The sequence below is a fragment of the Hippopotamus amphibius genome, chromosome 2 (assembly GCF_030028045.1).
Source record: "Hippopotamus amphibius kiboko isolate mHipAmp2 chromosome 2, mHipAmp2.hap2, whole genome shotgun sequence".
Taxonomy (NCBI): Eukaryota; Metazoa; Chordata; class Mammalia; order Artiodactyla; family Hippopotamidae; genus Hippopotamus; species Hippopotamus amphibius.
Window position 1 is genome coordinate 109,919,416 of NC_080187.1, and position 144,179 is coordinate 110,063,594.

A 144,179-nucleotide genomic window follows, 5' to 3' on the forward strand; every position below is an offset into this window, starting at 1 on the left:
CACTGGAGCTCTACGGGCAGTAGCACAGACAATCTCATACGAAGTAACTTTAGTAATTATTCTCTTCTCAGTCCTACTGATAAGTGGATCATTTACACTTTCAACCACAATTATTACACAAGAGCACCTATGACTGATTTTCTCCTGACCCCTACCCAGAATTTGATTATCTCTGTACTAGCAGAAATGCAACGAAGCCCCACTTAATTTAACAGAAGTGGAGTCAAGACCTGTATTTGGCTTCAACATAGAAAATGTAGCAGGGCCATTTGCCCTGTTCTTCATATAGAATGTCAATATCATTATAATGAACATTTTCACGACGATATTTTTTTTAGCAGCATTCCACACTCCTACATGCCAGAATTAGATACAGCCCAAGTCATCATTAAAACATACCTAACAATCTCCTTTCTGTTAATTCGAGCATCCTACCCATAATTTGATATGATCAACTTATTTATCTTTTATAAAAATTTTTTTACTACTAATATTAGCCCTATGTATATGAGAGGTTTCACTACCTGTCATCACATCAGGCATCACACCACAAACTTAAGAAATATGTCTGACAAAAGAGTACTTTGATAGAGTAAATAATAGAGATCTAAATTCTTTTATTCCTAGAATTATAGAAATTGAACCTACTTTTAAGAATTTTACATTCTTCATGCTACCACATTACACCACATGCTATAGTAAGGTCCGCTAATTAAGCTATCAGGCCCATAGCCCCAAATTGCTGTTGTATATCCTTCCTGTACTAATAAACTCTACTGTTTTTACTATCATTCTTCTGACTATTATCTCAGGAAACGTAATGGTAGTAACAAGCTCCCACTGGTTGATGGTATCCCCATTCTAATAAAAACATGATCCCATAAGTTATAGAAGCATCCAGCAAATATTTTCTAAGACAATCCACCACATCGACACTACTTATAATGGTTATTTTCATTAATCTAACATACTCCAGTCAAGGAACACAGCAAATTACAAAAATCTCTAATCCGGCAGCATCCACCTTCGTGACAACAGCCCTTGTCACAAAAGTGGGGCTTTCCCCATTTCCCTTCTGAGTGCCTGAAGTAACACAAGCCATTCCGTGAACAGCAGGCCTGATGCTATTAATGTGAAAAACTTGCACCCCTTTTCTTAAATTTATTTATTTATTTGTTTGTTTTATTTATTGGCTGCTTTGGGTCTTTGTTGCTGCACATGGGCTTTCTCTAGTTGCTGTGAATGGGGGCTGCTCTTCATCGTGGTGCGCAGGCTACTCGTTGCAGTGGCTTCTCTTGTTGCGGAGCATGGGCTCTAGGTGCATTGGCTTCAATAGTTGCAGCACACGGGCTCAACAGTTGTGGCTCACGGGTTCTAGAGCGCAGGCTCAGTAGTTGTGGCGCACGGGCTTAGTTGCTCCTTGGCATGAGGGATCTTCCCGGAGCAGGGCTCAAACCCATGCCCCCTGCATTGGCAGGTGGATTTTAAACCACTGCACCACCTAGGAAGTCCCCCTATCAGTTTTATACCACATGTCACCACCCATCAACCTAAATATACTCTTAATCATAATGATGTTATGAATCATAATGATGTTATGAATCATAATGGAGCGTGAGGCAGACGTAGTCATACTCACCTAGAAAAAATCATGGCCTCCTCCTCAATTGCCCATATAGGATGACTAACAGCTATTATAATGTATATTCCAGACATCACACCCCTAAACATAGTAATTTATATCACAACAACACTATCTCCTTCCTATTTATGCCCAGATCATGTGCTACGACAGTATCATCATCACACACGTGAGATAAGCACCTCCCATCACAACCCTCATCCTCACCTGACAGTATCATTAGGAGGTCACCACCAGTCAGGGTTTTTACCCAAATGAATAATTATCCAAGAGATAACAAAAATAACATCCTTTTACCAACACTAACAGCCATCATAGCAGTACTCAGCATGTATTTCTACTTGCAGCGAACATACTCCACATCACTAAGTATATTCCCTTCAACAAACAACACAAAAATAAAACAACAATTTCAACATACAAAACAAATAACCTTCCTATCATTACTAACCATAATAACCGCATGATTACTACCCTTAGCACACATTCTATCAGCACTGGACTAGGAATTTAGGTTAGTTTAGGCCAAGAGCTTTCAAAGCTCTGAGCAAGTATACTTTACTTAATTCCTAAAAATATGGATTGCAAGACTCTATCCTTCATCAATTGAATGCAAATCAAACACTTTATTTAAGCCAAATACTTACCAGATCGATGAACCTCCACCCCAGGAAACTTTAGTTAACAGGTAAATCCTCTAGTCAACTGGCTTCATTCTACTTCTGCCTTCAAGGGAAAAAAAGGCAGGAAAATCACCGGCAGAAGCTGCTTTTCTAAAGTTAACAATTCAATTTGTTGATTCACCACAGGATTTGACAAAAAAAAAATAAAGGGCTCATTCTCTGTCTTTAGACTGACCGTCTAATGCTTGCTCAGTTATTTTACCTCTGTTCATAAACTGCTGATTATTTTCAATAAATCACAAAGGTACCAGCATTTTATATTTACTATTAGGTGCTTGGCTGGAGAAGCAGGCTCCACCTTAGGTCCATTAATCCACGCTGAGCTAGGCTAACCTGCAGCGCTGCCTGGAGATGCCCAAATCTGTAACGGAGTCACAACAGTCCCTGCACTGGTAATAATTTTCTTTATAGTTGTACCCATTACGATTGCAAGGTTTGAAAACTGACTTGTCCCACTAATAACTGGGGCACCTGATATAGCCATTTCCCCGAAAAAGTCATATAAACTTTTGACTACTTCCCCCTTCATTCTTACTCCTCCTCGTATCACCAATAGCAGAAGCTGGTTCTGGTACCAGTGGAACTGCATATTCAGCCCTAGCTGGCAATCTGGCCCATGCAGCAGCCTCTGTCAACGTAACCATTTTCTCCTTACATTTACCAGGTGTCTCTTCAATTCTTGGGGCTATTACTTTTATTACTAGAGTCTTTAATATAAAACCAGCAGTCATATCCCAATACCAAACACCATGATTTGTTTAATCTGCCCCAATTATAGCCATATGACTATAATTACCACTCTCAGTCCGAGCAGCCAGCAGTGCCACACTGTTAACAGACAGAAACCTAAACACGACTTTCCTGACCTGCAGAAGGAGACCCAGTCCTATACCCACACCTATTTTGCTTCTCTGGTCACCCTGGAGTCTGCATTCATAGCCTACCAGGGTTCGGAATAATCTCACATATCATTCCATACTATTTAGGACAAAAAGTGCCTCTCAGCTATTTGGGAATAGCCTGAGTTACATCCACTGGATTTTTAGGATTTATCTTGTGGGCCCATCATATGTTTACCCTAGGGATAGATGTCGACACGTGAGCGTACTTTGCATCAGCTATCGTGATTATTTCCAATCCTACAGGAGTAAAAGTACTTAGCTGACTAGCAACTCTTCACAGAGCAGCAACCCACTCAAGGGTGCCTGACTGCATATGAATGTAACAAGAAGAGAAGAAAAGGGACCATAAGTTCATCAGGGCAACACCCTCAACTCAGATGTTGGAAATCTCAGAGGGGACAAGACACACTGCAGACAAAAAGCATATATGGGGGTCTCCCCGTACTCGTGATCCTGACCCACGCAGATGGGGTGAGACCCACACAATCCCCAGACCCTGCACCTGGGGTCACACATCCCCTTGGTCAGGACACCACAGCTCTGCTGGTTGGGCCCCTAATGTGGAAGGGAGCCAGGTTCCTGGGACCTCCTGGGATGGTATAAAGAAATGTAGGATTGGGCTTCCCTGGTGGTGCAGTGTTTAAGAATCTGCCTGCCAATGCAGGGGACACGGGTTCGAGCCCTGGTCTGGGAAGATCCCACATGCCGCGGAGCAACGAAGCCCGTGCACCACAACTACTGATACTGTGCTCTAGAGCCCGCAAAGCACAACTATTGAGGCCATGTGCCACAACGATCGAAGCCTGCTTGCTTAGAGTCCGTGCTCTGCAACGAGAAGCCACCGCAGTGACAAAGCCCACGCACCACAACAAAGAGTAGCCCCTGCTCTCCGCAAGTAGAGAAAGCCCACATGCAGCAATGAAGACCCAATGCAGCCAATAAATGAACTAAAAAATTTATTTTAAAAAAGAAGTGTAGGGTTGGTCTCCTCTCCCATGCTTCCCAGAGAAGTCCTCCTCTTTTCACTTTGTTTCTGTCTGATTTTAACTGTTTTAAACCTTTCATGCTAAGGTTGAACATACTACCTTGGTTCTGGTAGGTTTGGTGTTTTGTCTCCCGGAGGCATTCAGGAGAGCAGGGCTGAAAGATCAGAGGCAGCTCTGGTCCCTGCTAAGCAGGGATGGTCGACTGGAAGGAGATCACTGTAGCAGTCTCACCTGCTGTCTATCAGCCTTTTGCCCAATCCATCTGCCCTACAACCAATTCACCAGATAAACCTGCCTCCATACTCACCACTGGTAAATTGGAATAATGACCAGGTAGCCCACCTGAACAGTCTCCATGAGCCCCAGGGAAGGTGAACTTCACTGGAGTAAAGACTAGGACCCTGACCACAGCACTGACCCCTGGGAGGGTCATGTAACCACAGCCTCGGAGCAGAGACTGTTACCCAGACAAGCCCACCTCAGCTCCAGACCCCAGACATCTAAGTACTGGCATTCAGATGGAGGCACAGAGGTTTCCAGTACTGAGGCCAGGCCAAGTCTCTACCCAGGTCTCCCTGTCCCGCCCTGAAGCTCCCAGGACTGAGGCCAGGCTGGGTCTCTACCCAGGTCTCCATGTCCTAGTGTACGCAAAACACGGTGAGGTCTGAATGTTCTCATTATAGACAGCACATGGTCAGGTCTAAACGTAATCAATAGACGGGACATAGACACCTAAAGCTACTGTGAGACAATTTGTTCAGGTTTAAACTAGCTATCCCTGATCTTCTAGGAGGTATAGGTCACACACATGGGGAATCTCGTATATGGACAGGGATCTCCCCCTCGAGCTACAATGCATATTTCTTGGAGAATAAATCAACATTGGGCTCCACTCTTCACCCACATCAGGAAACTGAACAAAATCTTTTTCATTAAAGATTTCAACAGGCAAAACAAAAGTCTTACCAATTTCTAGGGCCACATGATGGTCAGGATTCAGGGGTGAGCCAGGAGCTTCTTGTAGTGCAGCCCAGGCTCCTGCAAGGACAGACAGGAAGTGGCCTGATTCCAGCATCCCAGGCTTCCAGCAGGAGGCGGCCACACTGGAAGCCCGGGCAGGACAGTCTCTAACACAGGCGCACCCAGGGACACTGAGAGCACCACACTTAGGTCCTGCTTCCCGGCAGCATGTACAGGGGGCTGATTGCTCCCACGGCTCCTGGTCAGGCGACCTCATGCCCTGGGGTGCCACCCAGCATGGGCACCATACTGTCTTCAAGGGGAGACGCGGGAAGAGGTTGGGGCTCAGAAGCCATCTGAGTGGAGACCCCTCAGGCAAGCTCCTTGTGCACTGGTCCATTTCCACCTGGCGACCCTCCTGCACAACGTGGGCCCCATGCCATCCCCCACCACTCCTGCGTGCAGGTCGCCTGCTCTTTCAAAAGCACAGAGGCTCCCCTAAAGGAGACCCAGTGGGGGCTCCCAACACCCCAACTCCTGATGCTGAGTTTGGAGAGAATGAAACCCCATGACTGGGCAACTGGACCCTGCGAGGAAAGAGGTGGTGGCCCCATCTGAGTTGGGACTGCGCTGAGCAACGGGGACACAAGAGCCACGTTCAGGGCCCGGAGGCCAGGCCAACAGGAGGGGCGCCCTCAGCCCTGGCTGAGCTCTCCAACTGCGCTGTTGACACTTATAGGGGACCTGGGGCGGGCGACTGACTATAACCGGGGCCTAAGCTGGACCCTGAATGGGGCATAAAGAAAGTTTGGAAAATATTACTGAGACAGTGAAGGTGAGTGAAGATAGACTCTGTGCCTGCTCCGACCATTTAAATGCCCGTGACCTTTACATGGCCAGGCGGGACTGTTTGAGCAGGTGTGTGTGGACATATCGAGTCCCAATTCAGTCTGCAACCTACTTACAAGTGGCTCCAGCAAACACACAGGTGTGCGTACAGGTGTGTGCAGCACACACACAGGCATACTCACACACTAGCATGTGCACACACATGCACATATATGCCCGTGCACACCCTGACGTGTGCGTGTGCAAACGCACATGCATACCCACCCTTGCCTGTGCACATAACAGCATGTGCACGCAAGCACATGCAGAGTGCACACGCATAGCGCACATGCAGGGAATAAAGTGAATGCTGTAACGCTTAATTCCTGGACATAGTGGAGGTTCACATGGATGATTTCCTTTTTCTTAGCTTTGTCATTTTTCAAAATAAAAAGTTTAAGAAAAAAAAGTTATAGGTAAATGACTTTGGATGCATAGGACATTCTGAAATTATTTTACAAATATGATAAGACATGAGAAATTCATGTAGTATTACCTGTGTCCATGGATGGATGAATGGAGAAGCAAAACATGGTCCATCCGTACTATGGAATGTTATGCAGCCTGAAAAGGCTGGCAATTCTGACACAGGCTGCAGCGCGGATGAACCTGGAGGGCACTATGCTCGGTGACAGAAGCCAGACACGAAAGAACACGTGGTGCTTGACCGACGCATACAAGCCCCTCGAGCAGTGAGATCCAGAGAGACAGCAAGTAGGATGGTGGGTGCCAGGGGGCTGAGGGAGAGGGATTGGGGGGTGAGTTTTTAAAGGGGGTTTCAGTTTTGAAAGACGAAATAGTTCTGGAGATGGCGGTCGTGGTCGCACAACACTGCAAATTGCTTCAAGACCTTGAAATGTGCATGTAAAAATGGCTAAGACGGTAAATTTTATGTTACGTATATTTGACCACAATTTTTAAAACTTTTTAAAAAACAACAAGAAATAGTCCATGAATACAAGATGCACAAACAACTTCACTAATAACCCAAGAATTAAAAGAAAAAAACTATGTGTACACCTACCAGACTGGCAGACATGAAAAACACAGTATCAAGTATCAGCAGGATGTGGAGAAATGGAAAGCATGGTACCCACTGGTGGTGTCACCACTCCTGAAACAATCTGGCCTCAGATAGTGAAGTCATGTACACGTGGACCCACAGTGCTGCTCCCAGTGAAACACAAAGCCACCAGCGCTGCACCAGGACACACAGACATGGACCCCACCGCCACAGGAGCAACTGGAAACCAACCTGAAGGCCGTCACAAGCGGATGCAGACATGAACCACGCACGCGCCTATGAGGGAATATCCCACAGCAATTAAGTATGCTTTTGTTAAAGTTAGTAAAACTATTTTAAAAATTTTTAAAAAGACTATAGCCACAAGATGAAAGAATCTCATGGACACAATTCTGAGCCACCAAGAGCAACAAAGCAGCATGTACGGTACACACACACACACAGAGTTCACAACTGGGCAAAGCTGGGCTGCGTTATTTAGGGCTGCGTGCCAGGACGTAAACTATGAGGACAAGGTCACTGGCACAAAATAGGGAGCACAGCTAGCTCACAGTGGAGGGGAGGCTGTGATGAGGGAAGGGCACCCTTGGGTGCCCACTCATCATGTTCTCTTTCTTGATCTTTATGATTATTCCTTACGTGTATATAACCGAATCCTTAATATGTACTTACAGCTTATCATTTTTGTTTATTAAGAAGGGGGTCTCCCCAACAAAGTAGAAGGAGATCTGCTTCTCCCAGGGAAGCAAAGGAACAGTTTCTACCAGTGAAATCTTGATACCATGGATGCTTCAACCATCAAGCCTGACGACAACTCCTGTGAGCAGGGAACGAGGGCCACGACATTCAGAACGGGGGTCTGGGGGCTTTCCAGGTGCCGCAGCGGTTAAGAATCTGCCTGCCAATGCAGGGGACACAGGTTCAAGCCCTGGTCCGGGAGGATGCCACATGCTGCAGAGCAACTAAGCCCATGTACCACAACCATTGATCCTGCGCTCTAGAGCCCGTGAGCCACAACTATTGAGCCCATGTGCCGCAACTACTGAAGCCCACACGCCTAGAGCCTGTGCTCCATAACAAGAGAAGCCACCACAATGAGAAGCCCACGCACTGCAACGAGGGGTAGCCCCTGCTTGCCACAACTAGAGAAAGCCCGAGCGCAGCAATGAAGACCCAACATAGCCAATAAATAAATAATAAAATAAATTTTTTAAAAAAAAGAAGGAGGCTCTGGGACCTCAGTCCTGGGTCACTGCCTCTGAGGAGCCCACCCCACCTGGTCAAACTTCTTGGTCATTCTGTGCATGATGCTTTTGCCTTGGTTGCTCTGGCATAGCTTGGCTGGCACTACCGCTGGGAGAGAAAGAAGAAACATGCAGAAGAGGGAAGCAGGGTTCAAACTGACCCACTTCCTTCTAAGGAGGCGATGTCACAGTCCCTAAGAGAGGACAGCAAGGCCACAGAAACCAGCCTCTCTGCCCGAGGCCTAACCAAACGAGGGCCCCACGCTTCTGATGCCACGGGGAGAATTTCGTGAGGTGCCCTCAGCCTGCCTGGTTGGACACAACAGGGCTTTCGGACACGCAGGTCCTACCTGCCCCACACCTCTGGGGTCAGATTCTGGAGGTGGGCCTGGAAGCCTCCAGTTTTTCACTTTTGATACCATCTTTATTGAGATTTAATTTCCATACCACACAATTAACCCATTTTAAGTGTACAGCTCAGTGGTGGTGCGCGTATTCACAGGGCTGTGCAGCCACCAGCACAGCCCATTTGACAACATTGGTATCATCTCCCCCAAACCCCACCCTTTAGAGGTCACCCTCACTTCCCACAGCCCCAGCACCACCAGTCCACTTTCTCTCTCCATGGACTTGCCAGTTCCGAACATCTCATGTAAGTGGAATCAACTCATTGTGCTTCTGTGTCTGGCTTCTCTCACTGAGCACCGTGTTTTCAAGCTTCATCCGCACTGTAGCCTGCGTCAGCACTTCACGTGTTTTCATGGCTGAGTCACACTTACCCTCTCTGCTTTTAACTCTATAATTTATTGTGAGTCCCTGCCTGCACGGCACAGGGCTGATGAGAAATTCATCTTCTGTCATTCTTGGGGTGTAAACTGCACTTTTAACCCACACCCCGGGGTCCTGTGCAGAGGCTGAAAGCCCAGCCCCCTATGGTGCACAGTCCCCTGTGTGACCAGAGCCCAGGAGGAAGGGTGAGATGGGCCTGCATGTTTACAGGACCAGCATCTTATGGTCTCATGTGAAACCAACCCGTGCATCAGCATCCTGTGAGAGCTGCTCCCCAGGGTGCCATGCGGGCAAGACAGAATGGTCAGGGGCCACGATGCTGTCTTCAGTTCAGGCCCACTCATGGCAACTGTCTAGCTGGAAAGTGCGGAGGCTCCAGGGGAGGGTCCTTCCTGCCTCTTCCAGTTTCTGGGGGCTCCAGGCATCCCTGGGCTTGTGGCTGCCTCCCTCCCATCTCTGCCTTCATTTTCATGTGGCTTCCCCTCTGTATCTGTGTCTCTGCTTATCTTATAAGGACACAGTCACACAGGATTGGGGCCACCCTAATGCCCTTGTCTTTTCCTACATGACCAGGCCCTCCTTCCAAATGAGGTCATGTCCTGAGGCCCTAGGGTCAGGACGTGGACATCTCTCTCCCTGGGTGAACTCTGAGAAAGCAGATAATGTTGCCCAGAAAACAAGCAAGCCCCTTACCTAAGCCAGCCCCTCAAAGAAGTTTGAGCCTGCCTGGTCTCTTGGAAACTGACCTGGGCAGGAGAGTGCAGCTCAGGGCCCGTGTGTGAAGGATGCCAGGAAGCACCGGTGTGAGGCTCCCCATTGCAGCTGCAGCCCTGGACCAGCTGATGAGGTCCAGCAGGGCATCCCTGTCCTCCTTATAGAGCTCGACCCATGTGGTTTGGGGGCAACAGGCAGAGGTGAGCGGTTGTGTGATTAAGTGTATGTGATGGGCCTGCAGTGAGCAGGTGAGCACACGTGTGTGTGTGATATCAGACACATGCGATGGGTCAGCAGTAAGCACACGTGTGAGAGATCAGGTGCATGTGACAGGCCACTGGTGCACGCACACGTGATCAGGCACACGTGGCATCTTAGCAGGCAGGGCACCACAGGGCTGCAGTGCCGCCACGGGCTCGCGCCACCGACCCTGCCTGGTGTGGAGCACCCCTCCCCCGCCCCCCGTGTCCCTCCCCCACCACGTTATCCAGCAGCGCCCGTGTCCCCAGCTGCACCCGCCTCAGTGGCTGCATCTGCACAGAGTACTTCCCCTGGGCAAGTACTTCTTGAGGAGGGTCACCTCCGTGGTGACGACGACCATCCTCTTCTGCTGCTTCTGTGGGGGCCGCCCCCGCCACTGGCTGCGCTGCACCAAGGCATCCGGGCCACAGAGGGGTGGTCCCTGCACCTGAGACCAAAGAGAAGGACTTGAGAGGCTGCATTTTCCCCCACCGGGAGCCCCCTTCCAGGGGGACCAGCAGGGGCATGTCAGACACACAGGGCCCGACATTCTGGTTCAACTTCCTCCAACATGGTGGGTGAAAGGAGAGCCGTGTGGGACCTCAGGCCAAATAGGACAAGGTGCATGTCTAGGGCCGTCTCACCCCTGTCGATTGGCCCATTTGGTTTGCTGTGCTGTGAAATGCTGCTCATGACTGCCCCAGTTTTCTGCTGGGCTATGTATTATTGAGACATATGTGTGGCTATTGATTACTGGGTTATTTTACGTGTGTGTGTGTGTATACATCAACATTATATATATACACACACACATATATATAGACATTATGCATATAGACAAATGCCTAATGTCATGTATCCACAATTATAGTATCATACAGAGTATTTCTCTGCCATAAAAATGCTCTGTGCTCTGCCTGTTTGATACCCCCAGCCCCCGGCAACACGACCCTCTTACTGTCTCTGTAATCTGTCCTCCCTAACATGTTATTTGGTTGGAATCTTTTTTTATTTGAAATTGTCTTTTCATTTCACATCACTCAGGGAATGTTATTCCAGTGCAATGGACTTTGATGCCTAAAAGTCTCATAATTACCCAGCATATCAATGCTTATAAATAGATGATTAATTTTTTGTTTTATTTACTATGACCATAGGGTTCTAAGGGTTACATTTTTTTCTGAATTATTATTACAGTTATAAGTAGTTCCAACTCATTAAAACAATGTATATAATATTATACATTTTTATAATTATTAAACAAAGATACTTATTTGAAACATATCTTTAAACAGAATGAATGTAACTTTTTCCATCTATTTTTTGTATGTATTCAAGGATGACCGTGACTAATTGCTAGGAAGAGAGAAGATTCACTAACTGGATCCATTCCTAGTCTGTATTTTTTAGATATTAGCACTGAGACACCTTGTTCAGATCTGAGTGGGAGTTTTGGGACTTCCCTAGTGGCAAAATGGTTAAGAATCTGACTGCCAATGCAGAGAGCATGGGTTCGATCCCTGGTCTGGAAAGATCCAACATGCTGCAGAGCAACTAAGCCCACGTGCCACAACAACTGAGCCTGCCAGCCACAATTACTGAAGCCCACAAGCCTAGAGCCTGTGTTCTGCAACAAAAGAAGCCACTGGATTGAGAACCCTGCATACTGCAACACAGAGTAGCCCCAGCTCACCACAACTAGCAAAAGCCCACATGCAGCAGTGAAGACCCAATGCAGCCAAAAATGAATAAATAAATAAATCTTTAAAAAAAATGAGTGGGAATATTGTTTTTGAAAATGTCACTTATTCTTTCAATTCCTTCCCAATTACATACCCAAATATTACACAAAAGTTTTGGTAACCGATCAGCCCACAATGTGATTAGCTTTTCTTTCAAACTTGTTGAAAGCAAACTGTGGGAAAATTTCAAGAGGATTTATGAGAATCACTTTTCAGTGTCTGGGAAGCAGGACAAAGGCTTCACCAGGCTCAGCAACCGAGCAACTGTCGATTTGACCAGATAATCTTTCACTAAGTCTTGCTTAACCTGATGGCCCGGGAAAGTTGCAGCTGTCGGTCTTATTCCGCCTTTATGCACGTGCAATTTCATTTTAATAAAGGGCTCTTACCGCAGGATGTGCTTTAAGTGCATTTTCTTCAAGTCTGCATATTTAGCTTATTCTGCTTGTGGAGGATGATTGCCGTGTCCATCCTCCTTGCTTGGGAAGATTCTCTGATAGAATCCAAGCCTCATTGGATTCTCTAATAGTCAAGACTCATTTCAGTGTTCACTGAAAGAAAAATGTGTTTGTTTGTATTGAGAGCAGGCTCACCAAACTGGTGAGAAGCAAACTACAGGACACATCCCTGAAAGCAGCCCTGCCAACATCAGAATAAGATGGAGCTGGAGTGAACATGGTTCCTATTTAAGTCATAAAAACAAGAGAGATCAAAATGCTGCTTCCTATTAAGCTGCTGAACATGCAATGATGCATTATTACCTAAAACTCTGGGATATTTTAACAGCTTTTTTGAGGTGTAATTGACATACAACAAATGCACACCTTTAAAGTGTACAATTTGATAGGTTTTAAAAAACATCTATTTGGGGTCTTTTGCATTTCCATACAAACTGTAAAATTTCTTGTTCTAGTTCTGTGAAAAATGCCATTGGTAACTTGATAGGGATTTCATTGAATCTGTAGATTGCTTTGGGTAGTATAGCCATTATCCATATCAAAAAAGTTGATATCAAAAAAGCAAACAACCCAATCCAAAAATGGGCGGAAGACCTAAACAGGCATTTATCCAAAGAAGGCATGCAGATGGCTAACAAACACATGAAAAGATGTTCAACATCACTAATCATTAGAGAAATGCAAGTCAAAGCCACAATGAGGTATCACCTCATACCAGTCAGAATGGCCATCATCAAAAAATCTACAAACAATAAATGCTGGAGAGGGTGTGGAGAAAAGGGAACCCTCCTGCACTGTTGGTGGGAATATAAACTGGTACAGCCACTATGGAAAACAGTTTGGAGGTTCCTCAAAAAACTGAGAATGGAACTACCATATGACCCAGCAATCCCACTCCTGGGCATATACCCTGAGAAAACCATAATCCAAAAAGACACAGATACCACAATATTCATTGCAGCACTATTTACAATAGCCGGGACATGGAAGCAACCTAAATGCCCATCAACAGATGAATGGATAAAGAAGATGTGGCACATACATACAATGGAATATTACCCAGCCATAAAAAGGAATGAAATTGAGTTATTTGTAGTGAGGTGGATGGACCTAGAGTCTGTCATACAGAGTGAAGTAAGCCAGAAAGAGAAAAACAAATACCCTATGCTAATGCATATATATGAAATCTAAAAAAATGGTACTGATGAACCCAGTGGCAGGGCAAGAATAAAGATGCAAATGTAGGGAATGTACTTCAGGACCCCGGGGTGGCGGGGGGAAGGGTGCGAAGAGGAAGCTGGGACGAAGTGAGAGAGTAGCTTTGACATATATACACTACCAAATGTAAAATAAATCACTAGTGGGAAGCTGCTGCATAACACAGGGAGATCAACTCAATAATGGGTGATGACTTAGAGGGCTGGAATAGGGAGGGTGGGAGGGAGTCACGGGAGGGAGGGCATATGGGGATATATGTATAAATACAGCTGATTCACTTTGTTGTACAGCAGAAACTGGCACAACAGTGTAAAGCAATTATATTCCAATAAAGAGCTTAAAAAATATATATGAGAGGCAACTGCAAGCCATTGGAAAATGCTCTATTAGATGCCAAATTTTAGCCTGTCATTTCAGTTGTGCCAAAAACTCAAAACACAGACCCAAATTAAAAAAAAAGGTTTGGGAAAAAAATGTCTACCCCATGATTATACTGTCAATGAAAAGTTAATTAATGGTCAATCTAAGAAAAAAAACGGAAAATTTTATTTGCACCAGCCTGAGGATTATAACCCAGGAGACAGTTTTTCAGAGAGCTCTGAGGACTGTTCTGAAGAGGTGCGGGTTGGGGGCAGTATATATATTTGATTTTGATGAAGGGATACATGCAACCAAGCACGCAGCTTGGTAGGAGGACACTGCTCTTCAGGAAGAACAGATGCCTTAATGGTTTTAGTGCTTTTCTAAGTGTGGGAAGAGGCAAGAATCCAGGTTCATAAAAATTTTCCCCTAAAAATATCTAACTCTCTGAGGGCCAGTTCTGCCAGTTTTCCCAGGGTAGAAAGCATCTCATCCTGATCTTCGCCCTGAATTCCTTTCAGGGTGCCCTGTAAGTCAGCAACTGTGATGGTCGATGACTTAATTCCTGCAGAACTGGATGGTGGGCAGCATTCCTTATGTTTCAATCCCCTCCCTTTTGGTGTCTTAATTTTGACCAAGGTTTAGGAGGCATTTCATGACCAATTTATCCCATGGTGCTAGGACAGCTCATTCCAGGTCAGGTGAGGATTTCCATGATAGGTCACTCAATGTGCTGTTAGTGGACTAGGCCCTGATAACAGTGGCCTAAAACTTCTGGGCCACCTGTCTTACTAGTCTGTTATGGTCCAGGAAATGGTTCCCTCTTGTGACATCTTCCCTTATCTAGAGTTCCACTATTACAATCACTGATCTTATAGAATTATGTAACTGGCCAATTGTTTTAGGTCACCTAGCCAACATTATTTTTATTGGAGGTCCAGTGACACTTTCAGTAATGCAAGAAGCAATAGTTTTGTAAAATAGGCAGAATACAAGTAATATAGGTAGTGACATCAATAAGGTCATAAGTAAGTATTTCAGCTAAGAAATTCCTTTAGGTACAGCCCAGTATCTCACCAGGTTGTCTGACCAATCCGTTCTGCACCAGTCATTATCTTTAAGGGAAATGACATATTGGCCTTGTCCATAAAGTCCACCAAAGATGTCTGCATATAGCAGGTGAGTGGTGTGTCATCGTGACCCCTTACAGGATAAGGAAAGGAGTGTTATCTTCTAAGGAGCTACATGGCTGTCAGCAGAAGGAGAAAAATTGATTTTTGTGACTGAGCAGATATTTCTGCCACTGGGGAGGTCAGGTTAACACAGAACACAGATGCACATGCACACCAGTGGGGAGGGAGGAGCTCAAAGGGCAGAGAAAAAGTTTATGTTTAAAATTTTTATTGTCTTGCCTTAAAATATGAATTTTTATTTCATCAATACCCTCATCCCCAGAACTTTGCTCCCACTCTCCCGAATCCAGGCAAACTCGGATCTGCTTTCTGTCCCTACAGATTACTTTGCATTTTCTGGAAATATACATGTGAGTGTGTGTGTGGGGGGGGGGGGGGGCGGGGGGTATATCAAACATTGGTTTCCAGCTTCAGAACAAGAAACTAAGAAGACATAAAGATTAAAAATGCCTTCAATGACTTTATCGCAGTCAAACTTCAAGGCAATAGGAAGGTATTTACTGGGGGTTGGGCGGGGCAGAGCAGGTCAGCAGGTAGAATACACTGTATTAATAGAAAAGTGTAAAGATCAAGGAAGGTTATAAACACTTTCTAAGGTTTGATGAGTACCAGCCACACATGGAGTAAACAAAAGAAGCACTGGCTGCTCCAGGAATTCACACCCACTGGGAAGGAGTCACAGAGTGCTTGCTCTAGGGCACAACCCCAGCCCCAGACAGCATGACAGCCAACAACCCATCTTGTCCTGACTTTCCCGGGTCCTTTCCTTTCACATAAAGAAAAGCTGAAAAGAGCTGCTTGTGCTAAAAAAAAGTGACACATTTTTGGGTTCACCCTTCTCACCAGTGCTGTAGACACCTTGCCCTCCTGGGCTCCGCTCTGGGGGCAGTGGTTCTCATGTTGTCCAAGGATGGACAAGGCACGAGTGCTAAACTGTCCTGGCTCCACCCACAGCTGATTTCCTGCTGCCTGGTGAGGCCACCTGCCCCACCTCCTGTCCTTGCCCTTAATACAAACATCCCTGGGCTGGGAAAGGCAGGCAGTCTTGTGTTACCGGCATGTGTCTGCTGTGGGCTGAATCGTGTCCCCAAAATTCACATGTTCAGTCCTGATCCCAGGACCTCAGAATGGGACTGTGTTTAGAGATGAGGTCTTTAAAGAGGTGATTAAAGTAAAATGAAATCACTAGGGGGGGCTGGTGCCCTTCTAGGAAGAGGAGATTAGGACACAGACACACACAAAGGGATGACTATATGAGGACATAAGGAGAAGACGGCCATCTACACAAGGAGAGAGGCCTCAGGAGGAACTAGCCCTGCTGACACCTTGCTCTGGAACTTCCAGCCTGCAGGGCTGTGAGAAATAAATGTCTATTATTTAAGCAGCCCCGTGTGTTGTATTTGTTATGGTAGCCAAGTTAAGACATCTCGTATTTATGGGGACTTAAAGATTTAATGTTCTAGGAAGAGGGGGCTGTACCAGGGTCCCTATGCATGTGAGCTGCTCTGCATGTGAGCTACTCTGCACGCAGGGACTCCAAGCAAGCCAGTTTCAGGGGCAGCTGCAAAGTGACTCCTTCCACATCTGTGCCCTGGACAGGGGGACACATGTCCCTGTTTGGGAACCTCTGGTCTCAGCTGGCTTCTCCCAGGCATGCATGGAATTGTGCATTTGTGGTTGAAACAATGGTTGGGGTTCTTGGGCATATTGTGGGGGTACCCTGAGCTGCCAGGCATCCTGCAGGAAGGGCTGCCCTGTGCCTGTCCACCCTTCCTGGGAAGGACATGTCTGTGAATTTCTGAGGCGAGAATCTGACTCTGTTCTACTTCACACACAAGTTATTTCTCTCTGTCTTTAAGATACGCTAAATTTTGCAAAAATAAAATACTGATGTGATTCTAGCAAAGCTTGTTCTAATAGTTATTCAGAACTTTACCAAGAATTCTCTGGCATTTTGGAAAATCAAATCTCCTGTTAAATGGGCTCAGGGCTTCTGAATTGCTAGTAAATGCACCAGGATTGCTGTCACCACAATAATACAAATTACATGCAAAGATGCCTATTAGTCCTCATTTAAAAATATTAAATATAAAGGTTGAATCAAGTTGAATGTTATCTGCCTTTTCTTAACTCTAAATTGAACTTGGGTCACAAATCAATCCTCAGTAAATTCAAGAAAATTGAAATCATATCAAGCATCTTCTCTGACCACAACACCATGGGACTAGATATCAATTACAGGAAAGAAACTGTAAAAAATACAAACACATGGAGACTAAACAATATGCTATTAAACAACCAAGAATTCACTAAAGAATTCAAAGAGGAAATCAAAAAATATCTAGAAACAAATGGCAATGAAAACAAAACAACCCAAAACCTATAGGATGCAGCAAAAGCAGCTCTAAGAGGGAAATTTGTAACAATACAGTCCTACCTCAAGAAACAAGAAAAATATCAAATAAACAACCTAAACTTACACCTAAAACAAAAAAACCCCAAAGTGAGCAGAAGGGAAGAAATCATAAAGATCAGATCAGAAATAAATGAAAAAGAAATGAAGAAAACAATAGCAAAGATGAAAGAAACTAAAAGCTGGTTCTTTGAGAAGATAAACAAAATTGATAAACCATTAACCAAACTCATCAGGAAAAAAAGGGAGAAGACGCAAATCAATAGAATTACAAATGAAAAAGAAGACGTAGCAGCTGACACCTTAGAAATACAAAAGATCGTGAGAGACTACTCCAAGCAACTATATGCCAATAAATTGGATAACCTGGAAGAAATGGATAAATTCATAGAAAAGTATTATCCTCTAAGACTGAACCAGGAAGAAATAGAAAATATGAACAGGCCAATCACAAGCACTGAAATTGAGACTGTGATTAAAAATCTCCCAACACACAAAAGCCCAGGGCCAGATGGCTTCACAGGCGACTTCTATCAAACATTTCCAGAAGAGCGAACACCTATCCTTCTCAAACTCTTCCAAAATATAGCAGAAGGAGGAACACTCCCAAACTCATTCTATGAGGCCACCATCACCCTGATACCAAGACCAGGCAAAGATGTCACAAAAAAAGAACACTACAGGCCAATATCCCTAATGAATATAGATGCAAAAATCCTCAACAAAATACTAGCTAACAGAATTCAACAGCACATTAAAAAGATCATACACCATGATCAAGTGGGGTTTATCCCTGGGATGCAAGGGTTCTTCAATATACGCAAATTAATCAATGATACATCATATCAACAAATTGAAGGATAAAAACCAGATGATCAACTCAATAGATGCAGAAAAAGCTTTTGAGAAAATTCAGCATCCATTTATGATAAAAACTCTCCAGAAAATGGGCATAGAAGGAAATTACCTCAACATAATAAAAGCCATATATGAAAAACCAAAAGCCAACATCATTCTAAATGGTGAAAAACTGAAAGCATTCCCTCTAAGAACAGGAACAAGACAAGGGTGTCCACTCTCACCATTATTATTCAACATAATTTTGGAAATTCTAGCCACAGCAATCAGAGAAGAAAAAGAAATAAAAGGAATCCAAATTGGAAAAGTAAAATTGTCACTCTTTGCAAATGACATGATATTATGCATAGAAAACCCTAAATATTCTACCAGAAAACTGCTAGCACTAATCGATGAATTTAGTAAAGTAGCAGGATACAAAATTAACGCACAGAAATCTCTTGAATTCCTATACACTAACAATGAAAGAACAGAAAGAGAAATTAAGGAAACTCTGCCATTTACCACTGCAACAAAAAGAATAAAATACCTAGGAATAAACCTGCCTAAGGAAGCAAAAGACCTGTATGCAGAAAACTATAAGACACTGAGGAAAGAAATCAAAGACAATTCAAACAGATGGAGGAACTTACCACGTTCTTGGATTGGAAGAATGAACATTGTGAAAATGACTATCTTACCCAAAGCAATTTACAGGTTCAACACAAGCCCTATCAAATTACCAATGGCATTTTTCATAGAACTAGAACAAGAAATCTTATGATTTGTATGGAAATGCAAAGACCCCGAATAGCCAAAGCAATCTTGAGAAGGAAAGATGGAGTTGGTGGAATTAGGCTTCCTGACTTCAAATTATACTACAAGGCCACAGTAATCAAGACAGTATGGAAATGGCACAAAAATAGAAAGGTAGATCAATGGAACAGAATAGAGAACCCAGAGGTAAACCCAAGCACACATAGACACTTTATCTTTGACAAAGGAGGCAAGAAAATACAATGAACAAAAGACAGCCTCTTCAATAAGTGGTGCTGGGAACATTGGAAAGCTACATGTCAAAGAATGAAATTAGAACACTTCCTAACACCATACACAAAAATAAACTCAAAATGGATTAAAGACCTAAATGCAAGACCAGACACTATAAAACTCCTAGAGGAAAACATAGGTAGAACACTCTATGACATACATCAAAGTAGGAAACTTTTTGACCCACCTCCTAGAATAATGGAAATAAAATCAAGAATAAACAAATGGGACCTCATGAAACTTAAAAGCTTTTGCACAGTGAAAGAAACCATAAACAAGACAAGAAGACTGCCCTCAGAATGGGAGAAAATACTTGCCAATGAAGCAACAGGCAAAGGATTAATCTCCAAAATATATAAGCAGCTCATTCAGCTTAATACCAAAAAAGCAAATAACCCAACCCAGAAATGGGCGGAAGACCTAAATAGACATCTCTCCAAAGAAGACATACAGATGGCCAACAAACACATGAAAGATGCTCAACACCACTAATTATTAGAGAAATGCAGGTCAAAGCCACAATGAGGTATCACCTCACCCCGGTCAGAATGGCCATCACCAGAAAATCTAGAAACAGTAAATGTTGGAGACGGTGTGGAGAAAAGGGAATTCTCCCGCACTGTTGGTGGGAATGTACAGCCACTATGGAAAACAGTTTGGAGGTACCTTAAAAAACTAAAAATAGAACTACCATATGATCCAGTAATCCCACTCCTGGGCATATACCCTGAGAAAACCATAATCCAAAAAGAAACATGTACCATAATGTTCATTGCAGTACTATTTACAATAGCCAGGACATGGAAGCAACGTAAATGCCCATCAAGAGATGAACGGATAAAGAAGATGTGGCACATATATACAATGCAATATTACTTAGCCATAAAAAGGAATGAAATGGAGTTATGTAACGAGGTGGATAGAACTAGACTCTGTCATACAGAGTGAAGTAAGCCAGAAAGAGAAAAACAAATACTGTATGCTAACTCATATATACGGAATCTAAAAAAAAAAAAAAAAATGGTACTGATGAACCTGGTGACAAGACAAGAATAAGGATGCAGATGCAGAGAACGGACTGGAAGACACTGGGTTTGGGGGCGGGGGGTGAAGGGGAAGCTGGGACAAAGTCAGAGAGTAGCATTGACATATAACCACTACCAACTGTAAAATAGATAGCTAGTGTGAAGCTGCTGTATAGCAAAGGGAGATCAACTCGATGATGGGTGATGCCTTAGAGGCTCAGGACAGGGAGGGTGGGAGGGAGCCGCGGGTTGGAGGGGATATGGGGATATATGTATAAATACTGCTGATTCACTTTGGTGGACCTCAAAATCTGGTACAAGAGTGTAAAGCAATTATATTCCAATAAAGAGCTTAAAAAAAACCTAAATTGAATAAAAATTTAAGCAAACATTAATAACTTACTGTAGTTGAAGCCAAGCACTCACCTATTACATTATGTATTATTTCATTTAAATGTATTTATCTTAAATTCTCTTCTCTATTGTAACTATAGCTGCACAGATACACAACATATCCATAATTATACTTAAATTATATGTGTAGAGAGATTGTTATCTCTGCATCTGGTTTCAGAAAGTGAGGAGAGTGTTACAAAGTACTTGTTATAAAAGGTGTGAGGGTCTGACGGGCTGACAGAACTTCCATGACATAGCATTTCATTCCCACTAAGGTGTTAGAATCAAAAAGACAAGACAATAACAAGGGGAGAAACTGGAATCTTCAAACACCACTGGTGAGAATGTGAGATGGCGCCGCTGTTTTGGAAAACAGTCTGGCAGTTGCTCAAAATATCAAACATGGAGTCACCAAATGACCCAGCAATTCCACTCCTACATATAAACCCAAGAGAAAGAAACATGTCCACACAAACACTTGTACATGCATGTTCATAGCCGCACGATTCACAACAGCCAAAAGGTGAAAACCAGCCCAATGACCATCACAAGGTAAACGGAGAACAGATACACACACTGTGGTCCCTCCACATGATGGATCATTACTCAGCCATGAATAGGAGTGCAGCATCGATGCTCACTACAACATGGGTGAATCCTGAAAACACGACGCTGGTTGAGAGGAGCCAGACACAGAAGGACACTGTCTTAGCCTGCTTGGGCTGCCATAGCAAAATTCCAGGCTCGGGGCTTCAACAACAGAAATGTATTTCCTGCAGTCCTGGAGGCCAGAAGTCTGAGCTCAGGGTCAGGATGGTCAGGTTCTGGTGAAGCTCTGTTCTTGGTTGCAGACACTGTCTTCTCCCTGTGTCCTCACACAGAGGAAGGGCCAAGGGGGCTCTCTGGGGTCTCTTTTATAAGAACACTAATTCCATTCATGGGGGCTCCACTCTCATGACCTCGTCACCTCCTCAAGGCCCCATCTCCTAATACCATCACTGTAAGGGGTAGGATTTCAGCACGTGAATTTTGGGGGGGACACAAGCATCCAGCCCAGAGTAACCACAAACTGTAGGATTCCATTTATAGGAAACATCCAGAACAGGCACGTCCACAGAGACAGGAAGTGGGTTAGTGGCACCAGGTGCTGGGGGAGGGGACGAGAAGTGGGAAATGATGGCTCATGGGGACGGGATCTCCTTTGGGGGCCTGAGAATGTTTTGGAACCAGATAGAGGTGGTGCTTGCACAACATCTGAACATGATCAGTGCTACTGAGTTGTCCACTTTAATGCTAAATGGTGAATTTTATGTTACATATATCTTACCACAATTTAATAAAAAATCACCATTCATCACATCAACAACCGGATGCCACAGGGAATTCCCACTTCTGCTGAAAGACCCCGCCTGCTTGCCCAAGTGACTCCTGGGTGACAATGTGGGGGCCGTGCAGTGTAGACGTTGGCATGAATGACCCCACACCACGACAGTCCAGAGGCAGACCCAGTGCTCAGCCCACGCGCAGATGCGTCCCTGACAGCACAGGACAGAGTCCACTGGGAGGGTTGGCCGGCTTTATCATCGAGCTGTGAACAGCCTCATGGGGCTGGTGGCTGTGCACTGACTGACTGACTGACCACAGCCACAGATGCTGGGGCTATGGCCTGATTCCTCTCACCCTGAGGCTGGTGACTACCAGGCGAAGTGGACGGTGCTGCAGTCAGTCCACGGTCACTGCTGGCACACGAGCACAGTCGCAGAGTAAGACCAGAGCACCTCCAGTTACTTGAAAACCCACATGGTAGAAATATGATTTTTACATAACGTGCAGGAGCCGTGAAAGGTTATTTTCTTAGGTGAGCTGATAACACTGCCCCGTCCACATGGGACGCCCACTGCCCTGCTCACCTTCCCCAAGGTGGCTGGAGTTGAGCACCCCCACCACTGGCCTCCAAGGCCCCCTGGGGGTCCTCCCAGAATCCTGAGGATGTGTCCTGCCTGAGACTCCTGACACAATATGCTTCTGCCCAGGCCAGCCTACAGTGCTTTGAGCAGTCAGGTCCCAAAGCAGCAGGACATGACCCTGGACACAGGCGTGTCCACCCTGCACAGAGGGATCCCTGCGAGCAAGGGTGAGGTCACTTCTTAGGGCCACGACCCCTGTCCCATCGAGGTGCAAGGCTGCCCCAGTGCCCAGCCCGCGTCCCTTTCTCTGTGGCACCTGCAGGACTCAAGCCCATATCTCCCCCAGCCCTGCTTCACCCCACCCCCTATACGGCTGTCAGCGTAACTGATGTTGTCCTCCGCCCATACAGCTCCACCTGTCTGTCCGCTGACCCTACCCCCAGGATGGCACTGTGTGGTCAATTACTTCTGTCCTCAAGGCCTTTTTAAGTTAAAAAAGACTGTTTAATAATCATTAGGACCAGGTGGCCTCTATGCTTTGTTAGTTCCCAAACAATGAAGACCTTTGCTGACGTGATGCCGATATCCACGAGACCAGTTACTCTTTTATAAACCTTGACTTAGGAATGCACGTCTTGCTTCCAAGCACTGCCCGTTCCCCCACGTCCTGTTAACTATAAATTGTCCCAATGACTCCTCGGCCATGCTGAGCGCAGCTGCAAATGCTTCCAATCGTCCCCCCTGTAAGTTACCTGGTAATAAACCGATCTACCGATTACATGGAGCTGACTGCCGCTGTGTTTACAGACCCAACCTTGCAGGGGGGGGGGAGGGCACTGGGGGAAAGGCAACAGGCCCGAGGGAGGACGAAGAGGCTCAAGTGCTGGACACTCACTGCCCGTCCCCTTGCCCACCCCCCGTGTCCGTGTCCACCCCGTCCCCCTCCCGCTCCCTGTGGCCGTATCACCCACAGGAAAGCTTCCTCTCTAGGCTCCCAATGCCCACACTTCTCCACCTCAACCCCATCACTGTCCAATTGAGGCTTCCCTTCTTTTCCTGCCTAGGGTCTCAGGGGACAGGGGATGGTTTCCAGCGGGGCCGAGCCCCTTGAGCCGGGGGCGGGGCCGAGCCCCTTGAGCCGGGGGCGGGCCCGGGGCGGGTCCGGGGGCGGGGCACGGTCCTGCCGCTGGGAGTGGGGCCTGGCCCCGGGCGCTGGGGGCGGAGCCAGGTTCTTGTCAGCAAAGAGCAGCCCCCGTACGTAGGCCTATGGCTAGACTATCTGGTCTCGCCGCCCCTCCCGCCGGGGCACAGTGTTCACCTCTCCCTGCTGCCTAGGCTGGCCTATCTCCTGTCGGGTGGTAAGTTCTTGGTCCCAACCGGCATCACCCCCAGCTCCACAGCCTCTGTCCAGCTTCAGGGCTGACCCAGGACCGTCTCCTGGGCTCCCCGGGGTTCCCATGCCCACCAGACCCTTGGTCAGTGTCCTCAGTCCCCCTGTGCTGACAGGTGACGGCTCCCTCCAGACGCTCCCAAATGCTTCACCCACACATGGCCCTGCCCCAGGACGCAGGAAAGGAAGCCCCGCCTCGAGATGTGGGGAGGCGTGACTGACCACGGGGTGGACGTCAAGTCTCAGCTCACCAGGCAGGGGCAGCCGTGTTCTCGCTCCTCTGACCCTTTCACAACTGTGACCCAGCTTTGTCCCCACGTCCGCATTGTCCCTCCATTGGCCTCGCTCTTGTGAGCAGGCAGGAGAGTGTGGTCAGTGGTCACAGGCTGAGGCACACAGATGCTGGCCACACACCCATGCCGACCACACGGAACAGGCACTGCACCGGGCCCTGTGCGGTGCTGGTTCATCTGCCCACAGAGAAGCTGGGCCTCTGCTCCTGGCTTCAGGAGGTCACTTGGAGTCTGATGGGAGTGCCCGTGCTCCGTGGGCCTCACCCCAGGCTGGTCTGTGCTGAGGGGCATGATGCCTGGTGGGGCTTCCTGAGTCCCCCACAGGGGCTGAAAGCCGAGATCGGGCACCTGGTGGTCCCCATGTTGATGTGACAGACCCCAATACACCCTGCAACTCAGGACTCAGGTGGGCTTCCCTGGGTGGCCATGCTCGAGGGACCCCTGACCCTGCTCCTGACCTCTGCATCCAGCTGACTTTAATCTGCATTCTAAGCAACTGTGCACCAGCTGCAAGGAGAGGAACTTGTTCACATGCTCCGCCCCCGCCCCAGCCCAGTGCACAGGACTCTGGTGGGCAGGCCCGTCCCGGGATATGCAGCTCACCTGGGCAGCAGCCAGACGGAAACCGTGCACATAGCCCTCGTTGCAGAGCATCCCCAGCCCACCTGTTGGTCAGAGCAGACCCTGAGCACCTCAGAGCAGGACCTGAAGTAACAAACAGCAGCTCCTGGACAGGTCTGTGGCCCTGGGCTTTATTCTGTGCAACCTCCCTCCCCTGGGTCTTCCAGAGGCTTCTACTGCACCCAGGGTACCGGGCCCCTGTCTCCACCCACCATCCCTCCTCTCCCTGATTCCTGGAGCCCTCTTGTGAGGAGAGGGTCTTCTTGAAATTGTCTCCCACTCATGGGCCAGTTAAAATGATTAGAAAACAAGCCAGAGCTGCAGCCCCATGTCTATCCTGACTCAGGACCCCACACCTGTTCCTCGGACCTGGTTGGCACAACAAGGCCCATTTTCTCAACTATGAGGCCCTGGTGGGTGGGGATTGGCTGACCTGGGCCGCCTGACCTAGCCAGCCAGCCCTTCACAGATGTGCCTGGGTCAAGGTCTATATAAACAGCCCTTCCAGACAGCAAGAACACCTGCAGCTGTACCTTATGCCAAACTTCCTGCCGCGTCCATGGCTGTGGGGCTGGGCTGGTGGGAAGGAGTGAGGGGCCATAGCCTTGTGGGTGGCCTGGTCTAAGTGGGCCTCTGCTGGACCTTCCACAGGAATTTCCAGGCTGCTACCGGCTGAGGAAGGGGATGTGTTGCCTGTACCTGCCATTGGAAGTTCTCCCCAGGCAGAGGTGAGGAAGCAAGAAAAAGGCAGTGGGAGCCAGGACAGGAGGGGTAACTCAGGTAGGGAAATGGAAAGCTTTCAGGAGAGTACCTGGGGCCAGGACCATCCTGTGTGGCCTGCAAGAGCCAATTCAGCAAGCGTGCTGTCACTGATGTGGCTCCAAGCCCTTTCCTCCAGCCTGTAAGGTCTTTGCAGATATTTAGGCACTTTACCTGGGGAGGGTGGATAAAGTTCAGCAGCAGCTGGCCTGAGGGTCCATTAATGTTTACTCAGAGACGCCGCCACATGGTCCACCAGCTTTCCAATGAGAACGCTCCTTGTGGGGGGTTGCTGGCTGCATGTAAGGAAGTCTCCACCTCTGACCAACTTCGGAATTGTTCATCCATGTAGCAAGTGTCCTGATAGGGTTTTCCTCCGTGGGACTGGTGGGTTCTTAATTAGCAACGTGAACGGTGACATTGAAGGTCCTGCATCAGGGGTTGAAATACTTGCCCCCGCATGTACAGGTTTAAGAACCTGGAGAGGCTGTGTGCAGCCAGCACCCTTGGGGATGGGCTTCCGACTTTACTCCTCAACATTCTGGCATCCAGCCACTGCTTTAGGATTTCTGGGGGCCCACTGCTGACTAAGGGTTCTGTAATCCAGCCTCTATCTGCCTTTAGTGAGACCCACACTTCCAGGATCCTACAGGGCAGAGTCTGTGTGACTGTTCTGTAGCTTCTGTAAGAAATGACCACAAGCTGAGTGGTTTCAAGCAACAGGGCTTGTGGTTGTATCCCTCCCATCCCTGCTTTTGTCTTCACGTGGCTTCTCCTCTGTGTCGGGGTCTCTCCTTTTTTGTTTCTTAAAACAAAAATTGGATTGAGGGCTACCCTAATCCAAGATGACCTCACCTTGAGATCCTTAGCTACATCTCCAATGACCCTTTTCCCAGATGTGAGATGTGATCCTGTTCATGTGTTCCTAGGGGACACATCCTTTGGGGCCACCATTCAACCCATTATCTGTGTGTAAAATAACCCTCACTTTAGGAGATTACCAAGGTCCCATATAGACTGGCACAGAGAGCAGCCAGGTGGCTGGGGGCCGGGGGAGAATGAGAACCCTGGAATCACCTGGAAAGGATCAAGGCCTGGCTTCATCAGGTGAGCTCATCCACTATGGGGCCTGTGGAAACAGCCACTCCCTCCTGTCTGTGGAAAGAAACTGAGTGCCAAGCCCAGAAGTGGTTACCTTGCAAAGCTGGCTCTTCTGGGATTTCATCATCAAGAGCATCATGTAACCAATAACCATGGGCTTGGAGGAGTCACTTTCTGGCATGTGATGACAGCACTGTCCCCTTAGGCACAGCAAGCCTAGAATAGAAATGTTTGAAAGGGACTTACCTGGTGGTGCAGTGGTTAAGAATCCACCTGCCAATGCAGGGGACAAGAGTTCGAGCCCTGGTCCAGGAAGATCGCACATGCCACAAAGCAACTAAGCCCATGAGCCACAACTATTGAGCCTGTGCTCTAGAGCCCGTGAGCCACAACTACTGAGCCCTCATGCTGCAACTTGCTGAAGCCCGTGTGCTTAGAGCGCATTCTCTGCAACAAGAGAAGCCACTGCACTGAGCAGCCCTCTCACTGCAAAGAGCAGCCCCCGCTCACCACAACTAGAGAAAGCCCATGCGCAGTAACGAAGATCCAATGCAGGCAATAAAGTTTGAAAGATAGGAGTTTGGGATATTGCAAATCTTGGTTGTCAAGGAAACTGAGCAGATTTATCAAGGTTGTCAAGGAAACTTCTTCAAGCTGAAGGCAGAGCTGGGGGAGCTGAACTTCAGGGACCTTTTAAAGGGGCTGTTCTGAAGCACCATCACCTGTGTAGTGGTCTCAGCATGGGCTGTGGGTTGAGAAGGGTGATGAAATTAAGCCTTATTGTCTGTTACAGTTGGGGAGGGATTTGCAAAGCACCTTGGCTTTTAGGGCATAGGTTTGTTACTGGAACAAAGTGTCCCCCCCCCCCTGAAAATGGGCTGAGGCTCAGGGTGTCTCTGTCCCCTTCATGTGAGAGTCCAGGGCAGGTGGATGTCAGGGCCCAGGCTCTGTCCATCTTGTTTCTCCTCCGTGCTTCTGGGTGGAGGGCTCCAAGCAGTAGGGTGGGGTGACCACATGGGCACCAAGCCCTTTGTCCTAGGATGCAGGCTGGCCAAGACCCTCACCACCTCCACCATTTCCCCTTGGTAACACAAGACACTGTGCCCCAGCTGCAAGGGGTGGGAAGGCTGGGTGGTGCAGAGTAGCTGTGAGCAGGAGAAACGAAAACGGGTTCTGGTGGTCAGCTGGGCAGCTCTGCCATGGCAGGGTCACCTGCATGTCACAGTGGGGTCACCCGGATGCCAGCACCTAGTCTCTGGGTCCTGTGAAATGTGATTACCTATCAGCATGAGCTCTTTGATTCTTGGTGCTCCTGGAAATCCTATAGGAGGTGGTCCACAGCAGGGGAAGCTAACACTCTCAGTGGAGGTGGTGAAGCCAAAGGTCTGCAGTTCAGACTGAAGGTGCCGATGGGGGTGTACATATAGAACAAAACCACCTCGTGTGGATATAGTTCAGGCATAATTAACATGAATGCAGTCATGTTAACACCTAACATCTTCTACCTGTGCCTCTCCTCGGGGACCCTCTCCCCAGTTCCTGAGCCTCCCGTAATTCACATACAGAGGAATGGAGAGTGGGCTCTGTCCAGTCTGAGATCTGAATTACCCTGTGTGTGAGTCTGCTCGGGACTGCCGTAACAAACACCACAGACAGGGCAGTTCAAACAAGAGACCCATCACCTAGTCCTGGATGCTGTCTGAGATCGAGGTGTTTCTCCTGAGGCTTCTCTCCTTAGCATGTAGACAGCCATCTTCTCCCCGTGTCCTCACATGGTCTCCCCTGTGCCTATCTGTGTCCTAATCTCTTCTTGTAGGACATCAGTTCTATTGGATTAGGATCCACCCTAGTGACCTCATTTTTACCTTGATCACCTCTTTAAAAACTCCATCTCCAAATACAGCCTGGGGGTTAGGGATTCAGCAGATGAATTTTGGGGGACACAACTGAGCCCACACCATCCTGCTTAGGAACTAACATGTGCCTCGGTCCCTCCTTCCCTCAAGTCCCACTGGGGTGATGTGATGGGTGATGGAGAGGCCATGCATGCAGTGTTTATGTCCTAGTTGGGAAATGCTTCTCTGCTCTCTTTGATCAGGCAGCAGCAGTGCCAGCCACATTCTGAGGTGAGCAGTTCTCGGGTTTTGTGTCGTGTTGCCTGGCCTGCTGAGGTGCTCAGTGCCAGGGAACCCAGGAGCCAGCAGCCTAGTGGGGATGCCAGGGACTCTCAGGGCCATGTTGGATGCCTCTGCCACCACACCCCCTGGCAAAAGTGGGGAAAACCTTCGGGGGGGATCCAGGTGGGAGAGAGTCAAAGTCTCATTTATGCTTCAGAAAGACTATGTTGGGGTGGGATGTGAGATGCACTTTGGGTGTAGGGAGCTTTGTCAGGTCCTGATGGAGGAGTCGGGCTTGGGCCAGGGCTGTGTGTGTAGAGGGGAATTAGTGTGCGAACTGGCCACAGACTCTGGAGGAGGAGCTGACAGTCACCAGGACACAAGGAGAGTGGGAGCCTGGGAGGCCCCAGTGTTACTAAACCGAACTTGGGTCTGCTTGCCTGAGTGCAGTAAAGCCAATCTACTGACACTGGGTTGTGATGAAGAAAAGCTCAGCGTTAATTGCAAAAGCGCCAATACAAGGAGGACAGGTGGCTTGTGTTCTGAAAACCCGAACTCCCTGAAGGATTTCAGCAAAGCAATTTTAAAGGCCAGGTGAGGGAGGTGGGGGTCGCAGGGTATGTGATCAGCAGGTGCACAAATCTCTGGTTGATGGTGAGGGAACAGGTGGTTAACATTATAAATTCTGAGGCAGCAGTAGGCCTGGGGGCTCTGTGCTCAGGATCATCAAGTAGTTAATTTCTTCCATTTGGTGGTGGTTTTAGCATCTGTAAAACAACTCAGGAAGTGTCCATCAGATACTGTTCTATAGGATCTTCAGAGAGGAGCTACAGCAGAGGATATGGGGGAGGGCTCTGTCCCAGGAAGATCTGATAGGGTCTGTTAGGTTACACCAGGTGTCTGGGCTCAGCAACCAGGGGAGGTGGGGCTGCTTCCTCGGAGAGGTCTGTTAGCTCCCAAGGTGAGATGGGGATGCAGGGGCTGGATAGATGCGTCTGACCTGGGAGAGGGGTCCAGGCTGAAAACGTCTCTGAAATCATTGCAGGGAGAAAGAGGAAAGCCTGGGTGGGGGAAGGTGGGTTACAGCAGACTACGTACAGGTGACTGCTGTCCTGATGGAAGCAACTCAGAGCCAGAAGGAAGTAGCCATCAGGGGCCCAGCTTCATTCTCTTGTTCCTTTGCTTCTCTGTAACTTCCCACTCCCACAGTGGGGAGCCTTGCTCCATCTGTCATTTATCAACTCATTTCTCCTTTTCAGATTGCGTGTACAGTGGTTTCAAAATTATTAGCTGCTATAGCCTGGAAAGAACTTCATAAAATAAAGCCCACTGTTTATATACAGTCCATTCTGCCTTTAGTCTACAGGTTCCATTCATTTCCAAAGTCAATTTAGGTCAGCATCTTTTATCCCATTTCTCTAGAGTGAGGTTTTTTCCATACATATCTGATGCAGTTAGATTCTGTCTCATTGTGTATTCCATCCTATGACACTCCTACATTCTAAATAACTGAATTGGAATAGATTATGATTGTCCCCTTGGGCTATACTAATCTGTGGTCTTAGATAAATGCATAGCGACAGGTATCCATCCTAAGGTATCACATGGAATACAACTCCCTACCCCATGATCTGCTTATCATTTATGTAGCTTTGCCTTTCCTAGAATGTCATAAATGGGGACACACTGTGTGCAGCCTCCTCAGACTGGATTCTTTCACTTAATATATACTGAAGATTTATCTGATTTTCAAGGGTCGATGGTTCATTTCTTTCTACTATTGAGTAATACTCCATTGCATGTGTCTGGGAGGAAAAACAATTTTCCCTCTACCTTTCTAGGTTCTTGGTTGAGACTCCCTCCTCATAATAAAAGACAGATTACCAGGAGAAAAACAGAAGTTTAATAACATGTATACCTCCTGTATACAGGGGAGATACCAAGGAAAACTGAGTCACTACTTGACATGACCAAAGCCATCACCTTAAATACCATCTTCAGCTAAAAACAGAAGAAAAATGCTGGAGAAGAGGGGAAGCCAGTTATAGCAGGTTATCGTGCAAAGCACCATAAACAAGGGTGTGATTGGTTGCATATTTAAGTCAGGATTTCTCCATTGATAAGAGTTACTTGAGATTTAATTATCCTTCTATTTCTGGTGCAGAGAGGCACATACCCTTACAAATGGAGATTTCTCTATTGTAAATGTCCTTCACAAAAGGGCAGTCTCAGTCTTCTGAGGTGGTTTTTGTTTTTGTTTGTTTTTTTAGCAGAGTGAAATAATTTTTATGCCAGAGAGGCATATTTTGGGGTGGCATTTTCTACACCCATTAACATGGATGTACCCCAATTTGCTTATGCATTCATCTATTGAAGGACATTCTGATTACGAGTAACCATTACGAGTAGAGCTGCATCTTTGTTTGCATTTGGACATAGATTTTCAAAGCAGCTGCCTAAATACAGGAAGCGCGATTGTTGGATCCCAAGGTAAGACTTGTTTAGCTTTGGAAAAAACTGCTAAACTGCCTTACAAAGTGGCTGTACATGCATCCCACCAGCAATGAGGGAGAGTTCCTGTTGTTGCTCACTGTTGACTTAAAACAAAAATATATGCACAGCCTGAGAGTTGCGAGTTAAGTTTTATTTGGGGTAAAATGAGGACTGCAGCCCAGGAGACAGCATTTCACATAGCTCTGAGAACCTGCTCTGAGGAGGTGGGGGAGGAGCCAGGATATATAGGGGTTTTGCAACAAAGGACAGGTAGTCAGAAATGTCAAAAAAATTATTGTTAATTAAAGAAAACCAGATATCTCAAGTTAAGGAATCTAGCACTATTCTATGTATGGGAAGATGCAAGCTTTGGGCTCACAGAAATCATTCCTTTGATGTGCACCTTAGCTATCTGGGGCCTGTATTTTCACATCCTGAGTTTCCTCAGGGCTCACCACAGGGAGTGACTCGCAGTCTGATGGCTGCTAGATTGGCAGGCATTCTTTTCAGTGATGAGTTTTCTCAGCTCATGTTGGAGGGCTGCAATCATTGATGACTGACATTCTTTGTTTATTGATATGGCAGGAAATAGTCCATTTATAAATATTCCATTTATCAGTCCCTCGTCTTGTTCAGAAATTCGACCAATATTTGGGAGACATTTCATGACCAAATTTTGCGCTGGGAGGCTCATCCCAGATCAGGCAAAATTTCTTATTGGTACGCCACTCAAGGTGTTAATTTTTGGATTAGGTCCTGTTTAATCATTAAAGATTCTCTGGATCCTCTATCTTACTAATCTATTATGATCCAGGAAATGTTTTCCCTTGTTGTATCTTCTAGGTTTGCACTATTACAGTCATTGATCGCATATAGAACTATATATATGATCAACAGTTTCAAGTCACCTAGTCATCATTATTTTTTGTTGGAGGCTCAAGTACACATGTAATAATAAAAAAACAATAATCTTGTAAAACAGGCAAAATACAAATAACATAACTAATGACATTAGTAAAGTTACAAGTAAATATTTAAGCCAAGAGCTTTTTATGCCAAACCAGTTTTTTGAGAGCGCCTTAAGACTTGGAAGTGGGTCGCTTAAGGCAGAAATTGATTTTTCATATGGTTAATTAAACGTGTTACAGTAGAGGATTCATTCGGTATGAAAACGAAGCATTCAGTCTGAGTCATTGCACAGGTACCTCCCTGAGACGTAAGGATGTCAAGGGCCATACGGTTTTGTAGCACTGTTTTTTTGTTTTTGTTTTGTCATACAGACCTAAGAATTCAGTAGGCTAGTATATTTTCCAAAGTCATACAGTTATAAATCATATTCATCAGTTCGTTTAATCCCATGTAATTGATTCCTGTTGATTTGGATGAAGTAATCAGGTCTTCCATCATTGGTTACATAGTTCAGTGGTATTATGTAAAGGCCATCAGAAACGTATGTTTGTTTAAAAAGTTTTTTCTAGGAGTCTTCTTGAAAACCTTCATTTTGTAAGAGCATCTGGACAAACCTTAAAATAGCATGGTTAAAGAAATGAGTATAATGTAATTGGTGGGAAATTGGATATTTCTGTGACATTTTAGAATAACTAGAATTATGACATTATATCAAGACATCTCATAATATGTATCCATACATTATAATGTAAGGTTCCTCTCCAATCACTTGATAATGTTTCTGAAGTAATTAAACACACCAAATAAACTTAGTTTCACATTCATCTCTTTGATGTCTTAGGATGCTCCTTTGAGGCATCCCAGGGTCAGCTGGAGGCTAAAAGAGCTTTAGTTAGATTTTAAGAAGGTTGTTAAAAATATCAAAAAAAGGTTTTAAAACACAACAGGATCATAGGTCACTTTGAAACAATACTTATTCATTTAACCAAAGTCACAAAATGATTAAAAGAAAACACATAGAGATCCCTGAAGGGCACAGAAATTCACACAATCTGCTTCATATATCTGCATGGTGCCTACTTCTCACGTGGAATAGTCTGGAAACAAAAAGTCCAGGGTAAATGCAACCACTCAACAATGCCATCAGGAAATAAAGTCCTATGTGTTTTCTGACATCACAATGATAACCTTCAGGATAGAGTCAAGAACACAGGGTCACCTGATATAAGATGTTCAGTACACAAATCAGACCCAACACATGTATGTTAAGAACTGGAGAAAAGAGAATGTCCGAGAAGGTCATCAACCCGAGAAAGTATAAAATCAGTGGTGTGAGTGGACATGTTGGAGCTTGCAGGAGGATAGACTGGAACATAATGGTAGTTAGGAACAAATAAAATTATCTAACATTTCAATAGTTACATATTTTAAAATACACTTCAGAGCGACTTTCCCTGGACCGAAACCATTTTAAACAACATTGTCAGCAGACAAGGCCACTGGGTGTGATGGAGTAAGGAACAAGCAAGGGCACTCTGTGATCATGTCATCACACAGGATCAAAACAGATTTATGCAATCACAAAAATGATGAAATACAAAACTGACTTGTTTCCTTAGAAGTTAATTTTAGTTTCAGTCCCTTCCTTTTGCCATCCAAATAAACCAACCACTTCTAAGACATGCTTTCTTTCTTTTCCCTCAATAAAATGTAATTTATTTCCTCATACCTTCTTTTTTTTCTTTTTTTAAAAATTAATTTATTCATTTATTGGCTGCATGGGGTCTTCATTGCTGCCCATGGGCTTTCTCTAGTTGTGGCCCATGGGGGCTACTGTTCCTTGCGGTGCACGGGCTTCTCATTGCGGTGGCTTCTCTTGTTGTGGAGCACAGGCTCTAGGCATGTGGGCTTCAGTAGTTGCAGCATGTTGGCTCAGTAGTTGTGGCTCATGGGCTCTAGAGCGCAGGCTCAGTGGTTGTGGTGCACGGGCTTAGTTGCTCCGTGGCATGTGGGCTCTTCCTGGACCAGGGATCAAACCCGTGTCCCCTACATTGGCAGGCAGATTCTTAACCACTGTGCCACCAGGGAAGTCCCTCCTTAAACCTTCTTATTTACATTTAGTCTCATCATATCAAGTTATTTTCCTTGTAACAGATATAAGGTCTTATTTGATTTCTGTTAAACCTAGGTACAATTAAGTGTTATACTTAATACTGATGACTCTGAAGACAAGTCTATATTAATTAGATCAACGAGAAAACTTTAATACCAGGTGTCAACTTAATATTGACTATTTCCCAGTTACTGTAAACTGAAAGTCATTTTGGCCAGTTTCTTTTATATTTAATTTGTAAGTGCTTACTTTCAGATTGAATAGAGCACTTTATAAATTCAATTTTGATATACTTTTCAGTTAGAGATATGTCATATGTATAATGTGTACACAGACATGAAATATAAACAGGCAAAATTAGAGATCTCATGGCTTACTTAGAAACGTAGTTATGAATCAGTTATTAGAGTATAAAATTACTAGTTTACAAACAGTTGGAATACATTAAATTTGTTTGCTCAGATGACTAAGGCTTTACTATTTGTAAAGTTTGGCTTAGGGAGCACTTTCAGTGGTTTGGATTTTAAAACTGCCATTTTTCCCCCTTTGTTTCAGGTCTTGCCTGATTGAGCCAGTTAGGCTCAGTCTCGGGTCCTTGTGGCCTGTATTTACATTTTGGTTCCTAGAGATTTGCAGGAGAAAGACAGTTGTTTTTAGTTCCCCAAAGAACAGATCTGTCACCTAAATGACACTAAAGATTTTATCGGTGACAAGATTTCTAACTAAACTGAGTTTATTTTATAAGTTCTATGTTCTAGAACTTTAATTTATTATGCCTTCAAAGGTTTGTATAAGGTATTCAGCAAAGACCTTCATTTTGAGTTCATAAGTTAAGCTTAGAGCAAAATCACTGTTTTTTTTTATTAGCCCTTGAATGTTAGTTCCCAGTGTTTACTTATTTTTTTATAAAGATCTTTTTTAAAAAATAAATTTATTTATTTATTTAGTATTTATTGGCTGCATTGGATCTTCATTGCTGTCCGCAGGCTTTCTGTAGTTGTGGAGAATGGGGGCAATTCTTTGTTGTGGTGCGCGGGCTACTCATTGTGGTGGGTTCTCTTGTGCAGTATGGGCTCTAGGTGCGTGGCCTTCAGTAGTTGCAGAGCATGGGCTCATTAGTTGTGGCTCTCGGGCTCTAGAGCACAGGCTCTATAGTTGTGGTGCACTGGATTAGTTGCTCTGCGGCATGTGGGATCTTTCCGGACCAGGGATCGAAACCGTGTCCCCTGCATTGGCAGGTCGATTTTTAACCACTGTGCCACCAGGGAAGCCCCCAGTGTTTACTTACTGTATGGCTCAGGTAACACTATTGGTTTCCTTTAGTAATTGTAATAATATTTTTTTTTTGAGGGGCAATCTATATGCCTGTCTTGTAATACCAGGCAGGGAAAGTATTTCCCAGTGAAACATGCCTATCTCACAATATAAACTAAAGAGATGTAATCACCTTATCTAAAGCCCATTTAAATATGCCCATTTTATACACTTTGGGGACCAGTATGGGGTTCCTTTGGCCCATTTAACCTTAGGTAGTGTAGTAATATCAAAACCTTGTGTTTTAATCACATAAATGTCCACCTTATTTATGCCATTTTAAATAACTAAAGATTTCTTTATTCATTTGAGACAATTCCTTTAAAATTTCTACCTTGTTGGAAGTAGTATCTGGACTTTCCTTATAGGATTTTTTCCTGTTAACATTAATTATTCTAATGCTTTATTAGCATCTGTAAGACCCACTGAGGGGAAGCAAAGACCACAAATGATGCTTCCCAATAAAGTCCTTAGCTTAACCATTATATATACCTATTCTTTCTTTCCCCATCTTTAGTCTGAGTTTTGTTTTATAGGTACCAATAAAACAGCTGCTTATGAGAGTGCTTTAGATTCACCAATTTGTTAATTTCTCCAATTTAAAAGGATCCATCATTTGGCCATTAATAAAATACATATATGCACACACAGAACACCCTGGGAAGATCAGGTAGAATATTTACATCTCAAAGACACAGGAAAAGAAATGTAAGTTTCCCCCAGAAGGCCTTTGTTTAAAGTCAGAATTCTGAAAAGATATTTTTATTAGGCCAGCTTTTTACCTTAATTTAACTCAACTGCATACGCAATAAAAAGAGCCTCCTCATTTTTAGGGGGAGATTTCCTTTAATTTCCAATTAAGTAAATACTAATTGATATAGAGGCTCCTAGGTCTGGATGGTTAAATTCCTTAGCAAATCCCAATGGATCAGGAAATTCCTCAGTAAAGGCTCTAAGTTCTGCTCAGGTTCAGGGTGTGTACATAAGCACCGAGGTTGGTTCACCTCTCCCTGTAATAGGTTTCTCCTTACAGGGAGCTATAATCACTTCTGATATTTTATCCTCCTTTGGTGGGGAAGAGGGAGCAGCAGAAGGTGGAAAAGTTGGAAGAGAGAGAGAGAGCTCACAGAAAACGATTTATGGGAGGAGCAGAGGCAGAGACAGAGTCAGTGCTAGCGGCATCTAATATAGTTCTAATATAGTTTCAAGCAATTTTTTGTTAGTATCCTGCAAAGAAGTTACTCTATCATTTCCTCTCTTAGAAGCTTCTAAATACCAATCAAAGTAAGCATTCTATTCAGTCTGTTTGATTTTTATGGCCGGCTTTTTCTAACTGTGTGTGCAAAAATATCGATTTTGGAATAGCAAAAGAACCCCAATTTGGCCATTTTAGGTTGAGATCTCCTTTAGTATAATTTCCCCAGTTAACTAGGTACTTGCAAGTATGAGCTCCATAAGGACTGTACACAAACCTGGCTGGGGTATTAGTCGGAGGTTGCTTTTCTGACACTCCTCATTTCTGTGTTTGGGAGATTCTGGTTCCCATTTTAAGTTTAATTTGTCAGGGGTAAAATTTACTAGTGTGCTGCTGGTGAGCTTAACTCCTCTAGGCATCACTCCAGAGTCGTTTCAGCTCTCTTACATGTCTCAGTTTCTCCCTTCGGCGGTCTAAGACCACCATAGGTGCTTGGATCACTGAATGGCCAATTCTTATCTACAAAGCCTGGACAAGCAAATGTTTTAATTAATGAGTGGGCTTCCCTATGGGCCCACTGTATGGTATGAGGACTTTGCCTCCACTACTCCCATAAATTTCCCAGTCATCTGAGAAAGCCATAACTGGCTGGGAGTTTTGTCCCGTTTCTTCGGAGCAAAGCTCTCGTGTAATATTTTCATTTTTATCCCAACAAATTCTGCTAAGGCAGCCAAATTGAAGAAAAGCATCAGATCAGCCTCTTACCTAACCACTCAGTCTCCTACAACTGAGCAAACCCTGGTATCTTTCAACCAGCTCCACCCCACGCCACACCCAGTATCTTTCAACTGGGAGGAGGCAGGCACCTGCTACACCACCAAATAAAACTCAAGATCATCAACCAACATGGGAGATCTGAGAACCAGAAGAGATTTACCCAAATTCACCTGGACTCTCCGAGGAGGCAGGTGGGCACAAGGGGCCTCTGCTGGTACCAAGGCTCCGGTTCCTCGTAGAGTTCAGGTAAAGGAGAGAAGTCCACTCTGGGTCCCTTATTCGTGGTTCCCATAACTGTTGACTTAAAAAAAAATATATATGCACAATGTGGGAGCTCCGAGTTGTTTTATTTGGGGGCAAAATGAGGACAGCAGCCCAGGAGGCAGCATCTCAGATAGCTCTGAGAAACTGCTCCGAGGAGGCGAGGGGAGGAGCCAGGATATATAGGAGCTCTGCAACAAAGCACAGGTAGTCAGGAACATCAAGAGATCATTGTTAATTAAAGGAAACCAGATATCTCAAGTTAAGGAATCTAGCGCTATTCTATGTATGGGAAGATGCAAGAGTCTGGGCTTACCGAAATCACTCCTTTGTTATGCACCTCTGCTATCTGGGCCAGTATCCAGACACATCCCGAGTTTCCTTGGGGCTCACCACAGGGAGTAGCTGCAGTCTGATGACAGGTATTCTTTTCAGCCAGGGCTGCAATCCTTGATGAGCATGACATCCTTTGTTTATTGACATGGCAGGAAATAATCCATTTATAAATATTCCATTCATCAGCCCCTTGGCCATCTCTTTTTGTATGTATGTGGTCCCCACATGATCTCTCCACATGGCAGCAGCAATCTATTGTAGAAATTGTCACAAAGGTACCCTCGGGCTCAAGCAAAGAGAACATAGACTCTACCTCTTGATGGGTGTGTCAAAGAATTTGCACACACTACCACTGATTCAACCTAGAGGAGATGGTGAAGTTCACCCCTCAGAATGGCCTTGCTCTGGGTGGCAAGGAAGCTCCAATAATTTACACCCCAGCAACTATCAGTCACCCACCCAGTAAAGGGCTGCCTGAGAAAACATATGTTCTCAGATCCTTCCAATTCTCCAGGAGAGGAGAAAACATGAGTTTTCTGAAGGTAGCCTGAAGGTAGGCCTCTGAAAAAATGCAGGTGCTGGCTGTTGCGAAGGAATGCACCTGGGGCAGGCAGTGTGTACAAGCATGGTACTAGACCCCAGGGCACCAACACCATTGGGTACATAGTGGAAACTCCATGTGCAGTGCATCCTGCTCGTGCCATTTCACAGAATTTGGGAAAATCAGGATTACTCAAATAAATGGCACTGGGAGAAGGTGTTATTCCTTTAGGAAAAAATAAAGGCCCATACCTCTCATCATACAAACATAATTTCCAGAATAAAGAGCTGACTATAAACAACAGCAAACTGAAGCATAGGAGGAAAACCTAAGTGTGCTGAAGATGGCCTTTCTAGGCAAGATACAAACCACAGGCAATAAAGGAACAGATTGACGTATTACATAAAAATTAAAATATAGGTATGACAAAAGACAATGTAAACAACTAGACAGAAACTGGGCAAGAATAGTTGTCACATATGAAATAGGAAAAATATTCAGAATGCATAAAGAGCTATAAACCCATTAGAAAGTGAAAAATAACATAGAAAACTGGGCAAAGAATATGAATTGATTCATGAAAGGACTACAAATGCCAATAAACATATAAGAATAACCATGAATAACCAGCAGCATGAAAAGTAAAATCCAGTGAGGAGACATTTTATCTCCATTAAATTAGCCAAAAATTTTAAAAGATTGATAATATCCATCATGAGGTAGGGTGTGGATACACTTTTAAACATTTAAGATTGGTCAAGCCATTCTGGAGAGCAGCATGGTAGTATTTATCCACATTAACATGCATATTGAGTAAAATCTGACTTTGAGGAAACTTGTCAGAAATAACCCAACATGCGCAGAAAGACAATACGCACATTGATGTTTACCATAGCATTGTTTGTAATAGGTGAAAAAGTGGAAAAAACCTAAGTGTTCACCAATAGGAAAATGTTTAAATAAAATGGGATTAAAAATATACATAACAAATTATTGCAATAAATAGGCTTCTTCATTGATTAAAAATACAAGATTTATAGACAAAAAAAGAAAAAATAGAAGAAAAGCAAATTGTAGAACAATATTGTCCCTTTGCTCCCAGTTATATTTAAGAAATCCAGGGACTTCCTAGGTGGCGCAGTGGGTAAGAATCCGCCTGCCAATGCAGGGTACACGGGTTTGATCCCTGCCCCAGGAAGTTACCACATGCCACGGAGCAACTAAGCTCGTGCGCCACAACTATTGAGCCTGCGCTGTAGAGCCCGTGAGCCACAACTATTGAGTCCACATGCCACAACTACTGAAGCCCACGCACCTTGAGCCCGTGCTCTGCAACAAGAGAGGCCACTGCAATGAGAAGCCCGTGCATCACAACGAAGAGTAGAGAAAGCCTGTGTGCAGCAATGAAGACCCAACACAGCCAGCAAAATAAATAAATAAATAAATTTATTTTTTTAAAAAAGAAAAAAAAATCCAACCGAATGGTGTGTGCACACCACGTTTGGACCATAGGCTCTTGAAGGTTTCACCAAAGCTATATGGCTTAATACCTTCAAAGCCTTAGGCTCTGCCTTATACACGCTAAGTGCTATATGAGTTGGCTATTTTTTTTTTTATGATAAGGCACTCCTGCATTACTTACGTGATTTAAAAGCAAAGAATATGTTTGCGATTGCGTTAATAACTCCCTGTACCCAACTGCCTGCCAAGCGCGAGGGCCATTTATTAAAACCCCTCCATCCTGAGAGCCCAGCATGAGTTCTGGCCCTTAACGGCCGCGTTGTGAGCACCTGTTGCGGGGACCAGCCTGCCGCCTCCCATCCCTCGCTGCACACAACCAAGATCTTAAAAGTCAACTTCCACCGGGTCAGAGACCTAAGCCTGCTGCACCCCGCGCAGCCTCCGGCCGCCCAGTACGCAGGCGCGGGAAGGCGGTGCCCAGCTCCCGGCAGCCCCGCCTCCCGGGCGCGCAGACGTCACTGGGCCGCGCCGCGCGGTGTGTGACGTGCCTGCGCCCGCCTTCCGGAAGCAAGCCCGGGGGGGGCTAAGTATGGCGGCCGTCACGGAGCAGTGGGTGCTGGTGGAGATGGTACAGGCGCTCTACGAGGTGAGCTCAGCAGCCCCAGGGGTCCACGACCACACCCAGCCTGGGGAAGTCGGACGTTTAGTGTGGGTTTTTGGTCTGAGGCCTGGGCGGTGCTTGCCCGGTCACTCCCGGAACCTCGGCGTCCCTCCCTGGAAGGGCTCGCAGGCGCACACACTTCCCAGCGGCGGAATGTGGGGCGCACTGGCGGGAGCCCTCTCCAGGTCCTGCCCGGATACAGGAGAGAGGTTAGTCAGAAACCAGAGTTGGGACCTATGGTGAAACAGAGTGATGAAAGTAGCGTGGGAAGTCTTGGTCTGGAGAGGTTCTAGGGAAGGAAGGTTATCGGAACTGGATAGTAGGAAATAGGGGAAAGAATTGTAATAAGTTGGACTTGATCTGTTTTTGTTGGGACGTAGGGTTAGAAAGGAAACTGAATGATTTTGGTATGTTAAATAGTTTGTCATTCTTCCGCATACGTGCCATTTTCTGTCTTGTAAATATACAGCTGTTTTATAAATTTTTAAAGAAAGACTAGGAGCTTTTTTGAAAGGCCAGGTATCTCAGGTAGGTAAGATAATATGAAATTTAAATGTCAGTCTTGGAGAGTGTTCATTCATTTGACATTTCGTGAGTTTCCATGCTCTGTTCAGTAGAACTTTCTGTGTGTTCTTCGAGCTGTTCAGTACGGCAGCCACTGATCACATGTGGCTATTAAGCAGTTGAAACGTGGCTAGTGCAACCGAGGGGCCGAGTTTTTCATTTAGTTTAATTTGGATGTGTTTTTAAATAGTTGACTGGTGCTAGTGGCTGCAGTGTTGGATAGCAAAGATCTAGATGCTAGGAATAGTGCAGTGAGGGAACAGGTAAAAGTCCCTGTGAGGTTTCATTCATTTAAAGTGAATCTCAGTTTTCTTTTGAGAATTTCCTTAAAACTTAATATTGCACTTACTGGTATGGGTAATAATGCAAGATGTATCATTGCCAGACCTATCGGGACTTTTTGAGGGGGAAGAAAACAGTTAAGAGAGCAAATATGGCTTAGGTGATGTCCAACCTTACATTAATTATAGTGACTAAGAAGAGCCGCTAAAATTTAAGATTTCTTTTTTAGAAATGAATAACTTCTATATATTGTTGCTGCCTTTTTGAAAATTACTCTTTGACTATGTAATTTCTCATACCCTGGTATTGACCATGAGTGAGGCTTGAGAGAAGTCCTCTGGATGTAACATTTCCTAGGGAAGTAAAGAAGCTGCATTTGTGATTTTTATTAATTTGCTAGACATTTCAGCTTTTCTTAGGATGACTTCTTTGTGGAATGGAAGGTTTAACTAGGGCATATGTTTGTCTGCTATAATCTGATTATTGATAAAACCAAAAGGGCTTTTTTAATAGAGTCCTTATTCTTAAATGAATTATATTCAGGAGGGATCAGCAAATTTTAAAAATAATCTTAGATTTCTGGTTTTGCTTCTAGTTTCTGTGTACCTTGTATGTAGAATCTTAGGAGTCTTGTTGTGTACCCATACATAGGTAACATGTATGTAGTTTTAAAGTCACTTGTGCACTGACCTGAAAATTTACATATGAATTTGTCAGCAGTTTCCCTGTCCCCATCTTCTGAATTTTTTAAACTATTGTGAATCATCATCACTTTCTCTTTCTAGTGTTTGAAAATAATTTGTATTTACGTTTCTAAATACCTCTTTTAAATGACTTTCCAATGACAACCTATTGGAATATAACACCCTATAACTGACTGATGGAGTTTTAGTTGATATCTAGAATCTTCTTGCACTTAGTGTGTCTAATTGTATAAAACATGCACTTAGTGTCTAACTGTATAAAACATAAAAGTCAGTCTGGCCTTTATCCTGGAGGTATACAGTTGAAAAGAAGATGTGACATGGATAATTTCATTAAGGTACTTTTTTGCCTGTTGACATGGAAAACACTACATACTTTTGGGGAACTATGTTAGAAAAGAGACCTGCTATTTCTTTAAGCATCAGTAAAGTCTTTTTCTCTGCCATGTTCCAAGGAGAATTTAAAGAGGCTTATCAGGGATACAGAAAATATAAGATGTGTAAAACTCTTTGAGAATTGTGGAAACTGCTTTCCAAATTATTCTCAACTCATCCATGGTACACGGGGGTAGTAGAAGGCTTGTGAAGCTGTGAAATGTTTGTTACAGTCATTTCCTACCAGTAAAAATGTAAATTACCTGAAGGATCTGATAGTTAATATTGTTTGACTATTGGAATTGTGTCAGATTTTATCTTAAAAATTAACTTTTATTCCTAAAGGTGTTTTAAAGCTGCAGTTTTAGAGATTTTTCATGTTAGGAAAGATTGCTTTCTGTTAGAAATGGGAAAAGGAATGAGTAAAAATGAAGTGAGCTTCAAAAGTAAATTTTAAGAAGTAATAAATAGGTTAAAAGTCATGGGTAGTAGTATATGCAGGTGCATTAAATTTTATGTGCAGGTTTTGGAAATGTTTATTTCATTTCTTGTTTTTGTTTTGCATTTGTTTTTGACTCCTAGGCTCCTGCTTATCATCTTATTTTGGAAGGAATTTTGATACTCTGGATAATCAGACTTCTTTTCTCTAAAACTTACAAGTTACAAGAACGATCTGATCTTACCCTCAAGGTAAGAAGTTAAATTTCTGTTTTATTATTCACTGTATGATTATAGTTGCTACATCTTTCAAAAAAGGACTTGTGGTGGCTCAACTATATACATTAAAATATTTTCTGGAATTTAAGGAAAACAGGAATGAAATATCAGGGTAAACAAAGTACGGGGAAGCCAGGAATAAAGTGAATACATAAAGGAGTACCATGTTACAGGCCTCTATTCTTTGCTAGGAGTAAACAGCAGTCTGGAAACACACTAGATGCTAGAAGGGAAGCATGGGCTACTGCTGAATTTCGAATGTCCATATACAGGATTACATGAGTTGCTCCAGAAAGCACCTCTATTTCTGAAGCCTGAATGAAAGTCTTCCCTGTGGTCTTCATAAAGGAAATTTGAAGTTGGAAAGAATCCCCCCCATCCCACCACTCACTACCTTCCTACCTCAAATGGAATTTTGATGGGTTCTAATATATCGTAAGGTACCCTGCTCGGGCCTAAGCTGGGCAAACCTTAGGAAGCAGAAGTGTTGAGAGGACTTGCGGTGTTAGAGGACATACTAACCAACTTGGGGTCTGTTAGTATGAGGGCCTAAGGGGTTTGTGGAACCACCTACCTTCTCATGTAGGTAGGAACACTTCGTAACTGTGCCCAGGTGTGAGAGGGGAAGAGCAGTTTTGACTTCAGCGTGGTTCCTGTGACTTGGATCGTTTCCCTGTCCAGCCTCTATAGCAATGTGCCAGAATATTTATGGAGACAAGGACAGTGAGAGATGTTTTCTCACAAAAATGCCTAAAACTGTGGTTCACGCGGCAGCTTTGAGTGCAGCACAAAGGTGGGGAACTGCTCTTTGCTTTACCTGCTGGAGCATTCACAGGAGAAAAGTGCGAGTGGAGTGGAATTACAGCAATGTGGCAGTTGTTTCCCTGGTTTCATTGACTGGCCTCTGCTTTCCTGAGATCTGTAATGTTTAACATGAGATGATCAGGCAGTATCCCCCCTAAGGGATATGCCGCAAATGGTTCTTAGGGCAGATAAGTTCTGGAAACCTGGGTAAAGCAGACTAAAAAGGTGTCTCATTGCATGATGTCTTGTAACCTTTAATATGCCAGTGGATATCTGAACCTTTGTTTGGAGAGATGCCCTAAACTTGACCACAGATCCCCACCCCAGCCTTTTTTAATGAATACCTCATGGGGTTAGCATGCCATAGAACACTCTTTTGATAGTATTGCAGTAAGACTGGGGTGTAAAGTCCAGAAATCCTGTCTCTGCTTTTCCCCTTGGTATTTAGGAACTTCACGTGAATGATGATGTGGCCGTGGTATAGATTTCTAGCTCAGCTTTTCAAGGGATTGATCATTCCTAATATTTTTAGTTTAAGTTTAAACATATCAGTCCACACATGTGCATTTTAAAAGATGGATCCCTAAATATAATTTTAGGATAACCTTCTAAAAGCAGAACTCACCTAGAGCAAGATTTAGTAATTGCTGACATCTTAACATACAATCTGTGGAAGGAAAAAAAAACAAAACAAAACTGTGTGAGTGTTTATAAAGCTTAACTTATGGCAGGAAAGAAAAAAATGCCCTTCTCAGTTTTATAGGTCTGCAGAGTCTCTTGAATACCAGGCAATCGTGAGTTAATTCTCAAATCTATCTCTGTTGTAGCAAGTGAACAGTATGCATGACAGGTACTCCAGGCTTGTTCAGGCTGCTGTTCTTCTGTGCAGTCATTGGCAGAAATAGGAGAGGAATTTATTGGTTGATTTATTCAGCCAGCATTTTTGGGTGCCTGAGCATCAGGTGAATATGCTCCTGGCCATGCCCTGGAGCTGTCTATTTTCACATGCCTGTTAAGCAGAAGCGTTTAACAGAAGTGTGAAAATAAGAGTATTAAGAGTGGGCCTGTCTAAGGCAAGAATTGCTGTGGCTGTCATGTTCATCAGGTGCCTCATCTCATCCTGTGCATCCAGACTGTGTTTTCAAAATTACATTGTTTTCTAGTTCAAGAAAGGGTAAGAAACTCAGAATAGTTAAAATACCTGTAATGCATGAAATAACAGGTAAAAGGAATAAAGTGGCTTTTTATGAGAAATTTCCAAACAACCAGATCCTATTATAATAATTATTATAAGAGAGTCTTCTGGTATATTTTAGTTACTTCTGAATCCCTGCCAATGGCTTGTAGAAATGGTGCTTTGTAGTGTAGTTGATCTTTTTTCCGTGACAGTCATGCCTATAAGAACTGAAGGCGTGGCTGTCTGTAATATTTTGCAGTAGAGGCTGAGCTCACTTACCTGCAGTCATGCTTCTTACCTTTGTGTTGTAGACTTTTTGTTTTACCATCAGTAGCAGTTATACTTCCTATTTCCCACAGTGAAAAATCCTGAATATAGAAATAAAATTTTAAAAAAATTTCCAGTCACCCACAAAGCTTCATGGAAAAAGAACCTCTAACCTGAGATAAGGAAAGAGGTGAGGGATTAAGTGCACAAAACAGTGGTAATTCTGTGTCATTTCCAGTCACAACATCTAGACTTAGACTTCTAGCAGTGTGTTCATTGTGATGGTTCCATTATAACAAACAGTTTAGATACTGTTGGAGTTACTGTCCAGTAAGTAGCACTGCGTTGTATTTTAACTGCTTTTCTCCTATAGGAAAAGGAAGAGTTGATTGAAGAGTGGCAACCAGAACCTCTTGTGCCTCCTGTCTCAAAAGACCATCCTGCTCTCAACTACAACATCGTTTCAGGGTAAATTGGTTTTGCTAGTCAAAGGCTGGTATTTGGTTTCTTGTAGGTAAACTCAACAAAGTATACAGTGGTTTATATAGTATGCCTTTTTTAGCGAAATAAGACTTTTAGAAATTTCTGGAGATCAGAAACTAATTGCTTTTTAATAGTCTCCAATTTGAGTTTCTGGGTTTGTCCTTTTTTAAAAAAATATATATTTTTCAAAGTAACACACACATAGTATTTCAAATGGTGAGACAGTTAAAATGAAAAACTTTTTCCCACCTGGTTTGTTTCTGATTTTAGATCTTTTATAGGTTACCTTCATAACTAGATAGTAATGGTATGCTTAAGCTGCTGTTTCTTGATTAATTAATGAGGGACAATATCTATTGACTCTCACAATATGAATTATGAAACTTTAGCTCACCTATGCTACCTTCCTACTGGCTTCCAATTTATCTGTTTTTACTTTTAGTTCTTCTATTTAAGTACAAAATATCAGACACATAGGTATCCACCACCCAGGAGTCATAGGTATTAACATTTAGCTATCTTTACTTCAAATCTATTTTTAAAAGAAATAAAGCATTAGAATTACAGTTGACCTTTGAACAGTATGGGGGTTAGGGGTGCTGACCCTCCATGCAGTTGAAAACCCGCATGTAAATTATAGTCAGCTCTCCAGCTACCCAGTTCCTCCAGGTATGTGGTTTTGCATCCGTGGATTCAACCAGTTGTGGTTCATATAGTACAATAGTATCTGCTGTTGGAAAAAAATCTGTGTATAAATGGACCTGCACAGTTCAAACCTGTGTTGTTCAGGGGTTAAAGAAATTCCTTCCCATCTATAACTTACTCTTGTCTCTGAGACAGGATAACCACCATCTCGAAGTTGGTGGATGTTTTTCCTTTGTTTGTACTTTTACCTCAGTATGCCTGTTGCCATGAAAGTGTTTAGTATTCTGTTTAAAAATATGATGCAGGATTTTCTTCTGAGTATGTCCTTCTTTCTACTTCTGGTCTGATCTGAGAGAAGCTTGTATTCTTCACTTTCATGAATGTCTTTGGTCTTACGAAAGTTTTGCTCGTTCTGATGTCAAACTCACTAATCATTAATGTTATGGTTATAAAATCCTTCCCACCACAAAGGTCTAATTTGTCTGTTTTGCATATGACAGTCAGTTGTCCCAGCATTATCAGTTGAATAGTCCATTTTTTACCTACTGATTGAAATGTCCCTTCCTTTGTATGTCAAGGTCCCTTATAAAGGCTCTGTTTCTGGCTTTATTTCTATTCTTTTGTTGTAATTCTCTCTCTCTCTGTGCCAGAACCTTGCTTATACCACAGCTTAATAATAAGCCTTGACTAGAGTGAGTCCTTCACCTCCTTGTTCTTCAGAATTGTCTAGGCTATCCTTGACTCTTCATTATGAGTTTAGGTTTAGCTGATCAGATTTGACCAGAAAATGGGTTTGGGTTTGTGACTAGTAATGCATTGAATTTATGGATTAATTTGGCAAGATTGGGTATATTGCTAATACTGAATTTCATCACCATGTACCTTGTGTATCACTTGTATATTTAGGTCTTTTATGTCTCTGAGAAAAGTTATATAATGTTCTTCATAAAGATTTTGCTTAACTTTTTTTTCCTACTTTTTATTTTGAAATAATAGTAGGTTCACATGCAGTTGTAAGCAGTAATACAGAGAGATTCCATATACCCTTCATGAGTTTCCAGCAATGGTAATGTCATGCTTAACTATAGTACAATATCACAACCAGGAAATTAACATCGCATATCTTTTAATAGCTTCGTCCCTGGGTACCAGAGAATTTTCACTTCTGTCATGAGGGAAGTTGTTTTCTTTTTGTTTCTGTGTCATTGCACTCGCTAGGATACCTCCCATGCAGTGTTGAGTAGGAGTGGTAACAAGGGCCTCTGTGTCCTGTTCCTGATGGCTTTTAAGGGATAACCTGTATGGTGTTATAGGCCTTCATTTCACATCTTATTTTGCTAAGGGAGCTTTTTGATAGTTTTAAGGTCAGAGTATTAAATTTTATTAAATTCTTTTTTATCTGTTGAGATGATTGTGACTTTTCTCCTAATCTGTTACTATATTAAATTGTTCTGATTGACTTTTTACATTAACTAAACATACAGTATACATAAATTTTTTTGAGAAAAATTGCAAGCAACCATGCCACTCATCCTCACCCCAGATTCTAGCTCTGTAGACTTGCAGAAAGGTGGGAGATTTACTGTCCGGAAAGGCTAAACATAAATTGAAAGTCCTGAGGATGTTTGAGGGGGTGGGTGCCATTCTGAAAACAGAATGCAAGTAAAATCTATATAATGAGTAATGGGATGCTGATCCCGTTTCCTCCAGCTCAGCTCTCAGAAAGGTGGAAACCAGATTTATACTCTCATATACACCTCACTGGAGGATTCCTCTTCGGTGAAACTCAGTCAAGAGAATAAAAACAGAAAATTTTGAGTTTGGGGTCTCCACAGATGAACAAACGAGTCCATGCCTGGTTACCCTAAAGTGAAGCCCACCATCAGTCAAGAAACCAAGCCTATTTACACAGTGCTTACAGTTAGCATTTCAGTGTCTTATTCTTATAAATGGGTGGAAAACCTTAATTTATGGTCCACTGATTTTCAACAGAATGCCAAGACCATTCAATAGGGAAAGAATACTCTTTTTAACAAATTGTGATAAGACAACTGGGTATACACATGAAAAAGGAAAATGATGGACCCTGACCTCACACCGTGTGTAAAAATTAGCCCAAAATTAATCAAGGGCTTAAATTTAAGATCAAAAACTGTAAGTCTATAAGTTCTTCGTTTAGAAGAAAGAAAACAAAAGAGTAAATCTTCATAATCTTGGATTGGGCAGAGATTTTTAGATACGACACAAAAAGCACAAGCACCGAAAGAAAAAATAGACAAACTGGACTTCATTAAAATTGAAAACATTTGTGCTTCGGAGTCCACTATCAGAGAAATGATACAAAACCCCACAAAATGGGAGAAAAGATTTTCAAGTCATGTATTTTTTAAGGGGCTAGTATCCCAAATATTGAATATTTAAAAAAGAACTCATAACTCAATGATAAACTCTGTTTAAGCATGACTATTTGGTTAATTTTTATTAATTGTTAGGTTTTTTTTTTTTTTTGGATAATATTTGGTATTTTTAGCATCAGTATTGAAAAATGAGTTTAGTCTTTTCTTTTCCTTTGCTATGCCAGCCCAGCTTTGGTATCAGAGATATATATATGTCTTATAATTTTCTTGGCAACAGTGTGTTTTTATTGTTTGTTCTGTTGAGCATAGATTTTTAATCATGAATTTAATGTCTTCAGTGAGTTTATTTATTTATTTATTGGCTGTGTTGGGTCTTCATTGCTGCGCGCGGGCTTTCTCTAGTTGCAAAGAGTGAGGGCTACGCTTAATTGCTGTGTACGGGCTTCTCATTGTGGTGGCTTCTCTTGTTGCAGAGCACGGGCTCTAGGCATGCGGGCTTCAGTAGTTGTGGCACATGGGCTCAATAGTTGTGGCTTGCGGGCTCTAGAGAGCAGGCTCAGTAGTTGTGGCGCATGGGCTTAGTTGCTCTGCAGCATGTGGGATCTTCCTGGACCGGGGTTCGAACCTGTGTCCCCTGCATTGGCAGGTGGATTCTTAACCACTGCACCACCAGGGAAGCCCTTCAGTGAGTTTTTAAAGCTGTACATATTTCCTTTTTGAGTAAGTTTTGGTTACTGTCATTTAGTAATTGTTCATTTCTTCTTATGTTTTCAAATGCATTGGCATGAAGTAGTTCATAGGATTCTCCAGGGCAGTTATTTGTAAAATATATGCATATAACTTTGTATATAGGTGTATATAATAACACATCTGTGGGAGGTTTGTGTCTCCATTTGCAGGCACTCGTGTCTCCTTTTTCACTCAAATTTGCCAAAGGTTTATCTGGTTTAGTTGAGTCTGTCTTGCTTTCTTCACTTGGGGGCTTTCCTGCAACGGCATTGACTCTCCCTTGAGCGCCACTGTCATCAGCACCGTGTAAGGCAGCAGTCCTTTTTGCTTTATTCTTTATTTCCTTCATCCCCAGCGCCTGCATCGGTTCTCCTCCCCAATAAGGTATCCCACTGTCATACTTGTATTTTACTTTCTTATTTTATTTTATGTTATTAAAATCATATACTTTATTATTTTTATTGTGTATATATTCTTGAAAGCATTTAATCTTAATGCTTTATGAAAGTATGTTTTTAATTTTGTGCTCGCTCTAGACTATTCTGATTTTTGTTTTACAAGTTTTTTACTCAGCACTTATTTTTTCAACAAATATTTGAGTGCCTACTATTTTCAAGAAAGGTGCTGGTGAGCACTTGCAATAAATCAAAATCTTAGTTCTCTTGGGTCAAACAGACCAAGAATGAAATAAATATAGTGTTAGCTGGTGTTGAGTGATATGAAGAAATATCAAGCAGGACAGAGAGGTGGAATTGCTAGATGGACTTCCTGTTCATTTCTTCCAACTGCTATATATTATTCTGTTGTATATGGCCACCATGTTTTACTTAGTCATTTTCCTCCTGATGGATACCTAAGCTGCCCCCACTCCCCACTGCCACAGAAAAACCTGGTGATAAAACCTGATTAATATCCTCTTGCGTCTCTCTAGGGGTGTGGGACCAGGAATTGGGTACTGGTATATGCCCGTCTCATTTCCCTGTGGGACTTTCCTACATGGTGATTCTCCTGAGTTAGTATATGGGGGTTCAGTTTCCCAAGCTGTGCTTGGTAACATTGTTTTATTTTGCATTTCTCTAATTTGAGCCTTTAAGTATCATTTCATCTATTTATTAGTCAGGTTTTTCCTTCCTGCGAATGCCTCTTCATATCTTTTACTTCGACTTGATTCCCGGGCTGTCTTTTAATTATCCAGAGTCTCCAGGATTGTGTAGATTTTAATCCTTGGTCAGTTTTTGAGTAGTAATCAATTATGATTCTAAGAAACTTTTTTTCCTATTAAGATCTCTGAAATGGGTATGAATCTCACAGCTGCTGAGAGCCATTGTCACCTGAGAGTTGGTGAGGGGTATCACTTCTTGTGCACTGATGATCTTGGTCATGGCTGTGCTTACTGCCAGCACCTCAGGTGAGTTATGTGCACTACTGATAAGTAAGTCAGCTGATGGAAGGAGAAATGGCCAGATTCCTCCAGACAGGTGAACAGAGGCTGCTGGGACTAAGGCTCTGGAACATTCCTTTGTCAGACTCCTGCTGCCTTTGGATAATAACAGCTTACTTTCTAGAAACATGTGATTCAACTGGGGAGAGAGGAAACTAGTTTAGTCCAATAGCATCAGACTTAGAGAGTGGGTGATACTGACTTGTCAGGTAACCTCAGCGATGACATTGGAGCAGCCTCCTAAGCAACGCCAGGACCCTCCTGTTCACAGAGAGCAGCATATGTCAGCAGGGAGTGTGAACCCCCGTGACATCCATGGCGTAGCACAGAGCAGACACTCAGAACTGCTGACTGGAAGTTGTCTTGACTGATTCAACTCGCTTATATTTTTCTTGTCATAGGTACAGAAGTAAAATAACAAAACTCTGTGTCAAGATTGCCTTCTCATTAAATATAAACTAAAATATAGATAATAAGAAAACATTATTACATTTTAATTGGCCATGTCTTTCTTCCTTAGTGGTAAAGTACAGTCAATGCCATCTTAGATTCATGAAATACAATAAATCTCTTTATCACCCATCTGTTAATTTTGTCTTTGGTATCTTTGTTGAACCAAAATTCCTAATTTTGACTTGGTCATATTCATCCATTTTTGCCTCGTGGTTTTCGTGTTTGGATATTTGCTTCAGAAATCATTTCCTGTTCCAAAGTCACAAAGACCTTCTAAATTTTCTTCTGTTATCTTTTCCAAAATACTTTTCAGGTTTTTTTTTTTTTTTAATATGCCTGGAATTCACCTTTGTACATGGTTATTCAATTTTATTTTTCTCCATAGAGAAAAAGATGTGTGTAACTTAGTAGTTTGTTGGGGCAGCTGCTATCATTTGCCAGTTATTTATATATAGACATACCTCATTTTATTGCACTTTATTGCATTCCCGTAGATAACTACATTTTTAACAAAGGTTTGTGGCGACCCTGTGTTGTCAGATGACGGTTATTATTTGTTAGCAATAAAGTTTCTTTCAAAAATTAGAAAAAAAATTTTTTTGACACACACACACACCCCTTACATCTTCTTTATCCATACATCCCTATCAGTGGGCACCCAGATTGCTTCCGCATCTTGGCTATTGTAAATAATGCTGAAATGAACATGGGGGTACAAGAATATCTTCTAATGAGTGTTTTTGTTTTCTTTGGATAAATACTCGGGGTAGAATTGCTGGATTGTATGGTAACTCTATTTTTAATTTTTTGGGGAGTGTCCATACTGTCCTCCATAGTGGCTGCACCAATTTACATTCCCATGAATAGTACGTGAGGGTTCCCTTTTCTTCACATCCTTGCCAACGCTTGTTATTTGTGATCTTTTTGATGATAGCCATTCTGACAGGTGTGAGGTGATATTTCATTGTGGTCTTGATTTGCATTTCCCTGATGGTTAGTGATATTGAGCATCTTTTCATGTGCCTATTGGCTATCTATCTGTATGTTTTCTTTGGGAGAATATCTGTTCAGATCCCCTGCCCATCCTTGTCTTGTTCCTAGTCTTAAAGGAAATGCTTTCAGCTTTTCACCGTTGAGTATATTAGCTGTGGGCTAGTCATCTGAGGCCTTTATTATGTTGAGGTATGTTCCCTCTATACCCACTTTTTGAAAGTTTTTATCATAAATGGATGTTGAATTTTGTCAAAACTTTGTCTTTATATTTATTGAGATGATCATGATTTTTATTCTAAATTTGTTAATGTGATGTATCATGTTGATAGGTTTTTGGATTTTGAACCATCCTTGCATCCTTGGGATAAATCCCACTTGATCATGGTGTATGATCCTTTTAATGTATTGTTGAATTCAGTTTGCTGATATTTTATTGAGGATTTTTGCATCTACGTTCATCAATGATATTGGCCTGTCATGTTCTTTTTTTGTGATATCTCTGCCTGGTTTGGGTATCAGGGTGATGCTGACCTTGTAGAATGATTTCAGAAGCATTCCTTCATCTGCAGTTTTTTTGGAAGTTTAAGAATAGGTCTTAACCCTTCTTTAAAGGTTTGGGAGAATTCACCTGTGAAGCCCTCTGGTCCTGGGCTTTTGTTTGTTTGGGAGTTTTTATTACTGATTCAGTTTTATTACTAGTAATTGGTCGGTTCATATTTTCTATTTCTTCCTGATTCAGTCTTGGGAGATTGTATACTTCTAGGAATTTGTGCATTTCTCCTAGGTTGTCTATTTTTTGGTGTTTAGTTGTTCGTAATAATATTTTATGATCCTTTATATTTCTTCAGTGTCTGTAACTTCTTTTTTCATTTCTGATTTTATTGATTAGGACACTTTTTTTTCCAGATGAGTCTGACTAAAGGTTTATTAATTTTGTTTGTCTTTTCAGAGAACCAGCTCTTAACTTCATTGATCTTTTCTATTGTTTTTTAGTCTTCATTTCATTTATTTCTGCTCCAATCTTTATGATTTCAGTCCTCCTACTAACTTTGGGCTTTGCTTGTTCTTTTCCTAGCTCCTTTAAGTGTAAGGTTAGGTTGTTTATTTGAAGTTTTTCTTGTTTCCTGAGGTAGGCTTGTATTGCTTTAAACTTGCAACAGCACACTTCCCTCTGGTCACCAGAGCTACGTGCTCTCAGTGTGCCGTGTGTGTGTGCTGGTGAGTCTTTCTCTTTTGGCGGGCTGACTCCTATGGGTGCTTGGTAGCCATGGCTGGCACTTGGTCCAGTTGGTTGCCAGACCCTGCCTTATGCAGAAGTTGCTGGCCCCTGATAGGCATGCTCAGATCCTGACATGGCTGGTTACATGGCCAGGAGAGTCCCGGTCCTGGTGCCAACCAGCTGGTCAGTGGGCCCAGGTCACGAGGTAGCTGGCTGTAGGGCCAGGGGTCCCAGAGCTAGTGTTGGCCTAGTGTTGGTGGGCAGGGCTAGTCCTGGGGTGCCTGGGGCTCAGGGGGTCCTATGACAGCTTGCCTGCTGGTGAGTGGGTCTGTGTCCCAACCCAGCAGGCTCCTTGGCCTGGTGCTGACTGGTTGGTAGGCCGGGCTCAGTTTCGGTGCTAATAAGCTAGAGTGAGGATTCCAAAATGGCACTTGTCAGCACCAGTGTTGCCATGATATGGTGATCTCCTGGAAGTGGCTGCTGCCAGTGTCTGTGTCCCCAGGATGAGTCCCATTTGCCTGCAGCCTCTCTGGGAGGCTCTCTGAGATCAGCGAGCAGGTCTGACCCAGGCTCCTTTCATGTTACTGCTTCTGCCCTGGGTCCTGGAGTGAGGGAGCCTTTGTGTGCAGCCTTTAAGAGTACTCTCCATTTCCCACAGCCCTCTGGCTCTCCCAGAAGGAAGCTCCACTGGCCATCAAAACCAAATGTCCTGGGGGCTCATCTTCCCGGTGCAGGACCCCCAGGCTGGGGAACCTGATATGGGGCTCAGACCCCTCGCCCTTGGGAAGAACCTCTGCAATTGTAATTATTCTCCCATTTGTGGGTCACCTACCTGGGGGTATGGGTCTTGACTACACTGTGTCTTCACCTCACCTACTCATCTCATGATTCCAGCTTTATATCTTTAGTTGTAGAAGATCTTGTCTGCTGGTCTTTAGGTCATTCTCATCCATACTGCTCTTAAATAGTTGTAATTTTGGTGTGACCATGGGAGGAACTCAGGGTCTTCCTACTCTGCTATCTAGGCCACTCCCAATGCAATGAATTATTTTTTAATTAAGGTGTGTACGTTGTTTTTTAGACATAATGCTGTTGTACACTTAATAGTATAGCGTAAACATAACTTTTACATGCACTTGGAAATTGGGAAAAAATTCACGTGGCTCTCTTTATTGCTATATTTGCTTCATTGCAGGGGTCTGGAACAAACCCATGTTGTCTCTGAGGTGGGCCTATATACACAATTCTTTTGAATTCTAGATTCTTTATTGGTCTAGTTGCCTGCTCTTGCACCAGTGCCAAACCTGTAGTTAATGGGAGTCTGTTTCTTTTTAGTAAAAGCACCATTGTCCTATTTCTAAGTGATTACTGACTCTCATAATAGTGTGGTGGTGGGTTTTGACTGGGAAGGGTTTTATTTGCCCTCCTTTGACTCTTCTGAAGCTTTGTTGTGGAGATGTCTTTCTGTATTGGTTTTATTTGCTTCTGTGAGGAACTCTGAAGGTTCTTTAGCTCCAGGATTCCTGTGTCAAGTGCCCTGTCTGGCTTATGCTGCAAGCCTGCATGGGGCACAGGTGTGAGCCTTCCACTTCTCACTGGAAACTGTTTTCCTTCCCTGCTCCAAGTGCTGGGCAGAAACAAGATGTCTGCATCCTTACGTCATGGTGGCAGCTTATCGACTCTGGTCAGGGGCTTTGGGTATACTTATTCCTGATAGTTTGATTTCTCTGTGTGTTACACTTTTTGTAGAATGGCCTCAACTTTCACAGAAGCAGCTGTTAGTACAGATTTGTCTGTGGATATTTTGTTATTTCATCTTTTTGTGGGTGCCATCACCTCCACACCAGGGAGGACTTGAGAAACTAAGGAAGTCCTGGGAAGTGGGAAACTAAGGGACACAATGGATTGAGAATCACAGTGGATGATTTGAAAGAGAAGAAGCCCTTGAAGCCATAGGGAAAAAAGCAGAAAATACTTAATGAGCACCTCTTATAATGACAAGTTGAGAGATGAAGAAACTGAGGCTCACCAAGGCCAGGTAACATCCCTGAGTTTCTGAAGCCGTCAGTAGCCATAATGCAGCCATCTGCAGATCCCATATCTGCCTGACTGACTCCACAGCTGTGTTCTTTTCACTGAGTCTTATATGAGTTCACCTGCTTTTGTGAATTTAATTCAAGTAGTCATTCTTTTCCTTCCCTGGTTTCCCAGCATCTTTGGTTATTTTTCTCATAGAAGGTCAGTTCTATTAAAACATACTGGTGAGAGTGGTGCTTCCCCATCTTTTCTGACCACAGCGCATTTTACAGAGCAGTGCAGTGCACAGAGCAATGTACATGTAGAACAGAAGCAGTTGAATGCCACCGTCCTTCCCCCAGCCCTGTGTGGTGCATTTCCATTCCATTCCATCCTTATGGTTTCCTTTAGGTGAAGTAGGCTGGCTGTGACTAAGTAAATTGATCTCACAACCCTTTAATAGCTCATGTCCCATAGTTTGGCCCATATTTTTGAAGCATGACTTATAGCTAGAGTATTTGTCAGCAGAGGATATAATAGATTGTCTCCTCAAGATCCCATCTCCTGTCTCAACTGAACTCAGATCCATGCCCCCCCTCCTATGGAACTGGCCACTCTGTTTGCCCCCTGTGTTGGAGGAGGGGGATTCCTTTTAAATAGTATTCCAGCATTAACTTTGGAAATTGAGAACATAGCTCACTTATTCTTTTGGTGGTTTCCTGTAGGTAACATGTATTTTTTTTTAAATATTTATTTATTTACTTATTTATTTTTATTTTGGCTGCGCCAGGTCTTAGTTACGGCACTCGGGATCTTCGTTGCAGCATGCAGGATCTTTAATTGTGGCATGTGGACTCTTAGTTGTGGCATGCAGGCTTCTCACATTTTTTTATTTAAGTAGCACAGGGTGGCCTATTAAGAGTATCTGATTTTTAATATACCACTTTGTAATTTTACTTTTTAAGAATAAAAAGAGAGATAGGCCAGTATGCAAATAGAGTAGAATGACAACACTTGTGTGTCCTGTCCCCTTCCCTCTCCGGGACAGCGTGACAATGTGTGTCCTGTAATAAGATTGATGCTGAAGTATACCACTCTTGTCTCTTTCCCCAGCCCTCCAAGCCATAATATTGTGGTGAATGGAAAAGAATGTGTAAACTTTGCCTCATTCAATTTCCTTGGTTTGTTGGATAACCCTAGGCTCAAGGTGAGTAGCACATATGCTGAAGTGGACAGATAACACAACTGACTTCAGCAACTGAACATAAAATAAGAGACAAATGCAGAGTAGTGGAAAGGGCTGTGTAATTGTTTATCACTACTCTTCCCTGACAGAGCCGTAACCTAGTTTTCAACAAAGGGAGGCAAGAGTGTCCTGATGTGGCTTAGTGTTGGGTGACGGCCAGAGAACCAGACCCGGGTAATAGTCGGAGATGTGTCTAGGAAATTGCTTCATCTCCTGTTGGGATTGTGGGCCAGTAAACATTTTTTGAGAAACGACTTATGCCCACAAATGCCAAAATGTGTGAATGCATTGAGTTAACCAGGTTTTAATGATCAAATTAATATAACTTTTCCACGTTTGAAGTCATATACCTAAATCTTCCCATCCCTCTTTTCTTTATATTGTTAGAATTGTGTTAGTAATCAGAAAGGAAGAAAAGCCAGGGGACTGCGGAGCTATGTGGGTTAAAGAATAGGAAATGTCATTTTTGAATTCTTAAAGATATATTATTACAATCTGATTTTTTTTTTTTCTTTTTACTTTCACGAAGGCAGCAGCGTTGGCATCTCTAAAGAAGTACGGTGTGGGGACTTGTGGACCTAGAGGATTTTATGGCACATTTGGTACGTTTTCTGTCATATTTTTCAGACTGCTGCTTCCAAGGATTGATTCAGTTTGATTTCAAAACTCTTTGGAAAAGGTATCCTTAATTAGTTGTGGTAATAGGCTGGTGAACTTTCCAGATTTTGTGTCTGAAACCATTGGTGGGAGATGCGTTGGCCTGGGGCTGACTGTCCTTGGGGAGAAGAGCCATAGGTACCTAAGGGGCACTGTCTCAGTAGGGCGAAGCCTGAGCTCTTGTTGCGCTTGCCCCAAGAGAGTAGTGTGAGGAGACTGTTGCTGTGCCTGGCAGTTATAAGGGGAAGAACCTGGTTGTGAGTGGCTCTGCTCTATGTAGCCGTGCAGGAACCCAGATATTCCCTGTCTCATTGCTCTAGGCCTGAGGGCACCATGCTTGTCTGCGTGGCTGAAGCCAAGTGATGAGTATGGGGAAGCAGGAGTGCAGGGAAGTGGTACCTGTCCAGGCGGGCAGATGGTGTCGCTCATCATTCTGCCCACTTTCCATTGGTGAGAACGTAACCCAAGTCATGCCTCCCAGCAGAGGGCCTGGGAAGGTGTTCTAGCTGGGCAGCCACCACGTGCCAGGAGGAAGGTGAGAACAGATCTGAGGGATGCAAGGAGGGTTATGGACTATGTAGCCCTTTTCTTTCTGGCATGAAGACAAAGGATCATTGATTTCCTTGTGTGTGGATGACCTGGAGATGGGCTAATAACTACATATTAGGATGAGAGTGTGATTTCCGAGACTATGAACTTCCTAAGTCAGAGCCATCAAAGAAGACCCTGGAATTTTATGGTGGTTTTTATTAAATGTGTATTGTTCTTTGCTTCTGAAAATTTCAAAAATGTTAAAGAATTGTTCAGATGAGTATATTATTGGAAATAGCGTTCTTGTTTACAAAATGTCAGGATGGGGAAAGTGGGGCCAGGGAAGTCTCTCTTTTGTCTTCTCTGCTCATTTTCATTTTTGGGTCTTTGTTTTTTTCATTTAGTTAAGATATTTTCATTTAAGGAAACACCTTTCTTTATCCCTTAGCTAGCTTAGTGGTTAAATTGTTTATATTGGAAACAGGTGTTGGGAGTTGGTGTCCAAGAATCCTGCAGCTGGAAAGGATCTTTAAAATCTTGTATTCCAGCATCCCAGCTATTCAGAAGAGGAATAGAAAGCTCAGAGAGGTTAAGTGACTTCTTCGTGGTCACACAGTTAATTAATTTCAGCCCTAAAACTAGAAAACATGTGTCCTGATTTGTAGTCTTAATGGCAAGATCAAAGACTTAAAAGAGCTCAGATCAGAGTCCTCCTCTTTCCTCTAGCCTAGTGCAAACATGAGCTGTTTGCCTGCTTTTTATTGGTAGGGTATTATTTCCTTGATAAGAATTAGGAAACTAGAAAAGGCATTTTTTTTTTATCAGGATTGTTTGTTGTGATCTGATCTACAAGGCTTTCTTTCCATGACCTGCTTGCTGGGGTAAAGATATTGCTTTCTTAAAAGCCTCTCTTTCTGGCAGATTTTATTTGCATGTGTGGCCTTGGCTCTTGCTCAGGAGTTAATCTGAGAAGACCGATACGAGATTTATTGCTAAATTTAGTGAAAAAAAAGTTGCAAATCTTCAAGACCAGTTTTCCCAGAGCCATGGAGATGTGTTGTTGTGATTGCCCAGTCCGTTTTTCATTTGGCTCACCTGAAATATGTGTTACAGGATGCTATGTGCTTCCCCACTTGGGGGGGGGGTCTTTAAATTAATGATTTTTAAATTAATTTTTAAATTGAAATATACAGTATTATGTTAGTTTCAGGTGTACTATATAGTGATTTGACATGCATACGTTATGAAATGGTCACTGTGATCAGTCTAGTAACCATCTGTCCCCAAAGTTATTACAATATTATTGGCCGTATTCCTTATGCTGTTTGTTACATCCCCATTACTTATTTATTTTATAACTAGAGGTTTGTACCTCTTACTCCCCTACACCTAATTCTCCCTACCCCTCATTCCCTTTCCCTCTAGCAACCACCTGTTTGTTCTCTGTATCTGAGTCTGTTTTCATTTTGTTCTATTTTGTTTGTTTGTTTTGTTTTTTAGTTCCACATGTAAGTGAGATCATATGGTATTTGTCTCTCTCTGTCTGACTTATTTCACTTTCCATAAAACCCTCTTGATCCATCCTAAGTTAATTTTCTTGATTAATTCAGTCAGTGATATAAACCTCAGAAGGTTTAAAGAGATAGTGAAGTCTTCACTGCCATTCCATCTCCCAAAAAAGACAGCTGCTATCAGTAGTTTCTTGTTAATTCTTCCAGAGACTTTTTTCGGTGTGTGCAAACCACTTCCATACATTTTCCTCCCAGTTTTATAAAAATGACAGCATACCACATACATGTGGTACACTGTTCGAATTTGTTTTAAATTTAAAATGGATTTGATCTTTCAGGTGTCTGAATGGGCCACCAGAGGCAACATAACAAACACATAGCTGTGTATCAGCTCCTCTGTGAACTCTAGTATTGGTCACTGTGTCATCCTTATCCTAATGTAGTTGAAGGTTCAAACAGACAGTGGTATCTGGACAAAGGCTGAAGATTAAGTTGATTTGCAGTGTGACGGTTTTATAATAAGATACCACACCTACAGCCCGGAATAATGTGCGTGTTTTCTGAGTACGTTTTCCTGCCTATAAACTTGTTTTGTTCGTTTTCAACAGTTGTCCACACTTGCTTCTCATCTTTTCTTTCTTTATATGTATATTGTATGTATTTTTACTTTTTGGTTTTGCAAAGGGTATTTTCTACATTTTTCCTTATTCGGGAACTAATCACTTAAATTATTGTAGTCGTATTAAATTACCTTGAAATTTCAGTGTTAGATAAGTTCAGAGAAGCTATTTGATGTCAGCCAAGGCTATACTTTAAATCTCTAAAATACTCTATACAGGTAAATTATTCTAAATATTTAGGGTACATCTGCCCTTTGCACTGAGCATTAAAGCAGAAGTGAAGGCCGCTTTCCTCTCATTTTAATAGCTTGTGTATTTGTGAGGGTAGAGTCTCTTTCCCTGGCCCACCAAAAGGTTGCTTTTAATTTTGTCTTTTTCTTTTCCTGGAAGTATCAGTATCACTCAGGCATCTATTTTCAGGGATGAAAGTGCTCCTTCTTTTAGCTCTTCTCTAAACTTCTCAGATAATGAATGAAAATCAGTTATTGGAAAAGTAAATTTCCTTATTAAAACATTTTCTGTTTATTATTTCGTAGTAACATATTAAATGATAGCTGATGATTAACACAGAAAATTGACAGTTGAATTAAAATTCTTCTAGTTTCTTAGACTAAATGTTCTCCTGCCTCTGAAAGGTCCAGCAGGTTCTTAAAATAGTAAGGACTGTGTGGATCAAAGTTTTTCCACCTTCTCATCTTATTGTTTTAATGTATATTTTAGGATCAATCAAGTGATTTTTATCAGGTTGTGGAGTCTTCCTTTCCTCTAAGGCTAATGGGGTCGCAGTGCACCTTGATAGCTTCTCTTGTTGAACCTCCTTGTTTGTTGTGTTTGTGATGCATTCAGTTCTCATTTACATGTGGTTTATCCCTTATGCCTGGGATCTGCTTTGCACATATAATGCCTGCTTGGCTCTTTGGTTTTTGTTTTTGTTTTTACTTTTTTTTTTAAGATTTTTTTTTTTTTTTGACTTGGACTGTTTATATAAAGACTTTATTGAATTTGTTACAACATTGCCTCTGTTTTATATTTTGGTTTCCTGGCCACAAGGCATGTGGAATCTTAGCTCCCTGACCAGGGATTGAACCTGCACCCTCTGCACTGAAAGGCGAAGTCTAAACCACTGGACAGCCAGGGAAGTCCCTTGGCTCTTTAAACTGAATCAAAAGACAATTAGTGGCAGGGTTTCATAGTGAGCGATAGTGGCATTTAATTGTGTTCTAGAGCCAGTAGTCACAATTGTTCGTTTATTTTAAAAAATATTTTCTCTCTTGTCGGACCATGACTGCATGTTTTAGTAGGAAGGGCATTTGGTCATAAATTTCCTCGATCTGCCGCTTCTTCCTACCAGTCATGGAATTGTAGTTTTCACAGTGTAGGCCGGGAATGATCTTTGTTTGCACAGCTTAGAACATTTTGGTCAGAATCCCACAAGATACTGTATGTGAAAACATTCTGGGAAACATTCAGCACTGTTTTTATGTTCTAATGAGTACATAGGTGATATTTGTACTTTTAAGAAAAATTGTCCAAGTCTCAAGGGATTTTTAAAAAAGTATGTAACGCAAAAATATGGAGATCTTAAGAGAAATTATAGTTGGTTGTTTTTGAACTGTTCTAAAGTTGGCCTTTTTTATGGTCTTTCCTCTGAAAAACAACCAGGACGGTCATAATATCTCCTTTTATTCTGATAAATACGAAATTGAACAAGTGACTTTAAGATAGCACTTAAATATCCAGGATTTGGATAACTTAATTAGAAGATAGCATATCTTTTTTCCTTCTAAAAGAATACTTTAAAAAAAAATTCTACAGGGGCTTTCTAGGTGGCGCAGTGGTTAAGAATCCACCTGCCAGTGCAGGGGACACGGGTTCGATCCTTGCTCCAGGAAGATCCCACATGCCACCAAAAAAAAAAAAAAAAAAATTTTTTTGCGAATACTGATTTAATTGAATGAACAACCAGCATGTTGCTTTTTCCATGCGGGGCATTGTTCTCAGTGTTTTATAAGCATTAACTCTTGCAGTTCTCCTAACAATCCTTTGAGGCAAGTACAACTGTTACCATTTGACAGAGGGAGGACCTGAGAGGCACAAAGCAGTTTTGGGCCTGTCCAGGTTCACACTTGGCAATGAGGGAGCCCAGATCTGAACCCTCTGTGATAACTGCCATGGCCAGGCCCCGTGCTTGATATGGGGCATCCTGCACTGGCCCTGCCTCCCATCTTTATATTCTGGTGAGGGAGCAGGGGCCAGAAGGGGCAGCAGGCGCTGAGAAGACACGGAGGCTTTCTGGTCACCTCCTTCCATGGCCTCTTGCCCACCATATTGGTTCCTAGCAGTGAATTAGAAAATGACTCATGCAAATCGCTGGCACTAATTGTTGAAATGGATCATACACACAGAAGGTAGACATCCAAAGGCAAAGAACATGCCCTGGCAGTTTTTCTTTTTACTGCCTGCCCCGCCCTTGGGTTGCGAGTTTCTTCACTGCAGAGTAGCTATCATACATCAAAAGAAGTTATGCAGCTATCTGTGTTTGCCTATCACAAAACCTGCCTTGCAAGGCTGACGTCAACTAAAACCCAGTGTCTTCAGATAGGAGGAGGAAAGGCCCATCTTTTTAAACTTTTGGGACTAGGCAAGAACCAATAAGTCATCGATTTATTGTAGAGAGATTCTTCTTACCACTTTATGGCAATGACATAAAAATGGTTATGAGTATGTATAATGAGAATACTAGCAGAATGTTTATCAGCTGGGTAGCTAACTCTAAAGCCCTAAAACAAAACCAAGAGTGTTTTACTGCTAATCAGTGAAGAGAGTCATTTAGAGCTACAGAATTGATTTAAAATCCCTTTTTGTAGTTGGCAAAAACAGCTTGTCTGTATCCATAGCTTGTTTTTTTTTTTCTTTTGAAATGGAGATATTGAATGAAAGCAATTCACTGTGGCTTGGGTTGTCTGTCTGCTAGCTAAATTGTTGAGATTTGGAGTAGATAATTCCCAATTTAGAGGTAGCATTGTAATTTGAAGGAGGCCTCCTACAGGGGACCAGCCCTCCTGTCTGATCAGAAGTGAGAGGCAGCAGAGTGGTGGGGGACCTATCTGTAGGGAGGGTGCTCAGAGAGCACTAACAAAGAGGAAAAGGAAGACACGCCTGAGACACGCCTGTGCTCAGCTGCGTGGAGGGAGCTGGTTCTCTAGTGCTTTGCTCATTCTTGCCTGATTTTTCCCGAACGCTTTCCCTGGCAGCGTATTCCGTGGAAGGCAGGGCAGTCAGGAGCAAGGTCAGGTCCTCAGACTTGGTGGTGTTGCTGTCACAGATTTGATGCTTGAAGAGTTAAGCACTCCTTTGGTGTCATTTTCATCAACCGGGATACATTCTTCCAAACATTGTTATTGTGAAATCTCATGATTATTTAATGTTCATCTGATGAAAGTGTCAGTTCTATAAAAATGAATATCTGATTGGTAATGGAAATCAAGTGGTATTTCATGTGTTTATGTAATAGACTATGTTGGTACACATTTTAACTTATAAATGGGAAGAAGCATGGCTAGTTTTTTATCATTACTTGATTGGAATGGGGTAAAAAGTTCATTTTCACAATTCTATATCATCCTTTAAGAAGTCTACAAATGAAGTGGGCTTCGATTTATTTTATTATTTGGATATTGCTGCTAAATTTTCTAATTCCTCACTGTACCTCTCTTGCCATCAAATTGGGGTTGAATTTGGACCCTCTGTGTCGTCTCATCTCTCACTCAGTAGTTGGCTTCCACCCCAGCAGCCTTCTGTTCACAATTGAAGGACCTCTGTCTTTAGTCAGGAGTCACTGTGGATGTGTTGTAGTTCTGAGTGTAGAAGGGACCTAAGTGCTTCAGGATGGGAGACTGAAGGCTTAGCCTTGTATCTGCCCTCTTGGCCCTGAGTTCTCTGTTGACAGCTGCCAGATGCCTGTCTTAGCTGTCTCACTTTGTCAAGTGGTAGAAACCCTATATTTCTTCCTGATACAGTGCTTATCAGAGTATCTTTATGTGATACTTACTAAATGTTTGTTTAACTATTGAGTTAACTGAGATTGTTGGCCAGCCCTCATCTAACTACCTTTTAAAAGTATAGTCCTTTGTGAAGTTGTATCTTTTGTATTTCTTTTCTAAAATATTTATTATTTGGTTGTGTCGGGTATTAGTTGCAGCACGCAGGACTTTGTTGCAGTGTGTGGGATCCTCCACTGCGGTGCACAAGCTCCTCATTGCCGCGCCGGGCTTCTCTCTAGTTGTGGTGCCAGGCTCTAGAGCACATGGACTCTGTAGTTGCAGCACATCGGCTTAGTTGCCCTGCAGCATGTGGGATCTTAGTTCTCCAACCAGGGATCGAACCCATGTCCCCTGCATTGGAAGGCAGATTCTTAACCGCTGGACCACCAGGGAAGTCCCTCTTTTATAATTCTTAATTTTATCTTTTACTAGTTAAAAAGCATCACAATATGATTAGCTTGCCTCTGATAAATCAGTAAATGGGCTTACAGATTTTAGACTTTATTCAAATGTTCTAAAAAGTTGTTTATTCCTATTGCTGAACTGATCTTAGTCACTTGTCCTTCCTTGGAAGGTGGTGGAAATCTTACCCTTTACAATTAACCAGGTCGCTGTCTCTTACAATTGAAGTATTTAGTCCACTCAGAGTCCAGCTTTGTACCCAGCTGGGTTAAGTTGTTTCTTTTGTACATCTCAGTCCTTCAGGTCGTTTCCCTTTCCCTCTGGTGGGGAGGGGGCATACTTGGAGGGAAGGCTGATGCCAAAGGGATCTCCTGGAGAGTTGCTCCCACCCACAGGTCCTTGACATCTGGCCTGGATGGTCTGCCAGGTCATCAGCCCACTCCACCACCCCTCTCCACTACCCTTCGCTGGGGAATGTCTGGGTCCCCTGCCACTGCCTACGCTTCCGAGTTCCCCTCAGTGGACATGCCACGGCTCTGACTGAAAGTCTGCCTTTACTCCTCTGAGTACCTCCTTTCTCCTGTGAAGCTCCAAGTCTGGAAGGGCTGGCTGCATACTTCCTGTATCAATTTCTAAGTTCTCCTTGAGCAGGGCATGTGGTAAAACTCTGATCTAGTTCTCCAGGCTTGGTGTTGCTGTAGTTAAAAGGGGTAAAGGAAATTTAAAAAAATTTTTTCTCTCTTGGGTAATGCCTCATTTTAAGACCTTTTGAAGTTTTCTGGTTCACAGCCAGTTGGTGCACTATTTATTCTAGACATTGCTGGTCCCTCCATCCCAGGGCATGAAGCCTCATGGCTTAGCCTGGGAAGGTCAAAGGCTATATGGAACCATGATATAAAATACCAGTTTAATAATTACAATGTATCCCTATAATTATATCAAGATTCTTCTTAAGCTGCTTCCATAAAAGGACCATATTTCTCTTTGTACCATACACCACTACACTGAAAAAGAAATTCAGACAGAAACTCAGTCCTTCAGAGTGATGGCAGGTGCCACAACTAAGTGCTGACACAGACTGTTAGAGGAGTGACCACCCCAATTGAAAAAGTCTCTGTCTCTTGATGCAGAGTACGTGTGGTTTTTTTTAACTTAACTACTTTTCTTTCTTCTTTTCCTTTTAAAATCTGGTTGACAATTGTCTTAATGCCTGTTTGGTCATTTCTGCTAAAATGCAAAAAGACATTAATAAATAAATGTCATACATTGGTAAAGCCTCAGTATTGTTCGTTGAGGGAGGTTAAAGCAGGCAAAGGTACTGGGCCTTGAATTCTTATTGCTAGAGTGATATAAAAGCAAAACCCAGAGTCAAAGCTGTCTCAGTCACATATTTATGGACAAATGAATAGCTGATTCAGTTCACAGAGTAAAGAAATAGTTCTGGCCCAGAATTATCTTAGTAGATATTATATAACTTGTATCTTAAAAACAATTACATTTTAACCACAAGGTGACAGTATTAGGAGCTAAACTGCTTATGTTATTTTCTTTATTCTTTAGTCAAAGAAAAAGAATTAGAAGATGGTTTAACCATTTAACTTTTTACTCTTGAACTAGATGTGCACTTGGATTTGGAAGACCGCCTGGCAAAATTTATGAAGACGGAGGAAGCCATTATATACTCGTATGGGTTTGCCACCATAGCCAGTGCTATCCCTGCTTACTCTAAGAGAGGGGACCTTGTGTTTGTGTAAGTAACCTTTACCTACCTTTCTCATCAGAACTCCTTTGGAAATAATATTGGCCCTCCTACAGAATTCCTTTGTTAGAGGTCATCTGCCTAAAATAATATTGACTTTTCTTTTTTTCATCTTTAAAGAAATATATAGTCACCCAGCCAAGTAGTTCTACAGAATTAGTGAGACCTCCACTGCAAGGATGCCTAAAGGTGTCGGTACTTGGTTATCTGCCATTATGATTTTATTTAATGATGTGAAGAATACCACACTTATGCAGAAGGGGTCAGCCCTCTGCCTTCCCTATGCAGCTCTGTGACAGCGTGGTATCCTTGTGAGTCCATGGTCATGACCCACATAGTCACTCATACTACCTGATAAAGTCACTGCACTTCTCAGCACCCTCGCTGCAGCTCCTGGTCTCTACTGACCTTGCTTCATGGCTTGTTAAGAACATAGAAGTCAGGAGTTGAGGAAGTCCTTAACTTTCCAGGAGCAAATCTGCATGCTTGCATACGTGTGCACTGGATGCATGGTGTTGCTGTTTACTGTGGAAGGGAGGAGCAGAGAGGAGTAGAGTGAGGGCTGGCATAGCCCAGGCAGCTGGTTACACCCATCAGAAACACCTGCCGCTCGCCCCAGCCTCTGTTATCTTTTGAGGAGACTATTAAATGACTCTGTTAATTTTAGGTCTCAGGTTAACTTTTGTTTCCTCGTTTCCTTTTTAACACTAGCCAGACACTCCATTTAAGAGCCTCCATTGTTCCTAAAATAAAGATCCAAGTTCTTATTACGATCTTGTGCATTCTAGGCTACTGTTTTAGGCTCATTTTCTACCACTTTCCCTTAGGTGGTCTTGCTGTATAGCCTTACCAGCCTTATATGCTAGTTTCCTCTCAGGGCCTTTGAATGTTTACAAGTCCCTATGCCTAGAGTATTGCTCTTCCTCTCACCTCCTGCTTAATTCCTGTTCCTCCTGCACGTATCCCACCTCTGCAGGAAAGCCTTTCCCAGCCTCTCAGACCAGGTCAAGACCCCTTGCTACACGTGGAGAAAATTTTACAGCAGAGGAGTTTGGTATCCTTGTGAACCTGTGACCACATAGGCACTCACATGGCTGTCAGAATCACTCTGTGTCTCAGGCCTCCCTTATTTACATACACGGGGGTGTGCGCGTGTGTGTGCGCACACACACCGTTGCTGTTTGCTCATCTTGCCTCACCCTCACTGCTCTTTTACAGCACTTTGAACAGCCCGTTGCCCAGGATAGATAGCACATGCTCCTTAGTAGTGCTCAGTAAATAGTAGTTCAGTGAGTGAATGAATGGAGGCTGGAGCTCAAAAGAGGGGGGTGGTCCAAGTGACGGGACTTCAGAGCCCCTGTACTGTCCTACTGCTTCCCACTCACTGTCGGAGCACCTGTAGTGCAACAAGTGCAAGCACACGCTGCAGCGCTGACTCTCCCTGGGTTTTCAGGGCGCTTGTGGCCCATTCTTCCCCACAGCCCTGCAGCAGTTACCTGAGAGCGCTGCAACACATGGCCTGGACCTGAGTGGAGTTGTTTCCCAGTGTGACCATGAAAATGAATGTTTTTATGAATTTCTTGCATAGTTTAAAAAATCAGTAATAATAAAGACTCATCACAAATTTGAGAGCCACTGATTTAAAGTGTTTCTGGGTTTTTAGTAAAGCACGGTTAAAGAAAACTACAGTGTCATCCAGTATCACTTTATACAAGAACCCTACCATAAATTCCTTCTTGAGTTTAAAGTCCAGAAAAAATTTACAGTTACAGTTGAACTTGTATGCTTCCTTTGTCAGATAATAAATACTATATTGTCCTTTTGGTTTTCACTGCTAGGAAACCTAGTCTAAATTCACTTTCAAATCTTATGCCTGGTGTCTTAAAACTTCAGTTTCTAGTGAGTCATTAGACAACTTAATTATTCCCGTATACATAATTTTAAATATTCCACCTGAAATTCATTTGAAAGTAGGGACACTAGAGGTAAAAATTGTGTTTAGTAAATTGTTTGATAAATTGTTTTCGATAAATTCATTAGGCACAGACAATATGTCCAGTGTTTTATTTTCTTTCTTTTGTAGTAAACAGTGAGAATGCTTTGCCAGTAGGTCTCAGAACAATGGTTGTTTGTATGTGTAAGTCTTTCCTTGTCACTCTGTCTTTCTATTACTTTATGTACCCTTTTCAAATGAAATGTCCTATATTGAGATAATTGTGGATTCACGTACACTTGTAAGAAATAACACAGAGATTTTCTGTGCCCTTTACCCAGTGTTCCCCAGTGGTCACTTCTTACAAAACTGTGATACAGTTTCAAAACTGGGATGCTGACATTGATAAAGTCAAGACAGTCCCTCACGTTGCCACCCCCATGTCTCTTCTACCCTACCCACTCTTTAACCCCTGGCAGCCACTCACCTGTTCTCCATTTCTATAATTTCATCCTTTCAGGCTTGTTGTACAAATGTAATCATGCAATAGGTAATGTTTAAGGATTGACTTTTTTCATTTAGCATTAATTCTCTGGAGATTCTCCACAGAGTTGTTGTGTGAATCAAGAGTTTGTTCCTTTTAATTGCTGAGTCATATTCCATGCTATGGATACACCAGTTTGTTGAACCATTCACCTGTTAAGGACGTCAGAGTTGTTTCTAGTTTGGGGCTCTTACAAATAAAGATGCTGTAAATATTCATGTTAGGTTTTTCTGTGAACATAAGTTTTCATTTCTTTGGGATATGTACCAAGGAATGCAGTTCCTGGTCATAAAGTATCATGCATTTAGTTTTTTAAGAAATTGTCAAACTTTTCCAGAGTGGCTGTGTTATTTTACATCTCCATCAACACTGTATAAGTGATCTAGGAGCATTTTCTGTAGTCACTTTTTTTTTAAAGATTTTAGTCATTCTGATAGGTGTGCAAAGATAGTTTATTGTGCTTTTAGTTTATATTTCCCTGATGACTAGCTGTATTTACTGTTTTTAGACTTTGGCTTGACATCAAGGTAATACTTCATAAAGCCCATTTGAAAGTGTTCCCTCCTATTTTCTGGAGAAATTGTATAAAATTGTTGTTAATTCTTTATATGTTTGGTAGAATTCTCCAAAACAGAATTCTGTAAAAACACCTGGGCCTGGAGATTTTTTTTTTTTAAGTATTTTAACTATACATTTAATTTCCTTAGTACTTATAAGGCTATTGAAATATTGAGTGACTTGAGGTATTTTGTGTTTTTCAAAGAATTGATCCATTTCTCCTAAATTGTCAAATTTGTATGTGTAGCATCCTGCAGACCCCTGTTTCCTTCCTAACTGGTGATTTCTGTCTACTCTCTTTTCTGTCATTCTTGCTAGAAATTTGTCAGTTTTATTGATCTGTTCAGACAATCAGCTTTTTGTTTCATAGATTTTTCTACATTGTATTTTTGTTTTCATTTCCACTGATTTATGGTATCATTTCCTGCCTTCTGCTCATTTTCAGTTTTCTTTGCTCTTTCTAGGGAACTTCAATTACTGATTTGACTTTTCCTCCTTTCTAATGTATTAGATCTATGAATTTCCCTCTCATCACCGCTGTAGTTGTGTTCCACAAATTCTGATGTGTTTATTTTCATTTTCATTTAATTTTTGCATTTTATTTTCCTTTAGACTTTCTTTTTGACTCATGGGTTATGTGGAAGTGTGTTTGGTTTCTAAGCATTTGGAAATTTTTAATTTGCTATAGGTTTTTTATGGTTTATGATGTGGCCTATCTTGGAATATGTTCCATAGTCACTTAAAAAAGAATATTTTGGCAAATACAGAGAAAAGGCTATGTGAGGACACCAGTGAGAAGGTATCACTCCATGATAGGACACATGTGCTTAATTTCCTTTTTAAAAAGTCACTGATATGCAAATTAACAGCCCCAAAAAAATCTGTACAAAATGTTCATTTGCCACTTCTATCTTTTAATCTACTGAGAGAGAGCTAGTTTAATGTGTTGACTTCCTAAGGTATACTTCTACCTATAAAAGTTTTAGTGAGACAAAAAGTAATTTACATATGAAATTTTATTTACCCTTTGAGAGAAATTTTTTTTGTCATTATTATTAAATAGAAAAGAATATTCTGCTAAATGGAGTGTTCTATAAATGACAATTAGGTCTTCCTGGTTGGCAGTGTTTTTGAGTTCTTCTATATCCTTACTGATTTTCCATTTGGTAGTTCTGTCAGTTGTTGTGATTTGTCTGTTTCTCCTTTCACTTCTATCAGTTTTGTTTCTTATCTTTCACAGCTCTGTTATTTTGTGCATATTTAGGATGTTTTCTTGATTAATTAACCCTTTTTATCATTATATAATTTCTTTCTGTGTTTCTAGTAATTTTCTTTGCTTCAGTGTCTGCTTTATCACTTACTAACATAGGCACTCTGCTTTCCCTTTTGAATGTTTGGTATACTTATTGTGTTTTATATATATATGTATAAATATATATATATACACATGTACACATATGTACATACACACATACTTATTTTATATGTAAATATATATACATACACGTGTGTATATACACACACACATATATGTACACGTAAATGTATGTGTATATATATATACATACATACTACCTATATTATTGTATTTAACATATATATATAGTGTATAACTATATATATAAAACTACACACACACATATTCCCTTACTACCTCTTTACATTTGAAGTAAATTTCTTACAGGCAGCATGTTTAATCCACTCTGCCACCCTCTGTTTTTAAATTATATATTTTAGCCATTTACATTTAATGTAATTATTGATATGAGAGCATTAATCTCCCAATTTTTATTTTTTGTTTCTTGTTTTTCTCTCTGTTTTTTTTTTTTTTTTTCCTGATTTTCTCAGGAAAATTGAATGTGTTTTGGAGTTCCATTTTTATTTATCTTATTTATTTTATTTATTTGTTTTTGAGTGTGTCTCTTTCTATAGTTTTTTAGTCATTGCTCTAAGTATATTATATGTACACATAAGTTATCACATTCTACTGGTATCTTCGTTTTACCAGTTCAATTATAGAATCTTTTATTTTCCTTTACATCCCCTTATTCTCCTTGTTCATAATACAGTTGTTTTAAGTATTTCCTGTAAACACTTTGAGAACCACATCAGATAGTGTTATAATTTTTACTTTAACCATCCAAAATAATTTAGAAAACTCGGGAAGAAGAGCCTTTGTGTGTGTTTGTTCATACTTTTTACAGTGTTCTTTCTTCCTTCCTGATAATCTAAGATTCTTTAATTTATTTATTATTCCTATGTGGAGAGCTTTCTCTAGCCATTCCTTTAGGGGAGGTCAGCTTGGGATAGATTCTCTTAGTTTCTTTTCAGCTGAGAATGTCTTCTCCCCTTCATTCCTAAAGGGTATTTTTGCTAGTTTTGGATTCTTTCAGCATCTTTTCTTTTGGATTCTTCCAGGTCTTTTCTTTTAGTATTTGAAAAATATTGTGACTTTTTTTTCCAATGTTCCTGTTTTCTGATGAGAAATCCACTGTCACTCAAATTGCTGTTCTCTTATACATCAGATGTCATCCTTCTTGTGCTGTTTTCAGGCCTTTTTTCTCTGTCATTAGTTTTCAGAAGTTTGACTATGATTGCATTGGCATTTATTTGTTTGGGTTTACCTGCAAGAATTTCACTCAACTTCTTTAATCTATAGTTTTAAGCCTCTTCTTTAATCTCTAGGTTTTCAGCTTTATCTCTTTATGTACCTTTTAGCCCCATGCTCATTTTCTTCTTTGGAACTCCACAGAAGTGGAGTTTGGAACTCTTGAATGTTGCATATTTTATTGTAGTCCTACAGGTTCCTGAGACTCAGTTCTTTCTAGTCTATTTTCCCTCTGCCATTTACACTGACTTGATTTCTACTGTTATATCTTTCCGCTCACGGATTCTTTCCTCTCTCCATTCTGCTTCCTGAGTTCGTCCACTGTGCTTTTTCTTTTGACTGTTTTGCTTTTCAATTCTAATATCTCCACAGGATTCTTCTTTGTATCTTCCTTTTCTCTGCTGAGGCTTCTTGTTTTTCACTTGTTTCAAGCTTGTTTATAATCACTCATTGAGACATTTTTATCATGACTGCTGTGAAGTCAGCATCAGATCATCCTGACAGCTCTGTTATCTCAGTACTGGTGTTTGTTAATTGTTTCATTTTGTTTTTTCATTGTTTGATATTTTCTGATTCTTGGTATGACAAGTGAAACGTGAACATTTTCATATTATATTATAATTTATGCTTCATTTAAACTTTCTGTTTTAATTGGCTTTCTCTGACAGTCTTCCATCAGGGGCAGGGGGCTGCTGCTGCCTCATTACTGCCAGTTGGAAGTACAAGTCCAGGGTCCCCACGGGGCCTGCACTGACACTGAGGTGGGGTTATTTTCATTTCTGCTGGTTGTTGGTGAGAGTCTTACTTTTATCTGAGCCTCCCCTGACACAGCCTAAGCGTAGAGAGGGGAGAGTGCCTCTTCCTGCAGCGGGCTGGAAGTTGGGTCTCTCCACATGGTCTTCACAACACCACAGTGGAAGTCACATGTTACTATCCAGCTGAGATCCAGTCCGGGTTGCCTTCTCCGACAGCTCCCTCAGGGGTGTTGGGGACCCTTGTTGTGGCCTTATATGGGCTAGAGTCTAGGTCCCTATCTCAGCCTTTGCTAGAGTGGAGAGGATGGGCCCAGGTTTTTCTGTGGTTTAGCTTCAGTAGAGACATAATTATTTGCTGGGATGCCCCCTTTTCCTGTCGATTTGGCTACAGGGAACAGACTTTTCAGAGCTTTTTGTCTATGCCTGTTGGCATTTCCAGTTTGCTAGCTGCATCAGCTTGACGTCAGGAAAATCCAGGAACTTGTTTCATGTCATTTCTCAGATCCCTTGCTGGTCTGACTTTTCTCTCCATTTTTCAGCGTCATCTTATGTTTGTCTTATACATAAAGTCCAGGATTTTTGGTTGTACCCAGTGAGAAAAGTAGGGAAAACATGTCTGTCAGAAGTAGAAGTCTTGTGTGTACTTTTAAGTAATACACTTAATTTAAGAACTATATCCCACCCCCCCCCCCCGCCAAATTAACTCAATTTAGATCTTACTGAAGTTTTAATCTGCATGACTCAGAGTTCTCCCCTGGGTTATATAAGGTCAACAATCCAGTATTCCTTTTCATACAGCGATGACAGAGTGGTGGCCAGTCAAATCAGAGATGCCACTGATGGTGAGATGCACCAGTGTTTCACTTCTTTTTCAGAAAGAGAAAATCACAGTGAATAAACTAATATGCCATCCATGTAGTAAGATGCATGCTGATTTCTCAGAAGTCAAAATATGGCAAGAGTTTGCTTCTTGGAACAGAATCAATACAGTGGTTATATGGAAAGACTCACAGAGTGAAGTGCAAACAATAATGTATTAATGTTCAAACGTGTTTTATGTATTTGCCATGTTCAGTTTAGCAAATGGATGTTGGTCAACATACAGAAAGCAAGCATTCCTGTTCTGGGAATATTGGCAGGACCCTTTAAACTCCAATTTGGTGGGTCTCTCTTCCTTGCAGAGATAAAGCTGCCTGCTTCGCCATTCAGAAGGGATTACAGGCATCACGTAGCGACATTAAGCTATTTAACCATAATGATATGGACGACCTGGAGCGACTGCTGAAAGAACAAGAGATAGAAGATCAAAAGGTACGATTCTTTTGAAGAAAGTTATACAGTTCTTTTGTATTTTCTAACCAGCTAAATTATAAATGAAATGGTAATTTGTCACAAAAACTTGCCTGTGGATAACATTTGGATATTAAATAAAGGTGTTCCTGCTTATTAAATGTCCCTTAGATTAGAGAGCCAAGTCTGCTAGTAATTGCCTCATCATTGCCATAACGATATATGGCAAATTTGGGGGAAGGTTTTCTAGGCAGTATTCTAGAAGAGAAAAACAGCATACATTTTGGGGGTGGAGGGATGTAGACTCAACTCTACAGAAGTAACACCAGAACTCATTAGGGTGTTAACAAGGTGTATTTAGTGAATTCAAAGTAGGCTTATTCATATCAGAATAAATCATGTATCGATTCACTGGAAGAAACAGTGGCAGCAGATCTTAATTTATGGATTTATGAACAAAGTGGGACTCTTTCTCCCTTCCCCAGCCTCATCCCAGAGCTGTGAGCAGCTGCTCCCTGTGGGGAGCAGCTGCTCCCTGTGGGAAGCAGCTGCCTCAAGCATGGTTTCCTTCCACCTTGCAGCCTGTCTATATTTCTTCTCAAGCACCTGCATAGCCGCTTGGGGCAGGGAGGGAATTAGGGGAGTGGAACTTGCTCTTTGTTGTTCTGATAGACAGTGGGACAGAGGAAACATGTTCAAAGCATCATTGTTAGAATTAGCATTTATTTGCCCCGACAACATGGGTGAAGAAGGTGGCTCTTGTCCGTAGTTCGGCAGCAGGAACCAGTGTGTGTGGATTATACTGGGAACCCAGTCACCACACCCTTTGCCTCAAACAGCACTTTCAAGTGGACTTTTCCAGTGTAACTCATCCATTACTGAAGTAACTGATAAAAATGTTCACCACATCCTTAATTTTGTGTTAATTTACATTTTTCCAGATATTTGCATTATTCCTTTTGGATTCTATCATCTTTGTTTAGGTGATGGCCTATGAGCAGCACTTCATGATTATACACACTCTTGTGTGTTTACGCATAGACATCCACTATTATATGGCAGATGTGCTATAGGCAGCATTTTATAATTATACAGTTTAGAAAAATCTATAGGAAAAATCTTAAAATTGAGACTGTTCCACCAATGAATTCTTCCTACAAATTGTAAAAAGATGTCCCTTTTTCTGATTCAGTAGTAGAATGCTACCATATTGAAAAAACACAGCCTTAGAAAGTGTGACCAATGAACCAGTCTGCTGTAGAGTTACTTTGCCAAGTTAGCATTGCACAAATTTGGAAAACAACATATGCATGTTTTGTGTATGTGTTTTATAAGATTTATAATCCGAGGAACTTTTTTTCTTAATGAGTAACAAGAAATAAAATTATCTTAAAATTTATTTCCATTTTATAGTTTTTACCTTTTTATTAATTAATTTATACCACATCTTCCTGCCAAGAGTAGGCTCTCTGAATTAGTTTACATTTTGGTTTTTAGAAATAATTCTTTTTTAATTTTGTTTTCACAAACATAATAAATATTAAATTTTTAAATATTTTCTACTTAGATGCTTATGTTTCCTTTGAAAATGAATTAAAATATTGCAACTTAGTCTGGGTTTGAATCAGACTTTTTTTGTCAATTTCTCAACTATTGGGGTTCATATATTTTTTCATTTTTCTATATAGAGTTCTCTTATCCCATTTTAATCCTTTTTAAAAAAAAGACAGTAGATAAAAATAGCAGTTCATAGAAGAAATACAAATAACTAAGCAAATGAAAAATAGTCTGACCTCACTAACAATTATAGAAATTAGGGTAAGGGTTTTTGCCTGTCCAATTAGGGAAAACTTCTTATGGTAATAATCAGTGCCACACTGATGTATGTTATGATACAAAGGGTCCTCCTGTAACTGAGGAGAGTTTCAATTGGCACAGCCTTTCTAGAGGGTAAATGGGCAGATATATTCTAGGATTCTTAAATATCCGTACCCTTTAGAGTGCTGTCTTTAGAAGATAATCAGAAATAGTGTCAAAGAATGAAGAATATTCACAATGTGATGTTTAAAAAAAACAAAATGAGGGAAACAACCTAAATCCAACACTGTGGGAATAGTTAAATAATTTATGGTATATCTACAAGGTGGAATATTAAATCTCCATTAAAATCATGGTTTAAGTATTAAATAATGTGAAAATGTTCACAAGAATATTTTTAAAACTCACATCCTAAAACTGTTGCAGTAAAATTCTGATTTGAACAGGGTAATTTACAAAGATATGTATTTACAACAAAGCCACAAGTTTGATCAGTGTGTGGTGTGACGAGCTCATTTGTTAAATTCTTTTTTGTACTTTTCCATTTCCCAAGGATGTCCCCGAGAATAAAATATTCCTTCATTGAATATTTTAAGATCAGAGGAAAGACACTTCATTTCCGAAAGGCAGGGAGAGGCAGGATGCCCCCATGTTCCCATCTGTGACCTCTCAGCCGACCCACAGCCTTCAGGTTTGAGTTAACAACGGAGCAAAGATGACCAAGAAAACTCCATGGTGTAAACGTTTGTGTACTGGAACACTTTTTTGAGCATTACATACAGCTGTGGGTTCTAAAATACCCCTTAAAGAATAGCTCTGTTTGAGTTTCTAGTTGTTCATTAGACAGAAGCTTAGAGGCAAGAAACCTTTGAGTAGAAAGGTTATGGCAAGCTCTATCTATGGAATGTTTTTAGCGCCGCATACCTGGAACATCTGCAGATTCAGCAATGGGAGTGGTTTATTAGCGGTTTCAGGTCAGTGGGATGTGGGAAGGTATGTGTTATTTGAACAAGTCCCTCCACCACACCACCTTTGGATGGATGAAGTCATAGTCCAGTTTTACTTGACCCAGTAGTGAGGAGTAAGGAAGGAAAAGGGTTTCATCTGTTTTTTGGTTGACAAGGGGATCAGCGTTTGTCTGTTTTTTAAATTTTTATTAGGAAAGTTTCTGACACAGTCAAAGGAAACAGTCGTATAATGAAGCCCCTGGTACCCCTCTGCCAGCTTTGTTTTCATTCAGTATCCTGCCATTCTCGTAGCATGTGAACCTTCATCCAGCCCCCCACTCAGTCCCTGTGGTGAGGGCTGTTGTCATCATTACAGTTCTTTTAAGCTGAAATTTACAGACACTGAAATGCATAAGTCTTAGTTACACCATTTTGACCAGCGCTTACACCTGTGTAGCCCAGGTATCATGGCCCCCAGCATGACATCAAACATTCCCATCTCCCTCAGAAAGTTCCCTTGGGTCCCTTTCCAGTCATTCTGGGCTTGGAGGGTTTTCTTTGTGTTTTAATATTCTCAGTGTCTGAACAGTTTGTGTGTGAGGCCTCCTAGTTGACTGTGTGACCTGAAAACATGTCTGAGAGAAGAAAGCACTGTTATTCATCTCAAAATAACAGCATCTCAGACCTTGAGCTTGAAATTAATTTAGTCTGACTGTCTATTTGTTTATCTTGGTGAATAAATCTTGTAGAGTGAAAGTGCTAGAGAACACATAACAGATTTTTTATTTGGAGTTACTGAAATTTAAAATGTCTGTATTTTTTTTTTGCTTTAAAAGAATCCTCGCAAGGCTCGTGTAACTCGACGTTTCATTGTAGTCGAAGGATTGTATATGAATACTGGGACTATTTGCCCTCTTCCAGAATTGGTGAGCAACCACGTTTATTCATTATTTTAGTATTCAGGTTATTTGGCACTTATGCCTTTTGTTTATGACCATTGTTAATGTATAACGTCTGCCTCGGTTTGCTTAATAGGTATCATAAGCACATTCTGATCATACTAGGGAAGTAGATTAACATTAAATGCCAACCCTGACCTTTAAAGAGTAATCAAGACTGTTTTTTAAAACCAACTTTATTGAGGTATGATTGACACGTAATAAAATACACTTTCTTTAAGTATACAGTTCGATACATTTTGATTGATGTATATCACCACCACTGCAGTCAAAATATAGAACATTTCTACCACTCGAGAAGTTCCCTCATGCCCCTTTACAGTCAGTTCCCCAATCCCTGGCCTAAGGCCACCATTGATCTGCTTTCTGTTTTGTAGTTTCGCTTTTTATAGAATTTCATGTAATTGAAATCATATAATACGTATTTTGTAAAACTCAGCTCTTTAACAAGGGGAAACAATATACTGTCTTTAGAAACCATGACTATTGAGATTTCTTTTTTTAGGTGAAATTCACATATCATAAAATTAGCCATTTTAGAGTGTAAAGTGGCATTTAGTACATGCAGAGTTGTGCAAGTTGTAAAACATTTTTGTCACTCCCAGAGAAGACCCAGTACCCGTCAAGCAGTCGTTCCCCATTAGCCCTTGCCTGTAGCCCCCACCAGTCTGCTTCCTGTCTGTGTGGATTTACCTATTCTGGATATTTCTGGGAAATGGAATTATATAATATATGACCTTTTGTGTATGGCTTCATTCACATCATCATTTCTCCAGTTCGTGGCATCATGTATCAGTACTTCATTCCTTTTAAAGCTAAGTAATATTCCATTGTGTGGATATATCACATTTTGATGTTTTTGTTAACAGATATTTGGATTGCTTCACCTTTCAGCATTTGTGAATAGTGCTGCTGTGACGATTCATGTACAAGTACTTGTTTGAGTCCCTGTTTTCAACTCTTTTGTGTATGCGTCTAGCAATATAATTGCTGGATCATATGGTAATTCTATTTTCAACTTATCAAGGAACCGCCATACTGTTTTCCACATTGGCTTGGACCATTTTACATTCCCACCAGCAGTGGAAGAAGGTTCCAGTTTTTCCACATCCTCACCAACATATACATGGTTTTCTAAAAAAATTTTTACCATTCTAATGTAGATATAAAGTATATTTGCATTCCTAATTTGCATTTCTTAAATAACTAATAATGTTGAGCCTAGCCTCCTGTGTTGGCCATTTGTATATCTTTGGAGAAAGGTCTATAGAGGTCCTTTGCCCATTTTTAAATTGGGTTGTCTTGTTAAGTTGTAAGATCTTTATGTATTCTTGGATATTAGACCCTTATCAGATATGTGATTTGCAAATATTTTCTCTCATTCTGTAGGTTGTCTTTTCATTGCTTTGATAGTGTCCTTCGATGCACAAAAGTTTTTAATTTTGGCAAAGTCCAGTTTATCTAGCTTTTTGTTGTTACTTGTGCTTTTAGTGTCATATCTAAGAAATTCATTGCCAAATCCAGGGTCATGAAGATATACCCCTATGTGTTCTTCTGAGATTTTTATAGTTTTAGCTCTTATTTTAGGTCCTTGGTCCATTTTGACTTAATTTTTGTATATTCTGTGAGAGAGGGGTTCAGCTTTATTCTTTTGCATGTGGTTATGCATTTGTCCCTATACCATTAGTTGAAGAAACTATTGTTTTCCTGTTGAATGGTCTTGGCACCCTTGTCAAAAATCAATTGACTGTAGATATGTGGGTTTCTTTCTGGACTCTCAGTTCTGTTCCATTTGTCTATATGTCTAGCTTTATGCTAGTACTATGCTTAATTACTTAATTCATGTAGCTTTGTGGTAAACTTTGAAATCAAGATACGAGTTCACCATCTTTGTTATTTTTCAAGATTGTTTTGGTTATTTGGGGTGCCTTGAAATTCCATTTGAATGTTAGCATTAGCTTTTCCATTTCTGTAAAAAATGCTATTGAGACTTTTTTTTTTAATAGGAATTGAGTATTTAGATTGCTCTGGAAAGTATTGCTATCTTAATGATACTAAGTCTTCTCATTGATGAACATGGAATGTATTTCCATTTATTTCAATTTTCTTCAGTTTCTTTCAGTATTTGTGGTTTTTACTGTAAAATCTTGTGCCTCTTTGGTTAAATTTATTCCTGAGTATTTTATGCTATTATAGATGGAATAGTTTTCTTAATTTCCTTTTTGGATTGTTCACTGCCAGTTATAGAAATACAATTGACTTTTGTGTATTGATCTTATATTGTGCAACTTTTGCTGAACTTGTTTATTAGCTGAAATAGTATTTTTGTGGATCTTATTCTATATGTAAAATCATATCATCTGTGAAAAAAGATAATTTTACTTCTTTCTTTCTAATTTGGATGCCTTTCTTTCTTTTTCTTGCCTGATTGTCTAGAACTTCCAGTACAGTGTTGACTAGAAGGGGCAAGAGTGAGTGTCTTTGTCTCATTCCTGATCTTTAAAGGGAAGCTTTCAGGCCATCACCGTTGAGTCTGATTTTGGCTGTGGGTTTTCCGTAAATGCCCTTTATCAAATTGAAGAAATTCCCTCCTGTTTCTTATCTGTTGAATGCTTTTCTCATGAAAGGTTTGGGTTTTGTCAGATGCTTTTTCTACATCAGTTGAGGTAATCATCTGGTTTTCCTTCATTTTAATAGTGTATTACACTGATTTTCCTGTAATAAACCACCATTGCATTTGACCACTAAAATCTGAATCTATGAGTCCATCAGTTGAATAAGGATTCAAAATAAAGGCTTCATATCTTATTTTTTAAGTTTTTCACTGTTTCTTGAGGAAATCTAGATATACCTTAACTGTCAATAAAGGAGGTGATTTGTTTTCTTTGCCTTCCTTTTGTGAATGTCAGAGACTGACAGGCTAATGTAGGAGAGATAGTAGGCCACAGGATACTAGAGCTGTGTGTTACAGGGGTACAATAGTAAAGCAGTGCTGATGGGCAGACATACTGCCAATGAAAGAATGTAAAGTATAGGAACAGATCAAAGTACGTAAAGTATTGAGTATGTAAAATTACAGGATACAAATTAGGGTTTGACGAAAGAATTCCTGTTTTGTTTCATTTGTCTATTTGTATACCAGTACTGTAATAATATTATTAAATATTTTCTAAAACATGGTTTTTAGAAACTTATTCATATAACATCTCATATTGATGGATGAGAAAGAATCAGTGTTGAAAAGATTTAATTCTCCCCAAATTAGTTTGTTGTTAATGAAAATTCAGCTAAAAGCCCATTGGGCCCGCCCCCCCCCCCCCATTTGATATAGATTAGCAAGATTAGCCTGTATAATCTTGATGGTTAGAAAATAAATTATCAGAGACTCATGATATGAGACATCAACCCATTTTATATATTTCTGTGCATTATTTCTATAGTTTCAGTGGAAAAAAATCTTAGTAATTAAACATTAAATAATTAAAAGTATGATTCTGGCACAAGTGAAGATTACATGAGTCATGGAAAAATTTAAGAGCTCAACTTATGTCATATATATAAAAATATAGTGGTTGATAATCACTATTTTAATTCAGCTGTGAAACTGATCACATATATATCATAAAGTAGTAAATCAGTTAAACATTAGGAGGGAAAAAATCTGTACACATGTTCAGCCTCCCAATGTATAAACAAAAAAATTTAGGAAATGATTAGAACAACATATAGATGAATATGCATCTATACATTTGATGGGAAAGCAAAGGGAAAAAAAGGATTAAAAAACATGTTAATGAAAACTTCTTCTGCACTAAAAAAATGAATCTACATTGAAACACAGTGCCTCGGGGGAAGAATATGTACAACATTTCCCTAGGAGTTTTTGTGTGTAGTCAGACCAATATTCAACAGATAGATTATGTGTCTGTACTCATAATGTCTTAACAGTTCCTTCTTTAAAGATTGGCATTGTGCTGTCTGTATTATTGAGTTAAATTGAATCATTTTAGAGCATCTAAAGTACAGTCAGTTTTCATTATTCGTGGTAGTTATATTCTATATAGTGTCTCTGTGTGTGTGTTTGTGTGTGTGTGTGTGTATTCATGTTCTATAAATGTGCTTCAAATACTGAATTACCAAATCTAAACTTTTGTTCCTAGGGCAAATACAGAGTTACTTTTCTGCAACATCTAATCACAACATTTTCATCAGTCCCTCAATACATAACCTTGTTTTATACATGTTTCTATTTAAGGACCCCTTATTTACTATATATTGTTGATGTAATCACATTGAACTCATGGCCAACAGTACTATAACTCAGGCCTGAATGAAGCTTATGTAACACACACATTTTTTCCATAAGGCACATCACAGCCTTCTTGCACTTAGGTACACTAGATCCGACTTCAGCACTGTGCATTGGGGCCCATTTTAAACAACAAAATCACCAACGAAAAGCACAAAATGCGAAAAACGTGGCAGTAAACAGAACGTGAAAAGGACACTTCTTTACAGTATAAGCTGAAGCAGTAGCCTGTTAACTCAGCTGGGAAGGTGCATTTCAGGTGACTCAAAGTTTTCACCACCCTGCAAGTATGCCCTAAGTATTGATTTGGGGTTACAAATAAATTTTGGCAAGTAGGCAGATTCGCAAGTATGAATCCACCAATATTGGAGATCAACTGTACATTTTTTTTCTCCTTTTTATTTTAGGTTTAATTGCATTCTTCCCCATATATTCTGTGTGCTGCTAATCATCAGTATTTTAAAGTTGTGTTTATTTACCACTTAGGTTAAGTTAAAATACAAATATAAAGCAAGAATCTTTCTGGAAGAAAGCCTTTCGTTTGGAGTCCTGGGGGAGCATGGCCGAGGAGTCACCGAACATTTTGGAATTAGTGTAAGCTCTCCTCTTATGGAACATTCCCTCGTGTAGTGACCGCCGTGCAGCTCCATCCTGCTGGGCAGGTTTCATGGGCACAAGACAGTGCTCCTCACTGATGTGCGGGGTGCCGCTTTGGTGTCTGTCACTTCACTGAGCCCACAGAGGACTGGGTCAGCCAGACCAGGGGCCCCATCTTCCCTTGGAACCTATAAACTTAAAGTGGCTAATCATAGAATTTGTGTTCTGTTTACAGGGTAGCATCTGATCCCAGCTTTCAGTGTTTCTTCCCTAGAAACAGTTAAATTTGCCTTCCAGTTTTTCCTTAAGATCAGTAAGAATTCCCTAAGTTGACCTTTAGAAAGTATTTGTGATAGCAGTGAAAAGATGTTCTTTCTAATATTTAAAATTCTATATTCTCTGTTATTTGTTGGGGGGGTGGGGGTGGGCGCAGTTTATATACATAATGTCAGAAATACCACCAGCATAGGTTCACAAAGCCCCTCTGGGTCCCAGACAACTGGAGTGAGTTTGTCATCTTCTCTCTTGCTGAAGAGAAATGAGCCTCAACTAGCCCCATTCTTAGTGGTTTTTGCTCCTAGAGCCTTGGGGAGGAACAGTGTGGGCCCATCTGTAGAACCTATCCTCACCCACTACTTTGTGGTCATTATGAAGGAAGCTTTTCTCCAAATCTTGTGCATAAAAGTTTTTTTTTGCAATCTGTGTTAAAAAGTTGAACTATAAAACATAAAAATCACCTTAGATTATTTGCATCCCTCTACTCATATATACCTAGAGAAAAAATGTAGAGCAGAATGAGTATCACACCAAGTTGATTGGAACATACTCCTCAAACTGACGTTTAGCAATTTATTAAGATAAATGGAAATGTAATTCAAGTAAAATTTACACCAGAGGAATTTTTAAGGCATGAAAATTTTAAAGAAGGAAAAAGCACCATCTGATCTCACTGTTCTAGTTTTATGACTGCTTTCAGCAGTTGTCTCGGGGATAGTATTTATAATGGCTTGAGTAAGAGTGCAGAATGCTTGGACCTTATTTGGGTCCTAATTCAAACAAATACTATGAACAGACTTTGTGAGACAGAGATACTTGAACACTCAGTATTTGATATTAAGAAATTTTTTATTTTTTAGGTGTGATGATGTTTTTGAAAGAGTGCGTATCTTTTAGAAATGCACAATGAAATATTTATAGATTAAAACATGTAAAGTCTGAGATTTGTTCCAGAGAAATGAAGAGAGCAGTAGGGGGCTATACGTAGAACAGGATTGTCCATAAGTTGGTAATTATTGAATCTGGTGATGGGGATTCTTTATGCTTTTGTATATGTTTGAAATTTGTCATAATGAAAGGTTAGAAAAAAAGAATGAGTGCACAGGTCCTTGTTGGATCTGTGGAACACTTGGAAAAACACCAGGTGTGATCTGACCATCATTGTGGCCATCAGTGAGTAATTACAGAGTGGCTCCTCTGTGCAGGACAGAACTCAGGGCTGGGGGCTGGAGCAGAAGGCGAGGACCAAAGGAGTGCTGAGCAGCTGAGAAGGTGGTGGGTATTCAGGAGCCCCGTGGACACACTAGGTTTGTCTGCTGCCCGGGTGGTCCAGTTGGGTCAGAGAATCCATTGCCGTCATGTTTGGATGAATTGATTTCATTTTTGAAAAGGTGGAAAAGGTAAAATGTAGTACTCATTCCAAAGGGCTCAAAACCCTGATTGATTTCTTTTTATTTCTCTCAAGTATCTTCTAGGGAGAAAGCCAGCTGAGACCACTGTTTTTGCAAGGAAATGAACCTCTGAAAATGTTTAGTATCAAACAGCTTTAGATTTCATCTTTTATCTAGCTCTTCAACTGGTAATAAATGGTCAGTGAGTGATGAAATGGCAAAAAAGTATAGAGTGAGACACCTTCAGAGGTGGGCTGTGAAACACCGGTGCTTTGAATTTGTATGACTTATCCTTTATTTTCACAGAGGTAGTTTGAATCCAGTTGTTGACATGATTAGTGCTGAAATTTTGTCTGTAGGTTTGATATTGGCCTTTTTTTTTTTCTTTTCTTTAAATTGAGAAATAACTCCCACTGTCCCTCTTTTCTGGCAGATTGATGATATTGATCTTATCAGTGCCAACATGGAGAACTCACTTGCTTCAATCGGGGGTTTCTGCTGTGGCAGGTCTTTCGTGATTGACCATCAGGTGGGTTCTTCTTAAAAACAACAGCAAAAGCTGAAACCTGTTGCTCCATTGGTCACCTAAAAATGTAACTGCTGTTACAGAATTTCATTCTAACTTAATCACACAACTTTATTTAGAAGTAGATTTGTTAAAGAATCATTCAAAATATTTATGTTTAGAAATCACCTCCCTTTCTAAAAAAGTTTTGCTTTTGTTACATGATAACATCTGTATATGCCTGGGTCTCACCACCTCACCGTTTGTACACACTATTCTGTAGGTGGTGCAGAGATTTGGTGCCTTTAGATTTTATAGCCCCCAAAACACCCCCAAAACCAAAAATTACACCACACAATTAAGCATTTATGTTTTGTAACTTGTTTGTTTCTTTTCAGCGACTTTCCGGCCAGGGATACTGCTTTTCAGCTTCATTACCTCCCCTGTTAGCTGCTGCTGCAATTGAGGCCCTCAACATAATGGAGGAAAATCCAGGTATAAGCTTTAAACCCAGGAAATCAAAGATATTGCAGGTTATGTTAGCCATGCTGCTGGTTTGCTTTTTTGGAGAAATTAGCTGGAGGAAATGATTTCCCAGACAAAGCTATGGCTCTGAATTACATTATCTGGAAGTTAATGGGAAGAATGGTGGTGAAGAAGTTGTCCCTGCCTCAGGGTTTCGGTTTAGAGCTTCTCTCCTGTCTGTGGAGATGAAGCCAGAGCCAAAGCGAAGCCGGCTCCCTTCATGGGCAGAGATGCCAGAAAAATCAGGGCTAGGTCTAGGCCAGTCATCATTTAGTTTATCACTTTTTTTTTGAGAAATTAGTTGAAGTATGCTAATTTTTGCTACTTATAATTTTATAGCTGTTGTCTAGTTTTCCGCATCAATCTTTGACTCATGAGTTGGTACTGAGGCCATACAGGTTTACCAACCACTAAAGCTTGCTTCGTGGGCAGTCAGCTCGATGTAAAATGTGGTTTGGGGCTGGAATAGAGCCTCCTCACCAAAGGCTAACGTGAAGATGGACGAGCAGGCCTGGTATTTGTAAATTTTAAATTTTATAAATTTCTAAAGATTCAGCATTGGTTTTAATTCAGAGAATCAGTAAAATTGAGTGTTTCTGTGTGCATATTCACATACGTGTTTGTCAGATAGCTTGCCACTACCGTCTCCTCAGGTACTTCAGTTGGTGAATTTTCCTTAAAAGAAAGCAAAAATATCAAGAAAGAGATCATAAACATTACTGCAGTGTCTTATTTTTTCCCAAATTGTTTAGGGTCCAGAAATAAGTAATATATTTGTGCCCTTTTATTCTTAGCCAGGTAATTTATAGAGTCTTGATAAAAACAAGAGCCATTGTTTTGTTGTGGTAAACCTCACCCCAGGTTTTGCTGAAAGTGGGGTAAGGAGGTGCCAGCTAGTAAGTGCCAAAGACGAAAGTTGGGGGCCTTCAGAGGAGTGAGTGGCTATCTATTTGTGTGTTATTAGTAGGCAGAAGGATTTGCTGCAGTTTTAATTGATGAACTGGATCTTTTAAAAACATTTTTAGATTAGTATACCAAATCTTCCAAATGTACTTATCAGATGTGTTTGTTTCATTCAGGTATTTTTGCAGTGTTGAAGGAAAAGTGCAAACGAATTCATAAAGCTTTACAAGGGTGAGTTTTATATATTTTCAGTCAACTCAGAGTTTATCTGCACAACATTTAAGAATTCATGAAAAATTTTGTATGTCTCCTCTTTGGTCTTGAGTGCACTTAATAGGCCTGAGTCAGTTTGTCTACATTGCAACCAAGAAACCAAAACCATAGTTCATTCGAATTTCGCCCTGTGTGTGAAACCAGAGCGTCCATGTTGTCATTGTTTTAAAGAATCATGGCTTTGTTTTTCTAAAAATGACACAAGCTCCCTGATAAAATATTACAGCAGCGCAGAAGATAACAAAGGTGAAAGAAACAGCACAGCGTGCTGCCACCAGAAATAACCCGCATAAACTCGCCAGTCTCTGCACATCTGTACATATAAAAGAATGTAATTAGATGACAGTGGGTTCACTCTGCCCATGCTACTTTTTAGAAAATTACTGAGTTTTATTGTAAATTACTTCAAGAAAAAGAGACAAGTGAAATTGAAGTGAAGCTTATGAGTGTTCCGTTTATTTTTGTTTTAACTACACAAGAGTAGTTCTTTAAGATCCCTCTAGAATTGAGAAAAAGAAAATTGAGGCTAGTGATACCTTCAAGCAGATTTCTTGTCTTGCAGAAAATGATCTCCCCTTGCCCGTGGTGGTTCTTTTTTGCCTTTCCAAATTGAACCCTGTCTTCTCAGTCATGGAAGTCCTATCCCTGTTTCCAGATATGGGAACTAGAAACTTTTCTCAAAGAAGGTGACAGTTAATAAATAAGCAGGTCACAGATGTTCCAGATAAAGTAGGGGGAGAAATAAATTATAGTCCAAATCTGACTTTATGATCATAACAAAAGTCCTTGCATGATTGATGGTAGAGAGATATTATTGTTGTCTCCAGTTGTATTTTCTTATGAAATATTAATACCAGCTCAGCCCGGCACCTTGGAGTCACTGTCAGTTCATGAACACCTACCCCAGATGCCCTTTATTCTGTCTAGCAGCATTAGTGTGTTTATTTTTAAAGTCCAGTCCTCTACTTCTCCCAGCTCTTTCACACTTTTTCTTCTCTCCAGAATCCCTAACCCTCTGTCTCCCTCCACCCACATTTAGCTGACAGCCTTGCCTCATGCTGTCACTGGAACTCCCTCATTTTCCCTCCCAAACCTGTACACCTGTGAGTATTCGAACCAGTCTTCCCTTGTGTTATGCCAAAGAAATGTTCCTCCATCCATCACAGCTCTTCTTTCTTAAGGACCGAGTGCCTTTGGTTGTCTCCTCTCCTTTCGCTTCAGTCTCTCCCCTTTTCTGAGTCATTTGATTAGCATTCAAGTACACTCTGCCCTGTCTTGTCTTAAATTCTTCTTTCCCGTGACCCCACACTCCCCTCCAGCAACTAGCCCATTGCTCTGCTTCTCTTTGTAGCCAGTCTGTTTCCAGATTTGTTTATGCCTTCTCCACATCCCCACCTCTCACGTACACTTGACACTACTGAAACTGGCCTCTACCCCTGCACTTTACCCAGGGTGTTCCTGTGACTTCTGAGCCGTGACTGTATTTTCTGATGTTAAAACATCCTTGCATTCCTGAGTAAACCCCTCCTTGATTACAATATATTTTTCTGCACTGTTCGAATTTTGAATTTTTATATCCATATTTACAATTTAAATGGGCCTATAATCTTTTGTTACAACCACCTTACATAACCTGGGAATTGGTGTTGTGGCAGCCTCAGTAAAGGACTGAGCAGTTTTCCCACTTCCCTGTGTTTCCCACTTTATAAGACCACCCTTGATTACTGGTGTCTTCAAAGTTGAGCAGGACTCCTCTGTAAGACTCTAGACTTGGGGCCTTTGGGTTGGGCCTAGTCTGTGATTCTCTCTTGTGTCTGTATTATTTCCCCTTTTTGTTTTCTGTTTCTGTCATTTTTGTTTTTATGGTAATCTTTCCAGGATTTTGTCCAGCACATTTTTTTAAGTTTGATTTTGTTTTTTACTCGTGTTTTGTTTTCTTTGATTGATTTTTTTTTTCCCCTTATTTTTCTGCTTTCTTGTTTCATTGAATTGTGTTTTTTAATTCTTTTTTTAGCTTTTTACATGTAGGTTTTTGGCTTTATTATTTTCCAATAAATATCTTAAAGATAAACATTTCAGAGGCAGTATTTTCAGTGTTCAGTTCTAATTTCTTTTAGCCTCCTCTTATTAGTGATTGGCTGTCTCATCTCTGAGATCGCATTTGGGGAGGGGAAGGCTGCAGCCTGTGCTAGTCTGAGTCCTTGCTGGAATCGTGAAGAGTCCCTGAATTCTGACAGATGACGTTCATGTCCAGTGCTCTCCCCACACTAAGCACATGGTGGAGACCACATCTGAATTGTTGGTTGTTCCATCCCTGGGACCTAGACCAGTGTTTAGTATTTCCATTTGGTAAAATGCGTAAAATAATATGGTAAATAATATGCTCTCCAAAAACGTTCTTTTAAGTATAACAGGCTCTGAAACACAGCTTCTAAGGTTCTGAGCTCGAGTTGTAATTCTTTGTCCGTTTGGTTTTAGTTAAACTTTAATGCGACATTCAGCATGCAGGCAGCCAGAAAGAGGGCATTTTGTTTCATTCCTTCCAGCTTGTTGCACCTCACGTGTGAGATGAGCCCACTGGATCAGATAATAAGCTCGATTGGCTTGTAGGTGCCATGTTTGTATCAAGGAACATCCAGGCCATTTAATTCATGTGAAATGCAATTTGAAAAGTAATTTTTTAAGTTCTTCCTGAGAGTACATGACCTAAAACAATTGATACTTCTTTGGTACAAGTTTAACACATTCAAAATCCACCTAGGAAAGGGGTTTTGAAAGCATATTTCTTACTTTCTATGTTAGTAAAACAACTGATTTATAGGGTTTCCTCATATTCCAGAAGCCCTAGAGTCTAAGATTCTATGACTCAAATCTGCAGCCTGGTCTATTGAGAGATCCTGGTGTGATGTATTACATGTAAAGAAAGTAGACACAAATTAATGATGTACAAGGGTGGGTTGAGAGGCAGGTGAGCTTAGCTTCCTCACCTCATGTGATAGTTGGCATAGGTAGTCATTCAGTAAAAGCTTGCTGAGTCCTAAACATATTTGAGGAATCTAATATGCTAGAAAGTTCTTTTTGTGCTCATTTCATTCTAAGGGAAAAGCGAATCTTTCCAGGTAAGATTTGAAAGCAGTAATGAAAGCAATCTAAGATGTTTAGCCCATTTTCAAGTAGACATGTATCATCATTTTTGTCCTTGGAGATAGGTCAAAATCAAACCATACCTACCTAAATTATATGGCCTGCAGTTCTCATGACATCTGTAGTAATCACTTGAAAATACAGGTTTTCACCCCTAAAGAAATTTCTCTTCCTCCATGAGAAACAGCAGATTTCTGTGATGTTAATCCTAAGAGACAAGAAAATAATCATAATTCAAGAAAAATTTAAGATTAAACGTGTACACAGGAAGGCAGCTGTACAACCTAAACATATTGTCGGTGGTCAAAATATAAAATTTTAGTGTTGGAAACCATCCCTGTAGTTTATGAAAGACAAGATACAAACTAAAGATTCAGAAAACAAGGAAGCAGCATTATCAATTATAGTAAGTTGTCCATGGAGGAAACAGACTAAGTAGGAGAGAATGGTGGTGCACACGCTTCCCTAAAGTGGGTGATGAGGGAGGTGCCCAGAGGACTGGCACTGGCACCAGGCATGTCTGGCGCTAGCAGGGCATGAACAGGAGAGAGCAGATGAGGAGAGGAAGTGACAGGGCAGAGGCCCAGGAGCCAGGTGGGCCTGCAAAGGGCCTCGTGAGGAGGGCGCAGCCTCAGCCAAGGTGGGTGGAAGCATGTAGACCTCCTGGTGCGGGGCTGGGGATGCCGCACGTGTTCTCTGTGAAATGTGAGCCGGAGGGTGCCCCAGGGCAGGGAACCCTCTTCCCAGCCCTGCTGCAGAGTGTCCTAGACTAGGAAGCACTGCCCAGCGTGTGCGTTTAGCTCACTTTGTCAGATCTGGAATCCCAGCATGTGATGTTTCCCATGAAAAGTCCCAAGTTTCTGTTATATTCATTAATGCAGACTTTGTGAAATTATTTATATGTGAGAAACCTGAGCTCGGAAGGAGATGTATGCTTGTGCGTGTGTTTCCCTTCCTCAGCATTTCTGGATTAAAAGTGGTGGGGGAGTCCATTTCTCCAGCATTTCACCTCCAGCTAGAAGAGAGCACTGGGTGTCGGGAAAGAGACGTTAAACTACTTCAGGAAATAGTAACTCAGGTGAGTATCCAGTTATTCGGGTGGCTCTCTTCGTACCCTTCTACCCTGAACCCAAGCAATTTTTAATGTCATTTTTAAGAGTGATCTCTTTGCTGCAAGAGATTGGGTGCGCCGGGAGTTGTGGTCACCCTCTGGGGACGTGGAACTGTGCTGACGCCCGGCTTTCCCAGCATCTGTGCCTGCCCAGTGGCGTCTGCAGCACGTCTCTGCTGACAGGCTGCAGGTTATCCCACTGGGTCACTCTTCAGCTCGCATCGAAGTTGTGTTCTGTGCCACATTGTATTAAAATACACTTTGCTTCCGCTCTGTGTAATTAGTCTTCCAGAAAACCGAGAGGCTTACCGTTTACAAAGCCAGGCTTTCGCCTGTGTAGGTGGGGATGGCATACAACACCTGACAGCTGACTCTCTGGGGCTGAACCCCCAGCATAGCTCAGAAATAGGTCAAAATACTCTTGTAACCAAAAAGGAAGGAAGAAAAGCCACTTCTTTACCATGCCTAACTTGGGACCTTGATTTAAATGTCTGACTTCTGAAAGTCTTACTACTAACTGAACCTTAGTTATTAACTAAGAAACACATTGCTGGGGAAGATCCCTTGGCCTTTACTGTCAAGTAGAGCTGTGTTCTCCCAAGTCCCGTCTCCTCACTTTCCTCCTCCTAAAGAACCGTCAAGTGGCCGTGCAGCACTGAGCATGGCAGTGGCGCCACCTTGTATGTGAATCTGAAATACGTGGAGTGTGTATTTGAGAATGAAAACAGGCTTCGCTCTGCTTGCTTGTCCTCCTTGTCCTGATGGTTCCTTCCAGAGGCTCCTGCCCTGAGTCCGTGCTGCCAGGAGTCAGGGTAGTATGATGGTCGAGGCTGCTGTGTGCCCCTGCCCGGCTGTGCACAGCTGGCAGTCACGTGGCTGCTGAGTATGGGGTCTGTGGTGCTAAGCCAGACTCTGGCTTCATCGCTGGCTTCAGCCCACCTGTACCCTAGATGTCTGAGCCACAGCACCTGCAGTCAGTGATTGATGGAGAGCTTCTTGCCACTCGTGGCCTTCCAGAGTCACTTGTCTTAAAAAAAACAAAATAAAACCAACCAGAATCTGAGTTTCCTAATTAAGGAAACGTGTTGGATTATGAATGATGAGGCTTGAGTGGCTCTCGCCTTGCTGGGTGAGGAAATGTCACAGATGTCCCCTCAGGTACAGCTCTGCAGACATGAAAAAAAACTCTTTAAAGGGGAAAAGCATCCCATAGACCCTTTTTTACTGCCTCTTTGTTTTCTGTTGTAGTATTACTTAAATGTATACAGACGTAAAAGGAAGTACAGCATCCTTGTAATTAGAGCTCTTATACAAATGTGATACCAAAACAAATTTATAAATTAAATACAAGCAGAACAGACAAGCCTAGTAAGAGTCAAATTCTGCCATTACCTCCGCGCGACAGCCAGGTTTGTTTCCGGACTGAGCGGCGGGGCGGTGTGACTGGTGCTGACCGCCGCCTGCGCAGCCTCATGGAGCTCCGTGTCCTCTGTTGGGGTCTGTGGTGACGCTGTTGTTCTCCCGGAGCTTCCCCTCGAGCCCCCTCAGGATGCTTCTCTGCACACACTTTGTGTCGCGGGACGTGGGCCTTCTCTAGGTGCCAGGGTGTCAGCTCCAATCAGATCCACCTCTGTTCTTTTCTTGCTAGGTAGTTCCAGAGGGAGACTCAGGAAAGGGCATGTGAATCAAGTGACTCAGTACTGCACTTACAGAGGTCAGCCTCATACCAAAAAGAAAAAGTGAGTCTGTGGACAGTCCACAGACCCCAAAATTATGTCTGTGGGCCCCCGCTCGATACTGGCCCTCTTCAGGAAATTATCTTGAGAGCTGACTGAGAACAGGCTCTGGGGGAGGGAACAGAGTAGTATCTGGAAACTGCATTTGTAAGAAGGAAGAGGAAAGATCTTACAGTTTCTTCGCATCATGGCAGCTTCCATCTTAAAAGTCTTTTGTCCTGTTCCTCTTTGCTTTTTCTTCTTAATATTTGAAGGAGAAAGAATCATGACACTGTCGCTCTTGTTTAAGCTTTGTAGAACTGAGAGGTTCTGCCAAGTTTTTGTTGAGCTGCTTGACAAAACACAGTTTTTACGAACTGAGCAATAGTTTATAATGCTTCTTAACTGGTCAGGACTAGAAACAGAGCCAGTCCAGATGTTCGCAGGAGGAGTTAACTTTTCCAAGTACACTTCCAGAACGTAGAATCAGCAAACTCATTACCGACCATGGTTTTCCATCTTTTCCAAGCAGAGGCAAACCTGCCTCGCAGCTTAGAGAATGGCTCCTCTTCAGGCAGTTACCTGCACTGCCACACGCTGGCAGTGGTTGTTCTTTCCTTTACAGCACCCCTTGCTCTGGCTGGTTTTTTGTTTGTTTGTTTGTTTTTTAAAAATACGATTCATATACCATAAAATTCACCCTTTAAAGTATACAGTTGAGTGGTTTTTAGTATCCTCACTGCGTTGTGCAGCCATCACTATCTAATTCCAAAACGTTTCATCACCCCAAAGAGAAACCCTTATAAACCATTACCCTGGTCTGACTTGATGCTTTTTTAATTTTTTTTTTCTACATTTATGTTTATTAAAAACTGCCAGAAACAAAGAAAGCCTGTACAAAAAATCCCAACATCCTCAGTTTGAGACAGTAATTTCCACCCATTATCCGCTAAAGCTGCATAGCCGTATAATCGCTGAAGTAGTTCCATGCTGTGTCTCCTGTTGCCGTGTCCTCAGTGTTGTATTTATTCTCCATCCGCCATGTCTTCTCCTTCTTCCCTACTACTTTGAAATAGTAGTCTTCAGAGACATTATCGCCTAGGACCCCCTTTTCCTCTGCCTCGGCCACGTGCTCTTCCTCTTCCTCGGCCTCGGCCTCTTCCTGCAACAGCTTCCCTTTTCTTAGACTTCACCTTCGGTTCAGCATCCACGAGTAGTGTATCCAGAGGTAAGCTGTCTGGCAGAATAAAATATCGAATGTTTTTTCCTCGAATACTCAATGTTTCCAGCTGTACAGGTTCTCTGTTCTTCAGGGTCATTTTCACAGCTTTCAGATGTGTATTCATGCTGACATCTACACCTGTGATTGTTCCATGGACCTGGGTTCCGTTCTTTAATTCAGTGGTTACAGTTTCGTGACTCAATTTCATCAAAAATCTCACGAGCTTCATCTTAGCGGCGCCGCCACCCTCTCGGTGCGATAGTGCACAAACCCCGACAACCGAGCGCCGACGATTGCGAGTATGAATGGCCGGAAACCGATGCTTTTTTAATTTTGATAGCGCTTATTTAATATGTTTTAAATGTCAACAGGTGGCTAGTGTATGGGACAGTATGCAGAAAATGTGTGACACCTGACTCTTCTGTACCTCAGAGCACCTTGCCCAAGTGTAGCTCACGTGGATCAGAGGTGTTGCTCATATTTGACGAGTGAGCAGTTTCTCTCGGAAACGATTCTGCCGGCGTTGTTAAGCCTGGCTCTTGATTAGCCTGCAGGGCTTTGTTGGTCCTATTTGCCTTGTCCTAACTCTGCTTTGCCTAAAATGGTAACCACTGGTTACCTATGGCTACTTAAATTAAAAGTTCAGTGTTACAGTTGCACTAGCCATATCTCAAAGTGCCCGAGAGCCACAAAGGCCCCTGACTGCCGTACTGGACAGTGCAGGATGGACACCTCCATCCCTGCAAGAAGGTCTGTGGAACAGCGCTGCTCAAGATGATTTTGTGGTATGTTATTTTGTCTTCTAGCAGATGTGATTGGAAAAATGGATTAAAACTGCTGCTGAGGGTAGCATTTCAGTGCACCTTCCTGTTTTAATGACCAGTGTCTGCAGTGCAGGTTGCAAACGTATTTCTTTTCCTTATACAGTGCATGGACAGAGGCATCGCATTGACTCAGGCACGCTACCTGGAGAAAGAAGAGAAGTACCTCCCTCCTCCGAGGTCGGTAGACTTAAAATTATGACCTGAGTCATTGTTTTCTACTTTAAACTCTGTATGAAATGTTTTATGCTTTGAAATTTTTTGAAAGACTGCCACAGGATAAGGAAGAATGTGTATTGTTAAAAGATAGAACATCATCTGTTTGTTCGTAAACTAGATGTTTTCCCATTTTAATTGAAAAGTCCCTCAGGGCTCTGTAGTTAACTTAATGAAACATCTACGATCCCAAGAATGAGCTGGGACAGCCCAGGTTCCCGTCGGTGACGACCTGCTACTGTGCCGTGGCAGCATGTGCTGGGCCAGCTGTTTCCGCTGCCAGGACAGTCCGGGGTGGGGGGCACAGTCTGGGTGGTGATGCTCATCCCACCTCCAGCCCAAGCGCTGTGTGGTACATCATCTGACAAACACATATTAAACACCCAAGGAAACACAAAGCAACAGTGCGGAAAACCTCTGCAGAGCTTCAAGCAGCCCTCCATGGGGAAGGTGCCTTGACTCATGATTTAAAATTGGTGTTCATTTAACACCCGATTCTGTCCCCTAAGCACTTACATTGTAGTCCAAGAAGGTAGACACCCAGAGCTTGAGGGTTCAGGGTCATGACACAGGTCAGAAAGGTCACAGAGGAGGAGGGCCTGGTTAGTTCTGGCCTGGGAGGGACTCAGGCTTTCTACAGCAGGTGATGCTTAAGCAGAGCCTGGAAAATTGCGAGTATCAAACGCACTAGGGTGGGCATCGGGCCTTGCAGTAGGCTCTTGCAGTGGCATGGAGAGCTACAGGTGCCTCTGGGGATCCCAGAGCACAGGTCTGAGAGGCACCGTGGAGAGGGAGCCTGGAGGAGTCCAGGAAAGAGCCACGAGAGCATGGGAGCCTGAGCGCCATGCAGGCGTGGAGTGGCGGGCTGGCTTCTGGAAGGCCGTTCTGGCAGCAGCTCAGAAGCATCCTAAAGACCCTGCCCTCTCCATGCTAACTGCACCATCGAGAGCGGTGATCCTGGCTTTCATGAGGACGGGGCCACCCTCGTTTGGTGCCCTCGGGATTCCAGGCCCAGCTCAGCTCAGTGTGTGTGTGTCCATGGGCTGATGCAGGTGTTTGCAGAGGGGATGAGAGGGACGGGGTAGAAGTGTCCTGTCAGGCTGATACTTCTTGTCTTCAGTTTCCTGAAAAAGTTGAAAACTTCTACCTTGTATCAAAGTATTATAGAACCTTCTGTATGACTTACTGAATTACAGTCATGAACAACCATACACATTAACTTGAGAAACATGGACTTCTGGCTTTGGGCCTGATACTGCTTGCAGTGGTAGGTTTGAAGGACAGTTTCCTGCTGGCTCTGGGCAGAGCCCCACTGCAAGGTTACCTTGACTAGATTGCTAATAGTCCAGGCAGGGAAGGTCCCTGCCACAACTACTCAGCCCTGCCGGGGCAGTGGGAAAGTGGCTGTGAACAGTAGGCCATGTTCAGTAGAAGAGCTTTCTTCACGAAAGCAGGTGGCAGGCTGACCCTTGGCGTAGCCTCCCATTTGACTGTCTTTTGTGTCCCTTACTATTTCTCAGCATTAGGGTGGTGGTCACAGTGGAACAAACAGAAGAGGAACTGGAGAAAGCTGCGTCCACGATCAGCGAGGTGGCCCAGACCGTGCTGCTTTAGTCTGGGGCCTGGTGGCCGCTCTCCATGCAACACACAGACAGGCCCCAGAGTCACTGCAGAGCGAACCAGAGGGGGCCTACGGGTGCCGGATAGGGTGTCGCTAGATGGTGTGGACATCGACTCGGCGTATGACCATAAGAATGCTGGTTACTTAAAAGAAAACACATCCAAAAGCCCAAGAACTGATTTTTTTAAGAGAAAAACTATTGACAGCATATAACTGATATTTAAATTGTGCTATTTAGTACAATTAGTTTTATTAATACTAGTATTTTATATTCTATTTTTGTTGTCATTGTTTAAAAATGGAGCTTCCGTTTACCTTTCCCTTCTACTGGTAAAGATTGTGAGCACTCCTTAATATCTCATAGAAAATTGTCTGCAACATTAAAGCTTAGAGGCACTTTCAGCATATATGATACGAAATGTATTGAAGATCTAATTCAACGAGATATTTCAGTCTTCGTCATGTGCAGCTCAGTGGTGGCTAATATATAAAGGAATACTTTTTGTGTGATTATTATGAACTTGTCATTACAATATATTTGAATCCTAGAGGTTTTATATACACTAAGCACCGGCGTTGCACCATTTCTAACGGTGAGGCCCAGCATCCCCAGCCAGAGAATAGTCATTATACTTCCTGAGGGAGCAATAATTTAAATCAGATGCCGTTTTGTTTTAGTATAATTGACCTTTACAGTTATTATGTGTCGACTTCTAATCTGTTTTTGGAAGAGGGTTACAATGATGACCCCAAAATAGAAATCATGTCCTTGATATTTTAGAATATCTTGAATGTGTTCTTTTTTGATAGTGGGTTTGCTTATGAGCATATAGCTACAAGCTTTTTCTAAGCTAAAGAAAATGAGACCTTTATTTCTTTTCAGCTTATGAATTCCAGATATCTAAAAAAGATGTGAAAGCACTAAAAAATAAAATTCTTAAGCTGTGCTTTAGCTATCTGTTTTTTCTTTAGCAAGCCAGGTTGGGTGGTATAAATGTTTGTGTATGTCCACAAGATAGTGCGTAAATATTACACTAATACTCCTTATTAAAGGAGAAGGAATAAATTATATTAAAAATGTCATTTTTATAATATATGTTCATATTAACAAATGGTCTTCAACATCTTTTTAAATAACATATTTTTTAATGTTTAGTTTCTATTTTGCTTGAGGTATTTTGTACATATGTGCCTTGTGATTGCTGCTGCTTTAGAGGATACAGTACTCTTTGGGGGATGAATCTGTTTTGTTTTTTAATGAAATAAACCTACATTCCTGACAATCAGTCTGTTTGCATATGTAATACTCAACAGAATAGTCTCTTGATTTTAAATTCTGCAGACCTAGGGTAGTATTCTGTGTGTGTGTGTGTTGTGGGGGTGTTTAGAAAATATTAATTCCTTAGTGCCTTTCTTCAGTGTATAGTATTTGAAATTTCCTTGGTTCCTACTGATTTAACCCTTGGCAACTTACAACTACAAAAATACCAGACCTATTATTTTTATAAACAGGTTAGGATTGTAACTTTTCAGCTACTTTTGTAGTACTAAGTCAGTTGCAATATTTAGATGTTTATTGCTACATTTAAAAAATGATTGGAAGTTCCTGGGAAAGATGGTGGAGCAGCACACATTATTTAACTTCAATCCTTGAAACACATCAACATGAACCAAAAACAGTGTTTGTATTAAACTATAGAGTGACCACAATCTGGTAATATACACCACAAAAAATATTTACTAGAAACAATAAATTTGTATAAAACAAGCAAAATGTTGAGAAACAACGGTCATCTCAAATCTGAAGCAGGTTACAAACTACTGTTTTAGAAACAATGTGAGGGTTCTGAAGTGCTCCCCCAAAGATCCTCTGTTTAGAAAGGCGGTGGCTGGGCGGGCAGCATGGAAACCTTTAGGAGCCGGTTTCCACTCAACAGTTGCCCTCAGGGGAGAAAGAAGCCACACACGACTGCTCCCTTTTTGTTGTCTACAGGAGGCTCCAGCTCAGGAACGGTGGGGCTTTGAGTCATGTTAGGACAGATGGACCACAGGCCTAAATATAAAGCTAAAACTACAAAACTTGTAAGAGAAAGCACAGGAGGAAATATTTCAAATCTTCGGTTAGGCAAACATAGATATGACACCAAAAGCATAAGCCATAAAAGGAAAAATTGGTTAAGCTTCATTAATTTGTTGTTTAATTTGTTCTTCAAAAGACAGCTTGAAAGAAAAGAAGACAAGCCACAGACAGAAAATATTTGCTAATCATATGTAATAAAAGATGTGGGGCTTCCCTGGTGGTGCAGTGGTTAAGAATCCACCTGCCAACGCAGGGGACACGGGTTCGATCCCTGGTCTGGGAAGATCACATGCTGCAGAGCAGCTGAGCCTATGCACCACAACTACTGAGCCTATTCTCTAGAGCCCACGAGCCACAACTATTGAGCCCGCATGCCTAGAGTCCGTGCTTCGCAACAAGAGAAGCCACTGCAATGAGAAGAACACGCACTGCAACGAAGAGTAGCCCCCACTCTCCACTACTGCAGAAAGCCCCCGCGCAGCAACGAAGATCCAACACAGCCAATAAATAAAAATAAATTTATTTTTTAAAAAAGTGTATCCATAAATATAAAGAACACAACCCCAAAATAAGAAATCAAAAAGCATAATTTTAAAATGGCGAAAGATTTGACATTTCACCGAGAGAGTTTCAAATACCTAAACTCATGAAAATGTATTAGACCTCATTGGTCATCAAAGAAATGCAAATTAAAAGTACAAAGAGAGCGTTACACACTCACTAGAATGACTATAATCAAAAATATAATACCAAATATTGGCAAGATATGGAAAAACTGGAAACAATACATTGCTGGTGGAAAAGTAAAATGGTGCAACTGCTTTGGAAAACAGTTTGGCAGTTTCTTAAGTTCACATAAATTTGCCGTATGGGCCGGCAAATCCACTTCCAAGAGAAGTAAAGATGTATGTTTGTGCAGAAATTTGTACACAAGTATTCATAGCAGGATTATTTGTAATAGCCAAAAACAGATCAATCCAAATGTCTGCCAACTGATGAATGAATAAACAAAAAGTGGTATATTCACACAATGGAAAACAATTCAGCAATAAAAAATGAATAAATAAATCTCAAAAAAAATTTTTAGTAAGTGAAGAAAGCAGATGCAAACAACCATGAAATTAGGTAATTCTGTGTACATTCAATGTCCAGAGAAAGCCAATCTAAGAAGTAGACGAGTTAGTGGTCGCCTGCAGCTGGGAGACCATCAGCACAGGGGACCGTTTCAGGAGATGTTCTAAAATTGGATGTGGTGTTGGATGCACAACCGTGAACACACTAGAAACCATTAAATCAAGTACAAAGCTCTGATAGTAAACATAACTACTAATGAACTGACTTTCTTCCAGTCATTACAGCAAATATTTTCTTATCTGCATTGTCCATGATGAGTACTGGAAAGTGTATGACGTGGACGGGGCAGGTCTCAGCCCCAGAGGACAGTAAGCCGGAACAGAACAGGAGGCAGCCCTAGGCAGATGAAAACAGAACAGGGTCTGGTCCTAGCTCATCTACTCAAAAGCAGTGAGTCCTTGGACGAGACCCTAATCCCCACTGAACAAGTTCTTTCTATGAAATAGTTGGGTCGAAGGACTATATTTGAATTATCTTAAATCCTCCTGCTGTCATAGTGTTTCCCAGGTCAAGTTGGAGAATTCTCCTGGGCTCCAGACAGAGCCCTGTCACTGAGAACTATGCATGCACACCTTTCCCACGTGGAACGTGGAAGCCCCTTGGTTCTCCCTCACACCAACCAATATCCTATTTTGATGAAAATGCACAAGCCAGAAAACTTCAAATATTGGGTTCCAGTCGCCTGATTGTTGGTCTTTTTTTTTTAATATTTATGTATGTATGTATCGGCTGTGTTGGGTCTTCGTTGCTGCGCACAGGCTTTCTCTAGTTGCAGCAAGCGGGGGTTGCTCTTCGTTGTGGTGCGCAGGCTTCTCATTGTGGCAGCTTCCCTTGTTGAGGAGCACGGGCTCTAGGCACACAGGCTTCAGGAGTTGTGGCACGTGGGCTCAATAGTTGTGGCCCTCAGGCTCTAGAGCACAGGCTCAGTAGATGTGCTGCACAGGCTTAGTTGCTCCATGGCATGTGGGATCTTCCCGGGCCAGAGCTCAAACCCGTGTCCCCTGCATTGGCAGGCGGATTCTTAACCACTGTGCCACCAGGGAAGCCCCACTGCCCTGATTGTTGGTCTTTATCCTCAGAGTGATTCTGTCCCCCTGAGCCCCACGCCATCCCTCCCCTGCTTAATGGCTTCCAAGAACTTTCTGGGAGGCACCCTCCATGCTGCCCCTTTGTCCTCTCACCCTCATTATTCCACAGACCCTGTGACATCTGAGGAGGCCACCGAGGGTTCCAGGTACAGTGCAGAGGAAGACCCGGAGTCAGGTCATCTAGGCAAGAACCAGCATCACCACCTGCCATCTGTGTGAACCTGGAGACTGGCTTAAATTGACTGTGCCTCAGTTTCTCCATCTGTGAAATGAGAGTAATTATGCCCCAGCCCACAGAGCCATTGTGAGAATTAGGTGAAATGATATGTGCAAATACTTTATTTATTTATTTTTAATTTTTATTTTTTTAAGAACTTTTATTGAGATACAATTGACATACAATAAACTGCATATATGTAAAGTGTACAATTTGATATTTTTTTCTTATTAGTAATGTATATATGGCAATCCTAATCTCACAATTCATCCCACCCCCCCAGCCTCCCCACCCCCACCTTCCATGTGCAAATACTTTAAATTGCACCTGATGTGTTGTAAGTACAAAATATGTTATTATTATTAATGATAATAACGTGAATGAGACAAATTGGCAAAAAAAAAGACTCCATACAGGAGTGCAGCTCTCTTATCTCTTACAGGATCCAGTAGGAAGTCACTCCAGGAGGGCTTGGGACTTACATGACTTCCAAGTCCGTGATTTTTCCTGCAGCTGCTTTATGGAAGCCACTCCATGTACCGAAGACTTCCGGAAAAGGAGTATTTCTGTCCCTTTAATTCACATACACAGCTTAGAACCAGCTTCCTGCACGTCCTGTTGACAATCTAGATCTCCTGGCAGTTAATTCCAAGCCTGCCCCTTCATCTCCCACACGGGCGCGGATAGAAAACTGAGAAACTGAGTGCCCCACCCAGCCTGGGGGCTGGAGCTGAAGAGAGAGAGACCTCTGTTCAAATGCCCAGCGTGTTTCTTTAGGCTGTGATGCCATTGAAAGGGAAAGAGGCAGGGACAGTATGGTGTGTTGTTGGGTTTCCCAGCTCCTTGCAGGTAAGAAAGACTTGTATTTGCAGCTTAGCCCTTTCTTAGCTCACAAGCTCAGAACAAGTGAGTGAAGTCTGGAGGCCAGGCCTCCCAACAGGCTGCCTCCACGCAGGCAGGCCTGAGTCCGCCACCCGGATGATCAGAGATGTCTCTCTTTCTGAGCATCCTAACACAGCTACTGCTGAGCTGCCTTTTCCACGGCCTCAGGTCTGTGGGTGACACATCATTCTATGGCTGTCGCATCTGCTTCTCCCACATTCTTGATTTCAAGGGAAGCGGAAACTCTCATTTGCCCTGTGCAATCAGCCCACAGTCTCTGCTTGGAGCTGAGCACCAAGGGGACTGGTGAGTGCACGCGGCCGACTGTTCCTCCACATCTGTTTCCTGACCCTCAGCGTCCGGGTGGCCTCCTGGCTCATCTGACTCCCCAGCGTAGTTGGACGTGCAAAGTCCTTCTTCTTCATCCCCGGGGAATGAGGAGCCTTGCTTCCTCATTGTTTACATTTTTTAAATCACACAAGTGATTATATATTCAAATTAAACATCCGAACAATAAGGAGGCATGAAGAATAAAACTTGAAAATCCTGTTTCCACCCAATGCCACCCACCTTCCCAGGGGTAACTCCTATTCACAGTTTGTGGGAGATCCTCGGGGATGGTTTCTATTTCCATATGTACCTATATTCAAATAGATTTTTTTAAATGCAGAACAACTGCACTGCTCTTGTTCCTTGTTCTGACTTAACCTAGGAATTTTTCTACACCAGGGCCTCATTCCTTTTACTTTATGAAGAGTATTCTGTAGTTTGGATGTGTTACAATTTATCTGACCAATTTTCTTTTTGTAGATATTTAAGTCTCTTATTTTTTTCCTATGACAAACAATGCTGAAATGAACATGTAACTCTATGTGCCTCTGTGGGAATTTCTGCGATGTGGATTTTTAGAATCAGAATCTTGAGTCCAAGAGTTTGCAAAGTCTTTCTTTGGATGGATACCAACAAATACTTTTATCAGATATGTATATGACAAGGGTTTTTTCTTTCTGTTCTTGAGTTTGTTATCTTTCTCTCTACAACTGTTTCACATCTTAATGCTATCCAGTCTGCCAGTCTCTTCCATTATGCCCAGGAAATTCTGCCTTGCTTAAAGAGCTGTTGCCACTCCAGAATTATAAATAGGCCATCCTTTCTCCTTCAAATACTGCTTCCTAGGGATCCATAGCCTCTTGGTGAGCTGTTTGTCTTTTGTTGCTTAACATGAGAACTCTCCGACTTTTGTTGATTTCTAATATATTTTTGTGTGTGGTAGGACAAATCTCCTATCTTTCTCTTGTTCAAAATATTCTTTGATATTCTTACACTTTTTTCTCTTCCAGAAGAATGTTAGAATCAACTTATTATATTTAATTATTTATTTATTTATTTGGCATATTATGCTTTATTATTTCAAGAAAGGTAAAAATGCAACTGAAACGCAAGAAAATTTGTGCAGTGTATGGAGAGGTGCTGTGACTGATCGAACGTGTCAAAAGTGGTTTGCAAAGTTTAGCGCTGGAGAGTTCTCACTGGACAATGCTCCACGGTTGGGTAAAGAGTTGAAATTGATAGCAATCAAATTGAGACATTAATGGAGAACGATCAACATTATACCACTCGGGAGATAAGCCAACATGCTCAAAATATCCACATCAAGCGTTGAAAATCATTTGCACCAGCTTGGTTATGTGAATCGCTTTGATCATGGGTTCACCATTCTTGACCATATTCCCGCATGAGATTCTCTATTGAGCAACGTAAGGAAAACATTCCATTTTTAAAACAAATTGTGATGGGCAATGAAAAGTGGATACCGTACAATAATGTGGAACAGAAGAGATCATGGGACAAGCAAAATGAACCACCACCAACCACACCAAAGGCCAGGCTTCATCCAGAGAAGGTGATGTTGTGAATATGGTGGGATTGGAATAGAGTCCTCTATTATGAACTCCTTCTGGAAAACCAAACGATTAATTCCAACAAGTACTGCTCCCCATTAGACCAACTGAAAGCAGCACTCGATGAAAAGCGTCCAGAATTAGTCAACAGAAAACGCACACTCTTCCATCAGGATAATGCAAGACCACATATTTCTTTGATGACCTATCATATTTTAAAATCAGCACAGTTGTGTCTGCATCATACAGCCTTCAAACATGTTGATGGAAACCTAATTCTCTCAGACACAAACTGCCTGATGAAGTCAAATGCTCCGACCAAGCTAGCTGTATTGATGGAAACCTCCTCTGAACATGCTAGGAGATCCATAGCGGGGGACTTCCCTGGTGGTCCAGTGGTTAAGATTCCACACTCCCGATGCAGGGGGCCCAGGTTCGATACCTGGTCGGGGAACTAAGATCCCACATGCTCCAAAGAAAAATTTTTTTTAAAAAAGAGGATCTATATGTATCCCTTTGTCTCCTCTGCTCCCTGCATCAGTGCAACCTGACCTTCATTGACGTGGTAAACGTTGAGTGAATAGATTCTAGAACAAGAGCGATGAGCTCTTGGTATAGACTCACAGCGTTGGCTCCTCCTCGCAGCCTTGTACAACCCTAGGCAAACAGCTTTACTTCGTGCATTGGCTTTCTCACCAGTAATATGACTGCAGTCTTACAAGTCCTGCCTACCTTGCAGGGTGATTCTAGAACCAAACGAGTGCCATGTGTGGCAGAGCACTAGGAAAATGAGCTAAGGTGAAATGCACTGTCTAATGAAATGAAAAGGAGAGGCGGGTGGAAAGATAGGTAAAAGGTAGACAAGGAAGAAAATATTCTCCTTCGAATGAAATTGGGACATTTGTAGAGACATGGATGGACCTAGAGACTGTCGTACAGAGTGAAGTGAGTCAGAAAGAGAACAAATATCGTGTATTAACACATGTATGCGGAATATAGAAAAATGGTACAAATCAACTGGTTTGCAAGGCAGAAATAGAGACACAGATGTAGAGAACAAACATGGACACCAAGGGGGCAAAGCGGGGGATGGTGTGGGGGGGGAGGGTTGGGGTGGGATGAATTGGGAGATTGGGATTGCCATATAGACATTATTAATAAGAAAAAAATCAAATTTTACACTTTAAATGTATGCAGTTTATTGTATATCAATTGTATCTGTATAAAAGTTCTTAAAGGAAAAAAAAAAAGAAAAAATATTCTCCTTTGTCTGCTACCCATCCCCCAACCACCCACAGAAGGCTCTAAAAGAGGCAAAAGACATCCTGTTCTCAGGATCCCTGGAAGTCTTAGGGAGCTGCCTGAGATCTGGGAGAGTAAAATACCTCCTCAAAGGGTGGATGAACCTCTGCTTAAAATGCCCCGCAAGATCACAAAAGGGTATACAGAGCCCAGACTCAGCAATGACTCCTGCTTCTCTCCTTGTCCTTACCTGTCTCTGCTTCTCCTTGGCCTTCTGGCTGCCGGAAATCAGACCAAGGAAAACAATGGTCCTTAACTGAAGATTTACAATGTACCAGATGCCGTTCTAAGCACTTTTTCATCCTCAAGGAAACCCTGTGAGGTGGAGTTTATTGACATCCACATTTTATGGTTGAGAAAATTGAGGCACAGAGAGGTGGAGTGACTTGCCCATCATCACACAGCCAGTAAGAGGTAAAATCTAGATAGAACCCAGGTAGTTGGGCTCCAGCAGCTAAGCGCCCATCCACCAAATCACACAGCATCTCATGCAAAATCACATTTTCATTGTGCTGTCTCTCTGTGTTGCTTGTATGTATCTGAGAAACCTAAGGATCTTAGATATCCATCTAGGACAGCGATCTCCAACCCCTGGGCCGTGCACTGGTCAGGGTCCAGAGCCTGTTAGGAACCGGGCTGCACAGCAGGAGGTGAGCGGTGGGCAAGTAAAGCTTCATCTGCTGCTCCCTATCGCTCGCATCACCGCCTGAACCACCCCCCTCCCCCGCCGAAAAATTGTCTTCCATGAAATCAGTCCCTTGTGCCAAAAATGTTGGGGACCACTAATCTAAGAAATATACACTAATATTTATCTCCAAAGTAAGGTGTCTGGAGTGATGTTTGGTTAATGTTAATGTTAATTCATTTTCAGAAGAAAAATGCTTTGGAAACTATAAAGTACTTTAGAAATAAAAGATGTATTTGGTTTACCAATCACTGTGCTATATACCTGAAACTAATATAATGTTGGCAATCAAGTAAACTTCAACTTAAAAAATCAGTTAACTAATTTAAAAAGAAGACTTCTGCATCCTAATTCCAGGAATCTGTGAATGCTACCCTTATTTAGAAAAAGGGTCTTTGCAGATGTAACTAGCTTAAGGTTCTTGAGATGAAGAGATCGTTCTGGAGTATTGAGAAGCGGGAGGTGGGCACCTACGTCCAATGGTAAGTGCCATCAGAAGAGAGACACAGGGAAGATGAGACAGAAGAGGAGAAGCTGTGAAGGCAGAGGCAGAGACAGGAGTGGTGCAGCTGCAAGCCAAGGAATGCCAGGGATTACCAACAGCCACGGGGAGCTGGTGATCTTTCCCCCAGAGCCTCTGGAGGGCCTGCAGACCCTGCCAATGTCTTGATTTTGAACTCTGGCCTCCAGAACTGTGAGAGAGTAAATGACTGTTGTTTTATTACCCCAAAAAAGATTTATTGGTTTATATTTTTATGTACTCTAACTTTTGCATGTCATATCTATTTCATTTTTTATAGAACTTTTATTGAGATGTAATTGACATACAATAAGTTGCAAATATTTAAAGTGTACAATTTGATATTTTTTTTCTTATTAGTAATGTCTATATGGCAATCCCAATCTCCCAATTCATCCCACCCCAATCCCTCCGGCTTTTCCTCCTTAGTGTCCATATGTTTGTTCTCTACATCTGTGTCTCTGATTCTGCCTTGCAATCCAGTTGATCTGTACCATTTTTCTAGATTCAGCATATATGCGTTAATATGTGATATTTGTTTTTCTCTTTGTGACTTACTTCACTCTGTATGACAGTCTCTAGGTCCATCCATGTCTCTACAAATGTCCCAATCTACTTTTCTCTGTTCAGTGTTTGTGTTCTTGTAATCTGCTAAAAAGTTTTATAAAATATATTTAATTCCCATATAAGGTTTATTAGATCTGTTTCTTATTTGTCAAACACTTATCCTTACCTCTTTGAATCCTTTTATTTTGTGAATAGTATGTTGCTGTCATTTTTGAAATTATATTTTAAAATTTTTATTCTTATGCAGCATTTTCAATATAATTATTACTGATAGATGACTGAGATATTTCCTTTAACTTTTTGAAAGATATGGATGAGGCTATTTGACATTAGTTTTTTTTCTTCTAAAATTTAAAAATAAAATTATAATATAATGAAGGATTTCTACCTCAGCTGTTCCTACCTTCAGCTTCACACTCAAGACGAAACCATTTAAACCTTTTTCTCTTTACTGCTTCTGGAGAACCAAACATTTGTCTAAATACTGTTATGCCCCTATTTCCTCATTTATCAGCCTTAATTAGGATCTCCTATTTTGAAAATATTTTGTACATATCTTTTTCCCATTTCTCTATTTGAATTACTACCTTTCACTTCTTCATTCTTCTAGGAGTTCTTGGTTTACGCCAGGTAATAATTACCCCTTATAGTTTCACCCAATTGCGTTACTGTCATCTATATTTTAGCTGTCTCATTGGACAGAAATCTTTTTTTGGGGTCATAAATTGTCCTGCATTTTGATGTAATGAGAACTATCAATTTTTTGCCCTTACAGTTTGTACTTTTGGAGTTTAGTTTAAGAACTTTTCAGCACTCTTTGCTATCCATTGATTTCATATCTTTGTCTTTCACGTTTAGGTCTTTAATCCATCTAAACTCTATCCCTATATCAGGATTAGGTAGGGGTCTAATTTCATTTTTATTCTTCTTCATATGATGAGATTTTTTTTCCAAATCATTCAATAAACAATCTGTTGTTTCCCCACTAATTTATTTTTATACTTTATCTTATGTTAAGTCTCATATAAACAAGGGTCAGTCTTTAAGTTACTCTATTCCTTTGGTCTAGTCATCTGTTCTCATGCCAATTTCCCTGTCTTTATTAAATTACGGCCTTTTAGTGTGTCTTAATATTTGGCAGGACACACTCACCCTTTGTTTTCTCTAAAACTGACTCCGCTATTCATAGATTTTTCTTTCATATATGTTTTTAAATAAATTTAGTTGAGTTCCTCAAAAATATCCAAGTGGAATTGTCTGATATTGCATTTCATTCATAGATTAACTTAGGAAGAATCAACATCTTATAATATTAAATTGTCCTATCTAAGAGAATGGGAGGTCTTTGTGTTTATTCAGATCTTCAATCTCCTTTATTAGAGTTTTTAACTTTTTCCCATAGAGGGATTTTTGGATTCTTGGGTAATTTTTAGATATTTTATACTGTTAGTTATGGTGATTTGTATTTTACTTTTATTATATTTACTAGTCAGTTATTGCTGGTGTAGTCAAAGCATTGTTTTTTGTAAGTTGATCTGGAAAACTTGCTGAATCATTTTTTGATCCTTTTGTTTTATTCTAGGTTCATTATACCTCTTATTTCTTTTTCTTTTGCTATAGCATTTTCCATGATCTCCAGAACAAGATTAAATGGTGGCAGTGATAGTGGGCATGTATACCTTGTAATTAATCATAAAATGAGTTGAGAAATGTTGCCTCCTCATCTCTTTACTGGAAGAGATTTTGTAAAAATTGGTATTAATTCTTTAAATATTTGGAGAAACTCTCTATCTGAAAAAATCCAAAACCTGGAGCTTTCTTTTTCAGGAAACTTTGTTACAAATTCCATTTCTACAATGATTATAATGATTATAGGACTATTCATGTATCTGTTTTATCTTGCTGAATTTTGGCATTTTGTGGTTTTCAAGGAATTGGTCCACTTCTAAACTGTCAAATTTATGAGCATTGAGTTGTTTGTAGTATTTGCTGGTTATTAATTTAATGGCTGCAGAATCTTTTGTGATACCCTTCTTTCATGTTGACATTGGTGATTTGTGTCATCTTGCTTTATCTTTGTCAAGAGGTTTGCCAATTTTATTAATTTTTTGGACAAGTGAGTTTTTTGTTTCATTAATTTTCTCTCTTGTTTTTATTTTCATCAACTTCTGCTTTTGTTTGTTTGTTTTGTACCTTCTGTTTGCTTTTTGTCTTTGTTTTCTCCTTTCTTTTTTTTCCCAGTCTCTTGAGCTAGGAATTTCGATTACTGATATATTTTCTCTTTTCTAATGTAAGGATTTAGTGCTATAAATCTCCCCTCTCAGCCCTTCTTTAGATGAACCCCACAAACTTTGATATGTTGTACTTTTTTTTTTTTATAGAAAATATTTATTTATTTATTTATTCATTCATTCATTTATTTATTTTATTGGTTGTGTTGGGTTTTCATTGCTGCACATGGGCTTTCTCTAGTTGTGGAGAGCAGGGGCTACTCTTCATTGTGGTGCATGGGCTCCTCATTGTGGTGGCCTCTCTTATTGTGGAGCACGGGCTCTAGGTGAGTAGGCTTCAGTAGTTGCAGCACATGGGCTCAATAGTTGTGGCTCACGGGCTCTAAATAGTTGTGGTGCATAGGCTTAGTTGCTCCACGGCATGTGGTATCTTACTGGGTCAGGGATCGAACCCGCTTCCCCTGCATTGGCAGGAGGATTCTTAACCACTGTGCCACCTAGGAAGTCCCAGAAAATTTTTTTTTTTTTTTTCCAAGGGTTGCATTTTTTTTTTTTTAATTTTTTTTGGGGGTACACCAGGTTCAATCAACTGTTTTTATACACATATCCCCATATTCCCTCCCTTCCTTGACACCCCCCCTCGAGTCCCCCCCACCCTCCCTGCCCCAGTCCTCTAAGGCATCTTCCATCCTCGAGTTGGACTCCCTTTGTTATACAACAACTTCCCACTGACTATTTTACAGTTGGTAGTATATATATGTCTGTGCTACTCTCTCGCTTCTTCTCAGTTTCCCCTTCACCCCCCGCCCCCTCCCATACCTCGAGTTCTCCAGTCCATTCTCTGTATCTGCGTCCTTGTTCTTGTCACTGAGTTCATCAGTACCATTTTTAGATTCCGTATATGTGAGTTAGCATACAATATTTGTCCTTCTCTTTCTGACTTACTTCACTCTGTATGACAGATTGTAGTTCTATCCACCTCATTACATATAGCTCCATCTCATCCCTTTTTATAGCTGAGTAATATTCCATTGTATATATATGCCACATCCTCTGTATCCATTCATCTGTTGATGGGCATTTAGGTTGCTTCCATGTCCTGGCTATTGTAAAGAGTGCTGCAATAAACATTATGGTACAAGTTTCTTTTGGGATTATGGTTTTCTTTGGGTATATGCCCAGGAGTGGGATTACTGGATCATATGGTAGTTCTATTTGTAGTTTTTGAAGGAACCTCCAAATTGTTTTCCATAGTGGCTGTACCAACTTACATTCCCACCAACAGTGCAGGAGAGTTCCCTTTTCTCCACACCCTCTCCAACATTTGTTGTTTCCAGACTTTGTGATGATGGCCATTCTGATTGGTGTGAGGTGATACCTCATTGTGGCTTTGACTTGCATTTCTCTGATGATGAGTGATGTTGAGCATCTTTTCATGTGTTTGTTGGCCATCTGTATGTCTTCTTTGGAGAAATGTCTATTTAGGTCTTCTGCCCATTGTGGATTGGGTTATTTGCTTTTTTGGTATGAAGCTGCATGAGCTGCTTGTATATTTTGGAGGTTAATCCTTTGTCCGTTGTTTCATAGGCAATTATTTTTTCCCATTCTGAGGGTTGCCTTTTAGTCTTGTTTATGGTTTCTTTTGCTGTGCAAAAGCTTTTAAGTTTCATGAGGTCCCATTCGTTTATTCTTGATTTTATTTCCATGATTCTAGGAGGTGGGTCAAAAAGGATGTTGCTTTGATGTATGTCAAAGAGTGTTCTGCCTATGTTTTCCTCTAAGAGTTTGATAGTGTCTGGCCTTACATGTAGGTCTTTAATCCATTTGGAGTTTATTTTTGTGTATGGTGTTAGGAAGTGTTCGAATTTCATTCTTTTACATGTTGCTGTCCAATTTTCCCAGCACCACTTATTGAAGAGGCTGTCTTTTTTCCATTGTATACTCGTGCCTCCTTTGTCAAAGATAAGGTGCCCATATGTGTTTGGGCTTACTTCTGAGTTCTCTATTCTATTCCATTGATCTTCCTTTCTCTTTTTGTGCCAGTACCATACTGTCTTGATCACTATGGCCTTGTAGTATAGTTTGAAGTCAGGAAGCCTGATTCCATCAACTCCATTTTTCCTTCTCAAGATTGCTTTGGCTATTCGGGGTCTTTTGCGTTTCCATACAAATCGTAAGATTTCTTGCTCTAGTTCTGTGAAAAATGCCATTGGTAATTTGATCGGATTGCATTGAATCTGTAAATTGCTTTGGGTAGTACAGACATTTTCATGATGTTGATTCTTCCAATCCAGGAACATGGTATGTCCCTCCATCTGTTTGTGTCATCTTTGATTTCTTTCATCAATGTCTTAAAGTTTTCTGCATACAGATCTTTTGCCTCCTTAGGCAGGTTTATTCCTAGGTATTTGATTCTTTTTGTTGCAATGGTGAATGGGAGAGTTTCCTTAATTTCTCTTTCTGCTCTTCCGTTGTTCGTGTATAGGAATGCAAGAGATTTCTGTGCATTAATTTTGTATCCTGCTACTTTACTAAACTCATCAATTAGTGCTAGCAGTTTTCTGGTAGAGTCTTTCGGGTTTTCTATATATAATATCATGTCATCTGCAAAGAGTGACAATTTGACTTCTTCTTTTCCAATTTGGATTCCTTTAATTTCTTTTTCTTCTCTGATTGCTGTGGCTAACACTTCCAAAACTATGTTGAATAACAGTGGTGAGAGTGGACACCCTTGTCTTGTTCTTGTTCTTAGAGGGAATTCTTCCAGTTTTTCTCCATTGAGAACAATGTTGGCTTTTGGTTTGTCATATATGGCTTTTATTATGTTGAGGTAATTTCCTTCTATGCCCATTTTCTGGAGAGCTTTGATCATAAATGGATGTTGAATTTTGTCAAAAGCTTTTTCTGCATCTATTGAAATGATCATATGGTTTTTCTCCTTCAATTTGTTGATATGATGTATCACGTTGATTGATTTGCGTATATTGAAGAATCCTTGCATCCCAGGGATAAACCCCACTTGATCGTGGTGTATGATTTTTTTAATGTGCTGTTGCAGTCTGCTAGCTAGTATTTTGTTGAGGATTTTTGCATCTATATTCATCAGTGATATTGGTCTGTAGTTTTCTTTTTTTGTGACATCTTTGCCTGGTTTTGGTATCAGGGTGATGGTAGCCTCGTAGAATGAGTTTGGGAGTGCTCTGCCTTCTGCAATATTTTGGAAGAGTTTGAGAAGGATAGGTGTTAACTCTTCTTGAAATGTTTGATAGAATTCGCCTGTGAATCCATCTGGTCCTGGGCTTTTGTGTGTTGGGAGATTTTTAATCACTGCTTCAATTTCTGTACTTGTGATTGGTCTGTTCATGGTTTCTAGTTCTTCCTAGTTCAGTCTTGGAAGATTGTATTTTTCTAAGAATGTATCCATTTCTTCCAGGTTATCCAATTGATTGGCATATAGTTGCTTGTAGTAGTCTCTCATGATGTTTTGTATTTCTGAGGTGTTCATTGTGACTTCTCCTTTTTCATTTCTAATTCTGTTGATTTGCATCTTCTCCCTTTTTTTCTTGATGAGTCTGGCTAATGGTTTATCAATTTTGTTAATCTTCTCAAAGAACCAGCTTTTAGTTTCATCTATTTTTCTTATGGTTTCTTTCCTTTCTTTTTCATTTATTTCTGCTCTGATCTTTATGATTTCTTTCCTTCTGCTCACTTTGGGGTTTCTTTGTTCTTCTTTCTCTAGTTGTTTGAGGTGTAAGGTTAGGTTGTTTATTTGATCATTTTCTTGTTTCTTAAGGTAGGACTGTATTGCTATAAACTTCCCTCTTAGAACTGCCTTTGCTGCGTCCCATAGGTTTTGGGTTGTTGTGTTTTCGTTGTCATTTGTTTCTAGATATTTTTTGATTTCCTCTTTGATTTCTGTAGTGATTCCTTGGTTGTTTAAGAGTGAATTGTTTAGCCTCCATGTGTTTGTCTTTTTTGCAGTTTTTTTCCTGTAATTGATATCTAGTCTCATGGCATTGTGGTCTGAGAAGATGCTTGATATGATTTCAATTTTCTTGAATTTGCTGAGGTTTGATTTGTGACCCAAGATGTGATCTATCCTGGAAAATGTTCCGTGTGCACTTGAGAAGAAAGTGTAGTCTGTCGTTTTTGGATGGAATGTCCTCTAAATATCAATTAAGTCGAGATGGTCTAATGTGTCATTTAAAGCTTGTGTGTCTTTATTGATTTTCTGTTTGGATGATCTGTCCATTGATGTAAGTGGGGTGTTCAAGTCTCCCACTATTATTGTGTTACTGTCGATGTCCCCTTTTATAGCTGTTAGCATTTGCCTTATGTATTGAGGTGCTCCTATATTGGGGGCATAGATATTTACCATTGTGATATGTTCTTCTTGAACGGATCCCTTGATCATTATGTAGTGCCCTTCCTTGTCTCTTTTAATAGTCTTTACTTTCAAGTCTAATTTGTCTGATATGAGTATTGCTACTCCAGCTTTCTTTTGACTTCCATTTGCATGGAATATCTTTTTCCATCCCTTCACTTTCAGTCTATATGTATCCCTTGGTCTGAAGTGGGTTTCTTGTAGGCAGCATATAGAAGGGTCTTGTTTTTGTATCCATTCAGCCAGTCTGTGTCTTTTGGTTGGAGCATTTAATCCATTTACATTTAAGGTGAATATTGTCATGTGTGTTCCAATGACCATTTTCTTAATTGTTTTGGGTTTGTATTTGTAGGTCTTTTCCTTCTCTTGTGTTTCCTACTTAGAGAAGTTCCTTTAGCACTTGTTGTAAGGCTGGTTTGGTGGTGCTGAATTCTCTTAACTTTTCCTTGTCTGGAAAGCTTTGGATTTCTCCCTCAAATCTGAATGAGATTCTTGCTGGGTAGAGTCTTCTTGGCTGTAGGTTTCTCTCTTTCAGGACTTTCAGTATATCCTGCCATTCCTTTCTGGCCTGCAGAGTTTCTGTGGAAAGGTCAGCTGTTATCCTGATGGGTTTTCCCTTATATGTTGTTTGTTGCTTTTCTCTTGCTGCTTTTAATATTTTTTCTTTGTGTTGAATTGTTGTTAGTTGATTAATATGTGTCTTGGTGTATTTCTCCTTGGGTTTATTCTGTATGGGACTCTCTGTGCTTCTTGGACTTGGTGAATTATTTCCTTTCCCATGTTGGGGAAGTTTTCCACTATAACCTCTTCAAATATTTTCTCAGACCCTTTCTTGTTTTCTTCTTCTTCTGGGATGCCTATAATTCGAATGTTGGTACGTTTAAGGTTATCACTGAGGTCTCTGAGGCTGTCTTCTATTCTTTTTATTTTTTTTTCTTTTTCCTGCTCTGTGGCGTTTATTTCTCCCATTCTATCTTCCAACTCACTTATTTGTTCTTCTGCCTCAGTCATTCTGCTGGTTATAGCATCTAGAGTATTTTTAATTTCAGTTATTTTGTTATCCATTGCTGTTTGTTTTTCTGAGTTCTTATGAACTGTTTCTTGTACTTTCTCTATTTTGGTATCGAGATTTTGTATCATTTTTACTATCATTACTCTGAATTCTTTTTCAGGCATTTTTCCTATTTCCTCCTCATTTATTTGGTCTTGTGGGGTTTTTTCCTGCTCCTTTGCCTGCATGGTGTTTCTTTGTTTCCTCATGGTTGTCCAAGCTTTGGGGTTGCTTGTCCTGGTGATAGAGGTGTTTATAGAAGACTGTCCAAGCCTCAGACTAATGTCCAAGTATTGGATTAAACGAATATTCAGTCTAGGAAACACATACATGTATAAGACACACAATTATTGAATCCGTTAGGACATAAGGCTCTAGAAAGACCTGACAGAACCCCAGTGTGCTATCAGATATGCAAAGAGAAACCCAGCAGAAATTGACAACTGAAACAGAACAAATCAGAGACAAAAGCAAAAGCAAACAAACAACAAATAACACCCTACACATACAAACATCAATCCAGGGAGATTTTGTAAGCTAGGATCAAATATAGAAATGAGCTGGAGTACCACCAGAGAGAATGGAGATTCTCAGAATGTAATTAGACAACTGTACTAAGAACTAAGATAAAGACAAAAGCCTAATATTAATACCAAGGCAGTGCATCATCTGAAGAATAGAGCAAGGAGTCTGAGCAGACCGATAGTGTTGCTTATAAGTATGTTAAGATAAAATACACTTAAAATGGCTGGAAGAAAGGGGAACAGAAGAGCGTAATGTGGTTGGAAATATGCAAAGAAAAAGAAAGGAATAGAAGTGTATAAAAGAAAGGGATGAAAGGAAAGTATGAAAGATATTTTGTCCGTACTACCAAAAACTTAGCTAGATATAGAAGTATATAAAAAGGCAAAAAAAAAAAAAAAAAAGAATAAAAAATATCCTTAAAAAATTATGTTGTAAAACTTGTAGATCCCTTAGGGCTAAGATCGTATTTAATAAATCAAAAAAAAAAAAAAAGAATAAAAAATATCCTTAAAAAATTATGTTGTAAAACTTGTAGATCCCTTAGGGCTAAGATCGTATTTAATAAATCAAAAAAAAAAAGAGAGAGAGAGAAAGAAAAAAAGAAAAAAAATCCAGAACTGATCCCAGAATGGACCAGTTCAATAGGTATTGATACTACTATTTCTGTTTCCTTAGTGTCTCAGCTGTAAGTGTCCTTCTCCTTGCCTTGGGTTTTTTTTTTTTTTTTTTTTTTTTTTTTTTTTGTGTTATTCTGTGACCAGCAGAGGTTCCTTTATTGTTCCTCTGTAAGCCTCGGTGTGTGGGGAGGGAGAGGGTACAATAGTGGCTCCTTCTCCTGGGAGTGAGTGAGCAGTGGCGCACTGTTGTTTCAGTCAGGCTTGGAGGTGCCTGTTGCAGAGGGCGCTGGTGGCTCAGGCGTACACAGAAAGTCTTAGAGTTGGGCCTCTCTCGGGGTTTTTTCTTTTTGATGCTGGTTTTTTTTTTTTCTCTCAGCAGCCTCCCTGCTGCTGGCATTGCAAGGAGTTTTAATCTAGCCCCGCCCGAGTGCCTGAGGGTGCTTGTTATCCCTGAGAGCCTTAGGTGGCCCGCAGGGCGTCTCTCCACTGCCTGTTGCAGAGGCACCGAAAGAGAGGGAGAGGCTATGCGCACGGCTCCTCCCCACCGCCCGGGAGCCTGCAGCCTCCAGCCGCCATCATGGCCGGGCAGCTCTCAGGGACCGGCACTCCTCTCCGCGGACCTCCTCCCTCCTGACCTCTCGGTCCGTCACCCTACCGGCAACAATGTTTCTCACCCTGAACCAGCTCTCCGGTTCCCACGCTCCCGCTCCCGGACCCTCCGTTCAGCCGCGGATCGATGTCTCGGTCCGGGAACGCTGAGCTGCGCTGCGGACCCTCCGTATGTTTCTCACTCCCTCCCATCTGCCACAGCTCCGCCGCTTCACCCTCTTTGAGCCATCCTAGATGCCTCCCTACCGGCTATGTCGGGCTCCCCGCAGCCCTTTCTGGTGTCTGAGGCCGTCTGCTGGTGTTCAGCTGGTTCTCTGTGGGAATGACTGCATCCTTCCGTGCATTCCCAATGCATCTGTGGAGAGGGATGCACTCCACGTCTCTCTACTTCGCCGCCATCTTTTTCTCCTGATATGTTGTACTTTTAATTTCATTTATGCAACTTTTTATTTTTATTTTTTAATTCTGTTGAGACTTCCTGTTTGACTCATGGATTATTTAGAAGTATATTATTTAATTTGCAAGTACTTGAAAATTTTTCTGTCTTTCAGCTATTGACTTCTAATTTGATTTTATTAGGACAGAAAACATACTCTGTATGATTTCAATTATTTTAAACTCATTAAGGTTTTTTGTATGACCTAGAACCTGGTCATCATGGTGAATGTTCCATGAGCACTTGAACAGAATGAGTATTCTGCTGTTGTTGGATGGAGTGTTCCATAAATGTCAATCAGATCCACTACGCTGATGGTGTTGTTCACTCTTCTGTATTCTTGGTGATTTTATCTCTGGTAGTTCTATCAAATACTGCGAGTTGGGTGTTGAAATACTCAACTACAATTGTGAGTTTGTCTATTTCTCTTTTCATCTTATCAGTTTTTCACTTGATGTATTTTGAAACACTGCTAGGTGCTGCACACACACTCCAGATTGCTACATCCTGTTTGAGTGACTGATCCTTTATCATTCTGTAATGCCCACTTTTGTTGCTATTAATTTTCTTTTCTCTGAAGTTTATTTGATGTTATTTTAGCCATTCTTACTTTTTTCTAATTCCTATTTGCATAATACATCTTTTTCCATTCTTTTACTTCCTATCTATGCTATTTTTGAAGTCATTTTCTTTGTATATAATTGAGTCGTGTATTATTCACTCTTTATCTGTCAAATTTTTTTGCAACTTTACTGAGGAATAATTGATCTCTCTCTTTTAATTGGTTTATTTAAATTAATTATTGATGTTTTAGAGCTTAAGTTCTGTCATTTGGTATTCGTTTTCTATTTTTCCCTTTGTTCCTCATTCATCTATTTTTTTCTTGGTTTCTTGTGAGTTACTTGAATATTCTTTAGCATTAGATTCTTCTTTATAATATTTTTTCATATTCTACTTTGTATAAGTTTATTGGTGGTTGCTTTAGGTAAATTACCTATGTAATTTATCACTACCTATGGTATCAGGGTTTTACCCCTTTAAGTGAAGTATTGAGACCCTATTTCCACTTAGAGCCCTTTACCCTACCCACTTTGTAAATATAATTGTCTTAAGTGTTTTCCACTACATATGTTGAGCATCATATCAAACAGTGCTATAATTTTTGCTTCAAACATAAAGTATAATGAAAGAAACTCAGAGGTAAAAAATAGTCTGTTAGGTTCACCTATATATTTCCTCATTCCAGCATTCCTTCCCTCTCTGATAGTCCCATCATTTGTCTGCTGTCATTTTCTGTATTAGCCTGCTCAGGCTGCCATAACAAATACCACAGAGTGGGCAGCTTAAACAATAGAAATTTATGTCTCACAGTTCTGGAGCCTGGAAGTTCAAGATCAAGTTATTGTCAGGCTTAGTTTTTCCTGAAGCCTCTCTCCTTGGCTCATAGATGGCTGTCTTTGTGCTGTGTCCTCACATAGACTTTTCTATATGCATGTGCCCTTATGTCTTATTGCAAAGACATTAGTCTTATTGGATTAGGGCCCTACCCTTATGACCTTGCTTAACCTTAATTACATCCTCAAAGATCCTATCTCCAAATACAGTCTCATTGGAGGTTAGGGTTTCAACATATGAATTTGGGAGGGGATACAATTTTTAAATGTAGGCCAAATAGCAACAAATTCTCCTAATTTTCCTTCATCTGAGAAGTCTTATTTCCCATTCATTTTGGAAGAATACTTTTGCCAGATATCGAATTCATGGCTGGCAGTTCTTTTCCTTCATCACTTACAAAGTGTTGTGCTGCTAAGTTCCGGCTTGATGGTTTCAGATGAGAAAACTCGTGTCATTAATTTGGTCTTCCTGCATAGTTAATGCATCATTCCTCTCTGATTGCTTTTAAGATTTTTTTTTGTCTTTAGTTTTTCAGATGTTTAATGATGATGTGTCTTTGGACTTCTTTGGGTTTATCCTGCCTGGGTTTCACTCAGCTTCTTGAATTTGTAGGTTTATGTCTCTTGCCAAATTTAGGATGTAATTTACCATTATTTCTGTGAGTATTTTTTCAACCACACTCTCTTTCTCATTCCCTTCTGGAACTCTGATGATAGAATGTTAGATATTTTAGATATTTAGTTACACATCTGTTTCACAGATCCCTGAGGCTCCATTCATTTTCTTCAGGTTATTATTTTGTTTTGTTCATATTATATAAACTCAATTGATCTATCTTCAGGTTCATGGATTCTATCCACTGTCAGCTCTACTCTACTACTGAGTCTACCCTGTGAGAGTTTTTTTTTTTTTAATATTGGTTATTATACTTTTCAGTTCTATAATTTCCATATGGCTGTCTTTTGTAATTTCTATTTTTTTAACTGAGATTTTCTATTTTTTCAATTGTTTCAAGAGAATTTGTAACTGCTTATTGAAGCATTCTTATTACAACTTTTAAAATCCTTGTCAAGTAAATTCAACATCATATTCATTTCAGTATTGGATTCTTTTTTTTCATTAAAAGTGTGGTTTTCCTGGTTCTTGGTATGAAAAGTGAACTTTTACTGTATCCTAGACATTTTGGTTATTATATTAGGAGATTTTTAAATGCTATTTAAATCTATTTTATTAGACAAACCCTTTTTAAGTTTAATGTCTAGTTTCTGGATTACTTTTGTGGGCTTGCGTTCCAGTGACAGTTTAGTTTTCAGAGCTCTTGATGTTCTTTTCTGGTCTGTTCATGCTTTTGGCATTTCTTCAGCTCTTGCTCATTTCCTGCAGGTGCTGCCTAAAGGGGTGGAAGTTGCTTTCTTGGGTCACCTAGGAGTGCAAGTCCACCTTCAGCCAAGGGAGGTTGAGGGACTAAAGCCACAGGGCCTGGATCTTCTCATGCCATTGGGTGGAGGGCAGAGCAATGCTAGGCTGTGCTGATGCTGCCCCACAGTGGCTCAGCCTATCCACCAGGACCCAGAAGAAGGGGTAGAGATGGGGTTGGTTCAGCCCAGTGTGGCTTCGAAAGCAAATGGAGCCCTCTGATGTGCCCCCTTGTGAAGTGGGAGTTAGCAACCCCCACCCCATTTTGGCTCTGTTGGTTTCTCCTTTCCGGTTCTTTGGCCAGTGGCTTTGTTTATTTGTCTGTTTGTTTGCTTGTCTGTGCACATTGGTGGTTCCAGTTTTCGGCCTCTCTGGCACCTATATGAGGCATATGAGAGATAAAAGAACTCACCACATCATCAGTCCTGAGCTCTCTAACTTGTCCACCCCTTTTCTCCAGCTTTCAGAATCCTTTATTCTTGTCTGTTGGATTATTTCCAGGCTATTTAGTTGTTTCTTTGGGGGGGAGGGGAGGAGGAGGGATAAGTGAGCCTACACGTTCTTGTTCTGGAATTGGAAATACTACTAAAGATTTTGCAAATAGAAAGAGGGATGAACTGCTTGAATTGCATAGCTGCAAGAGCCACTGCTGGGCCTTGGGAGATAGTGGGCTCTCTGTAATCATTATTGGTTGAATGAATGAATGAATGAATGAATGAAGTTTTCATACTTTAATTTTGGTGTCCTGGAGGCATTCGTAAGACAGAGCCCTGTTTTCCTGGATTTTTGGGCAAGTACTTCTCAGGGCTTTTAGGATTCATCTTTCTGGGAAAAGACCACAATGAGCTGATAGCCTGAAGGTAGGAGATTGATATTTGCTATTTGCTATTTGCCAAAAGCTGATGACACTGCTATGACCCTATGTCTATCTATCCATCTGTCCACCTGTCTCTCCACCCATCCATCTCTGTGTGTGTGTGTATGTGTATACATATATATATGTATGTGTATATATATGTGTGTGTGTGTGTGTGTATAATGGAATCATTATTCTTTTCTCTTTTCCAAAAAGAAGAAAACTTGCTCTTCAATATTCAGACATACTTAGCATAATGTCAGAACTTGAAAACACCCCCTTAGCTAGAATCTTAGGATACAAAAATGATAAATTTTCTAAAATTTTGCTCTCAGTAGCACCAGATTAACATGACAGAATATCAGCATTTTTAAAAGATGTTAATGTTGATATTTCAATGAGATTTTCTTCAGCTCATATTCCCTTTTCTCTGTGAATATTATGGTGCTTCTCAGATGTGGCTTCTTAAATGAAAACATCTTAATGAAGCAATAAATAACTCTACAGTGAAGGGATCAACTGTGAGGGGCGTGTTTCACAAAGGATCACATGCGCAGGTTTTGTTTTTGTAAATCTGAATTTTACTCCCCAACAGATACCCCAATTTTGTATTCAAGAGATGAAATACATAAGGAATTCATTAAGAAATCAGGCTTTGGTGGGACAGCTTTGATTTGACACTTTTGAAATATGATCCAGGTCACAGCGGTGAATGGTGCAAACCTCTTTTTTGGCAATGGCATCTGGACTTGATTACTTTAAATTAGGTTGTGGGGTGCTGGCTTCCACCCCTCTGTGAAACTGCTACTGCAGACAGCCCTTGTTCCCTGAGATGATATAGGAAATTAGATGAGTTCTGAATACTTAGAAGTAAACTTTTATATCAATTCTCAACTTTGTTGTTTCAGTACCCCATTTTTATAAGCTTTTAGAAAGTCACCTTTTATCTTTCATTAGTAATGATGGCTTTCATGCCAAAGATAAATTAAACCTGGAGCATTATATTAATATTTAACTTCTTCCTCCAGAAGCATAAGTGACACTAAATAGGTTCTTCAGTGAATATTTATTAAACGAATGGAAAATTACCCTAAAATAACCTACCATTAAGAACACATGAGTGTATTCAAGGAGGTCTGTGGGCAGTTTTGCGGCTACCTGCACACTTTGTCCCATGGGCTTCAACTCCCTTTCCATCTCTGGTGGTCAGGAGTTCAAAACCCAACTGTCTCCTCCACTACACCCTGACTGCAGTCAAACAAGTGTGTGTAAAGCTGGTTTAAACCCAGTTTTTGACAGCTAATATGTACAGTTTTCTGATTTCAGGAATGTTTATATTTGAAAGTTGATTTTTCAGAATCAGAGTCTGGTTAAAAGAGAAAGAAAAAAACACACTTTAACATGTAAAGAGTTTACTGACTTCTTATTTCCTCTCTATGTTGTTTCAGAAAGAGTCACACAGCCATTTCTTAAATAATGTCATAGAAACCAAATTCCAACTGCGTTTATGTTTCAAAGATGAATGGGTTATTTTGATGAGCTTTCAAATTTGAAAGGGCTTTATAATAAATATTTTGGGAAGAGACTGTGCACCAAGAAGATCTGGAACGCCAATCTTCATTTGTACACACACATTTCAGGGTGATATAATTGGATCCCAGTTATTCTTCTCCCCAAGACTTAGCTTAAAAGCACCCAAGGGCGTAGAGTGTTTGCATCTGTCGTATTATGTCTCAAAGCTCTCCAAGGTAAACCCTCACGAAATCCACTTACAGATGAGAAAAGAGACAGGGAAAACGAACTTGCCTCTCACCCTACAGCCAGGATGTCACCGAGACCTGTTCCTGATTCCTATTCACTCCCTTTGCTATACTTTTCTGTCTATCACACAGCAATCCAAAATGGGCTAAAAATAGCCCTGGAAGATAAAAGCCTGGGAAAACAATAATATCCAAAAGGGCCCTAAGCGGAATGGGTATCACTTTGCTCGAGGTCACAGAGCTAAGGCAACGTTTTGAGCCTCGGTTTCGCCATCTATGCAGTGAGGTGAGACAAGCTGCCTCCTGGAGGTGTGTGGCAATTCCACAAGGCAGAGGTGATAGGATACCCGACCCACTTAGGGTACAGCCCCGATTCCAGCGACAGCCAATCACAATGGACGTACACAACCAACGGCCAATCACAATGGATGCCCACAGCCCGCATCAAGCTCCGCTCTGATTAAGCGGGTTAGGCAGGCCTTGCAGGTCAGGGCACCCAGCTTGGTGCTGATTGAATGTCTATTGACTGACTATGGCTGAGTTTGGGCTCCCTCAGAAGCAGACCCTGAAATGAGGATTAAGGTGACAGCAATTTATCTGGGAGGTGATCCCAGGAAACACCTGCAGCAGCGCGGGAGGCACTGACGTTGCTCCAGGGATGGGTATGAGTGAGAGGGTTCCGCTGTGGGCGTCAGGGACTCAGTCCTGCTGGGAACCTCCCAGGTGGCTGCGTGGCGGGTCAGAAGGCTGGTTAGTGGCCCCACTCCTGCCCCTCTGGCTGAGGCTGCTCAGCACATTCTTGCCCGCCCTTCACAAGCCCCTGCGGCCCCAGGCGCTGGCTGCAGGGGTCACAGATGGGCAGACACGAGCTCTTAGGGAATGTGGCATTCACAGCGTCTGCTACAACTGCTATTACAGGTTTTGCAAAAGAGAACTCCGCATTTACCGAGTTCCCAAGGGGACAGGGTGGTTGTCAGCAGAGAGTTAAACCTAGGACTTTGGAGGACCCAGAAGCTCCCTGCTGGGCTGCGGCTCCTCTCCCTGTTCTCTGCAGGCTGAGCAGGATTGGCCTACAGCTCAAGTTCAATGTCAGGCACAGACAGCAGGTGTTCTCCCCAGTCAGGCACTGGACAGGCTGCCGCTCCCGAGGTAAGAGGCTCCCTACAACTGAAGCAGACCCTGACGGAGCTGACAGCTGGAGGCAACAAGCCCTTCCTGCAATGAGTAAACTGGATGGCGTGTTTGTCCAGTGCATTCTAGAATTCTGGCATGCAAGCTCTCGCTGCCCAGAGCCACCCCCATGAGGGTCCGTCTTTGGAGAAAAAACCTCCAGGTGCTGATGAATGGAGTGAAACAGTTGGCTCCCTGCCAGGCACTCTCCTATGGGGGCCACCAGCCCCAAACTCCCTCACACACCAACAGCTGGCTTCTCAGCACCTGACTCTTCAATATGAACAGAAGAAGGATGCTCACCATGGTGGGAGGGGCCAAGACAAATGAACAAAGCAAACATAATTCGATAAAGAATTATTTGCACACGCATTCCTGTGGTTGGATATCATCAGAAATAGAAGAGAAAAATCCTGCATTTGTGAATTGAGAATAATTATCAGAGAACAAAAAATAGCCTAAATTAATTTTATTTTTACACGTTCAGTAGGTGGGGTGGAAGATAAACTTAAGGAAATATCAGGGTAAGAAGGATGGAGAAATGAAAAACAGAAGAGAAAATATAAGAAAATTAGAGAATCATTCTAGGAGGGACAATATCTAACCAACTGAAGGTATAGAAAGAACAGAAAAAACTTAAATGTTAGTGGATTCCCATTCGCTCAGGTTTTTTTTAAATGCTTTCACTTCAGCCAAATGTTCTAGCCAAAGCTGAATTAAAGAATATGGGGCTTAGAGTTATCTACTTCTACACAGAACACCAGGGAGAATTGATAATTCTAAACTTCCACAGAGAAAAACAATACAGATCTTCTATTGTGACAGACCCTGTGGATGTCCCCAGATCAGAGACCTACAGGATGGCCCCTCCTGGAGGAAGAATCATGTCCAGACCAGGCATGGTCATCTAGGGCCCCTTGGCCAGTGACTGGACAGGGTGTGGTGTGGCGTAGCCCTGACGGAGGAAATGCAGGGAGACGCCTGCTGGGGGTGGTTTAATCTTACTGCTACTTCCCTTGTTACTCGGGCTGTGATGTTTGGAGCTGGTGCAGCCACCTTACCCCAATGAAGAGCACCATTGTTAACACACTGAGGAGGGAGGAGCAGAGCTGGAATGAGCCTGGGGCCTTGAAGCCCATGGGAAGGTGCCAATCCAACCTTGGGATTGCTGCCTTCTAGACCTCTCGTTAAGGGACCAATCAACCTACTCATGCTATTTTTAGACAGATGTGTTCTGGGAAGAATCAGAACTATACACCCCACAATATGCCACTTTGGCATAAGGATTATTTTGAGCTGAAGTCAATTGAGAAGCAGATGTAGGAAAAGCTCTCTAGCATCCCCCTATATGCCTAAAAACAGGGCATAAGTTTCCCTTCGTGAAGATGTACCCATCTTCCAAACCAGGAAGGGAAGAACCCTCTTTATCACTGGAGATGGAGGTGAGAAGTCTGCATAAGCAAACCTAACTAAATAACATTTATCTTTCACTACTTTCTCCCATATATTTACCTCCCCGTAATTTACTGCCTCTAAAAGCCTAAACCCCTTTCCTTTATGTAGTTGCATCTCCACAGTTTATCACTTTGTTAAAATGACTTAGAAGCCCAAAGGTCTAACCACCGCTTGGAGTCTACTTTTTTCCTGTAAAAGCCTCCATGTAGGTACACATAAAAATTAAAATTAACATCAAATAACTTGTGTGTGCTTTTTCTCCTGTTAATCTGTCTTTGCCAGTTTCATTTGCAAATGCCACTACAGAAACTAAGAGCGTAGAGGAAAAGTTTTGCCTTCCCTACAGATCCTTGCTACCCAAGGCAGCTTAACTAATTCACATACAAAGAATCAGAAATCATAGTAGCATGGAACTTTTCAGCAGCAATTTGAGAAGTTAAAAGATAGTGAGAGACTAGTGGAGAGAGTCCACATTTCCCTCTGTCCTCACCAGGACACTTCCTACGTACCCAATGGTTTCTCATTGTCATTTTAATTTGCATTTGCTGATAGTCAGTGAGACTGAGCATTCATTACAGATTTAGTGACCGTGTAGATTTCTTCTTCTAGGAACTGTCTACTTATTTTATACACTTTGAATTCCTTGCTCTTTCCTTATTGATGTGTAAGCTTCCTTCTGTCTTCTGGCACTCATCCTTATTCTCTATGTTGAAAATAACTTTTCACAGCCTGTGATTTGGGGAGATTAGGGCTTGCATTCTGGCTGTGTCATCTTTTTTTTTTTAAGACATTATTTTTTAGAGCAGTTTTAGGTTCATAACATAACTGAGAAGAAGGTACAGAGATTTCTGATATATCCTCCACCTCATCACATGCACATCCTCTCGCATTATCGACATCACTCACCAGAATGGTACATTTGTTACTGAGGATGAACCAACATTGACACATTATAATCACCCCTAAATTCATAGTTTACCTTAGAGCACACTCTTTTTTTTTCATTTTTTAAATTTATTTTTTTATTGAAGTATAGTTGATTTACAATGTTGTGTTAATTTCTGCTCTACAGCAAAGTGACTGTTATACACACATATACATTCTTTTTCATATTCTTTTCCATTCTGGTTTATCCCAGAATATTGAATATAGTTCCCTGTGCAGTAGGACCTTGTTGTTTATCCATCCTGTATATAACAGTTTGCATCTACTAACCCCAAACTCCCACTCCATCCCTCCTCCATTCCCCCTCCCCCTTGGCAACCACAAGTCTGTTCCCTATGTCTGTGAGTCTGTTTCTGTTTCCTAGATAGGTTCATTTGTGCCATATTTTAGATTCCACATGTAAGTGATATCATTTGGTATTTGTCTTTCTCTTTCTGACTTACTTCACTTAGTATGATAATCTCTAGTTGTGTCCTTGTTGCTGCAAGTGGCATTATTTTGTTCTTTTTTATGGCTGAGTAGTATTCCATTATATACAGAGAGAGAGAAAGAGAGAGTGAGAGAGCGAGCATGCACTCTTGAGACTGTACATTTTATGGGTTTGGACAAATGTATTACGATACATGTTCATCATGATAGAATTATACAAAACAGTTTCACTGCCCTGAAAGTCTTCTGTGCTCCACCTATACATCCCTTGTTTCCTCCACCTCCAACGACAATCACTAATGTTGTTATTGTCTCCATTGTTTTGCCTTTTACAGAATGTGGTATAGTCAGAATCATCCAGTATGTAGGCATTTCTAGATTTAGTTATTTCTTCCTTTTTTAATTGAAGTGTAGTTGATTTACAATATAGTATTTGTTTCAGATGTACAGCACGATTCAGATAGATATATATATATATTCCTTTTCAGATTCTTTTCCCTTATAGATTGGTTGTGTCATCTTTGAGACTGAACCAACCACTATGTGGTTTTAGGCAAATTACTCAACTTTAGCCTCCCCTTTTCTAACCAGGTGATGTAACCCAACTCACAGAATTAAGTGAAATAAAGCATGTCAACAGGGTAGTAGATTAATATACGGTAGTAGATTAATTTAGAGCAGGAAAGAACAGTCGAAATCATTGAGTCCATTGATCATCAAATCAGTTCAATTTAACAGCACTTACCAGGTACCGGGAGCAGTTTTGAGAGTTTTACACCTATCTAATCCTCACAACAACACCATTCAATAGATACTACTATTACCCTAATTTTACATGTGAGAAAACTGAGAAACAAAAAGACTAGGACACTTGCCCAAGACATCTTGCAGTGGGTAAGCAAGATAAAGCTATTGATACAATTTCTGCTCTTTCATCACCTGGGAGGAGTTCTGGCAACAATTCAGTTTAAAAAAAAAAAAAAGAATGTTGTTTAAACAGGAGATCATTTGAAAAGGACTGATAACCACTCCTTAGCTATTGCTAAGACATCTCAAGTTTCTAAAGGACTATTGGTTAGGACTCTCACCAAGGTGCAAGGAGGCATGGACCCAGACCTAAGGTGTTAGCTACAGTCCTCTTCCCAAGTCCACAGTGCCCTGGGCAGTATACCCTGGTCATCTCCCATAAGTTAGCAAGAAACACCTTCGGACATTGTAAGAACAGACCACCCACCCTATACACAACTGTGTTCTTCTGGGAAGAGAGTCTGTATCCTCCATCAGATTCTCAAAGGGTCTCATCATCCCAAACAATGTTAGTTAACTAAACAAACTACCAGTCTAGATCTTAAGCTCCCCCCAAAAAACTAACAGACAGAACTTTCTTCTTTTTACTTTTACAATGGAAAGAGCTCCAATTTGCCTGAGCTACAGGGGCTTGAGCAAGCTTTACTCATGTGGATAAAGGAGAATCAAGAGATAGTATAAGGAGAGGGGAAAAAAAAACATTGTTTTTTCCTGCACCCTTTTGTGTTCGGTTCCTGGGATCTGCAAATTAAACTGACAAAAATAAAACCCCCACAGATTAAAGGGAGGGAAAAATTTATGTCATACACATATGAAGGAGTCTCACAGAAATGAAATAAAAACCCCAAAGAAGTGGTTAGGCCTGAGAGCTTATATGCCACTTTTAATGAAGAGTGAAAGACTGCGGAAACAGAACAAAGGAAAGAGGCTTTATGCTTCTAGGGGCAGTATATTGAGGGAAGATGAATACATGGGAGAAACTAACAGAAGATAAGGATTCTTTTAGTAAGGTTTGTTTGTGAGGATCCATCTCGGTATTGACTCTGTGATAGGATGTTCTCTGCTTTGTATGGAGACGGCATTTTATCACTGGAAATTAATGACCTGCTTTTAGGTGAGAAGGAAGAGGTCAGAGCCCTTCCTGCACCTGCTGTTCCTCAAGTGTTTGCAGCTCAAAGTAATCAATATGCCAAAGTGGCATTTTTGGGGTGGCATATTCTGATTTTTCAGTAAGGGGTGTCTCCATCACCCCACCACCACCACCTTCTTCCCCATCCCACCAGCCTTCTCCCAGGACAGGGTCATTCACTTTCATTAAGAAAGTAAACAGGGCTTCCTAGGTGGCGCAGTGGTTAAGAATCCGCCTGCCAATGCAGAGGTCATGGGTTCGATCCCAGCTCCAGGAAGATCCTACATGCCGCGGAGCAACCAAGCCCGTGTGCCAAAAAAAAAAAAAAAAAAAAAAAAAAAAAAAAGAAAGTAAACAGCATGGAGATTTTTAACAAGAATGGATATTCTATGCAAATAAATGTTCTGGGGACTTGGATGAACTCTGCTCAATGACCAGACATTGTGAGGCCCTGGGATTTGGGCCCCTGGGGGCAGCTTCCCAATGTCAGGGCCTCCCCTGCCCCTCCAGTGGGCTTTCTGTGAACCATCGGTGGCTTATAGCCACTCGGTTCATTCCATCTCAACTGGAATGCAGGCTGGGCAGCTGTATTTCAAGTGTTTTCTTGCATAACAATGCTTTCAAGGTTTGTTTCTGTAGAAAGAGTTTTCTGAATTAAACCCATCTAGGTTAAAATCCATTCAAGGTTTTAACAGAGCTTGGTGAACAAATGCTAATACCCCTATACGGTTACGCTTAGGTAAGGAAACTAGGCTTGTTGAATTTAATCCAATACTTGGCCCACAGCACTCCAAGGTCTGCAGGGAGTTTGTTTAAGCACTCCTGTTTCTCAAAGCCAAAACATAAGTAAATTAAAATTCCTTACTGTATTGGGGAAATTTGAACAGATCACATTTTCCTGGTGGTACTATTTTCAAAAGAAGAACTATGAATCCAATTGTGTGTATTTTACAAGCTAACAGAATAATCTCCCTAACACCCCGTTCTGATGTATAAACAAACAAGTGTGTGTGCCCAAGGCAGAAACAACTGTGCATTTCATACGAGGAGCAGAAAGGGAAAGGCATCCTACCTCATTTCAAACCGGGTTTAAGGGTTACGTTATAAAATCTTTTAAATAACATTTTATTATAATAGAAAAAAATATATGTTCATCGTATAAAATGTTAAATGTTCAGGAAAGCCGCAAGGACAAAAATCACCCTTAATCCTGCCCCACAAAGGTAACAAACCGATTATTATTAATACTTGCAAAGAGTAACTTGATTGGTGATAGAGTTAGTTTAGGGGGTAGGGGAGCAACCTTTAAAGAAGAAATGTTTGAAGATGGTCTACATAACACTTAAAAGCAAAATAATAATAATAGTTTTATATATACATATAAAACTATATATATAATTTAATATATATAATATATACTCGTATTAATTCCGTGGGGTAGGTTTACGCCCCATCGTATAAATGAGGAATTTTTTTCTGAATGAATTTCTGCTGGCATCTTTATGAATTGTCCTGTTTATCATGAAACTGTTCCCGGGTGATTGGAGAAATAACCATAGTTAATGACTAGCATTTAATGAGCCCTACACTTTGTCAAGCACTTATTTGATTCCCTCAAAAACCAGGCAAAACCTCTCATGAATAACAAACTTTTTATGACTAAAAATTTAATCATTAAGGCAAGATTAATTAGCAGGATATTACATTAAGATATTAGAAAAAATCCAGTGCCTTTGGCATGGAGCACCCGTTGAAATGATAACTAACGTGAAACAAAGGCTGCCTCTGACTTTAGAGCTGTTTTGCATCAGTTACACACGCCAGGAGGGAGGCAGGGCAGCAGAATTTGGACCCGAGGGATGACAAATGGAGCAGCCAAGTATACAATGGAGTCTAACCCTTTGAATAAATAAAAATCTGAAAGTCCATATTGATACAAATAAAAACTTGAATACGTATATAAATGGGGAAGTAGCAACAGCTCTTTCTTACAGGTGAATTCCAGTTAACAATGGCATAAGGAATGAGGGAAATAGAAAATCAATATTGGGCCAGTACCGACATAATCATAGTTGTAGGTAAGATCCACCGGTGGGTGTGAGAAATAGTGGGGGGAGAAACAAGATATTTGCATTGTCTCAAAACATCCCCCTCCAATAATGACACTGCACAGTGGGGACCCCAACAGACAACCTTCCCCAGGGGACTGAGGGTAACCTCACCAAGGATCAGACCCTCACGGTGAATCCGGAGAGGGCACCTTGCACTGAGAAAGGCGCAGCATCGCTTGGGTAACATTCCTGCTGCAAATGCGTAACCTCAACCTAACCATATAAAAGCATCAGACAAACCCAAATCAGGAGCCATTCTAGCGAAATAACCAACCAGTGCTCTTCAAAAATGTGTCAAGGCCAGGAAGGACAAAGATGACTGAGGAACTGTCCCAGGACCGTGGAGACTAAGGAGCCATGATAACTAGATACCAGGTGGGATCCTGGAAGAGAGAATGGACGTAGTGGGAAAACTGGTGAGACTTGAGTAAGGTCTGTAGTTTGTCTAGTAGCATCCTATCAACGCTAATTTCCTGGATTTGATCACCGTGATTTAGAAGATATTACAGGAACCTGGGTGAGGGTATGCAGAAACTCTCAGCCCCACTGTACAACATTTCTGCAAGACTAAAATTATGTCAAGATAAAAAATATCAAGAAAAGAAGCAATGGCAACAGAGAGAATGGTTTCCTCCCACTTGAGCACCAAGTCACGAGTACCACGGGTGGCTGCTCTCCACGGCTGGCATGGATTTGTGATCAGTGATCTGGCTGAATCTCTCACGGGCAACTGGAGCAGTCCCAGGAGAATCGAGGTCAAGATTTGTTTAGTCTCATGCAAAATGGAAAGGTGCCAATTATTAATAGGAAGCGAACTGGCTCTAGCTCACCAAGATTGGCGTATGACCTGAGCAGAGAGTTGAATTAAGGAATCTTCAAAGATATGCCGACAAATTGACTAAAATGTGTTCATAATTTGGAATGGAAGGCGCGCATAACGCTCTCAAGCTCGTGTTGAGATTGGGAGGGGGCAGCAAATAATGCCCCTCTTTTCTCCTCTTGAATTCTGAGCTAATTGATGAAGAAGACACTCAGTGATCAGAATACCAGTTTCACAAATGTTCGAGTGGATTGGAGAAAAGGGCTTTTCCTCTACTTTCTAAGGGTTTTTTCTTAATATCCTCCCCCAGCCCCATCCAGTCACAGGCAGATCTGAGCCACCACGGCCCCTGAGAAGACAAAAGAGTCCAATGACCAGTCCTGGAGAGACTGTTAACTCCAAAAATCGTGGATGATCCAGGAACGCTCAGCTTCCCCCAAACACCCATCGGAGAAGTACCCCCCTTGCCTTGCACTGAGTGGAGTGAAGGGGAAGAGATTCCTTGTTCCTGAGCTAAGCTCAGAATGCTGGGGGCGGGGTGGGGGGTGGGGTGGGGAAGGGCGAGTGATTTCCCTATAGCTTATACCCTAAAAGTCTAGCAAAAGTACATGAATTAAGGTTGCCAGGGAAGAGGGGTGAATGCAGAGTTAGTGTTTGATGGGGACAGAGTTTCGGTTTTGCGAGGTGAAAAGTTCTGTGGAGGGATGGTGGTAGCATGACAATGTGAAAGTACCTAATGCCACAGAACCGTGTGCTTTACAAGTGGTTAAGACGGGACATTTTACGTTATGGGCACTTTACCACAATTTTAAAATTTTTAAGTGAAAAATGAAAAAAAAATACATGAATTAATAACATGACCACAAATCGATTACAACTATTGTATCAGTACTATTCAAAAGCAAAATGAAACACCATCACTATGTCTAGATTTATGTCTGCTCTGGAGAGAAGCAGAAAATGGTCTCAGAAACTTTCTTTTAATTGTGCTTTCTCCAAGGACTCCAGCATAGATATGACAGGAAGAATATTTCTCTAAGCCTTCGGACTTGCTTCAGGAGTGAGTGAGTGAGAGGATGCCTTGAGTTTCCCAGTGAGGAACAGGGAATAAGCTAACGTGGGGTCATAGCAAAGATAAAGTCAGTGGAGACAGTAATGGTGGGGAAATCATTCAGGATAGTGTTTTGTTCTACATCAAAGGCTCAGATGAAGGGCCCTGATCAAGGTCGCATGGGGAGGTGGAGGGGGCACTGTGTCCCCATCCCAAGATCCCATCTTGACTCCTCTGGATACAAAGTGGCTCTGAGACGGCTCCAGATGGAGGCTGAACCCATGACCTCTCTGCATAAAGACATCATGACACCCACTACGCCATCTGGGGCTCATAAAACCACATTCTCTATCTTTTCTTGGCTCTCAGGCTAGTCAAGAGCTGAAGGGCAATATTTGGGACCACTCTGGTTTATTCGTGGGCTTTAATTCAGACCACATTTCCACAAAGAGAGGCAGAACAAAGCACAATAGCACTGAAGTTCAATTTACATTCTCAGTCAGTGAAACAAAATGGAAATAAAAAACAGTTGTGTGAGAGTCATTTATAACTAAACTATGGCTCCAAAAAGCGCCTTTGCTATAATGTCATGGAATAAAAGACATTTTTAAACCACCAGCAAGAAAAACTTAAGTGACCAAAAAAGGAGAGGCTAAGGCTTTCTATTTAAAAAAAAATTAAATGAAATTAGAGCACCGATGACAGCGTGCAATCTCTCTCTCCGGATTTGGCAGATGCAAAGTGATTTCAATATTTCCTGACTTAAAGTGTTTTCCCCCCCGGTAATGGTTGGTTCTGGTACCGCTAGTCATCGGGAAGTCAGCACTGTCCCAAGAAATTCTGCAGGTTTCACTTCACAGTTTGTCGAGACTCCTCCAAGACCATAGCGCTTGTCTGCCATCACATCTCGGTGAGTTCCAGGTACAAATTTGCCGTAGTAAGTTATATCTGGATTGTTCAGCAAAAAAAAATTTACCAAGTGCTAGCAGATGGCTGCAATTCCAACCACCGTGGCAGCTCGGCAGTGAAGGACCAGCACACAAAACACAAGTGTTCTTTCGGGATAGGAACTGTTTTAAGATTACTGTGTTAAATAAAGGGGCTCCCTGAGTTAAATTTCAAACTTGATCTCCGACAGCTAATCAGCAGCAGAACCAAAAGGAGACTCTTGACTCCATGTCTCGCACATTTTTTGCGAAGCTGAAAAATGAAAATTCGTAGAAGAACACACATAAGCTGTCACAAGAGTGGTCCATAAAGCCACTCACAGCTCCTTGGGGGGCTAAGCTGTCCTCATCAGCAGGCCTTCATTTGTGCCGAATTTCCTCTGAAACATTTCTGAGTCCCCGGGGCTCGTGTATCACTGTCTGTTTAGTGTTTCTTTTACAGGACCTTTCCCAAATTATATTGTAACTATCTATTTACAGGGCTGTTTATAATATGGGACAACCCTCATTCATCCTTGTCTCCAGGGATTTCAGCCCAGTGCTTGGTGTGTAGGGCCTTGTGAAATGTTTATGGAAAGAATTAATGCTCCATCCGTACTAAAGGCAATAATTTCTCAAGTTAGATTTTTTCCATTTTTTTGTTTCCCTTTTTTTTAAATTTAAGCTCTTTATTGGAATATACTTGCTTTACACTGCTGTGCCAATTTTTGAGGTACACCAAAATGAATCAGCTGTATTTATACACATATCGCCACCCTCCAGCAACTCCCTCCCACCCTCCCTATCCTGGCCCTCTATGTCATCACCCATCATGGAGTTTGTCTCCTTATGTTATGCAGGAACTTCCCATGAGCTATGTTTTACATTTGGTGGTGTATATATGTCAAAGCTACTCTCGCACTTCGTCCCAGCTTCCCCATTGCCCCCCACCAACTCTGTGTCCTCAAGTCCATTCTCTACATCTGCATCTTTATTCTTGCCCTGTCACTGGGTTCATCAGTACCATTTTTTTTTTTTTATTTTTTAGGTTCCATATATATGAGTTAGCATATGGTATTTGTTTCTCTCTTTCTGACTTACTTCGCTCTGTATGACAGACTCTAGGTCTATCCACCTCATTACAAATAACAATTTCATTCTTTTTTTATGGCTGAGTAATATTCCATTGTATATATATGCCACATCTTCTTTATCCATTCATCTGTTGATGGGCATTTAGGTTGCTTCCATGTCCTGGCTATTATAAATAATGCTGCAATGAACATTATGGTGCATGTTTCTTTTTGGATTATGGTTTTCTCTGGGTATATGCCCAGGAGTGGGATTGCTGGGTCATATGGTAGTTCCATTTTTAGTTTTTAAAGGAACCTCCAAACTGTTTTCCATAGTGACTGTACCAACTTACATTCCCACCAACAGTGCAGGAGGGTTCCCTTTTCTCCACACCCTCTCCAGCATTTATTGTTTCTAGTTTTTTTGATGATGGCCATTCTGACTGGTGTGAATGATACCTCATTGTGGCTTTGACTTGCATTTCTCTAATGATTAGTGATGTAGAGCATCTTTTCATGTGTTTGTTAGCCATCTGCGTGTCTTCTTTGGAGAAATGTCTATTTAGGTCTTCCACCCATTTGCAGATTAGGTTATTTGCTTTTTTGGTATCAAGCTGCATGAGTTGCTTGTATATTTTGGAGATTAATCCTTTGTCAGTTGCTTCATTGGCAAATATTTTCTCCTATTCTGAGGGTTGTCTTCTTGTCTTGTTTATGGTTTCTTTCACCGTGCAAAAGCTTTTAAGTTTCATTAGGTCCCGTTTGTTTATTCTTGATTTTATTTCCATTATTCTAGGAGGTGGGTCAAAAAGGATCCTGCTTTGATGTATGTCATAGAGTGTTCTACCTATATTTTCCTCTAAGTGTTTTATAGTGTCTGGCCTTACATTTAGGTCTTTAATCCACTTGGAGTTTATTTTTGTGTATGGTGTTAGGAAGTGTTCTAATTTCATTCTTTGACATGTAGCTGTCCAGTTTTCCCAGCACCACTTATTAAAGAGGCTGTCTTTTTTCCATTGTATATTCTTGCTTCCTTTGTCAAAGATAAGGTGCCCATATGTGCATGAATTTATCTCTGGGCTCTCTATTGTGTTCCATTGATCTATATTTCTGTTTTTGTGCCAGTACCATACTCTCTTGATCACTGTAGCCTTGCAGTATAGTTTGAAGTCAGGGAGCCTGATTCCTCCAGATCCATCTTTCCTTCTCAAGATTGCTTTGGCTATTTGGGCTCTTTTGCATTTCCATACAAATCGTAAAATTTCTAGTTCTAGTTCTGTGAAAAATGCCATTGGTAGTTTGATAGGGATTGTGTTGAATCTGTAAATTGCTTTAGGTAGGATAGTCATTTTCAGAATGTTGATTCTTCCAATCCAAGAACATAGTACGTCTCTCCATCTGTTTGAATCATCTTTGATTTATTTCATCAATGTCTTATAGTTTTCTGTGTATGTTTTCCTTTAACTTGTGTATGGATACCTGCTAAAGAAATCTACTTAAAAGATACATTCCTATAGGGTAAGAAACAGTTAGAGGGCAAACTTGTTTGTTAGCTCCTCCAGAATCCTATTCATAATGTCAGCTCCTTTGCTTGCCCCTAAGAGAATTTAGAATGTCTTAATACTTGAGTAAACAACAAGGTCCTTCCATATAGCACAGGGGACTATAGTCAATCTCCTGTGATAAACCATAATGGAAAAGAATATGAAAAAGAATGTATACATATGTAAAACTGAGTCACTTTGCTGTATAGCAGTAATTAATACAACATTGTAATTCAAGTATACTTCAATTAAAAAAAAAGAGAATGGCTGAATACTGGTTTCCCAGACTCCCTTGCAGCTCAGTGTGCCATTAGAGCAGTTATGACCAAAGAGATGTCAGTGAAGGTCCTGTGGGAGGCTTCCCTTCTTCTTGCACTGAAGGCCACTGCAGCCACCTCCAAACAGGGGTCAGCAAATGTGAATCTGAAACCCATCACACCAAGGACGGAGGAGCAGGGAGACAGAAAGATCTGGGATCTTGGGGGACATCACCAAGCAGCTGAACCTGTATCGACAACTGCTATCCCCAGACTTCTTGTTCTGTAAGAAATAGAAGCTCTTCTTTTTTGAAGCCGTGTTTGGGCCAGATGTCTTTGATCATTTTCAGTTCAACAAAAAATAGCAGAGCAATGGCTCTGAGCAGAGCACTGTGCTAGTTTGAGGGGAAAGGCATAGCTTCACTAAGACAAAACATCAAGGAAGATACTTTTTGGAATTTATAGCAAAGCCTATTTGAGAGTATTGTCATGTTCCCAAATCTTATAATATTTCATTTTTTCTGCTATGATTTCCCAGCATAAGGTTGTGTATGTATTTTTTCTGAACGATTGTAAAGTAGGTTATACCTTTCATGAATTTTACCCCTGAATACTTCATAATTAATAATTTCCAAATGTAATCTAATGCTCAGTCCATAGTCAAATTTCCCCAGTTGTCCACCCCAAATGTCTCCTATAGTTGGTTTTCAGAACCACGATCCAGGCATTGCATTTCATCTTTATCTAAACTAGGCCTCCCAACCCCTTATATCTACATGATATTGGCTTGTTGGAGAGACCAGGCCAGTTGTCATCAAAAGTGTCTCACTTTAAGGATTTTGTCAGATTGTTTCCTGTTGGTGTCATTTTATTGTCCCTCTGTCCCTATATTTCATATAACTGGAGTCATATCTCAAAGATTGATGAGATTTGAGTTAAAGTGTTTTTAGCAAGAACACAGTAGGAAATCCATGTGGCTACTTCTCACGGTTTCTTCTCATCCCACAGAGCCGTGTGCCACCTTCTACTCCCAGGTAAGCATCTTGGCCATCTGTCTTGTGTCTCCTCTCCTTGCCCAGAGCTGCACACTGTCCCTGTGCCTGCTCTGATGCATCTCGTGGTTGCCTCCATGCCTCTGTGTATACTGTGCTCTATACAAAGGTCATCTGTCTCCTGTAGGCATGCTCCATAGTAGCAGGCACAGTAGACATGGCCCTTGTGTATGAATGGGACCTGGGACTTGCTTCTGGCCAGTAAAATACAGCACAGGTGAAGGAACCTAGCACTGCCCTGAAGAGGTCACGTACAATAGGAGCTTCCATCTGGCCGGCAGATTCTCCCTCTTGCTGACTTTGATGAAGCAAAGTGCCATGTTGGAGAAGTTCATGTGGCAAAGAACTGAGCACAGCCTGCACCAATAGCCAGCAAGGAATAAGCCCCTCAGTTCAACAGCCCTCAAGGCCCTGAAGCCTGACAGGAACCATGAAAGCCTGGAATTGATTCCCTCCCCATCTGAGCCTCAGATGAGACCCCAGCCCTGGCTAACACCTTGATGGCAGCCTCACGAGAGACCACATCACTTAGTTAAGCTGCACAGGGATTCCCTACCCACAGAAACTATGAGATAATAAATGCGTGTTGTTTTAAGTTGAAACATTTTGGGGTGACATATTAAATAGCAATATATAATGACTGCCATCCACATATAGCAATTCCATATTTCAAGTCTAATCGGTCTTCAAGGACCTGCCTAAGCAGTATACTTAGGACCTTAATGATCCGAGTCCCTGTTGATCCTTCTTGTCAGAACCACACAGTTCACGACCTCAGACTAGATCAAGACCATTAATACTGTCCCTCAAACTGAACCATATGTTCTTTGCTGGCAGGAGCCACGTTCAAATGCTTTATCTCCTGCATTCTGAAGCATCATGCTGCATGCATAGGAGGTACTCACTGCACATGTCTTATTTTTTTTTTAATATTTTTTCCTCTCTTTTTCTTTTTTTAAAAATAATTTATTATTTATTTATTTATTTATTGGCTGTGTTGGGTCTTCGTTGCTGCACACGGGCTTTCTCTAGTTGTGGCAAGCGGGGGCTACTCTTCATTGTGGTGTGCGGGCTCCTCATTGCGGTGGCTTCTCTTGTTGTGGAGCACAGGCTCTAGGTGCATGAGCATCAGTAGTTGTGGCACATGGGCTCAGTAGTTGTGGCTCACAGGCTTAGTTGCTCTGCAGCATGTGGGATCTTCCTGGAGCAGGGATCGAACCCGTGTCCCCTGCCTAGGCAGGCAGATTCTTAATCACTGGGCCACCTAGGAAGTCCCTGAACACTTCTTATTAACAACAGTAGCAATTATTTTATTCAACAATTTGTAACAGTGTACACTCACTGTAATCTTGGCTTATCAACTGTTGAGAGCTATATCAGTAGCTATAATCAAACATGTCTATAATAACAAGGGATGTTTGGCCCTGGAAAACAAAACATTGTTATTTCGGATTTCCTTTTAGTTTTTACTTCTTGGGGAAACAATACAAATGGAGTGAGTTAGTGACAACGATGTTTTCCAGATGGTCTCTAGATATGGCAATAAAAGTATAAACAAGAGCCTTTTCTTATTTTTTTCCTGCGGAAACTCTAATAACAAGTTCATTAGTAAACCAACTGACCCTTCCCCACACTCACATTTTCCCCTTAGCTTGGTGTGCCAAGAGCAAGAAGGACTTAAAGAAACCGTGTGTTGGTAAAGGAGGCACTTTAGGGTGCCCATTTCAAGATGGAGTCCTGGGCATAGTATTTCTTCCCTTACAAATCCCATGAAATGGGAAATAACTTACTTTCAAATGACAAATCCATCAGCTTGTTGAAAAACAGCAAAAGGGCTTATCAGGGAATCAAACATTTTGCCTAATCACAAACAATTAGGTGGCAATGGAGATGTTTGTCTCAAAATTGAAGGCCCTAGTTCATTTCTCAAGGGTCTAAACAATGCAGAGATCTGACAGCATGGGTATTTTTCCCTTAGAGAAGCATAGGAGAGAATGAGGTGATTTTGGACTAACCAGAAATTGGAAGGAAAAATAAAGATATCTCATCCTTGCAAGGGTAAGAGATATATGAACCTACATCACCCCCTGAATAAGAACATCCATTGACAGTTATGTAGCTCCCTGCCAGGCCTATCTTCTCCCAGCACACCTTCAGGAAAGGAGATTGATGGGAAGTCCTTAAGGAGACACACAAGAAAGCTCACTCATCTGCCTTCTGTCATTAAAATAAGTGTAACATGCATGAAAGAGAAGCACCAAGATGAGCGAACACAACAGACTTGGAAGAAAACAGAGACAATAAAGAGAGCAGCCTGTTGCTTGACAGCCTGTTGTCAACAAGGCATCAACCACACTTCCATCTATGGTCTCCACATTGCAATAGAGCGAGGAACCACATTCTCAGAATCTCTTTTCCTTGGATGGTTCTGGGACAGTGTCTGCCCATGAAAGACATGTGTAAGAGATTAGGAGGACAGAAGAGGAGAGACCATTATTTAGAGGTGGCAGCTATAACAGAACATGTGAACAGATGGTGAACTCAGAACATCTCCCTGAATTGCTCTACAAAACCACCCATCTCACTTTTGCAGAGTAAAAGTTGGTGGAAGTTTCTGAAGATTTATGAGAATTGCAGCAGCGTCCTGGGAATCTCCTGAGAATCACACACTTTTGGGGAGCCAAGCTAAAAATTTTCATGGCTACTTTCTTTTTTTTTTTTTTAATAAATAAATTTATTTATTTATTTTATTGGCTGTGTTGTGTCTTTTTTGCTGTGCACAGGCTTTCTTTTTAGTTGCAGTGAGTGGGAGCTACTCTTCGTTGTGGTGCACGGGCTCCTCATTGCCATGGATTCTCTTGTCGTGGAGCACAGGCTCTAGGCCTGTGGGCTTCAGCAGTTGCAGCACATAGGCTCAATAGTTGTGGCTCATGGGCTCTAAATCGCAGGCTCAGTAGTTGTGGCGCACAGGCTTAGTTGCTCCGCGGCATGTGGGATCTTCCTGGAGCAGGGATCGAACCCGTGTCCCCTGCATTGGCAGGCAGATTCTCAACCACTGTGCCACCTAGGAAGCCCTCCATGTTCTTTCTTAACGTAGTTCTGGCACTTGGAGCCATGTAATGACATATAAAAAATTTCTTACACAACAGATTTAGTCAAAAGAGCAAGTTATTTCAATTATGTAAATATATGGAAAGAAACCTAAACAAAAATAGGTTTTTCAAATATTCCTTGAAGTTAAATTCAAAACTTCACTCCAAATGTAAGTCACAAATTCTACAAATAGAATATTTTGAAGAGGCCCAAAGGCACCAAATTCACCTGTATTGTCTTTGGGATACTAAGCAAGCAACTTGAATTTGGGGTCCATCATTTTCTGTGTTAAAAAGCTGTTTTGAAAAGCCCTTACCATATTGAATGGATACAGAAGATGTGGCACATATATACAATGGAATATGACTCAGCCATAAAAAAGAACGAAACTGAGTTATTTGTAGTGAGGTGGATGGACCTCGACTCTGTCATACAGAGTGAAGTAAGTCAGAAAAAGAAAAACAAATACTGTATGCTAACGCATATATATGGAATCTAGAGAAATGGTACTGATGAACCTAGTGGCAGGGCAGGAATAGAGATGCAGATGTAGAGAATGGACTTGAGGACACGGTGGGGGGGGAGGGGAAGTTGGGATGTAGTGAGAGAGCAGCATTGACATATATACACTACCAAATGTAAAACAGATAGCTAGTGGGAAACTTCTACTGAGCGCAGGGAGATCAGCTCAATGCTTTGTGAAGACTGAAAGGGGTGGGATAGGGAAGGTGGGAGGGAGGCTCAAGAGGGAGAGGATATGGGGATAGATGTATACATATAGCTGATTCACTTTGCTGTACAGTAGAAACTAACAGAATACTGTGAAGCAATTATACTCCAATAAAGATGAAAAAATTAAAAAAAGAAAAGGAAAGAGGGAGAGTGGAAATATGATATGCCTCACTTTTTAATAGTTATGTGAACCCCTAAATCTTTTTATTAAAAGCCTTACTATCTGGAAAACATACATGACTTTTATTTTATTCCTGAGAAAACCCTGGCCAATGTGAGTTGCAATCATGGTCCTTAGATTCAAGTGCGTACTGCATCAATAAAACAAGAATGGGGTGCTAAGAAGAAGGAAGAACAGATCAAAAGTTGCTAGAACTTCTAAAAATTATATACTAAATACATAAAACTAGGTATGTGCATGATTATTATCACCGGGTTTCATCTGAAGTTTCAAACTATTGATATAAAGTAGATAAAGGTGGAATTATTTGTGGTCTATAAGGTAAAATCAAGGAAATCAGAAATGAGAGGAAACTTAAGACATCAAAATATGAATATATAAATCAAATAAATTGATTAGATTCTTTGAAGAAGAGAATAACGTCAATAGGCAATAAGGGACAATAAAAGAAATAACGTAAGAGCATTTCTTAGAGATGAACAAGTTTTGAGATTTAAAGAATCCACGAAGTATCAAACAGAAAAATTTACAAGACACGCACCTAGGTACCATTTGGAGAAACTCCTAACATCAAGGATAAGAAGGAAATCTTAAAACTTTCAAAGAAGATAAACGGTTTATTTTATGAACGACAGTAATTAGACTGAGGTCTCTATCTAATGCTTCATCTGACACTTGAAGATAAGGAAAGAGTGCGTTCCTTCTCAGGGGAAATTATTTTGAATTCAGACTCCTGTACACAACCAAAATATCGATGAAATTTGAGGGGAGACAAAGACAACATTGGAAAGGTAAGCTTTTTTTTTTCAAGCTCTTTATTGGAAAATAATTGCTTTACACTCTTGTACTAGCTTTTGAGGCACACCAAAGTGAATCAGCTGTATTTATACATATATCCCCATATCCCCTCTCTACCGTGACTCCCTCCTGGGACTCCCTCCTGAAAGGTAAGCTGTTGATTTCAGGCAGCAGGAACCCTGAGGTAGGGCAGAGGTCATATGGGGTTGCTTCAGGGCTTAATGATGGCACTGGAAACCCTGTTCCTGTCTGTCCATCTCTCCATTCCGCTATTTCTAGCATCTGCTTCATTCTGAGACTCGCTTCTGTTAGGGTGTCAAGTTTCCTAATTTACATGCATCAGGAGAGGAAGAGTGGAAACTACTTCCTTCCCTTCAATCTGATGAAACGGACTCGGGCTGTGTGTGCCCTGCACAACATAACACGAGCTGATTCTCTTAAATTAATCCACAAACCGGGAATGGGGATCACTTACCCTCAGTCATGTGGTAGAAGGGGGAGAGGGGCAAACACCTCAGAAGGGTGTTCTTGGAAAGAAAAAAGGAAAACTGGGTACTGGGTTGCAAATAACAATCCCCTTCACACTCTCGTATCCCTCCCAAAAAAATAATTTGAGGATATACTCCATATTCATTGAATGGAAATTTATTCAACAACAAAAAGAAATAAAGTACTGATATATGCTCCAGCATATATGGACCTTGAAAATATTTTGCTGAGCAAAAGAAGCTGTTCTTAAAGACCACATATTGTATTCCATTTATTTAAAATTCTAGAATAGACCAACTCATGGAGACAGAAAGTAGATTAACAGCTGCCTAAGGCTGGGAGGTTTGGGGGGAAATGGGGCTGGGAAATCTTTCTTTTAGGGGAGACAAATGTTTTCAAATTAGATTGTGATGATACTACATTCACAACTCTGAATAAACTAAAAACCACTAAGTGATACACTTTAAATGGGCGAATTGTATGGTGTGCAAATTATATCCTAATAAAGCTATTTTTTAAAAGATTTCAGTGAGGTATTTCCCTCCAACTCAAATTTAACTTCTGGCATATTTACCTCAGAGACCTCTGTGTTCTTTTCTCCGATTTTGTCTGCTTTTTTATCCATATAATTAAAAGAGAGAATTTCAAGGATTCTTAAAAGTCACATGCTGGAAAGAAAGCATTGTTAGCTTTGCATGATGGCAGTGTTTAAACTGATCTTTGTTTTCTACTTTTCACCCTTTTTTTGATTATACAAGCTTTTTACAATGAACGTTTGTTACTTTAAACACATTTATATTTTTCTTATTAATAAGACTTTCTCATGGCAACTGTTTTGTATTTAACTTCAATTTCCAAATAAAAAGTTTTAATATTGTTTTGAAATTTGTTTCTTTTTTTTTCTGCTCTGTCACTCTGGAATTAGAGAAAAATGTTTCTGAGTGCTTCCCATAATATGCTTTCATGCTCCAAGAGTGAGTCATCACATTTCTGAACGAAGCAAGGACAATAAAGATACAGGTTTAATCTTCTGATGAAGCACGCTGGCACTGTGATTCAGTAGTTACCTTCAAGTGGGTTTTGAAGGTCTAAACTCAGTGAAGGCCACTAAGTTCTATTATTTGCTAAAGAGGGTGGCATCCACCCTTGGAATTTGTGGTAGGCTAACAATTATGGTCCCCAACAAATCATGCCTCTTTGTGTCCTGTGCCCTCTGCTGAATGACAGTGATACTCTCCCCATATAAGTGTGGAATCTGTTTCTCCACCCCGTGAATCTGATTTGCTCTGACCAGCTGACGGTGGCAGAAATGTCAAACCCTGAGCCGAGGGGCCTTGCAGCTCTCTCCCTTGCCTGGTAGAGCCAAGAGGCCACCCATTCTAGCCTGTGTTGGATGGAAGAGAACTGAGGTG

At 41.4% G+C, this 144,179-nt stretch overlaps 2 protein-coding genes and 1 long non-coding RNA gene across 5 annotated transcripts; 1 reads left to right on the top strand and 2 right to left on the bottom strand.

Moving 5' to 3' along the window:
* Nucleotides 1–38,124: 38,124 nt before the first annotated feature.
* On the bottom strand, nucleotides 38,125–40,789 carry LOC130845837 (uncharacterized). The gene is made up of 3 exons (XR_009051469.1): nucleotides 40,534–40,789; nucleotides 38,331–38,602; nucleotides 38,125–38,205 (listed from the first exon to the last, which is right to left on the bottom strand). It is a non-coding gene; the product is annotated as an uncharacterized LOC130845837 (long non-coding RNA).
* Nucleotides 40,790–40,884: 95 nt separating this feature from the next.
* On the top strand, nucleotides 40,885–98,326 carry SPTLC1 (serine palmitoyltransferase long chain base subunit 1). Of its 3 annotated transcripts, none has more exons than XM_057722124.1 (15): nucleotides 40,885–40,998; nucleotides 43,521–43,628; nucleotides 46,277–46,371; nucleotides 57,353–57,446; nucleotides 58,015–58,087; nucleotides 66,867–66,999; nucleotides 74,588–74,717; nucleotides 78,298–78,387; nucleotides 83,216–83,323; nucleotides 85,427–85,522; nucleotides 85,897–85,993; nucleotides 87,103–87,157; nucleotides 91,304–91,421; nucleotides 95,319–95,392; nucleotides 96,949–98,326. In XM_057722124.1, exons 1-15 carry the CDS (start codon nucleotides 40,942–40,944, stop codon nucleotides 97,040–97,042), a joined length of 1,422 nt encoding a protein of 473 aa, XP_057578107.1. In that variant the 5' UTR covers nucleotides 40,885–40,941; the 3' UTR covers nucleotides 97,043–98,326. The 3 variants fall into 3 exon arrangements, with proteins under 3 accessions (XP_057578107.1, XP_057578109.1, XP_057578108.1); XM_057722126.1 differs by lacking the exon at nucleotides 40,885–40,998 and adding an exon at nucleotides 41,058–41,222; XM_057722125.1 differs by lacking the exon at nucleotides 40,885–40,998 and adding an exon at nucleotides 41,323–41,420.
* Nucleotides 93,963–94,676, bottom strand: LOC130845223 (small nuclear ribonucleoprotein Sm D1-like). Its single transcript, XM_057722127.1, has one exon. It carries the CDS (start codon nucleotides 94,618–94,620, stop codon nucleotides 94,261–94,263), a length of 360 nt encoding a protein of 119 aa, XP_057578110.1. The 5' UTR covers nucleotides 94,621–94,676; the 3' UTR covers nucleotides 93,963–94,260.
* Nucleotides 98,327–144,179: the final 45,853 nt, after the last annotated feature.

Bases quoted from the DNA above. Each gene is read 5' to 3' on its own strand.
- SPTLC1 (XM_057722124.1), top strand. From the start codon at position 40,942: ATGGCGGCCGTCACGGAGCAGTGGGTGCTGGTGGAGATGGTACAGGCG. The intron at 46,372-57,352 runs GTAAATTGGTTT...CTCTTTCCCCAG, and splicing joins AACTACAACATCGTTTCAGG to CCCTCCAAGCCATAATATTG. The intron at 85,523-85,896 runs GTGGGTTCTTCT...GTTTCTTTTCAG, and splicing joins CTTTCGTGATTGACCATCAG to CGACTTTCCGGCCAGGGATA.
- LOC130845223 (XM_057722127.1), bottom strand. From the start codon at position 94,620: ATGAAGCTCGTGAGATTTTTGATGAAATTGAGTCACGAAACTGTAACC.